This window comes from Chionomys nivalis, chromosome 23 (assembly GCF_950005125.1).
Source record: "Chionomys nivalis chromosome 23, mChiNiv1.1, whole genome shotgun sequence".
NCBI classification, from domain to species: Eukaryota; Metazoa; Chordata; class Mammalia; order Rodentia; family Cricetidae; genus Chionomys; species Chionomys nivalis.
This window is the reverse complement of record NC_080108.1, coordinates 810569-941571: the sequence shown is the minus strand read 5'-3', so window position 1 is coordinate 941571 and position 131003 is coordinate 810569. Positions and strand designations below refer to the sequence as shown.

The 131003-nt window shown below is 49.7% G+C and overlaps 2 protein-coding genes and 1 long non-coding RNA gene across 6 annotated transcripts; 1 reads left to right on the top strand and 2 right to left on the bottom strand.

The window, feature by feature from the left end:
* Positions 1 to 13819: 13819 nt before the first annotated feature.
* Positions 13820 to 25789, bottom strand: LOC130865047 (uncharacterized). Its single transcript, XR_009056059.1, has 3 exons — positions 25375 to 25789; positions 16376 to 16473; positions 13820 to 13949 (listed from the first exon to the last, which is right to left on the bottom strand). It is a non-coding gene; the product is annotated as an uncharacterized LOC130865047 (long non-coding RNA).
* Positions 25790 to 25819: 30 nt separating this feature from the next.
* Positions 25820 to 96807, top strand: Arrb1 (arrestin beta 1). Of its 4 annotated transcripts, none has more exons than XM_057755906.1 (16): positions 25820 to 26165; positions 70995 to 71025; positions 72705 to 72765; positions 76213 to 76257; positions 76989 to 77185; positions 77893 to 77952; positions 78728 to 78795; positions 80319 to 80454; positions 82268 to 82352; positions 82754 to 82826; positions 84236 to 84373; positions 85570 to 85653; positions 86497 to 86520; positions 88732 to 88802; positions 89799 to 89850; positions 91081 to 96807. In XM_057755906.1, exons 1-16 carry the CDS (start codon positions 26146 to 26148, stop codon positions 91190 to 91192), a joined length of 1257 nt encoding a protein of 418 aa, XP_057611889.1. In that variant the 5' UTR covers positions 25820 to 26145; the 3' UTR covers positions 91193 to 96807. The 4 variants fall into 4 exon arrangements, with proteins under 4 accessions (XP_057611889.1, XP_057611887.1, XP_057611890.1 ...); XM_057755904.1 differs by lacking the exon at positions 25820 to 26165 and adding an exon at positions 68163 to 68393; XM_057755907.1 differs by lacking the exons at positions 25820 to 26165; positions 91081 to 96807 and adding exons at positions 68163 to 68393; positions 90004 to 90142.
* A 12699-nt stretch (positions 96808 to 109506) lies between these two features.
* Tpbgl (trophoblast glycoprotein like) lies at positions 109507 to 112299 on the bottom strand. Its single transcript, XM_057756346.1, has one exon. It carries the CDS (start codon positions 112019 to 112021, stop codon positions 110867 to 110869), a length of 1155 nt encoding a protein of 384 aa, XP_057612329.1. The 5' UTR covers positions 112022 to 112299; the 3' UTR covers positions 109507 to 110866.
* Between the last annotated feature and the right edge of the window lie 18704 nt (positions 112300 to 131003).

Genomic DNA, 131003 nt, shown 5'->3' with positions numbered 1-131003 from the left:
ACTGACTGCTCTTCCAGAGGACCTGAGTTCAACTCCCAGCAACCATATGGTGGCTCACAACCATCTGTAATGAGATCTGGCGCCCTCGTCTGGCATGCAGGCATACACGGAGGCAGACTGTTGTATACATAATGAATAAATAAAACCTTAAAAAAAAAAATCAAAAAGAAGCCGGGCGGTGGTGGCGCACGCCTTTAATCCCAGCACTTGGGAGGCAGAGGCAGGCGAATCTCTGTGAGTTCGAGGCGAGCCTGGTCTACAAGAGCTAGTTCCGGCACAGGCTTCAAAGCCACAGAGAAACCCTGTCTCGAAAAACCAAAAAAAAAAAAAAAAAAAAAAATCAAAAAGAAAAAAAAAATGAGTATCTGAACTGGCAAGGCAGTTCATGCCTGTAATCCTGAAGTAGAATATAGTAGAAAAGACTAACTATTGGTTTATTGGTTTATTTAGTGATTTACGTAAAGCCCTGCTTGTAATGTCTGTTTACCAAGCATGACTTCACTTGCTACCTGGGATGGAATGACCTGGAGAAATAGCTGAGACAATGGGTCATCGTCCTTAATAAAGTGCCGACGGCAATGTGTGCTTTGGTAAAATTTTGCTTGCTTGCCTGCCCCATCTTGTGTTATAGGATATATAATAAGAATACAAACTTGACCTTGGAAAGCCTTTTGGGACCTATCCTGGCTCCGGTCCACTTGTGACATCTCTCTTCCACTCTCTTTGATGTTAAAGTGCTTATTCCAGAAAGGGTCTCAAAACAGCCCAACACTTGGGAGGTGGAGCCAGGAGGAACGGGGTTCAAGATCCTCCTTGGCTGTGTATTGAATCCAAGGTCAGACAAGGTCACACGAGACTGTGCCTCAAAAACAAAACAATAAAAGAGAACCAGAGCCGTGCACAGTGGCACTTGTCTTTAATCCTGATACTCAAGAGGCAGAGAGGTGAGGCAGGAGGATCTCTGTGAGTTCAAGGCCATCCTGGTAGTGAATTCCAGGACAGCCGGAACTATATAGTGAGACCCTATCTCAAAAAGAAAACAAAACAGAGAAAGAAAGAGAGGGAGGGACACAAGGAATTTGAACCCCAATATTCACTCCTTTGCTCTTAATAGTCCCTTAGTTCTTAGTCCCTTGTCCATTCCCAAATAGATGATCCAGGCAAAAACTCTTCCCAATGCATCTTCCTGTATACCTATTCCCCACCCCTAGTTTAATAAAGAAACTCTCGTATGCTAGGCAGAGCTCTGGGAATCCTGAAGAAGCGGGGAGGGGGGTGGAGATTATAGGAGCAAGAGGGTCAAGGACATCACAAGAAGACTACCCACAGAACCAGCTAACCAGGGCTCTCAGGGGCTCACAGAAACTAAACCAACAATCGGCCTATATGTTATGTAGCTTGGTGTCCTTGTAGGACTCCTAACAGTGTGAGGAAAGGCACCTGCAGCCAATTCCTGACAACCTGCGTTCAGTCCCTGGGACCTACATAAAGGTGGGAGAAAAGAGTTGACTCAACAAAATTGTCCTCCGATAGGTGGACACTACCCTTGTCCCCCCCCCCCCAACAACAATAATAACACCAACAATAGTAATAAAGATAAAAATACGGATCTTGGCAGGGCAGTGGTGGTGAATGCCTTTATTTCATTTATTTATTTTCGCTTTTTGAGACAGAGTTTCTTTGTAGCTTTGGAGCCTGTCCAAGGACTAGCTCTCCTAGACCAGGCTGTCCTTGAACTCACAGAGATCATCCACTTCTGCCTCCCCAAGTGCTGGAATTAAAGGCATGCTTATGCCACCACTACCTGGCTTGGTGAATGCCTTTAATCTGCAGTGAATCTGAGTTTGAGGCCAGGCTAGTCTACAGAGTGAGTTCCGGGATGGCTAGGGCCACACTCAGAAACCTTGTCTCAAAAAAAATATGTAGATAGATAGATAGATAGATAGATAGATAGATAGATAGATAGATAGACATAACCCTAATGTATATATACACACATACTTATAAATGTGAGTGTACATATACACACATGCATATACATATATATGTATACATATGTGTGTATGTATGGGTGTATATAGCTTTATATAATATATACATTATATATAAATTATCTTATTTATGCCATATGGCAAAATGAGTTTTTCACTCAGTTGAATTTCTGGGATCTCACCTTGTTCTAGACAATCAGCTGTAGAAGAACCAAGGAAGCTGACTAAGCTTCACTGAGCTCTGGAGTCAGGGAGCTAAGGCCACCAGTGGTCTCCGTCCCCACACCCACATCTCGCCTCTTTCATGAACTGAAGTTTAGCTGACCCAGTGAATGAATAAAGGTGAATTCAGGGACATCAGCCCCTTGGCCTTGTTCAGTTTTCCAGAAGCAAACTGGCAGGAAGCCAGGGCACACAGTGAATTTAAATCCTTGGATTTGAATGGATTTGGTTTAATGGATATGGATTTAAACCTTGCCTGGGGCCATCTCAAATGCCTTCCAAAGGATTGGGTGGCACGTGCCTGTAATCCCAACACTCTTGGAGTGGAGACCGGAGGAACAGGAACTCAAGGCCTTTCTGGGCTGTATGAGGAGTTAACCCAGCCTCAATTCAGGGAGACCTTGCCTATAAACAAAAAACAAATAAACATTGCAGAAGAGATGGGGGTTTATAAGACCGAAGATGACAGATGACAGCAAGGAAGCTGCGCTTTTCAGGCACAACAGGGCAGTGCACACACAAGGAGGACAGTGCACACACAAGAAGGGCAGCCACATGCAGGAAACCTGCACAAACTGAACCAGCAAAATCCCCACCAGCATGAAGTGCGGAGTCAATTTTCTTAAGAGCAGGACCACCGATAGGTGAGTCATGAAACAGGGCAGGTCTAATACCCAAGAGAAGCTGAGCAACAGATTGAATGCATTTGAGAGAGAAAGAGAGAGATGAGAGAAAAAGTTGGGTGTTGGGGAACAGGGTGATATGATCAAAATGCATCGTATGAGAATTTCAAAATGTTAATAAAAATATTTACTTTAAGAAGGATGTTGGGGAAGTTCTAGCTTCTTTCACTTACTGAAAGAAGTCCAGCGCTGTGACATCAGTTATCTCTGACTCAACCTCACTCCAAAAATCAGAAGAAAATGCTGATAAGTCATGCCATGGCATCATTGCGAGATTACAAGCAAACTGCTTAGCACATGGGATGTAATTTATAGCCATAGTTCAGGGCATTATTTGGTATTATTCCTATTGGAGGTGAGTATCAGGGTCACTGGTTAATCTGACTTAGCCTCTGCTTCCCAGGACTGGAGCTGGGGAGATAGGTTAAACCTCCCAAGTGACATTACAGAGACAATATAATTCTAAGGCTGCATCTAAGAAGTTATTATGGGGGTTGGAGGAACAGTTCATTTCCCAGCGGCCATATCAGGTAGTTCACAACTACCTGTAACTCCAGCTTGAGAGCACTCAATGCCATCTTCTGGCCTCAGAGAGTTACCTACACACACACACACACACACACACAGACACGCACACACGCACAACTTAAAAATAAGCCTTCGATGACTGTGCTTGTCTCTTCCCTGCAGTGCACTCAGTTTTAATCATATGTATGCCCAATGATGCATAGGCACAAGATGGTAATAGGGGATCCTTCCTAAATGTTCACTTAGAAGGCACAGATTGCCTTTTGGGCATGCACCCTGTGCTGGCTAATTTTATGTCAACTTGGCACAATAGTCATCAGAGAGGAGGGAGCCACCGTTGAGAAAATGCCTCTGTAAAATGAAGTTGTAGGCAAGCCTGTAGGACTTAGTGATTGATGTGGGAGAACTCAGCCTGTTGTGGGTGGTGCCCAACTGTGATCTATTGGTCCTGCGTGCTATCAGAAAGCAGACAAAGAAAGCCATAAGGAGCAAGCCAGTAAGCAGCACTCCTCCATGGCCTCTGCATCAGCTCCTGCCTCCAGGTTCCTGCCCTATTCCCCTCAGTGATGGACAGTTACCTGGAAGTGTAAAGGAAATAATCTCTTTCCTTTCCAAGTTACTTTTGGACACAGTGTTTCATCAGAGCAACAGAAACTCTAAGGCACACCCCAAACCAGTTCAGAGCAGACTGGATCCTTTATACCTAAGAGATAACTAGAGAATGATTAAGTAGAATCTAAGTTTGATGATTGTTAAGGGGAAAAGCAACTTAATTTCATTCTTCTATGTGTGGGAGGGTGCAGTTTGATGCAGGTGGGGGCAGTCCTAGGTTGCTAACAGGTTGCTAGGTGCATTGTCTGGAGAGGGGTGTGTAAACAGTACATGCAAAATCAGGGTCTCAGGTTGCTAAGGACATTGTTGTAGCTCAAGCCAAGTGGAGTCTCAGGTTGCTAACATTTCCTATGCTTGCTTTTCTCACTTGTAGCGTCACCCAACACTAAGATAGGGCTCGTCTCCGCTCTTCACAGAAGTGTGAGACACCAGTAGCATCAACTCCCACCCTTGGGCATTCAGTGTCCCCTACAGGCAAAATGACCATCATCAGCATGTGCAGCAGGAAACACCCCAATTAAATATTTTTTTAATAAGAGTTGCTGTGAGCTGGGCGGTGGTGGTGCACGCCTGAGTTCGAGGCCAGCCTGGTCTACAAGAGCTAGTTCCAGGATAGGCCTCGAAGCTACAGAGAAACCCTGTCTCGAAAAATAAAAAAAGAGTTGTTGCGGTCATGGTGTTTCTTCACAGTAATAAAAACCTTAACTAAGACAGAAGTTGTACCTGCAACCAGCAATTCCAGTCTTGGGGAGACAGCATATAACTCTGATCTTCAAAAAGTTCTGTTCCTATTTTCCCAAGAAAAAGATTTGAGGGCTACAAAAATTACTATTATTATTATTTCTTTTTTTATTGGGGGGGGGATGTAAAGTTTCACTAGTCAGCCCTGGCTGACCTGGAACTCTCTATGTAGACCAAGTTGGCTTGGGATTAAAGATGATTGCCACCAGGTCCAGTGAGAATGTTTAGCTTTTGTACCCAAGCTGCATACAACTTTTCACCATAAGTTTAAATACATTTGCAAAGACTATAATTCCCAGAATTATCACAATATCAACACTTTAAAATAGAGCAGTTGGTTACTCATCTAAAAAATTTCCTATATCCAAAGGAATAGGAATGTTGTTGAAATTTGATACTCACCACAAGTCACTTAAAAATATACATCCATAAAATATATATATCCATTTTCTTTATACAGCTGCCCATTTTATGCCACCCCATCTATATTTTCAGATAACCCTGAGAATATCTTCATGTACTCTGAGAAACTTGGAGATTCTTGTAGAGTTGATCCATGACCTCCCTGATTCACTCTCTTTACCCTGATTGGTTGAATTCACCCAGGTTTGGCAAATTTCCAGGAAGATCCTGACCACCTGGATATTTTCCTAGCCTAGCAATGGTTTGAAATGTTATTTCTACTCTTTGTTCACTGACATGAAGCTGTAAAGTCCTAGCATGCAACAAAGAATACTCTCAAATGATGCCTTAGCAAGTAACAATTAGTATCACACATTAATGGCTACAGTTATTAGGAGTTTGCAATATACTTGGCCCTGGGCTAAATATGCGGTCAAGATTATATAAACCTAAGAGCTGTGGATGTCACTCAGTGGTGGAGCATTGACCCGAGGCTGGAGGTTCAATCCCCAGTACTGTCAAAAAAGACCCACTTTGTACCTTCCAGGACCCAAATTCTAGCCTCATTAATTCAGGTACTTTTTATCATCCAGAGATTTAGAGGGGTCAGTAGCATCCTTTTCCAGATGTAGGTAATAAGTTTCCACCAACCAGAAACCACACTAGAGAAGTTTAAAATGCATCTTAATCATGTCAGCAATAAGGAAAAAAGACGTTGAGCAGGCACCGGGAAATGACCTAGATTTCTTTCTATAAACTGCTCTGTTTTGTGTTGTTTTGACTTCAAACTCACTGTGTAGAGGTGTAGATGAACTTATCTTCGGACTTCCACTTCGAAAGGGCTGGGATTGAAGGCGAAAGCACCGTCCCCATACTCCGAATTAAATACAGTCACAGGATCGGAAATAGCTAGGATACTTGGTTTGGGAAGGCAAAGTGTTTCAAGGTTTGGGTACCAGCCCAAACGAAGATGGCTGTCTCTGAAGGGCTGATTGGAGGAGAAGCCGCTAGAGGGCAGCAGAGCAAGGGCGAAGTCTGGGCAGTGTCCTGAAAGCGGGAGAAAACGGTTTTTTGTTTCTTTTCCCCCCAGGAGCCAGTGTGGAATCTAATTCAGCAATTTGGTCATACGTACATTTACCTGAAGTTTATCAGAACTCTTAGATATTTCTTTTTTCTTTTTGATTAATATATTTATTCTTTTTGAAACAATCTTTTTTCATTTTACATACTAATCCCAGTACCCACTCCCTCCCCTCCTCCCCTTCCCTTCATCTAATCCTCCCAACCTACCCCCATCCACTCCTCAGAGAGGGTAAGGACCTTTGAGGAAGGTCCAAGGCCCTCCCTACTATATCTAGACTGAGCAAGGTATCCATCCAAAGAGAATGGGTTCCAAAAAAGTCCAGTACAAGCAGTAGGGATAAATCCTGGTGCCATTGCCAGTGGCCCCACAGTCTGCCCCAGCCATACAACTGTCTCCCACATTCAGAGGGACTAGTTTGGTCCTATGATGTTTTCTTCCCTGTCCTACTGGAGTTGATGAGCACACATTAGCGCAGGTAGACTGTTTCAGTGGGCGTACCGGTACCCATCATGGTCTTGATCTCTTGTTCATATTCTCACTTCTCCTACTCTTCAACTGGACTTTGGGAGCTCAGCCCAGGGCTCTGATGCAGGTCTCCGCCTCTGTTCCCATCAGTCGCTGGATGAAGGTTCTATGGCATTATTTAAGATATTCATCAGTCTGACTACGGTGCAAGGCCAGTTCGGGCACCTTCTCCTCTATCGCTTAGGGTCTTAGCTGGGGACATCCTTGTAGATTCCTGGGAATTGCTCTAGTGCCAGATTTCTTGCTAGCCCCAAAATGGCTCCCTCAATCAAGATATCTCTTTCCTTGTTCTCATCTCTGTCCTTCCTCCATCTCAACTATACCATTCAGGAGGGAACAGTTTTAAAAGCCTGGCTGTGGCTGTCTTGTCTCTTTGGAGCCACAGTTTTGAATGAAGAGGAAGGCAGAGAGCCCAGAGATGGGAAGTGAGCCAAAACTCTCCAATAGGAACATAAGCTATATTTTGCTACATTTTCCCTCTGAATTAGAGGATGGGGAGGAAGAGCTCCAGGTAAGGTAACACATCACTGTGACCTGAGCACTCAATTTAGGAGATCAAGATTTTTTTTGGTGTGTGTGTGTGTGTTTAGTTCTTTTTCTTGAGTTTTGATGTTGCTAATTTACTGCTAAAAATAAAGGCAGTTTAACTCAGCATGGTGGGGAACACCTTTACTCCCAGCACTCAGGAGGCCAAGGCAGATGGATCTCTCCAAGTTCAAGACCTGGTCTATACAGTGAATTCCAGGCCAGCAAAAATGAGAGAGAGAAAGAGAGAGAGAGAGAGAGAGAGCCAAAAATAAAAAATAAATAAAAAATAAAAAACCAGAAAGAAAAGAAAAAGAAAAAAGAAAGGAAATAGAAGCAGTTTATTTTGCTATTATAATTTTTCTTTATCCCTGAGAATTTCATATAAGTAAATAGTGAAATATAACCATATCCACTTCCAGTCTCTTCCTGGATTCCTGTAATATGTTCTCCCTCACAACTTCATGTCTTTTGTTTGTTTTTTTGTTTTGTTTTGTTTTTTCGAGATAGGGTTTCTTTTTGAAGTTCTGGCTGTCCAAAAACTGGTTCTCTAGACCAGGCTGGCATCAAACTCACAGAGATCCACCTGCCTCTGCCTCCCCTGGGATTAAAGTCATGTGCCACCACACCCAGCCATGTCTTCTTTTAAAATTTTGTGTGCCTGGTGCCCATACAGGCCAGAAGAGGGTGATGGACTCTCTGGGCCTGGAGTTACAGATGGTTTGAGCTGCTATGTAGGAGCTGGGAATCAAACCAAACCCTGATCCTCTGGAAGAGCAACCAGTGCTCTTAACTGCTGAGTCATGGCTCCAACTGTCTCCGCCTCTCTGCCTCCTGAGTGCTAGGATTAAAGAAAGGTGTGTGCCTTCATACCTGTTCACCCATCCCCAAATTTTTGATAATTGACTAAATCCGGCAAGTGCTGCCCATATATGCATGAGTGTAGGGTTATCCACGGGAGCATGGGGACTCATCAGTGGGAATATCCTGAAAAAAGAATGCTTCTTCCTACCCCTGGCAACTCTCAGCTTCTGAGAGCTCCTGGATAAAGGATGGGGTCTGGGGAGCACAATACCCATTAATCTGGAATTCTGTGCAGCTCAATCGTGTGCAGGTCACCATAGTTGCTGTGACATCATGAGCACAGTGGTCACCTCATGGCCAGAAGACAGCCCTTCACAGTGCCCCTCCCCATCCTCCAGCGCTTGTAGCTTTCCACATCTCTTTCTGACTTAGAGGTGGAGGGCTGATACAGACGTCCCATTGGCTTTTGTTGTTGTTTTTATTTATTTATTCATTATGCCCGTGTGCCAGAGAGAGCACCAGATTTTATTATAGATAGCTGTGAGCCACCATGTGGGTGCTGGGAATTAAACTCAGGACCTCTGGAAGAGCAGACAGTGCTCTTAACTGCTGAGCCATCTCTCCAGCCCGTCCATTGTTTTTTGTTTGCTTTTGGTGTGTGTGTGTGTTCCTGCAAATGCTTACAGTTGACAGAGAATGATCCAAGAAAGACAAGGAGATCCGGTTCAGCACGATGTAGTTAGCTGGACTGGTCCAAATTTCTACAGTCTGACCCCAGGCAGTTTATTTTAGATATACTTAAGTCCAGTACAACTTTGAAAGGTTTCCTGGTAACAGTTATCTCAATCCCACGTGCTCAATAAAGCTTAAGGCATGACTACATGAAAACTCTTTTGCAAAGTATACATGATCTCTACCATGAAGATGGGTTCTATAGCTTAAAACCCTAGGATCCGGTGTGGTCCCTGACCAAGATAGCACAGAGGTCAGCAGGATATGAAATACAGATGACACTCCCCTAGGATGGGTTCTATTGACTGAGAAACAATGCTAAAGATAAAGGTTTAGGGAGAATGAGATAAACATAATAGTCTGGGGAATTAAGGTGTAGGTTGACCCTATGGACAGCACAGGTCACTGGGCTGTTAACTACATCTCCTCCCAGAGCTGGGAAACAGGCATGCGTACCTTCCATTAAAGAGATAAGCCCACGTCCTTAATATTCCTGGTTTCCCTGATCTGTGAGCTTGTGCCCTCTACAGATTTTCATTTGTTTTTTTTTTAAATATTTATTTATTATGCATACAGTGTTCTGTCTGCATGTATGCCTGCAGGCCAGAAGAGGACACCAGGTGTCATTACAGGTGGTGGTGAGTAACCATGTGGTTGCTGGGAATTGAACTCAAGACCTCTGGAAGAGCAGCCAGTTCCCTTAACCTCTGAGACATCTCTCCAGCCCTGAGATAGGGTACTTTTATATATTTTTGTTTGGTTTTGTTTTCTGTTTTGTTTTGTTGTTGTTGGTTTTTCGAGACAGAGTTTCTTTGTGTAACAGTCCTGCATGGCTTCGTAGACCAGGCTGGCCTTGAACTCACTGAGATCCACCTACCTCTGCCTCCTGTGTGTTCTAGGATTAAAGGCACACGATGCCATCACCAGGTTTAAATTTGTTTTTTGATAGGGGATTTTTAAACCTCCATTCTTGCTGTGTCCCTAGCACTCCAAATAAGTCTTAGACAGAGCAGTTGTTCAAGAACAGATATGGAATAAGTGAACCTGGAGAGGGAGATGGGCCCTCACAGAGCCACGAGCTCAGTCTGCTTCCTGGAAGGCTCAGATTCACGGAGAGCCTTGATGCTCCTGTCAGCTCCCACCATTTCCCTCGGAAACCAAGTCAGAGCATCACTCAAAAGTTGTTCTGACTGCGCTTTCCCTCCGCTCACTTCCCTTGCTTTCTGCAGAAAGACATTCAACAAAATGCCTACTAAGTGCCCAATGCATTTCAGCTCTGTGTTCCTTGTCCTGACTACAGTTTCCGTGTTTCTTAAAATTTTCATTGTTTTTAATTATGTATGTGTGTAGGGTGTGCACATGAGCACAGGCACCTGCAGAGGCCAGAGGCATCGGATCCTCAGGAGGTGGAGTTACAGGTGGTTGTGAGCTACCCAAAAGTGGGTGCTGGGCACTGAACTGAGGGCCTCTGCACAGACTCTTGCTACTGAGCCATTTCTTCAGCTTTCCACTTCCCCTCTTTATATGCATAAAGACAGAGAAAGTGGGGTTTCCCAGAAAAGAACTCCGCCGTTCCAGACCTTCAGGAGGCTCAGTCGAGATGGGACCCTCAAGAGCAAGCACAGGGTTAGTCTGGGTTACTTCCAGAGACCCTGACTTAAGATGGAAAGAGAGGGTGGGTTTGTAGCTTAGCTGGAAGGACGCAATAGCACGTAGAAGGCCCTGAGGCTGATCTCCAGCATTACAGAAAACAATCAAGCAAAATTAAGCAAGGTGACACAGGGCTGTAATCTCCATACTCAGAAAGTGGAGGCAAGAGTTTGAGGCCAGCCTGGTCTACAGGAGCTAGTTCCGGGACAGGTTCCAAAGCTACAGAGAAACCTTGTCTCGAGAAAAACCAAAGAGAGAGAGAGAGTTTGATTAGGTCATCCTCAACGACATAGAGAGGTAGAGGCCAGTCTGGGCTAGATGAGACCGTTTCTCAGTCAATGACTGGAGATGTAGTAGAGCACCAGTCTAGTGTTAGATGCAGGAAGTATGGAGTACCTGACTATGACAGCTTCTTTTCAGGAATCTAGATAGGAGAGAGCGGTCCAGCAGGGCCGGCTCTCCAGGCAGAAGGCAGAAGGCAGCTGCTTATCTCAGACGAAGGCAATTACAATGTGGCAGAACTGGCTTCCAGTGAACTCTGCACAGACAGTGAATGCAAGGGCAGGACCCAAAGCTGGACATTCTGCCCCAAAGCTGTAAATTTAACTCAGAAGCTGGGGGCCTTAGACTTTTATTATTACTTATTATTATTAATTTAAAAAATTTATTCATTATTATATAAATTAATAATAATTTATCAGCCGAAAGTGGTGGCCCGGGCCTGTGATCCCAGGTCTTGGGAGTGGATGGATTTTTTTTTTCAAGACAAGGTTTCTCTGTAGCTTTGGAGCCTGGCCCAAGTTGGCCTCGAACTCACAGAGATCCACCTGCCTCTGCCTCCTTAGTGCTGGGATTAAAGGCTTGCGCCACCACTGCCCGGCTGGGAGTGGATGGAATTTAAGACCTGTAGGCATTGAGGTCAACCAAGACGTCACCTGTCAAAGGGTTGACTTTCGGTTTCAGATTTCTGGGTGTGGTTGCTGGCTTTTGTCACCAGCATCACCTAGGTAACTGCTGGAAACTTGGCCCTTCTGACAGCAGGCATTACTGCATGCTACCTCGAGGAATACTCAAGGCAGCAGCAAGGCTGGGTTTTCTAGATTCCTTGGAAGTTGGAAGGGAGGAGAGGGGATTAACGTATGGAGCCAGGAAGACTGGGTTCAAATTCTGTCCCAATAACTGAGTTGCAATGAAGTCTTAGGCAAATCAGACCAAAGCTCCCTTCATCTTCTGTTCCTGCTTGCCCTCCCCACCCCCAACCAGCCACCATAATAAAAAGAGAAAAGAATAAAGTCCAGAACCAATGACTCAGGTTTGGGTAGGAGGCCCGAGATTCTACTGCTGCGGGCTCAAGGCCAGCTACTTCCTGCATCTCCCACAGCCTAGGAGTTCTATGGCAAAGCCTAGGATCTGTGGCTATCAGTTATTTCTGAGGGTCTTTTGTGGCTACATCTCCAAATAGCTTTTCATTCCTAATCTAAACTTCCTGGACTTTAAAGAGGCCCAGATAATAAATTAAAGCATAGTTTGAGCATCTTTAATCTGACCTGGCACTCTTGTATCCATAATGTGTATAATCAAAGGGGGCTCTTAGTAAACTTAGATAAACAGAGAATCGAGGAAGGCTTCTGAGTGTTGGACACCTGCCCCCATGTTTACACTGGAGTAGGGCATTCTGAATATCTACATTGACTGGACCACCAAGGAATGGGCCTTCAGAAGCTAAACAAACCAGAGATGCTTTTGACTCTAAAGAAAGGGAAGATTTGAGAACGGCTAAAGTGGCCCTAACTTGAAGACTGTCCAACGCAGCAGCTGTTAAGACTAGGATCTGGGAGCCGGGAGGTGGTGGTGCACGCCTTTAATCCCAGCACTTGGGAGGCAGAGGCAAGCAGATCTGTGAGTTGGAGGCCAGTCTGGTCTACAAGAGCTAGTTCCAGGACAGGTTCCAAAGCTACAGAGAAACCCTGCCTGAAAAAACAAACAAACAAGCAAACAAACACAACTAGGATCTGGCCTTCAGCAGCAGCAAACTGCGCCCCTACAGTTTGGTAGAAAAGAGCCCCCAATCTGGAGATGTCCACATAAAGTCCATGCAGCCCGTAACTCAGAGTAGTCCTGAGACCTCACTAACTGTAGAGAAAAGAAATGCACACATGCTTATACACACAGACAAATTCGTAACACACACCACATGTCCTCACATGCACATATACACCAGTGACATTTATAATAACCATTGAAACCGAGGGATGGGTATGTGGTGGTGGCTCAGTTTTTCTTTTCCCCTTTTTCTTTTTCCTTTTTTGAGACAGGGTTTCTCTGTGTAGCCCTGGTTGCCCTGGAACTCACTCTGTAGACCAGCTGGCCTCAAACTCAAGAGATCTGCCTTCCTCTGCCTCCTGTCCTGGGATTAAAAAGATGCATCAACACCACCAGGCTTTTTTTGTTTTGTTTTGTTTTGTTTTGTTTTGTTTTTCGAGACAGGGTTTCTCTGTGGTTTTGGAGCCTGTCCTGGAACTAGCTCTTGTAGACCAGGCTGGTCTCGAACTCACAGAGATCCGCCTGCCTCTGCCTCCCAAGTGCTGGGATTAAAGGCGTGCGCCACCACCGCCCGGCTACCAGGCTTTTTTTTAAATTTCTACCCGTGTTTACATTTTTCCATATGAAAGTAAAATAATGTCAAAAAAAGAAAAAAAAGAGACTGTTTTTCAGATGATTGTATCACATGCTTCATTTTTTTTAAACTTGTCATCAATTGCTCAAAAAAAAAAACCACATGATCATATTTGAATTACAAGCTTGTGATACAGTTTTGTTGTTTTGTTTTAGAAAGGCTCTTGTTGTCTGGTCCTGAAAGGCCTCACAATCATTGTTCAGTTCACTTTGTAGTTCACCCGGGACCCTCATACACACACCCTTTCCACCCCGTCACCCTCCCCACCCCCCCACCCAATCCCATCCCAGCCTTGACCTCCTGGATACTAAACTTCAGCCATCATGCCCTGTTCACTTTGGTTTTTCTTAAAGTTTCTTGGCACCTTTCCCATGCATGTTTCTTTAAGAGGAAGAGCTTCTGACTTTTTACACTGTTTTCTAACTGAAATAATACTTTTTGTCTTTAGGACATTATTATAGGAGGTTTCTGTTTCCTTGTTAGGCTTGAAATCAAATACAGCCCCTACTACCGGGTTTCTTTCAGTTTGTGTCTGCACAACTATGTTTCACAACTATGTATCTTAGAGCCCACAACTTTGTATCTTAATGCCTGCAACAATGTATTTGTTTGTTTCCTATTTCTGTAACAAAATGTCTGAAGCTGGATGTTTATAAAGAAGTTTATTTAGTTCTGGAGCTTCAAGGACGTGGCACTGTTTGAAAACAGTTTTGCTCAGGACTTCGGGGCAAACGGTGTCACAATGATAGGAATGGATGAGAGGGCGCCATCACCTGGAAAAACAGAAAGCCAAAGAGGGACTCAGGGCTCAGGTTCTGGCTTTTACATTTAACAGCTCACTCTTTGGTAATCCAAGTACTTTAAGGTCCTATCAGAAATTCTTCAATTTTTTGAGAAAGATGATCTAACCACTCCCACTAGACCTCATCATCTCCCAACATGGTCACATCAGGCAACCAACTTCTTGCTCTCGAACCCTTGGGGAACACCCTCAAGCTACATACAAACCATAAGAAGGGACACAAGTGAGGGGAACTGAGGACATCGTTACAGGGGAGGAGGGTGAGACGGAGGACACGGCTAAGATGGAAGTATTTTCTCCTGGAGACAAGCATCAGCCTGGTCCTGAGAAATTCTAGAGTCTGTCCCACCTGGAGACGGGGCCTGTGGCAGTTGCAGGTTGTGAAGAATTAAGCCCAAAGGGGGGTCTGACCGATCCACCAGTGCCAACTCATGCACCATCCGCACCCACCCACGGATCTCAGACATGACCTGCACCACTTGGTCTAGAGGGCTCGCTCAAATGAGGGTGGCTAGGCACATTTCCACAGATCCTGACTAGGAGGAACTGCTTGGGACTTGCTGGGAAAGTCACCCAAGGAGGTGCTTGTGACTGGCCCAGCATGGATGCTGGGAACTGAACTGCAGACCTCTGGGAGAGCAGACGGTGCTCTTAACTACTGAGCCCTCTCTCCTGACTCCCAGAAGGCATTTTGTAGAATGTCCCTACAAAAATTTAGCATCTTTCTTGTGATTTCCCATCATGTGACATCATCTACTGATAGGAGCCACCACTGGGTTGCAGAAGTCACTGTCAGATCCTCTTACCTTGATTTTCTTGTTTTGTTGTTGTTGTTGTTTATTGGTTTTTGAAACTGCATCATTAGCTCAGGCTGGTATTGAACTTGAAACGTGAAGGAGGAGAAGCCTTAAACTCCTGACCTTTCACCTCCAGTCACCCAGGCGCTGGGATTACAGTCCTGACTTCCCCTATGTATTTATTTATTCATTTAGATCACTGTGGTTCGTGTTTATTTATTTTAGACTTTGGGTCCTAGCCCAAGACATTATTCACTTTATTGCTCAAATTGTTCCACTGTTGGCTGTTGAGAATTTATTCCGTTTGGCTCCTAAATCCTGCTAACACGCCTCGTCCTAACTCTTTGCTTTCTGGCAACTGCCTCTAAATGTTTAAAAATTGTGCTTTTTTGTTTTCATTATTTTGAACTCTCCTGTTTTTCTTTTCTCTGAAACCTTACGCTTTCGTATTGATCCTTTTTATTAGTATTCTCTCTGGTTTTGTGGATGCAGGATAATATCATTTCAAAGTTTCTATATAATAGTGAGTAGTGAGCTCAAGGCCAACCTGGGCTACGTAAAATCCTGTTTCCAAGAACAAAGAAAAGCAGCTTTAAGCTTTTCTGTTTTCAGCCATTATAGCTGTACCAAAATGTCATTGATGGACAAATACATCTAGTTATGTAGACCAGGTAGCCTTGAACTCATAGAGACTCGCTTGCCTCTGTCTTCTGAGTGCTGGGATCAAAGATGCATGCGCCACCACACCATAGCTTTGCTTTTAAAATGTCATGGGCTATATTTGCATGTGTGTTTATAATTAAGTTTTCCAGCTTAAGAAAAATTTTGATAATTTAAGTCCAATAGTGCCAGCTATAGTAAGACACAGGCTGTGATCTCAGCTGTTTAGGAGACAGAAAGTACATTTTTTTTTCTTTCTTTATTGTGTATGTGGTGGCGTGTCTGCCCACACCACAGAGCATGTGAAGGCCAAAGGACAATTTTCAGGACTCAGTGCTCATCTTCTGTCTTGTGGGTTTGAGGATGGAACAAAGGCCACCTGACTCGGCAAGTGCCTTTACTCTATGAGTCATCTTGCCTGCCCCCAGCTTCTTGTATTTTTATTTTTTATTTATTTTTATTTTTTGCTTTTTATAGTTCAGGGATTAAACACAAAACTTCATACCTGCTAGGCATTACACTGAACTACACCCCAACTGCAGTGTTTTGTATTTAGGGACTACATACAATATATCTTCTTATTACAATTAGAACAGGCTGTATGAATTGCAACACAGTAATCTCACGGACGACCTGCTTGAGGTTACCAGTTACTGTTATATATTTTTAAACCCATAGTCAGGCATGGTGCCAATGCCTATAATCTCAGCATTTGGAAAATGGTTCAAGAGGGTCAGGAATTCAGGGCTAGCCTTGGCTACATAAGCCCTTGTCTCAAAAACTAAACTAGCCTAAAAAACAAACAACCCCCAACAAAAGAAACCCAACTCAACCAAACCAAAATAGAAACAAACTTTTAACCCCACAAAAGTGTTGTTATTTTGGCATGTAACAGTTCCAAGTTTATAGGGTCAGTGAGTAAACCTGGGAAGGCACTTACCTCGCCAACTGGGAATGGAGATAGTGTAGTGTAGTGTTCCAACACTTCCCTGGCTTGTGATTGGTCTGGGGTTCAAAACACACACACGCACACACCGCCTGCAAAACAAATAAGACACATCTCAGGGACTCAGGCTTCTTCTCCGTTGTGGAATATTAGTTTAAGATGTGTTGCATTTGTTTATGCTGTGGAAAATTTGTTTAATGATGCAAAAATGTGTTGCATTCTTTTTTTTTTGACTGTTAGTGATTTTTTCTTTCTTTCTTTTTTGCAAAACATTATTGATATTTATTGAGCTCTACATTTTTCTCTGCTCCCCTCCCTGCCTCTCCCCTCCCCCTTCAACCCTCCCCCAAGGTCCCCATGCTCCCAATTTACTCAGGAGACCTTGTCTTTTTATACTTTCTACTTCCATTGTAGATTATATCTATGTAAGTTTCTCTTAGTGTCCGCATTGTTGTCTAAGTTCTCTGGGATTATGGTTTGGTGTTGCATTCTTTTATGTTGCATTTATTTAACTCTGTAAAGCTGTGTTACTTAGCCTGCTTAAAACACCTGATTGGTCTACTAAAGAGCTGAACGGCCAATAGCTAGGCAGGAGAAAGGATAGGCGGGGCTGCCAGGCAGAGAGAATAAATAGGAGGAGAAATCTAGGCTTGATAGAAGAGCTAGGAACAAGAAGAGGAGGGGAGAAGGACACCAGGGGTCAGTCACCCAGTCACACAGCTAGCCATAGAGTAAGAAGAAAAGAAAGACATATAGAATAAAGAAAGGTAGGGACTGGAGAGATGGCTCAGATAGACTGCTCTTCCAGAGGACCTGGATTCAGTTCCCAGTACCCACATGGCCGCTCACGACTGTCTGTAACTCTGGTTCCAGAGGACCTGACACCCTCACACAGACATATAGGCAGGCAAAACACCAATGCACATAAAAAAGTTTTCTTCTTCTTCTTCTTCTTCTTCTTCTTCTTCTTCTTCTTCTTCTTCTTCTTCTTCTTCTTCTTCTTCTTCTTCTTCTTCCTTCTTCTTCTTCCTTCTTCTTCTTCTTCCTCCTCCTCCTCCTCCTCCTCTTCTTCTTCTTCTTATTATTATTATTATCATTATTATTTTGGTTTTTCAAAACAGGCTTTCTCTGTAGCTTTGGATCCTGTCCTGGGACTATCTCTTGTAGACCAGGCCTGCCTCTGCCTCCTAAGTGCTGGGGTTAAAGGCGTGTGCCACCATCATTCAGCAAATAAATACATAAATAATAATAATAAAGAATAAAGAAAGGTAAAAAGCCCAGAGGCAAAACGTAGTTACAGAGAAATGTGATAATTTAACTTAGAAAAGCTGACTAGAAACAAGCTAAACTAAGGCTGGGCGTTCATAGGTAAGAATAAATCCCTGGAATAAGTTGGAGGAGCTGAATGGTAGACACCCAAGGAGAAAAAAATAAATAAAATGAAAAAAACAACTTTTTTTTTTTTTTTTTTTTTTTGAGACAGGATTTTCTTCCCTGTGTGCCCCAGGCTGTCCTGGACCTCACTCTGCAGACCAGGCTGGCCTCTAACTCATAGAGATCCACCTGCCTCTCGAGTGCTAGGATTAAAGGAGTGTGCCACCACCTCCCAACTGGGACTCCTTGGAGACTTCGTGTGTAAGTACATACACAACCTAAATAAATAAAATGTAACAAAACAAATTAAACAAAAATGTAAGTCTTTTGGTTGTTAGTACATTTTTCATTTTCAGAGACATTTGCCCACTTCTAAACTTCTATCCTTGTTTTATTATTTATATATTCCATCTAAGCCCTTGCCCTTCACCCTCAAGAGCTTCCGTGAACACTTCTCACTGCAGATCTGGGGGAGAGGAATGGTCTTGGCTCTTATTTGTCTTGACTTCGGTGGGTCCACAGGATGTATTTGGGTTTTGGTTTGGGTCCTGTGGTGGTGGTGTTATTCCATCATCTTGGCCTCTGAGAAGTCAAACCCCACTGGATCGTTTTCTGTATCTATTTGCTACGTGCCTTCTTGTGGCTTTCAGGTTTTTCTCTTATTCTGGTTTATAGCTGCTTGGCTAGGATATGCTTGGATATCTACTTTGTGGGTTTCATTTTCCCTGTTTCTGTTTTGCCAAAATCCTTGAATATATGAGGTGATCTTTTTCATCAAATCTGTGAAATTCTTATACTTTTTTGTTTGTTTGTTTTTTTCAAAACAGGTATCTGTGTATATCTTGCTGTCCTGGAATTTGTGCTGTAGACCAAGCTGTCCTCAAACTCACAGATATCTGCCTGCCTCTGTCTCCCAAGTGCTGGGATTAAAGGCGTGCACCACCATTGCCTGGCTTTGTCAGCTGCTTGTGAAGAGCATTCCTTTTGTGCTAACAGATCATTAAATCACTGGCTGGCCATCTTGAACTTGTGAATTTTTTAAAAACATTATTCTTTTAGTGACTATCAATTATAGTTATTTGTTTTTAATGAACCGTTTAGAAAAGTTGTAATGATGTGCGTGTATAACCCAGTACTTGGGAGATGGAGGAAGTGGGTAGAGACGCTCTCCTACTGCTCTCTGTGGGGTCAAGGGCAGCCTGGACTATACGAAACCCTGTCTCTGGAAAAAGAAAGTTCACAAGTTTCTTTTAATTAAAAATCTGCTATTGAGCCAAGCAGTTGTGGTGCACACCTTTAATCCCAGAACTCAGAAGGCAGAGACAGGTGGACCTCTATGAATTTGAGGCCAGCCAGGTTTACAGAGTGAGTTCCAGGACAGCCAAGGCAACCCTGCCTCAAAAAACGAAAACAAAACAAAAAAAAGTCCAAACAAAAAAATCAAGCCTGCTATTGTTAACATCAAGAATAGTCAAAATTGCCGGGCGGTGGTGGCGCACGCCTTTAATCCCAGCACTCAGGAGGCAGAGGCAGGCGGATCTCTGTGAGTTCGAGACCAGCCTGGTCTACGAGAGCTAGTTCCAGGTCAGGCTCCAAAGCCACAGAAAAAAAAAAAAAAAAAAAAAAAAGAATAGTCAAAATTGGAACAAATATTTAGTAACTTTCATGCCTGCGCTGTGAAAAGATTCTGGGTTTACCTGTCTACCTATCTGTAGTAGATAGTAAATACTGAATGATCTTAAAGACACTTTTATTGTTTATTTATTACTAAGTTGTCTTTGAGGACATCTCTGTAGTGTTCTGTCCTGAGGTTTGTCTTACCTTCAGCAACACCAATTGTTTATGTCAAACCAGGAAAACTTCAACATTGTCTGTAGCGGGGACTGCAGTTCATCAATAGCTGAACTAGCTCTGCACGGTGACGAGCTGCCCAGTCTCTGAGCCTGCTTCCTCAGTGTAGCCGCTGTCTGGGCTTCCTTTCCACTCCCTGTCTCCTGTTCCAGGCACTGGCCCCAGGTCCATCTGAGTCCTCCCTGTGGCAGGCTCCTCCTTTCTCTGCTCAGGTTCTGCTGCCACTGTGTGCCCTCCCCCTGGAATGCAGTTCATCCTTCATTCCTCCTCCTTGCTGCTCTTGGCTATGAGCTCTCTCCATCCCTGTCTAATTTATTCTTCATATAACAGCTGGAGCGATCTCAGAACACATCTTAGCGCGTCCCCTTTCTGCTAGAAGTCTTTACAGCCTCTTCACTGGCTGCGGAATGAAGACTAAACTCCTTACACACACAGACATGACATTGACACATCACACACACATACACACACACAACCTACACACACCTCACACACACCACACACATACACACACCACACACACCACATACACACACCACATGCACACGACACACACCACACACACATACACACACCACACACACCACATACACACACCACATGCACACCACACACATCACACATAACACACACATAAACCACACATATATACCACATACACCACACACGCATACACACACCACACACACATCACATACCACATATACACCACACACATATTATTCACACATACACACACCACACACAGCACACACACAGCACACACACACATCTCACACACCACACATATACCACATACACCACACACACATATACCACACATACCATTCACACATACACACCACACACATCACACCACACACACATACACATCCCACACACCACATATATATCACATACACCACACACATACCATTCACACATACACACCACACACACACACAAAAACACACACACAAACACACACACTCACACACACATCTTGGTATGATGTGGTCTAATTCCTGCTCATTTCCCTAGCTTTGCTGGGAGGGACATAGGAGACAGAAGTCCTGGACTGGATTGATTGAGGAGGCAAGGGACTTGTCAAGAATGGCACTCAGATTTCTGGTTGGGCAAGTTAGAGAAGTTTCTAACTTCCAGCATCTCCAGGGAACATCAGTTAACTGCAAGTGCAGAGACAACCCTCCCGCTCCCTTGTCCCTCATTCTGCCTTTCAACTGCTTGACCTAGCTTTGACTCTTAGTCCTAGGTCTGCCTTCATTTGCTGTGTTCTTGGCTCAGCACTTCCTTCCTAAAGAAAGCAGGAATCATTTTCACTCCTCCACACCTCCCTTATTATTTTTTTTTTTTTAAACAGAGAGAGAATTTATTTAAAGCGGCAACTTTGGGAAGAAGAACAAACAAAAGGGTCTAGCTAGGACTGACATGAGGAAGAACTGGGGAAAGAGGGCCCAAGGTCTGCTTCGTTAAGAGTCCTGGTCAAGGTATGATCTGCTGGATCATTTCCAAAGGCTGTTTTGTTTTGATGTGAGACGGGCTCACTCTGGAACCCTAGCTGGCTTGGTACTTGCTGTATAGTTTATTCAGGCTGACCTCACACTTAAGGCAATCCTACCTCTGCCTCTCAAGGGTTGGGATTACAGGTGTGTGTGTTACTACTATGAGTGTGTGGGTGTATTTGCCTAGTGCCTATTGGACACCAGAGGTTGACTTCATATATCGCCCTCTATGTTTTTTTTTTTCATTACTTGGGAGGGGCAGTGCAGACATACCACCGCGTGCATGTGGAGGTCAGAGGTCAGCTTGCTGGCGTTCTCTCCTTTCTCCATGGGGGTCTCCCAAGGACTCCCAGGTAGATTTGTTAGCGAGCACCCTCACTTGCTAAGCTCTCTTGTCAGCCTAGGTTCATTTAAAAAAAAAGTTTATTTTTATTTTAAATTATGCATATGCATGCATGTCTATGTGTGAGTATGCATGCCAGTGCAGTTCCCTACTGAGGCCAAAAGAGGACATTAGAGTCTCCAGAACTGGAGTTCCAGACATTTGTGAGCTTCCTGCCTTAGGTGTTAGGAACCAAACTCGGGTCTTCTGCAAGCTCAGCCATGCTCTTAACCACAGATGCATTTCTCCACTGAGCTCGTTTTTTGTTTTTTCTTTTTAATCCAAGAAATTGGCTGGGCAGTGGTGGCGCACGCCTTTAATCCCAGTACTCGGGAGGCAGAGGCATGCGGATCTCTGTGAGTTCGAGGCCAGCCTAGTCTACAAGAGCTAGTTCCAGGCCAGGCTCCAAAGCTACAGAGAAACCCTGTCTCGAAAAACCTAAATAAATAAATAAATTGAAAAAATTGTTAGAAGGCTGGGAATGTAGCTCACTTGGAAAGATACGTACCTCGTATTCAAAGCCCAGGATTGCATAAACGGGATGCCGTGGTAAGTAGGTACCTGACTTCCCAGGACCCGAGGAAGTAGAGGCAGGAGGATCAGAAGATCAAGGTCATCTTTGGCTGCATAGTGAGTTAAAGGCCAGGCTGGGTTATGATAGACCCTGTCTCAAAAACTTTACAAAGGGAAGAAGCTATGATTGTGTGTGATCAACTGTAGACGAGTAGGAGGTCTCAGTGGCGCAGAGCTGGAGGTGGCTGTTTCCTGGGGGCCTTCGTAGACTCCATTTGCCTTTAGGGAAATCTCTCTGGTGAAGGTTAAGATAGGGAGGGTGGAACTTCCCTTGTTTGAGAAAGAGGCCTGCGTGAGCATTGAACAGACTCTGCCCTAAACCTTCAAGTCATCCTGAACCCCCACCCCTTTGCACGGTCCAGTCCCTGAGCAGGTGCAGCTGGCTCTACCTCTGTGGTGGCGTGAATTAGAAATGTCCCCCACAGGCTCTGGCCTTTGAATACTTGGTCCCCAGTTGAAGTGTTCAAGGAGGTCTAGGGGGTGTCGCCCTCCTGGAGGAAGTAGCCACTGTGGTGGGCTTTGAGGTTTCAAAATGTCACATCATACATCATACCCAGTGTCTTTTTGTTTTTGTTTTTTAGTTTTTTTGAGACAGGGTTTCTCAGTAGTTATGGACCCTGTCCTAGAACTTACTATGTAGACCAGGCTGGGCTCGAACTCACAGAGATCCACTTGTCCCTTCCTCCTGAGTGCTAGTGTGCTCTTTTTGCTTCATGCTGACTACTAAGAGATGTGAGCTGAGCGTCCTGCTCCAAGCACAAGCCTATGTGATCTGGCATCATGGCTTCTCATCCTTCTGGAACCATCCAAAGTTAACTCTCCCTTCAGTTGCCTTGGTCATGGTGCTTAATCATAGCTGCAGGAAAGGGCCACACAGCCTCCAAGGGCAGCCATGAGTCTGTATTTCCTGGGCCACAGCTCTAGTACAAACCAGGAGGCTGCACCGAGGGGGCACGCAGCCTCCGCTCTTGCCTGGTTCCATGCCATCCCCGACAAGACCGTGCAGCACAACCTTAGAAGCTGGACTGTGACCTGCATGCCTCTTGGCATTAGGACACAGCATTGCCACCTACAAAGTTCATACACCAGAAGTGCACCGTCTAATCACACAAAAATCTCCTCATATTTTAAAGAAGTTTATGCTTGTGTGTTGGGCCACATTCATGGGTATTCTTGGCTGCATGTAGCCCATGGGCCAAAGGTTGGGCACACTGAAGCCCCAAACCTTCTCTTTAAATAGACTTCTCATGCACCTCACCTCTAATTATGAGACCTGTGTGATATGGCTGCTGCCTGCCTTACCTGCACCCACTCTTCCTGTTTACCAAACCCAGACACACCCTCCTGGGTCCTTGCTTGTCCTTCCTGTCCCTGGCTCCTTGGTGCAGCTTTCTGCCCAAAGGTCTCCTCTTTGGAGAGCCTTATCTCAGGACGTTAACCCCAACCACTACGTTTTGGTTTATTTCATAACACTATCATTAAAACTAGATTCCTGACGGGGAGGTCTTGTGACTGCTTTTGCAGTTTTATTAATTTTGATTACTGGATGAGTGCTAAGTGCTTTCCTTAGGCCTCACAGATGAAAGGAAAGTGCCCTCTCACCCCACCCCACGCCCTATTCTCGAGCACTCCCTGCATTGAAAACTCTGCCCTATTTGCTACTGACCTGTAAATTCTCCAGAACCACAACTGGGACAATAAACAGTCATTGAATAAAAAGTAAGCGGAATTCTGGCTTTGCTCTGTGTTAGCATCCCTTGGAGGAAAACTGGAGAAAGGGAGGTTAGGGGCCATTAGGTTCTCTCTCTCTCTTTTCAAGACAGGGTTTCTCTGTAGCTTTGGAGCCTGTCCTGGAACTAGCTCTTGTAGACCAGGCTGGCCTCGAACTCACTGAGATCTGCCTGCCTCTGTCTCCGGAGTGCTGGGGCTAAAGGCGTGCACCACCACCACCCGGCTGTGACTTAGTTTCTCTAAGCACCAGTTCAATCATTCATTTCAGAAAAGGCAACAGAGGATCTAGTTCACAGGCGTGTCCAGTGGCACTGGGATCACTATCCAACCCCTTATGGGGTTTATAGAAGGGACGCCTGCACTTGACATCTTGCAAGTTGACTCTACCATCTACCAATCTGTTTGTGTCCCTCAGTGTTTCAAGTCTTGTTTTCCAAAGCTGGTCCAGGAAGAGCTCCATGGAGGTGTGGGCTACCTGGAACCATCTGGTGCATCTATCCAGGCCGTTTGTTTTATTGGGAAAGTAGTCTAAAACATCGTTATAGTAACATAATCGCAGATACTTATGGAGTGGGATGACAAATTTGCCTGAATGCTCTGAGAATTAGCACTGGGCACTGTATTGATAGCCTTGGATTTGGAGGAAGCCTGTGTGGAGAGTACAAGTTCCCTCCAATGGTCATCAGTCTTTTGGGCTCACAAAGGGAACTTCCTGCTATCAACAGAGGATTCTATTCTGCTCCTTTCAAGATTCCCCTACTCCTATAGAAGGATAAGGTGGCTGCCGGTTCTGCCCTGCTTGGGGCAGGGGAAGAACCCAGGCGCGAAGAAAGGGCAGGTGAAAGTCCCAGACCTTAATCTATTTTCTCCCAGCTCTTACTGTCCAGACGTGGACCACCCTGCCTGTCCATTAGCCTCTACCCACCCCTCCCCAATCTGGACATAATTACAGTCATTATCCTAGGATATTATTACCAACTCTATAAACAGCACACTCTATGTAAACAGCATAGGTAACTGCTTCTGAACATAATTACAGGAGATGTTTCCAGAGCCGCAATTGCATCAGAGCAAATGATAGTTTCCTTTCCTATCCTTAATACTCCAATATCAGGGACCTATCAGGGCCAATTAGTCTAACCCCAGCAGTGAGGCGGTGAGAAAGACCTCACATTCTTCCACTGCCTATAAAGCAAGAAGGGACCCCTCAAGATCCCTGCAAGGAGAAACTAGGTTAAAACCCAAAACCCTTCCCTACCCCTCCTACCCCTCACCTGCTTGCAGCTTCTGCCCTGGTACGGAACTTGAGGAAAGTCAAGATTTCTAAGAATACCAAGAAAACTGTAGATAGTAGGCTCTGTTGGACACTATTGTATTCAGGAGCCCGCTCACAAGAACAAGTAAGTCCCTTCAACCCGTGGACAGGTCACCTGCTGGTCTTAGGACCCAGCCAGTACGCATGGAATGGGATCTGAGATGGCTAGTGTTCAGAGTCACCATTGCAGGCAACCAAGGTAGGCCTGGGTGCTAACAACGACGATGTTATCGGCCACCAACGGTGGTCATTTCTCTGTCCCTACCTTATCTCCAGTTCTCACCGCTTCCTCTTTCGGCCTGCCCCTCCCGTACCCTTTCCACTCTCATCAGCTCTTCCGAGTTGCAGTCCGCTGCCCGCCCCCACCCCTTCTTCCTGTCCCCGTTCTGCAGTTGGGTGGTATCTCTCCAGAAGGGCGGGGGCGGGGAGGGTGGAGCAAAGGGCGAAGGCCTGGCTAGGCTTCTGGAATCTCTCGCTGTCCTCACGCAGGGGCGCCGCTGTGGCTGGGCCTCAGAGTCTGCGGATTTTCCGCTTTTATCTACCCGCGGACACAAAGGCCAGCCCTGGCGTGCGCGGGAGAAGCGCTCGCACCCACGGCTGTGCGCACACACGCACAACTGCACAAAGACGTGCACACCTCTGCATACACACACAGAGACACACAGACACTTTCCCGACAGGCTCGCGCGCACAGCCGTGCACTCACTCGCATTGGCACGCGCTTACGTGCACGCGCTCGCGTGGACCAGCCGCGGTCAGCAGCCCAGCCTTTACTCTCTGGGCACGCACACGCAGAGCCGCGCACCGAGCCACACACGCGCGCTCACACCCGCACACTCCACGCCCCTGGCGGCGGTCCGGGCGCTGTGCTGCTCCAGCGACGGGCGGGGACCCGGGCGGGGGCGGCGGCGGCGGCGACAGCGGAGGAGGCGGAGCGGGGTAGCCGGGAGCGGGCTGGCCCGCGCTCCTCCTGGCGGCCGGGGATTTTCCAGCCTGGGAGCTGACGCCGCGGACCTCCCTGCGGCCGCCGCGGACCATGGGCGACAAAGGGACACGGTGAGTGCGGGTGGCCGCCCTGCCCCACGCGCTCGTGGGGACGACCTGGGAGAGGGCACGGGCGGAGGTTCCAATCAGCGTCACCCTGGGTCTGGCACTCTGTGCTCTGCCCAAGTCTCTTGTGTGGTCGCTGGCAAGAACCATGTGTAAGGACCGAGGCAGCCAGGGTGGGCCACCCCATCTGGCTCACGTTTCCTGGCCGAGGCGAGCTCACACACCCTGCACTGGCAGGCAGTTTCGAGGACAGTCCGGGGCAGGCTGACACCACACACACACACACACACACACACACGCTCATGAACACAGGAGCACCCTTCTTTGGCTGGCACAAGCTGACAGCCGCTGCCACACTCTTCGCATCTGTGACAAGACGACGTCACACACCTTCTCTCTGGCGCGCGCGCACACACTCGTCTGTCAACACATTCTTACTGACAGTCCTGTTAGCATACACAGGTCCCACTAAAACACTCACCAGCTCTAACACACCCTCGTGTTGCCAACACACATGTGGGCATACACCAACACACATATCCTGTGACTTGGATGCTGCGAAGCATGCTCTGGCTGGTGCATGCAATCTGTCCTCTCTGACATGACATGATGCGGCCACATGTCTTAGTGACACACCAGTGCTAACCACACTGCGTGTCAGAAAATGCCTGCAGGGCCTGACATCCCCCTGGTGTTCTGGATACACTCACTCCTGACTCACCACAGTAGGACTGGAAACACAGGTCGCAGAGTGGAGGACCCTGTCTGGGGCTTGGAAAGGCAGTTTCTAGTTCCAGTGGCTTCCTTCCCCTCTGACCTCCAAAGCAAATAGCTGGGAGCTACCTCTAGCTGAGGGAGGTGAGGGGAACCGTTTGGTGGAGCCTCCTTTGAGAGGAGAGGTTAGGCCCTTGAAATGGAAGCTAGGGCAAAGTAGGAGGCCTAGGGGAGGGTCGGGGAAGCCCTGGGGTCAGCCTTATGATCTAAACCAGCCCTGGTCAACCTATCATTTCACCTTCCTGGCCCCTGGAAGTGTCATTGCAGCCCTCCCTGGCGGCTCCTCCTCCTGCCTTCCTGCACCTGCTGCTTTTCATTTCTTTCCTTATCACTCTTATCTTTGTATCCTCTCTGCCTTTACCTCCTTTCTTCCAACATTTATTTATTAAGCTCCTGTTGTATACTAGAAATAGTAGAGGGGATCAGAGATGACCAGAGAGGAGGCATCCCTGTGGCCACATGTTGGGACCCGCAAACAAGTTGATTTTTGCCTACTGCTGGCTGAGACTCTTAGCATCTTGTGAAAGGGGCTCCAGAGGTTATTCCCATTTCCCAGGAGTAGAAACTGAGGCACTGAAGTTACTCAGACACCTTGTGTTTGGAAACTGCTCCCCACCAGCCTTCCTACTGAAGCTCTTCTAGGAGAACCATTTTCCTTTTCTGCCTTCTCCAAAGAGGTATCAAAGGATGAGCGAGATCACTTGCCTTGGTTTTAAGGTCAGGAGGCGGCAGAGGCCAGAACCCACTGTGTCTGTGGCTCTCCTTGGAGTCACTAGGCACTGTGTGGCCCCCAGGTGTGAGGACTAGCGGGGTACCCGCTCTGTGCAGAGCCATGGGAGACTGCACAGGGTCACGATATGTTTGCATTCACCTTGAGTCTCAGTCCCAAGCAGCTGGCTGGCCAGCACTGTGACCCCAGCCTCTGCCCTTGGAGGAAGGATGTGAGACCCTCCAGTCACATCCATCGCCCCATGGAGACCCTGCTGACCTGTGAGGTCAGACTTTGGTCCAGAAGGGCATAGCAGGGAGTCAGCAGCCATCCCTTCTCCTTTGTTCTTCTGTGCTGCTGGTGACCGGGGTGACTCAGCCCTGCTGGGCCTCTCTGTAACTAGGGGAGAAGTGTCACATGCCTCTTTGATAGCGTGAATTGTCACAGGATGAGGACTTTATGGGCTGCCGGACACCTGTTGGAGAACCTGTCTGAGACCTGAGCTTTGTCCTTGACTCCTCCTGCTGTGCTTCTCGCTCAAAGGCAGACCTGGAATTCCCATCTGTAAATTGGAGCAATCTGCTCTTTAGTTTTCATGGTTCCCATGAGCCTACTGAGTTCACTGGACATAGGAGCACGTGCTGCCTAGGCCTGGAAACATAGTCTGGCTAGACAGACTCTACCTCTCCCTCCCTGGCCCCCCTGGGTCCCCACCCCCAACTCCGAGATCCTCTAGAACTCCAAATTCTGACACTCCCTTTCTAGACCTCTCTAGATACGAAAGGCAACATGGCAAAGATACTTTGACTATTGTGTTCCATGAGCCATGAGATTTTACTTTGTGAATTGGAAAGGACATTGCAAAAACACCCAACACCCAGACTCTGAGGTCTTCACATCTATCCATCTGTCTCGGATTTCACCCTACAGAGGAAGTGATAATGAACGTTAATCAAAACTGTCACTGCTCTCTGGGAACTCCCTGGGTTGAGAGAGAGAGAGACAGAGACAGAGAGACAAAGACAGAGACAGACAGACAGAGAGAGAGAGACAGAGACAGAGAGACACAGAGACAGAGAGAGAGACAGAGAGAGAGAGGAGGAGAAATTACAGGGCAGGAACAAGCTAGCACCAAGATGGAGCCCTAACAGGGGTCCCAGGCAGGAGCACAGGTTAATTCAAGTGGCTTCTTCCTACCCCGGGACTGGAGTCTCTAAAGAGGAATCCCCAGAAGATTCCCAGGCTGTTGTGATGCAGGACACTGCACTGTGAGAGCAGAAGAGGAGGCCCCACCAGAACTCTGGGTTTGATGTGGCCTGAAGCTGTCCAGGATAGTCAGAGCTGCAAAGATTCACCTGGAAGCCTAAGGAATGGAAGTCCCCTGCCAGGCCTGGAGATGTGAAAGGAGCCCTGCAGCCTGGGGGTGGACCTTAGGGGTGAGCAGGGCCTAGGAATGTCAGCGGAAAGGAGAGGGTGGGATAAGGGAAGGGCAAAAGCGAATCTTCCTCTTAGATCTGGAGGAGAGACCTCTAGGAAGAAGCCTCAGAGCTAAGGCTGTGGGGAGGATGGGACGAATCCACAGCATATGGACAAGGAAGAGGGACCTAGTAAGCTGGATAGTTGATTGGACTTTTGCTGCCTTTCTGGTGTTAGAATTATGTTCACAGGGGCTGGGGAGATGCCTCCAGAAAAGTGTGTGCTGCTTATGGACGTGGTCCTGAGTTTGGATCTCCAGAACCCACATAAAAACTGGGTATGGTGGTCTCTAACCCTGGTACTGGGGGTTGGGGGTCAGGAGGGAAAGGATGTGGAGACAGGTAGGTTGCTGGATGTCTCTCGTTAATCAGCCTACCACTCAGGTTTAGCGAGAGGCTCTGTCTCAAAACATAGTGTGGAGAGTGTCTGAGGAGGATGCTGGGTATCAACTTCTGGTCTTTACATACGTGCACATACATGTGCATGCACATCAGCACACATACAAGACGTATTGTGTAATCTCACTGTATTTATTAACATAGGAATTGCTGTTCCCACTTTAAAGCTATGGAAATTAACTAGGAGAGAGGAATCATGTCTACCACCATTCAGCCAGCTAACATCTGAGCAGAGGTCTCTCTGCCCATCGGGTCCCCTCTACTACTGTGTACTCAGAGGGAAAGGTGCTTGTCTTATCCACAGCTGGTCCTGTGAACTCTCAAAGTGACCCAAGGGATCATCTTGAGGCAACAGGAGGGATGGAGTAGAATTTCCTTTGCTGTGGATGTTGAACTTTCCCCCTCCCCCCCCCCACACACACACTCGGCCCCAGGGCGGGAGGGCGGCTGTAATGGGGACTTGCAATCACCAGCTCTCTGTGAACCTTGGCTGTCTTTCTTGAGGTGGTTAAGCCCTGGGTGACCCTTCTTGGCTAGAACATAGGGAAGTCCTGTGGCTTTGGCAGGAGTGTTCCTGGGTTGCTGCTGGGCGTGGCGGTGAGCCTGGCCCAGTGTCCCTGATTCCCAGCTGGCCTCCGGGCTGCAGACTCCTTTAATGGCTCATTCATTTCCTTTCAAGTCTGGACCTCCTGGCCGGAGACCGAAACCTCTAGTTGGCATGGGGTCAGGGGTCCTTGGTTGTGGGCTTGCCTCATCCAGGGCCTTCCCTTCACATGGGCTGTGGAGGCTGAAGACAGCAACAAGGAGATTCACAGTGGCCTCTTGACCTCCACTAGGTTATCTGTTCTACTGCTTGCTGGGGTGAAACGCTGACTGTCTAGCCGAGGCCTCCATGGATGGCAGGGGAGCCAGGAGTGGGCTGAGGAAGATGAGGGAGGTTTTGGCAGGTTCCTCTGGACCTCAGGCTAGGGACGGAGGGGCAGGTGGGGACTTGACAGGCTTCTAAGTGGACCTTGGAAGATATAGATGACCTTGGTGTCGGGAGATGACAGGGACTGCAGAGTCTCCTTGGAGAGCACGGTGTGTGGGGTGGAGAGAAGCAGCAGACAGCTGAGGACATCTGGGACTGGAGTCCCAGAAGCAGGGAAGAGCTGCAGAGTCTAGGGGCGGGTCTACAGCAAGATCACCACATGTAGCCAGGAGGTGGACAGGAGTCTGGGGGTTTGGTGGAGCGGTGAGGGTGCAGCCAAACACAGTAGGTGGAGGAGAAAGGGGTAGCCTCTGCTTTCCTGTGTGCCTTCTGGTCCTCTCCTCTGCAAAATGGCTCACAAAACACTTGAAATCAGTGAGGGCTTCCTGGAGGAATCCAGGTCTTGTAGGATGGAAGAAACACTGTGGTGAGCTGGCCAGTGCAGGCATGCTCCTGGACTGAGGCTCCTCTGACTCTGGGATCTGGTGACCCTGAGCTGGGTACTGGATCTCAAGGAGGGCCTAGGTGGCAGGAGGGTGCCCTAGACAGAAAGATGAGCCCATGCCAAGGTATCGACACTAGCTTAGGTGTGGGACTATGAAGGCAAGGCTGAGGGGGTGGCCACGCTGGCCCTAGGCACTAAAGCAGCTGAATACCACGGCACAGTCTTAGTTGTACCCAGGGTGTGTGTTTTCTTCCCCACTGGTGAGCTCTTTTTGGTTCTGGCTAAATCTGCTTCTTGTCTGTGGGTCCACCAGCCTTCAGATCTGGTTCTTGGAAGACGCCTGCCAGAGCTTTGTTGAACTGGACTGAACTCTGTCCTCCTTATGCCTCTGCTCTCAGCCCTGGGGCCCCCTAAGTGCTGACGTCAATTTCATCTCTTCCATTAAGGATTCCTCTGAACCAAAGCACTTCTCCTCACATTGGGCTGGGCGTCCAGAGGAGTGGGATCATACATCATTTAGACTGGGAGGTCCCAGGCAGAGGCAGCAATACTCCATCAGACTGGAGGCTGCCTAGCAGACAATGTCCCCACTCCATGGGGCACGGGGCTGCTAAGGGTGAGTCTTATTACTATATGTATGTGCTGGGATAGAACAGGGTCCTCCTGGCAGATTCCAGGCACTGCCCTGCCATGTGCAGAATGGATCCTGTCCCTGGGGGTGGTGGCTTGATTCCTAGCAAAGGAGTGGAGAATGGGGGTGGGACAGGGTGGCTGTTTTGAGAGGGGAACAAAGGGCTCTGTTGTCCAGCCCCTTCTCTGCCTCCCTCCTCAGAGGAGCCCTGGCTGGGTCATCTCTCAGGAGACAGCCTCCTCCTTCCTGGGACTGGCCCATCTCTAGAACTGCCTCAGAGGAACTCCTTGTTCCTGCCCAGGAGACCTGATGCCACATGAGTCCCCAGGAGGCCAGGCCCCAGGGGCTGGACCTCACAGGTCCCTGGAAGTCTGTGGGATTGAAGTCAATACTGAAACGATGGGGCCCTGTTTGGTGAGGTTCCCACAGAGCTTGAGTCCCAGGGAGAGAATACTGACTGTTGACTGAAGAGCCTCAGCAAGGTGGGGTGCTGTGGCAGGAGGCAAGACTCTCCAATTCCTGAGCTGTGAGGCAGACTGTCCCCTCCATGCTGGCCTGGGGCCTATGGATTCACAATGAGTCCCCTGATGCTCTTGTAGTTTCACCCGTTCTGTGTTGCCACCAATGGAAGTGTAGAGGTTTTTGCCAAAGGCCAAGGGAGTAGGGATGGACCATTCTAGGAACACTCCAGTCCTTGTTGATTGCTTACTCTTGGTTGTGACCTAGGGCATGAGATTCTCCAACTCTGATGCTGAGTGTCTCTATAGAAGTCAAACCAGCCTGCATGTGTGAGGCCCTTGTCTTGCATTCTGATTGCTGGTTTTTCTTCTGAGGGCCAAAAATGGGGGATTGAATAGCTCAGGCTTCAGTTACAGACTGGTGAGGCAGACACTGCCGAGGAAGTCGGTCCAGGGTGTAGAGTCTAAGTGGTCTAAGAGTCTAAGGGTTCAAAAGGATGTATGTACCTCCTACTTGTTTCTGTGGCATCAAGTCTTCCTTTAGAAGTGGCCTTCACCCTCTGGTCTCATCTCCAGCTTCCAGGGACATCAACTAGTCATTGACAAGTCTCTGAAGGTCAGTTCCCTCCTAGACATGTCCATTCCGTCCTGCCAACCGCTCCCTACTCCCCCCTCCCCCCCCCTGAAAGGGTTTCTCAGTGTAGCCCTGGCTGTCCTGGACCAGGCTGGCCTTGAACTTGGAGATCCACCTGCCTCTGCCTTCCAAGTGCTGAAATTAAAGGTGTGTACCATCACCGCCCAGCTCCTTCAAGGGTCTTCGGGGATCACCTCCTTTAGGAAGCAGCCTGAGTCTCTGTGGTACTCTGGGGCCCATTTCTAGGCCAGCCTCTCTGAAACCATCCTATCTATCAGGAGTGGATTAGTTGCTCTGGGAAGAACCAGCTTCCCGATTTCAAAGCCCAGCTCTGACACTCGAAAGCTGATTGTCTAACCAGTTGTTCTGCTGATTGTAGCTTGCTGGCTGTAAACCTGGGAGGAGGTTGTCTTGAGGGTTAGGTGAGCTGACAGTTCTAGCTTGGAGTCTTGGCACAGTGTCAGGGCTGAAGGCAAGTGTGGAATGCACTCCCTGGATCAGCTGAGCTCCCCCAGGAAATGCCCCTCCCATCAGACAGGCCTGGGTTCCTCCAGGAAGCCTTCCAAAGCTTCCTGATCTCTTTGTGTTCTTCTCGTGCATGCGCTTGCCTCCCTTCCTGCTTGCACTCTGCGATCTTCTGTCCTATGAAGCAAGAACTCTGCAAGGGCACCTGGCCCAGGTAGTCTTGCCCCTCGTATCTGTTCTGAGCAGGCCTAGTGTGGCACTGAGCTCCACAAATATTTGTGCAGTGAACGAAACTGAATGTGGATGTTCCGGTGGGAGATGTCCTCCGAGGGGAGAGTAAGGTAGCGTAGAGCCACAGGAATTAGATTGGGCTCGTGGTCTGGAAGGCAGAGGTCACAGGATGGCCAACTTTCTCTAGATTCAAAAGCCATAGTTTTTGACCTTGGAACCCTCTGGCAGGGGGTTGATGGCTGTCGGCACCGCGGCTGCTGCTGCTCCTGCTCCCTCTGGGTAAACCATCCAAGCCTCTCTCTGCTTGCCCCAATCTCTGGTACTAGGGATGAAACCCATGTGAGCTAGGCAAGTCCTCTACCTCTGAGCTATAGCCCCAGCCCTGCTTTTCTGGTTAGGCAGGGTCCTTACTTAGCTCAGGCTAGCCTATATCTCCCTATTTAGCCAAGGTTGGTCTTGAACTTTTGATCCTCCTGCCTCTACCCTCAGAGCTGGGATTAATAGGCCTGTGTCGGTGTGCTTGGTCTATGTGGTGCAGGGGATCGAACCCAGGATTCATACATACTAGGCAAACACTCAAACGCTTCATCGGCTGAGCCATATCTTCCCCCGACCCCTAAGTACGGGCTCCTTGGGTCATGCTCAGTTCAGAAGTTCCAGAGCCTTTGGACAGTGGCGTGAAAGAAGGGAGTCCCACTTGAGGGTGGACATCTGGGCCTGGCAATAGGACACCCAGTGTGGTTTGACCTGGCTTGAGGAGGGGACCATGGCTTCCCATGATCTGCCTGCATCAAGGAGCTCTTTATGCAGTTCAAGAGGCTGCCTTGGCTGGCAGAGCCTAGGACTCCCCATTGGCTGCCCAGTGGGCAAGTGCTCAGAACCCACCTCATTATAAGGGACAGAATTCTGTACACTGAAGCCAGCAGGCTGCACCCATAATCAGCTAATTAAACCACACAAGAATGGATGTTTGACCCAGCAGAGTGTGTGTGTGTTGGGGGGGGGGGGATCAGGGAGGGTGGTGAGGCTGGGAGAAAGGAAGAGGGTGCTGAGAGGGATGCTGAGAGCTGAGTCTGCAGGGCAGAGCTTGGAAAGGGAAGCAGGGAGAGGAACTAGAGAGCAAGGGAAGGGGCAGGTGCAGAGAGGGTGCCATCTGGGCAGAGCGCTTTGGTCAAATGGGAGCCTGAACCCCACTTTCTAGGTCCTCTCATCTCAAGGCAAGCTGTTCCTCTGCTCTGATCCTCAGTTCCTCAGTGTGTCTAAGAGGAGATGGGAGAGGCTTTGGCCTAGGCGGTCTCTGGAGGTCTCTCCTCATTTTACAGGTTCTGTGCTGAAGAGAGAGGAAAATACTTAAGCCATGCTGCTCTGTGCTCGAGAGCAAAGACTTAGCCTCCGGCAGCCTATGCTTAGGGAGGAGCAGACGGTGCCAGGCTCTGCTGGAACCTGTGGGTCTGAGTAGCCCTTGGCGGAGGTTAATTGGAAGGGGAGGTTTGCCAGAAGCCCCGCTAGGATGCTCTCTCTCCAGGTACCTCCTGCCCCAGGCCCAGTCCGGCCTCTGTCCTGTGATTCTAAACAGTGTCCGCAGGGAGGGACTGTCTAAAGTGTGGTTTCCCCCTCTTCAGGGACAGAGCAGTGTCTTTTCTGTCTATGTAGGAATTTCCCCAGTAATACTCAGGGCGTGCGTGCGTGCGTGCGTGTGTGTGTATGTGTGTGTGTGTGTGTGGTGTATGTATGTGTGTGATGGGAGCAGGATCTCCCTAGAGATAGAGCCCCAAGGTTTTGGGTGTGGATTTTGCAGTAAAAGACAAACTTGCTAGCTACTGCCCACTCTAGTTCACTTCCATGATCTTGGTCAAGGGGCTTGGGTTCTCTGGGCATCAGTTCCCACACTTGGGAAGCCAGAGCACCTATCATACTGGGTGGCTATGGGCCCAGAGGTAAGGGTTTGATCAAATCATTATTACAGGAGGATTGCCTTGAATTTTGGGCCAACCACTTTCTGAAATAAAGGGATCAGTGAGATAGCTCAGTCGGCGAAGGCACTTGCTGCCAGGACTGACTGCCTGAATTTGAGCTCTATTCTCAGACACACGGACACAAATAAAATGTGATATCTATGTCACTTGTTACTGAAGCCTGGGACATGGACTTTGGCTTTTTGTCTGCCTATCCCCTCCATCCATCCCCTCCCTGTTCCTCTTCTCTTGCCTCTCCTGACTTTCCCCCAGCTGGTCCAGGACACTGCTGGATGGTGGCCAGTGCCATAGAAGACCAGTCATGACAGGAAAGGGAAGCGAGGTTGCCCAGGGCCAGTGCTGTAGGCCTGGGCTGAAGCGCCTCCTCTTTGGCCTCTGTCTGCCGAAGCAGATTCTCTAAGAGGAAGTGGGGGAGAGATCGCAGAGCTGGAAGCTGGGAGCCGCTGTGGACAGAGGGCCCTTGGCATGCCAGATGTAGTCCTAACTCCTTTACCACTCTCCCCCTTTCAGAGCCCAGAGCCTGGTTTGCTGCCAGGGAAGCCGACAGGCCACTTTTTCACACACTTGAAAAACAACAGCCCTTCCTGGTTCCCAGCCTTCGGCAGGAGGGGGTCTGGGGGACCGGCAGCACAGGGCAGGAGTTTGCCTCTGTTTCCCCAACCTCTGGCAGCCTCAGAGTTGGGCTGTGACCTGCCCCCAGCAAGGGCCTCTGACTTGGAGGACGCCTAGGAAGCTGGTTATATAAGCCAATGAGACTCCCTGCTCACTTCCTCCTTCCCTCCCCTGTGAGGCCCTGCGAGCAGGAGGCAGGTGCTGCTTTGCTCAGGATGTCTAGGCCCAGCAGGTTGTGGAGACTCTGTGTTGGGGTGCGGTGGTGATCTCCTTGTCCACACCCTCTGGGGCAAGCCTTGTGGGCTGCCTCAGTGCAGGCCTCTGGGTTGGCACTGAGCTTTGCCTCCTCCCACACCCGAGGAGTCTGAAGCGGCAAAGCTTCATTAGAGGAAGGAGGCGGCAAGGCCTGAGATCATTTGCCTACAAACTGCCCCCAGAGGGGATCTGGCCTCTGCAGCCAGAGGAAACAAATCGCCAGCATTTTTTCGGTTTGTTCTGTTCCATTACACAAACATTTCTTCAGTGCTGGCTAGGTGCCAGACCTCTACTACAGGCATGTCCCTGGAGTGTAGCCTACCACAGTGGACATTTAAGGAGCAGTTCGGCTTCATGCGAAACTTAAGGTGGATCGTTTCTCTGCGGCTGGCGAGCTGCTCCTCCCGGAGCGTGCATGCATGGAACTCTGACTCTTGTTGGCTGGGGTTTTCAGGGATGGCTTATTCCCTTTTAACTGGGCCATGCCACCCTCCCCAGGAGGTGCCAACGAACAAATGTTTCCCTGAGCATCTTGCCAGACCCCTGGGCTCGATGCTGGGCACCTGAGGTAGGAAGTGGAGACAGCCTCTTCATTTGTATGTTTGGGGGAGACGGAAAATAAATGTCTGTAACGTTCTTAAGAGAGTGGTAAGGGATATCCATTTATAACCAGAGACAGCAGTCCAGGATTAACACTTGGAGACCTCTCTACAGAACAGGGACACTCAAGTACATGGTGGGAGATGCATTTGATAGGCCCCGTAGGTGTGAGCTCAGTGGTCTGTGGAACAGACCCTGTCAACTGGGCCTGGAGCACCCCTGTGTCAGGTTGAGATTCAAGGCTTTTTTTTTTTTAATTGATTTTATTGAGCTACACATTTTTCTCTGCTCCCCTCCCTTCCTCTCCCCTCCCCTTCAATCCTCTCCCACAGTCCCCATGCTCTCAGTTTACTCAGGAGATCTTGTCTTTTTCTACTTCCCGTGTAGATTAGATGCAGGATCTGTGTTGTGTAGGTTCTCTGGGATTGTGAATTGCAGGCTGGTTTTCTTTGCTTTATGTCTAAAAGTCACTTATGAGTGAGTACATATAATATTTGTCTTTCTGGGTCTGTGTTACCTCACTCAATATGATTTTTTTTATAAATGTTTTATTATTTATTATGTGTACAGTGTTTTGCCTGAATGTACACCTGCAGGTCAGAAGAGTGCATCAGATCTTATTACCATGTGGGTGCTGGGAATTGAACTCAGGACCTCTGGAAGAGCAGTCAGTGCTCTTAACCTCTGAGCCATCTCTCCAGCCCCCATATGATGTTTTCTAGATCTATTTGCCTGCAAATTTCAAGATGTCGTTATTTTTTTCTGCTGTGTAGTACTCCATTGTATAAATATGCCACATTTTCCTTATTCATTCTTTTGTTGAAGGCTGTTTAGGTTGTTTCCAGATTCTGGCTATGACAAACAATGCTACTATGAACATATTTGAACACATGTCCTTGTAGCACGATTGAGCATCCTTTGGTATTTCAATAAAGAATTTCTTGGGAATGCAGACAGCATCAGAACAAAAACAAAAACAAAGCTAGCGTGCATTGCTTCTAATCCCAGCACTCGGGAGAGAGAGGGAGGAGGATGCTTACAAGTGTGAGGTCATCCTGCTCTACACAGTAAGCTCTGGGTCAGCTAGGATGACCTAGTGAGTCTCCCCCACCCCCTTTCTAAACAAAACTAAAACAAAAAGGTCAGGAAATCAGGGTGAAGAGTAAAAGTGTCGCAGTGAATATTTCGGTGAGATTGGAAATGAGACAGACATATTGGCAGACGCTGGGCAAACAGCAGCGGAAGCCAGGACTTCCCAGGGTCTCTACCCTGGTGGTGGTGGTGGGAGGGGTTTCACAGCTTCTCTGGAGGTTTCCAGCAGAGTGCAAGGCTGGGAGCTAAGTCTTAGGAGAAACAGCTTTGGTTTGGGGCTGTGGCCAGGAAGGGGCATGGGTGCCGGTCTTTATAGGTCAGAGGACCTTCTTTAGGAACGTTGAGGCCAAGCGGTGTGGTAGAGAGGGTATAGGCTGGGGCCTTCAACTCTCCATGTCTGTGGATGAGATGCTCAGACTCTGGGGAAGTGGTACCCTTCTCCTTCACTGTAGTGTCTGTGCTAATGAGAGCGCCCAGCATCTTAACAGGGCTCACCTGGTGGGTGAGATTTTTATCATGAGTCTGTGGCCCCAGGGCTGTGGGAGAAAACTGAAGGCATTTCAAAAGACTTAGTAATGAGGATTTTGATTTTTTTTTGCCAAGTTTTTTTTTCTCCCAATATCCTAAAAAGGACAGAGCTGATGACACGTTATAATCAAGCAGTTAATATGCGCACTTCTCTTCCTCACACGCAGCAACACACTGCCTTGTCTGCAGCCATCCAGCAGCCACGACTGAAATCACCATTTTGCAGAACGAACCGTGTCTAGTAGGGAATTTGCAGAGGACTATGATGACCCTTGCCCAGGCCACAGATGGTCCTGGGTTTCTCCAGCCTCGGCTTCCGTATGAGTCAGAGAATATCTGGAAAAGAGGCGGCCTGAGTCCATACTCCCTGGAGAGAAACCCATGCCCTGCCATCCCAGCTCAGACGTCCAGTCTGAACGGTGGTGTGTGCGTGTCTTCTAATGCTGCTCCATCACACCGGCTCCGGCCTGGGCAGTTCCACCAGGGTTCTGCCTGTCCTGCGGCTCAGTATAAAACCTGGAAGCAATCCTTTTGTTCAGAGACACAACAGACCGTGACCTTCCCAGCCTAAAAGATAGCCAGCTGCTCCCTACAAGAGGGTCATTTTCAGGTGGCAGCTAGAGCCCTTCAGTTTCTGTCTCTAACTTCCTGCCTGCTGTCCTCACATTGTGGGCACTGGCTTAACGTCTATAGCCACTGACCTTTTATATAGTGTTCTGCCTGCACGTATGTCTGCATACCAGAAGAGGGCACCAGATCTCATTACAGAGGGTTGCAAGCCAGCATGTGGTTGCTGGGAATTGAACTCAGGACCTTTGGAAGAGCAGGTAGTGTTCTTAACTGCTGAGCCATCTCTCCAGCCCAACCACTGATTTCTCACACCTGTGTCTCTGTCAGATCAGGCTTTTTGCCCTGGGTAGCCTTTCTTCCCCCAACTAGTAGAACCTTCTTTATATGTTGTTTTCAAGACACAATCTTATTATATAATAACCCAAGCTGTTTTTGTACTCAAGACAATCCTCCTGCCTCAGCCTCCCGAGTGCTGGGAATGAAGGTATGTGCTCCCATACTTGTCTTCTTCCTTAGGACCTCCCATCCCCTCCATCCATCACATTTGGAGACAGGGTCACATGCATCCCAGGCTGACTTCAAATTCACTATGTATTTGAGGATGACCATGAACTTGTGATCTTCCTGTGTCCACATCCTGAATGCTGGGATGCAGGCATGTGCTATTGTATATGTATTATGTATTGTATTGTATATGTATTATGTATTGCTGGGACTCGAACCCAGGCCCTCCTGCATGGGAGGCAAGCATTCTGCCTACCAAGCTACATCCCTGGCCCTCCCTCCCTTTGATCTTAATTTAAACAGTTACTTGGGCACCTTTTCCAGGTGTGGAACTTTCTCTGGGCTCTGTGTGCTCCCTAGAGGAAGACCAAATAGTCCTCACGGTCCCTTGGCACCTGGCAGGACTCCTTGGTGGCGCTCTGTCCTGGAGTGGGCTACTGATAGAAGGGTCCTCTGCTCCAGTTAGAGGCTGTGCTTGGGGCAAGAGTTAGGCAAGGTGGATCACAGTCGCCTCAGAGGAAGTGGGGCCTAAACTGCTGACCCAAAGGAGACGCTCCCTTCCCTTCTTCTCACTTCCTTCCTGGTCCTGGTGCTGAAAGAAAGCAGACAGAACTGGTAGAAAAGGGAAATGGATACATTTTCAGCTGGGGTTTTGGGATTTCCCAGCCTGGAGATGAATAAACAAGACCCAGACCTTTCTCCTTTCTTTTCTTTTCCTACTACACTCTTTCTGCCCACCTAGGAGGGTCAGGCACTGGCTACAAAGTGGACCGAGAGGGCATCGTGTTTTTACAGCTCTGTCGTGTGCATGCTGGAACTCACCCTTCCCTTTATCTGTCTTGTTGGATCTGAGTTCAAGTCTTGACAGACACTTGAAGCTCTATAACTGGACAGGTCATGCTGGCCGCTTTTTTGAGCCTCGGTTTCTTCTGCATGCCAAATAATGGATACGGTCGTCCTCATAGGGTGGTGTCGCTCTGTGCGTGAAGAGCTCAGCAGGTGTTTGTGGCATAGAAGCTTGGCATAGAAGCACTGACCGTCACCTGGGCCAGGGTGGGGCACACAGTGCCATGTCGGTCTTCATGGCCCTGTCTCACTTTTGCACCTTAGGGAACCCCCACCCCCACCCCATCTCAGTGCTGAGCACATTGGGACCAAGCTACTGTCTTAGTTGCTTTTCTGCTGCTGTGAAGAGACTCCATGACCAAGACCACTTAAAACAGGAAGCATTTAACTGAGGTCTTGCTTACAGTTTCAGACCATCGTGGTGGGAAGCATGGTGGCAGGCAGGCATGATCCCAGAAGAGTAGCTGAGAGTTTGCATCTGATCCTCAGGCAGGAGGCAGAGAGAGAGAGAGAGAGAGAGAGAGAGAGAGAGAGAGAGAGAGAGAGAGAGAGAGAGAGAGGTGTGACTGGGCCTACCATGGGCTTTTGAAACCTCAAAGTTCACCCCCAGTGACACACCTCCTCCAATGAGGTCACACCTCCTATGGGGGCCATTCTCATTCAAACCACCAGTTTGCTACTTACATTTTCCGTAAAGGCTTGTGGATGACGTATATCAATGAATTCATCATTAACGCAGCACAAGGCGGGACATGGGCAAATAAAAACAAATACTGGTTTGTAGGGTGAGTCAGGAAGCGGCACGAGCATCTGGAAGGCCCAGGAGGTGGGCAGTGAAGGAAAAGCTGACCGTTGTAAGATGTGCTTGGTGGGAGAGGAAGGACCCAAGGCCCTCGCTGTGTGAGGCTGTTGCTCTGAAACTCACTTCTGAGGTCTGGTGCTTCCTTGGATATCTCCAGAGAAGGCAGTGGCTGTTCAGGAAGATTCCCCAGCTGCCAGTCTGTCCCAGTAGCTTAAGACCTTTCGCTCCGTGGACCACTGCCCTCTAACATGTCTGCCAACTGCTTCTTCCCTCCAGGGCTAGGGTGGGAATGGGGGAAGAGGGCTTCAGCTCCGGTCTGTTTTCAGAAATGAAAGAAAGACTTAATCTCTCAGCCATTCCACATGATCACAGCCTTTCCACCTATGTGTCTAGGTCATGGCATTTGTAGAAAGCCCCCTGGTGTGTGTGTACCCTATAAGCGTGTGTGCATGTGTGTGTGTGTGTAATGCATAACTGGTGGGCGCTAACTCTCTCCTTTTGCAAAATGGGGACAAAACAACTTGCCTTGTGTAGCTGTGGGACCGTGGCATGTGCTAGCCAGCAGGTGGGTTTCTTAGCTGCTTGGAGTTGCAGGTACAGCTGGGGGCAGAGGCTGCCAGCCTGTCTGTGGACGGATCTTCTCAGAGATGTGCAGCAGGATCGCCAAGAATTCCCGCCAAGAATTCTGCTGGTGTGGCCTTCATGAGCAGCAGGCCCTGGATTCAGACGAGCCTGGCTCCTTCAGAAGCTGTGGCAAGACGCACAGACCTGGGCCACGGAAGGCAGGGAGGGCCCTGCTTCAGATGAACTTCCTGGGAGCCTCCTCTGTCTGTTGGGCTGGGGGCAGGGCCTTTGTGAAGGCGGGTTATGCTCAGATCGCCTCTGGGCCCTTCCTCCAGTCCCGAGGCAGATTTACTTCAAGGCAAAACTGCACCCCAATTTCAGGCCTTTTGCACTCCAGACTCCTCTCTGGGCCTCGTCTTGTGCCACAGGGCTCAGGGCTGCCCTGAACTTTGACAGAGAAAGATCATTCATGTTGTTCATTTGTTAGTTTTTGTTTGTTTGTTTGTTTTCTAAAGCAGACTTCTGGGATGGGGGTGTAGCTCATGTATCTGGCCCTGGGTTTGATTCCCAGTACCCACAAACAGCGTGTAGTGGTCATGTCTCGAATCTCGGCACTTGGGGGGTTAAGGCAGGACAAACCAGGAGGGTGACATGATCTATCAACTGTGGAGCACAGCTGGACTGGAAAGGGACTATCAGAACCTGATGGGAAGGGGACTCGAGGAAGCCTGGCCTGGCTGTCTCTGTTCCAGCAGCTGGAGGAGGAGTCTGGTTGCTGTGGGGCTTGTGGACGCCTCTGGGGCAGCTCAGCTGAACTTGGCTGCTCATTAGGAAGCCAGGCGGATAGGCTGTCAGTCCCAGAGGGGGCTGCCTGTCCTTCCGCAGGGTCAGTGTCCACTTTAGGAGAAAGGGAGGAGACCTGGTTATTGAGATAGGTCTCAAGTCTCACGTCTGATTGGCTGTGGTGGTCCACACTCATCATCCAAGCACCACGGAGGTTGAGGCAGGAGATCAATTCAAGACCATCTTCCACTACATGGTGCATCCAAGGTTGGCTCTAGCTACATGAGACCTAGTCTCAAAGTATTAAAAAAAAATCAAATTTTATGCCTTCTGTTTGTCGGGTCCATGGATGTTAAACTGTTAAATAGTTACATCATTTTCCTGAACTTTTAAAAAAATTTTCATCTTCAAAGTGTCCTTCCTGTCATAGGGGCTGTGGTAAGTCTCAAAAGAGATAATATAGGGCCTGGCACAGGGTAGGTACTCAGATTGTGCCTAGCTCACCTTCACATGGCCCTCCCTAGCTTGTATCCTACATCTTACCCACCCGCCTGTCCCCGAGTCAGTGTGTGCTCCCTGGGTTTGGTTTAGTTCATCTTGTGACCTTCCACAGCCCATCTACAGGGCCTTTGAGACACTTTGAAAGGGTGGGTATGCCCCTGCCAGGGGCCTTCTGTGTGGCTTCTGCCCTGCGGACCTCCAGAGACTGTGGCTGTTGCTAGGCTCCCACAGGCCAGCGGCTCTGTTCTCTGCAGCATCCTGTAATCACATTTCTGTTAGTGACAATCTGACATCTGCAGCTCCCTGCCATGGAATGCCAGCACCCTGGGAGCCCAGGTTCCAGTGGCTGGCACCAGAGGTATGCGGCAGGAATTCCATGCTGAGGACAGGGCTTCTGTCTGCTCTTCCCTCTCAGAAATCAAGCCTGCTTCCTCGTCCAGCCGGGCCATTTTCTAGGTGGGGCAAGCCTCCGACTCCCCCCCCCCCCCCCGTTGAGAGTCAGATTGAGCAGCCAGATACATCAAGTGTTCTGCTGGGTCTTGGAGGAGGTAATGCTGGAAGTCAGGCTGTTGTTTTCAAAGGTCCTTCCCTTTGACCTGTGATCTGTGTGCCTGGGGTACAGGGACCGACCAGCTCAGACATTCCATTCCTCACAGGCCCTCGCTGCTGGCCTCACAATGGGCTGGGAGCTCTGTGCAAAGCTGTTTATGTTTCCTTGGCAGAATTTATTGCCCAGCCTGGCCTTCTGCAATTAATTATAAGCCAAACAAATAACTTGTCTCTGGGAGGCTGGGGCTTGGCATAAACATTTACGTATAGCCAGGGGGCCCAGCCCAGAGACCGGGTGCTTCCCTCTGGCCTTAGGAACAGAGGGGCGGGATAGGGTGGGACCATTTCCGCCTGAGCCTGTGCTCAGGATCTCTTTCAGTCTTCCAAATTACCCCAAAGTATGGTTCCTGCTTGTAAAGGGAGACTCAGGCAGAGTCGACCGGTTTGTCTAAGACCACACAGCTTCAAAGGAGAGTTGTCCGTCTGTCTGTCCATCCATCCATCATCAACTGCATATTTATTAAGCTCTCATCACGTGGGAAGGGGGTCTGAGGAGGCTCAGTGATAATCAGTAATAATAAGTATTATTATTATTTTTTCTATGTGGCTGAATTTGTAGTCATGTGGCTTGGTTACTGGAGCGCTTGCTTAGCATTTACGAAGTCCTGGGTTCACTTCTATCACCGCATAAACTGGGCGCTTTGGTCCCCTACCTGTCCTCTGGAGTAGAAGTAAAAGGACCAGAGTTACAAGGAGAGCTTGCTGGGGGATGGTGCACGCTTTGAATCCCAGCCCTCAGAAGGCAGAGGCAGGTGGATGGATCTCTGTGAATCTGAGGCCAGCCTGGTCTACAGAGCCAGTTCTGGACCAGTTACAGCGATACAGTGAGGCTTAATCGTTATTACTGTTATTATTGTTACTATTGCTTCTTTTTTTTTTTTTTTTGAGATTATAATATGGTTACAACATCCCCCCTTTTCCCTCTTTTTTTTTTTTGCTTTTTTTTGAGACAGGGTTTCCCTGTGGTTTTGGAGCCTGTCCTGGAACTAGCTCTTGTAGACTAGGCTGGTCTCGAACTCACAGAGATCCGCCTGCCTCTGCCTCCCAAGTGCTAGGATTAAAGGCGTGCACCACCACCACCCGGCCCCTTTCCCTCTTTTTTTTTTTTTTTTTTGGTTTTTCGAGACAGGGTTTCTCTGTGGTTTTGGAGCCTGTCCTGGAACTAGCTCTGTAGACCAGGCTGGTCTTGAACTCACAGAGATCCACCTGCCTCTGCCTCCCAAGTGCTGGGATTAAAGGCGTGCGCCACCACCGCCCAGCCCCTTTCCCTCTTTTTATACCCTCTAATATACCCCTCTGTAGATGGATTTGTCTTTGGGCCACTAGCTCACAAATAATGATATGGATTATTGTTTATTATTATTATTATTATTATTAACTAAAGCTCAGCCTTAGTTTAGGCCCTTATAACTTAAATTAACCTGCTTTTATTAATCGATGTTTTACCATGTGACCTTTTACCTCTCTTTTATTTTGTATGTCCAACTCCTTCCGTGTCTCATTGGTGTCTCCCTTGCACCTTGATTGTCTCCTCCTACTTCCTCTCTCTGCCTGGAAGTCCCGCCCATACCTCCTGCCTAGCCATTGGCCATTCAACTTTTTGTTACACCAATCAGAGCAATATATTTTCACACAGTGTACAAACATCCCACAACACCCTCCTTGCTCTCTTTCAAATTCATGGTTTCTTTTTCATTAATTGTTGTTACGTTCTTATATGTATGTACATAGATTTCCTAAATACAACCTGCCCAGTCTGTTACTTGTGTGTCTGTCTTTAGGGCTGACCATTTGCTATTGGATAGCAATCAGCATGCCCTCCCCCAGGGAAGACTATCCCCTCTCCAGGGTCCCTCAGTTGCCTGCAGTTCTTTGAGTAGGGCTGAGGCTCACTTTAGCATGCCTGTGTTCAGTTCATGTCTAGGCAGTGAGGCCTTATCTAAAAAGAAGTTCTAGGGCTCAATCTTGGTTACATACGTAGGGACTTTAAAGACCCTATCCTCAAACAGAAGGTGAACGAGATGACCTGTGAGGGTGTTTAGTGGTCACCTTCCACCTGGCTGGGAGCAGCCTCAGCAGGAATAACTCCTCAAGGGCAGCCTCACTGCTCCACTCCCCAGGTCTGGAACTCTACCTAGGTTGAATATCCTATATGCTAGGGAAGTGTTTTCGATTTGAATGGTGATTTTGTAGGTGTGTGTGTGTCTGTGTGTGTGTGTGCGTGTGTGTGTGTGTGTGTGTGTGTGTGTGTGATGAGGACTGGCATGTCCTTACCACGGAGCTGCATCCCTGGCTCCGGTTTTGTTCTGAAGTTTCTTTGTCTTCATTGTGACCCTTTGCATGAGGTCAAATATACAGTGTTCCCCTTGTGGTCTGTTGATGTTCAGAAAGTTTCAGATCTGGAAGTATTTAGGACTTTTAATTCCAGATCACCAACCTCCTTTTGCTGCTGGGCTAGAAGGCTCAGAGAAGGTGTGATTTGGCATGGTTCAAGGTTTGGTGGCAGGAAGAGGTATTGGGGATTCGAGGCCAAGGGTGTTTAAAATTGAGAAGTGGAGGTACTTACGGCCGCCAAGAACTCCTCATTAGCAACTGCCCTATGCCCTTGCCCTGCCCTGCTCGGTCTGTGTTTTCCAGCTTCCTGTTCAGCCAAACCCAGCTCACTGGTCTTGCTCACGGATCTCTAGAGCCATCTGCTGGGGGCCACCTTCCTCTTCGCAGAGGAAAACAACATGGATAATGAAAGGCTCCTGGCACGGCTGTGGATTCCTACCTCACAAATGGAGTGCTTGGTATCGAGTCTTGGGTCCTGGAAACCCTTGACTGAGCAGGAGAACATCCCCAAGGGTAGGGGCTGCAGTCCTTGGGCCTCCGTGACTTTGGGCTATGGTGGAATCTGGGCTCAGCTTGAACTGTGCACACCACGTCAGCCCCCTTCTCGGAGGCAGGGGAGTAGACACAGATGGTCAGAGAGGAAGAGACGTGTGGAGTAAGAGAAGGCTTCAGGGGACACCACATTGGGAAGGTGTCTAACTTCAGATTCAAGTTATAACCTGTACCCCAGATGGCCACCAGTTTTACATTCTGGTGATGGGAACAAAAGAATCCTTACTTGAGGGGTCAGAGTGGGGGATTGGGGTTACGGGTCTAACTAGGGCACCAAAGTTATGGTCACTGATGTATAGAGGGGCGAATTGTGGTATATCCATGCCGCAGAACGTCATTCAACAGTAAGGCAGCCGAATCCTGACTCAGGCTGTAATTGGATGAATCATTGTGAAGACATCCTGCCGAGATGGGTACCGAAGGGCACATATTGTGTTAGAGAATTTATGTGACATAGCTAGAACAGCTGAATCCATGAGATGGAAAGCAGGCCCTGGCTGGCTGCCAGCAGATAACAGGGAAAGGGTGGGGAAAGATTTAATGGATAAAGAGACTGGTGGACATGAACTGGAAGCAGACGGGTCGCAGCTTTGCAGAGCTGTGTGAAGATGCTAACAGCCACTGACTTCTTCACTCTCTACAAAGGCTTAATTTTAAAGTTATTTTAACTGTTAATCAGCTAATTGTATATGTTTATGTAGGTGTGCACGTGCATGTAGAAGCAGGGTTAATGTCAATTTTCCTCAGTTGCCTCAGGTCCACTGGTTTGTCTAGATGGGCAAGTGAGCCCCCAGGGACCCCTCTGTCTTTGCCTCCTGGTGCTGGTTTTATAGGTACTCACTGCTACCTCACATGGGCTTCTTTGGATTAGGTTCTGGGTGATCAAATTCAGGTTGTGCTTCACCAACTGACCCATCTTCCCGATCTCCAACTGTTTTATTGGTCCCCTACAACCTTTGTTCTTCTTTTGTTGTTGTTGTTGATGTTGTTGTTGTTGTTTTGAGACAGGGTTTCTCTGCAGCTTTGGAGCCTGTCCTGGAACTAGCTCTTTTTTTTTTTTTAAATATTTATTTATTTATTTATTTATTTATTTGTTATGTATACAATATTCTGAAGAGGGCACCAGACCCCATTACAGATGGTTGTGAGCCACCATGTGGTTGCTGGGAATTGAACTCAGGACCTTTGGAAGAGTAGGCAATGCTCTTAACCTCTGAGCTATCTCTCCAGCCCTGGAACTAGCTCTTTTAGACCAGGTTGGCCTTGAACTGACAGAGATCCGCCTGCCTCTGCCTCCCGAGTGCTGGAGATTAAAGGCGCACCACCACTGCCTGGCTCTTATGGATGGGGTCTTACTGTGTAACTCAGGCTGACCTCAGACTCACAACCCTCCTGCTTCTGGGTGCTAGGATGTTAGGCGTGTGTCAGTGGGTCTGGTTCGGAATCTTTATTTTAAATGTGAATTTCATCTCAGTAAGTTTGTGTTTAAGTTGTTAACAGTTGTAAGAAAGGCGACTTCTGTTGGGAGGAGGTGCAACTAAGATGAAACCTGGGATTTGGGTTGAAGCTGTTGAGGAAAGGAAAGTCCAGGTCTAAGAGGCCATGGCAGGCTTTTGGTGCAGAGGGGGCAGTTTGACAGTGGTTAAGACTAAAGCTCTGGTATTGGCCTGATTTCTATTGCTGTAGTAGAACACCTGAGGTCTATTAGCTCACAGTTCTGGGGAGTCCAAGAGAAGGCACTGGCGTGGGTGAGGCTCTGGCAAAGACCTTGTGATGGATGACATCATAGCAGGTGTGTGTGTGCGAGATCTGTGCTGAGGTTGGGAGTCAGACAGCTACTCAGGCTCTGGCTTTCTTGTCCTAACAACACACTCCGTTTTTGATGTGTCTGTGTGTGTATATGTATTCATTCATGTGGATACACGTTTGTGTGGCTGCCCATGCTCATATGTGTGGAGGTCAGAGGTCAATCTCTGGTGTTACTCAGCAATCATCTTCCTCAGGAGTTATCTATGTAAGGTTTTTTTTTTTTTTTTTTTTTTTTTGATGTGTAGCCCAGGCTGGCCTCAAACTCGTGATCCTCCTGCGTCTGCCTCCTTCAGCAAATCCTGCCGGTGTGAGCCACCACAACCAGCTGAGATAGGGTTTCTTACCGGCCTGGAGCTCACCTGGTAGCCTAGCCTGGTTACCAATAAACTCTTGGGAACCATCTGTCTATACCTATCAGTGCTGGGACTATAAGGACCGCCACGCAGTCCTTTTTATGTGGGTCTATATGCTTTCCCAGGTGACTGAGTTACCTCCACAGCCCACAACTCACCCAAGAACCAGCCTATGGTGACGACCTTACTCCCTTCCGAGGTCAGTTCCCCTAACAACCCAGCTGTCTTCTGCTAGCTTCCTTCTTCCTCTTCCTTTAGCTGGAGCCCAGGTCTCGAGGATGCAAGGCAGGCATTCCACCGTTGAGCTAAGCTCCCAGTCAACGTCACCTCTTAAAGTTCCGTCACCCCTCACTACCACCACCCTGGGAACAGGCTTCCAATACCCGAACCCTAGCTGGGAGACATGCAAGTCATTGTCCAAAGCGTAGCAATCCTCAGGGGCTGGAGAGATGGATCAGTGGTCAAGAGTGCTTGCTGTTCCGCCATGAGAACTGGAGTTGGGTGGCTCACAGAGGCCTACAACTCTAGCTCCCAGGGATCTGATGTCTCCATGGACACCTGCTCACACATGTGCATGTACACGCACACAGATGCATACATGCAGACACATAGATACAATTTTTTTTTTCAAGTTGGGGTTTCTCTGTGTAGTCTTAGGCTATCCTGGAACTCTCTCCATAGACCAGATTGGCCTTGGATTCACAGAGCTCTGCCTGCATCTGCCTCCCGAACACTGTGATCAAAGGTGTGCGCTACCGCTGCCCAGCCATAAATAAGATTTTTTAAAATCTTAAAAACAAAACCGTAAGAGCTTTAGCGCAAAGCCGTGTCATCTTGGCCAGGTTTCTTATCATTTGTTTGTTTCGGTTTCCTGGCCTAGAATGCGAGAATAATAAAGTTTTTATCATGGAAATTTCAATCTTCTATTATGGGAATCTTAAAGCTTTCCCGAGGATTACATGAGTTGATATTTGGAAGAACTCCACACTGGCAGCTGTTATTATCACTCATTCATGTTTTCATTTATTTGTTCATTTGCTGGGCACCCACAGGAGCCAGGGCTGGGGCAGGGCTCTGGAGACACAGCTGTGTACATGACTCAGAGTCCGCCCTCAGGACCGCCTCACATCCTGGTCGGAGAGTCAGCGGCTGCACCTGCAACTTTGGCTATTGATGAAAAGCCTTCATCATCTCCAGAACTGGCTGAGCAGGCGCCTCCCCTGGGACCCAGCAGCCCTTCTTAATGGTTTTGAAATGTACCAGACTCAGGAGCTGGTGACAAAGACTCCAGGAGGCCATGAAGGCAGCAAAGCCCTGGGTTTTGGTGTCCCTGCCTGGTACGGACAATAGTTCAGAACGGTTCCCAGCGTCTTTTCTAACTTCCAGTCTTGGAGACTGCACAGAACCGAGTGGGACTTGGGCTTTTGCTGTTGTTGTGAGAACTGTCAGGAACTGACTACAGAGCGCAGAGACTTAGCAGGGCTGTGGGTCCCCTCTCCTGAGCTCTCATGCCTACTGCGACTCAGTTAGTAAGAAGTGAACGGCTTTGTGGGGACTGCCGTCTTGGCAGCCAGGAGAGGAACTGGGGTAGAAGGTTGTAGCTTTGCCTGGTCAGCAGCCTTGAAGAACGAGGCCCCTGTCTTCTTTGGATGAGGTCACCCCTGTTTCTCTTCCCCCTGTCTGTCCACAGATGGTTCAGGCTCAGTAGGACCTCAGCTCTCTTCAGAACAACCTTATTCTCCTGCTGTTTCTCCATGCTCTGTCGACTCCTCTAGGGTTCTGTTTGTACGTCCCTCGGTCACAGTGGTCAACCCGGCACTGTCACACACCCCCAGTGGTGGAAACTGATACCCAGGGTCATTTGCTTGGGCTGGGGCTTCCTCAGAGGCTAGGCATTCATTCCCCCAATCAGACCATTTGTACACCATTATAGGTTTTGATTTGGTGCTAATTCTGCTGTGTTGTTGCTCAACCCAGACCGTGGATCTGGGGTTAGGGCAGTGTTAGGTACGTGAGTAGGGTATGAGGAGTAGGCGTTAGGCCACGCTGTCTCTTCCACCTCCGAGCTGGCGGAGGCTCCAGCCCCAGGGCCAGCATCTCACCCTGGTCCCTAAGGCCCTAGGTTCTTGTCCTGTCTCCTTCCTCACAGGTCCCTGCCTGCCAGGAATTCTGTTTTGATTGGAAGGAGGCAAAGCGGAGGAGTTTGCGTGTCTGGCTGCTTCCTCTCTCTTTCTCCTCCCTTCCTCCCAGTGGCGCTCAAGATGTTTCCTCTGCCATCTGACTCCACTTCGGCCTGAGTCCTCCAGCAGCGACCGTGTCTGCTTGGAGCTTCTGTGGGCTGTGGCTTTCCATAGTGAACCTTGATGCCTTCCACCCTTTGAGGGACCCATAGAGCAAGTCCTTCAGGGTGGGGGCGGACTACCTGCTTTCTCCTCAGCATAAAACTCGCACCTGCAGAGGAGGCTCCTGGTCATCCCAGGACTGATCTGGGTGGATTTTGGCTGTGCCTTTTCTCTCTAGGACCTCTGATTTCCGGAAAGGCTCATAATGGCCTCGTTCTCATTTGGTAATAGTTTGGATCTGTCTCACCCAGCATCTCTACTCCAGGCCTGAGGGCCATGGGAGGCCTTGTCCCCAGCCTCTGCAGAGACCTGGCATGTAGGAGCTCAGAACAGATCCCTAGCCCAGGTTCCCTCACTGGTCTTGTTGGGTGTATGTTCACATGGAGAAAGCAGAGCCACACCCTGGCTTGAGAGAGCCAGGACTGAACTTTTTATCCTCAGCTCTTTGCACTGTGTGTGTGTGTGGGGGGGGAGTGCAGCTACTTAGTAAATCTGGTGGAGGAGCAACCAGGGAAGCTGAGCTGGTTAGGGCAAACAAGGGCCTCAGGGAGCTCTTGCCAGAGGAGGTAGAGCTGGCATGAGTTTTGAAGGTAGGCCAGATGGGAAAGGCTTCCCGTGCAATCAGAGCAGCCTATGTAAACTCTGTGAGGTGTCCCGATGCCCAGGGTATGTGTGCAGCAGGGGCAGGAGGGGAGGCTGGAGAGAGAGATCCAGATGTGGACAAAGGTCTGGTCTGATGATGGGCACCCTGAACTGCCAGAATGCTGCACTGGCTTCCTCAGCTGGTCTCTGGCTTCTGTACTACAGGCCTGGCCTTGAGGGGCAGCTGGCAGTGGAGAGGGAAGGGAGGGTTTGTGGCTTTGAGGGCCTGAGGACGTCTGAATACCTTCTGGGGTTTGGCTGTGCTTTCTGAGTGAGCAGGATGTGGGATAACAGCAGTGACTGAAGCAGGTTTTCACCCACAGGTGAGATGGAGCCGTGAGGCCTCCGTTATTTTCTGGGGGTGACCGGGCATTTTGCTGCTTTGGGGAGTTCAGTTACCTCTATAATGAGGGCAGAGGGTCTGTCTGTCCAGAGAGCTAGGAAAAATAAGCAAGGCAGTCTGGGGAAAGATTTCCTTTCTTTTTCTCTGTTCCTTCCTGTATTCTGTTCCCCTCATACTCTGGTTCTGTACAAGGCTGACGCCTGAATACAGTTTGAAGGATACTGGGATTCCTCAGGCCTGACATCTTGGTTCTCTGTATCTCTGGTCCACACACAGCATCTCCTTTTCTAAAATGCAGCTTCCAGGGCTGGGTTGATGGTTCAGTGGGCAAGGTGCTTGTGAAAGCCTGAGGACCTGGGTTCAGATCCCCAGGTCCCCCATAAAAAGTTGGGCATGAGCCTGCAATCCTTGGAAGGTGGAGGCAGGCAGATTCCTGGTGCTTGTTCAAGTCCAGCCAGTCTAGCTGGAATTAACGAGTGAGTGAGAGAGACACCTGACACTGACCTCTGGCCTGCATACACACGCACGTGTAAAACGAAACAGCTGCTGGGTGGTGGTGGTGCACGCCTTTAATCTCAGCACTCGGGAGGCAGAGGCAGGCAGATCTCTGTGAGTTCGAGGCCAGCCTGGTCTACAAGAGCTAGTTCCAGGCCAGGCTCCAAAGCTACAGAGAAACCCTGTCTCGAAAAACAAAAACAAAACAAAAAAGTAACAGCTGAAAAAGAAAAAAAAAAAGAAAGAAAGAAAAAGAGAAAAAAAAATCCCAGCATCCTCTACGGATGCTGAGTAGGGGCCAGATTTTCTTCAACAAGTCTTTCGTGTCCAGCCCCTTCCTCATATGTGACACCCAATGCCTCCCAATACCCTTTGGGATTTTTGCCTTTGAACATTCCACAGGGAGTCGCCTGGCATTGCTGATGGAGGGGGGCAGCTCCACGGGAGGCTGGGAGGTGCCAGGATCTGTAGTCAGAAGGGTTCCCCAGAGCTCTAACACAGCTGTTTCTGTCTTGACATCCACGTTTTCATTTGCACGGCCCCGCAAGTCGTGTAGCTAGCCTGAGGGCTGGTTCTACGGTTCTAGCTTAGCTGGGTAAGCAGAGGAGGTTCTCTCCCTCTCTGGGTCTCTGTCCTCATCCGTACAAGGGTCAGACCATCCCCTCCCTCCTGAGTGACTCCAAGGGCTGAATGTGCCAGGTGCATCTTTCAGCTCAAGCCAGTGCGAGGTGACCTCCTCATGCTGAGTGCCAGCACACCTCCTGGGTTACCTTTGCTGCTGCACAGATAGCGCCTTTGGCTTAGCGAGGGCCATATTCTGTGACCGCTAACAGGAGAGTACAGCACAGGGGTGTTCTGAGGAAGACAGGCAGAGCTAGGGAGGGAGTGCAGGGCCTGAGGGGTCACCAAGGGGTTCTTGAGGATTCTGAATGAGCAACCATACAAGATGCAGTGGTAGGACCTGGGTGTGGGGGCGCTGTGCACGCTAATGAAGCAACAGGTTCGACATATGTTATTTTTTATTTATTTATTTTTTTAATATTTATTTATTTATTATTATACAATATTCTGTCTGTGTGCATGTCTGCAGGCCCGAAGAGGGCACCAGACCTCCTTACAGATGGTTGTGAGCCACCATGTGGTTGCTGGGAATTGAACTCAGGACCTTTGGAAGAGCAGGCAATGCTCTTAACCACTGAGCCATCTCTCCAGCCCTGTTATTTATTTTTTACAGAAATTTACAGTCATCGATGAAGAGTCTTGAGAGAGGCTGAAGTGAGGAGAGGGAGGAGAGATGGGGTGATGAGCTGTGGATACCAGGGTGGGTCAGAGACTATCTCAGGGTCTCACCCCCCTGGTCTGGGTCCTTCCTAGACCACCTTGCTTTAGAAAGGGAGTGAACTCTACCCAGAGTTCCAGGAGGAGGAAGGAAGACAGCAAGCTTCCGCTCTGAAGGCGTGTACCCAGCAGGCAGTGTGGTGTGTGCTGTATGGGACCTGAGCGAGTGGTAGTCTTTCTCTGAGCCTTACTACTTCCTCACCCGAAATACCTTCAGTCTCCTTGGTAGATTAAAGATGTTTCTTTTCTTTTTTTTTTTTAAAGATATATTTATTTATTATGTATACAGTATTCTCAGTATTTGTCTGCATGTATGCCTGCAGGCCAGAAGAGGGCGTCAGATATCATTACAGATGGCTATGAGCCACCATGTGGTTGCTGGGAATTGAACTCAGGACCTCTGGAAGAGCAGTCAGTGCTCTTAACCTCTGAGCCATCCCTCCAGCCCCCAAGATGTTTCTTTTATGGTTCTGGAGGTCTGAAGTCTAAAATGGGTCAGCAGGACTGTGTTCCTTCTGGCGACCCCAGGGGAGAATGCTTTTACTCGTCCCCACTGGCGTCTAGACACCACCTGCATCCATTACTTCTGGCCCTGTCCTCCGTATCCAATGCCATCAGTAGAGTATCTTCCTGTGACTCTAAAGCTGTCTTTTCTCTCTGAGCCTGTGATTACTATAGGCCCGCCTACCCACATAATTCAGGAGCCCCCCCCCCCACACCCCATGCAAGATTTTTAACATGTGCTGCCCCTCTGTCTTATCTCAGGAGTAGGATGGGGTACTTTCTCCAACCTGCCATACATACCTGTGTTGTGTCAATTAATTCCTGGGACTCCCCCTTTCTCCTGTGTCTGAGTTTCTGTTTTTCCATTCGTAAAGTGAGACCCTGCCACTACCATGGCCTTAAGTTCAGGTCTGTGCTCCTGGCAGTGTGGGGCTCAGGAAACACAGACATTATCCTTGCCCCAAGGATGCCCCTCTCCTCCCTCCCTGGAGCAACCTCCTCTCAGTTCCTGGCCAGGAGCACTTCCCATCATTCCTGAGCCACTGATGGGAAAGGCTGAGCTAACTGCTCCCTGGGGAGGGTGAGGGGCAGAGGAAGGAGATGGGAGAGGCTGGCGGCCATGCACTTGATGGGAGAGCAAATTGACAGTGGAGGGTCGAGGTTATCAGTCCTCAGAGGCGCTGGAGCGAGGATTCATCCTTGTCTCTGGCAGAGATCTGCTGCTTGGCTCTGCTGGCTGCCCTTCTAGGGTGGGTCCCTTTTGACAGGCCCCAGAGCATGACTGTGTGTGTACAGGAGTTGTGGTAAGGGGGAGAGGAGAACCAGCGACCAGCAGGGCTGGAAGTGGGGGGTAGTTAAAGAACACAAGGCCCCCTGCCTCTCATAACAGACTGCAGCTCAGCTGGGCTCCGACTCGCCTCCCTCTGCCTAGAATTCAGTCTTGGCTTGACTTGCCTGGCTTGCTTATCTTCCTTCACCGAGCCTCTTTTTTCTCAATCACCGAAGTGTATGCACGCATGCAAATGTGAGTGTGTGTGTTAACACCACCATGGCTTGTGAGAGGCAGAACAAGGGTGACTTTGAATGGGTTGTGAATATGCTTCCTGCTAGGTCAGAGTGTCGAATGCATATGCATACCGTTTTAATGTATGCATTAAATGCATATGCATTAAATGTCTTCCGACATTGTCCTTCAAGTCCAAGCCTGGGGACAGCTTGCTCTCTGTAACGTTTAAACAGCCCTGTCCATCTCCATCTCACTCTGGAGTTACTGTCCTCCCCTGGGCAACCCCTCCTCTGGTGCCTTTGCTGGGCTAGCCACTGGGCTGTGTTTTCCCCCATCTCATGGCATCTGGCAGTCAGTCCCCTCTGGTTCTCAACAGCACTGTAGTGGAGGTATACCAGAGAAGGTTTGGCAAAAGGGACTGGGAAGTCGGCACTCTGGCTTCGGGTGGTAGGGACAAGACTAGGAAGTGGCTCAGCCACAGCCTGTCCCTTGAGCAGTCTTCCACGGCTGAACCAGTGTATGAAAGCGTAAGCTAGGGGATGTGCTGGACACACAGATAGCACCCGGTCGATGCTGGGTGACAGTGGGTTTTCCTGACTGCTGTCCTTATGTAATATTACATTGGTTTTCCCCACTTGATGGGCAGCCCTGAGGGCACCGTCCTCTATAGCCTTGGTCTTCTCTTATGCACGAAGTCGCCACACACTGAACTTGGCTTATTCTCCCAGTGCATGAAGACATCGATTTGTTCATTCTTGGGACCCAGATGAGGAGGGGTGTGGCGAGATGCTATGTGAGATGGTGCCAGGCTAGAGAGCTCAGCCTTTCACCTCGTCCGCTACTCACACCCATTCCTCCCGTGCGCCTCTCGGAGGGTTTGGGATCGCATGGTCTGTCTCTAGGCTGGGGTGGTAGAGTTGGTTCTGGGGGTGCTGCTTTGGACGGACTAGTGGTTGAGGGGGTCCGTGTGGCTCCTTACAGCTGGTTTCTCACCACCCCTCGGGACAAAAGTGAAACTGGCAAGTAGGGTGAAGGTTTGCAGTGGGTGTGGGGTGCTTCGTACCGAGTCCAGGGGAAGGTTTTGGAGGTGCTCTGAATGCTTCCCCCTGCTTACCACCATTCTTGGCCAGCTTCTTGGCACCCACCTCACTTCCAGGTCTCCGTGTTCTTAGAAGTAACGGAAAATCATTTCTTAAATATGTTCGATAATTCAGCCATGTTCTCCTAACGGTCTTGTGGCCTCCCCAGAATGCCTCATTCCTACTATCTCCTCAGCCGTCCAGGCTTTTGTGAGGTAGCATGACTCCACTGAGAGCCTCTGCTCCAGCTGAAGCCAAGAGAGACTTGGACCTGCCCCAGTCCACCTGGCGGGTCTGTTTGCTGTGGCGGTGTTAGTTTTATGGTCACGCATAGGACCCAGGCTCGTGCCAGAACTACGTGTCACACTCTAGGTAGCTAAATAGCAGGACTGTGATGCCACAGGCCCGTTAGATATCCCGCCTGTGCACTTTATATTTATCATTTATATTGTGTTCAGTGAGAGACAGGAGGATCTTGAGTTGAAGTCCAGCCTGGGCTACGTGAAGAGACTATGTCAACAAACAGATGCAGAAGATGGAGATGTAGCTTCAGAGTGCTCCCATATGCCAGGGCAAACAGCCAAAGGGACAATGCCTACAGAGAACTGTAGAGAGGTGCTCCCTCTGGAGGTGCACAAGCCCCCAGGAGTCAGTGCTCCTCACAGAGGAGCGAGTGGTCCTCTTGGGGTCTTCAGCCTCCCCAGCTTCCTTCATAGAGCATGGTGAGCAATACTTACATCCAGGGGAGACATAGAGGCTGGGTCTGGCAGGTTGGCCTTGCCTTCGACAGCCTCAAGGACTGTGGTGGCCTTCTCTCCTCTTCTCTGGATCCTGCTTCTCCTTCTATAAAATGAGACTATTGTTTTTGTTTTCATTGGAGTTGTCCAAAAGATGAGGCCCGAAAACCATGTAAAAGGCTCAACACCTGAACCATCGGTAGCCAGGAACTCTAAAAATCATTATGGGAGTTTTGTTTTCTAAATTCTAATAAAATTACTCGGTTTCAGAAGAGCTGACTGTGGTAATCTATGCTTGTAACCCCAGCGCTCAGGAGGCAGAGACAGGAGGACCTTGAATTCAGGTACAGCCTGGGCTACATAAGGAAACCATGTCAATAAATAAATGGGTAAATAAGTGGGGATGTTGTTCAGTTGTTAGATTGCTTGCTGAGCTTGCAAAGAGTTCTGGGTTTGGTCCTCAGCATCACAGAAACCGGATGTGGTGGCCTACACCTGTAAGCTCAGCCCTTGGCCGGTAGAGGCAGGCAGAGGAGGCATTCGCTATCCTTGGTTACATAATGAGTTTGAGGCCAGTCTGGGCTACATGAGACCCTAGACCAAAACTAAAAGTTTGAAAAGAGGGATAACTGTGATTTAAGATGCCTGAGAAACATTGTGTGCTACTCTTTTGGAGACCCTCTCACATCCTGAGCTGTACCATCCTGTGTCCGGTTATGAAATGTGTGGTTTGGAACAGAAAGGGAATGGGTTGTGTCTTTTTAGAAGCATCCAGTTCTTTTAATATCAGAAGCACTGTTATTAGTTTTAGTTTTTTTTGGCTGGTGGTACTGATTTACATGCAAGGCAAGTGCTCTGCCATTGGGCTCTAGCAGTTTTCAACTTGCACATTTAGTGTATGTGTGTGCATGTGTGTGCATGTATGTGTGCATGTGTGCATGTGCACACGTGCGTGTGTTGCGTGTACGTGTGTGTGTGGTTTGCATGTGGAAGTCAGAGGGTAACTTGGGGGAGTCAGTTTTGTCTTTCTACCATGTGTGTTCCAGGTTTGGCTACAAGCACCCTTGCTCTCTGATTCATTTTCCCAGGCTCTCCTTTTGACTTTTTGTTTTTTGAGACAGGGTTTCTCTGTGTAGCCCTGGATATCCTGGAACTCACTCTATAGACCAGGCTGGCCTCCAGATTAGATATCCTCCTGCCTCTGCCTCCCAAGTGCTGTGACTAAAGGTGTGCGCTATCACTACCCAGCTTCCTTTTGGCTTCTTAATCTGCCTTGACTGCTTAGGTCGTTCATTTCGTACTCTGTTACTTGGGTGAACTCTTTAACCGATGTGTTAGTTTCCAGTGGAGACAGTAAGAATGTATCAGGTGGTGTGTGTTGAAAGGGGATAACAACAGGTGCAGGCTGCTTGTTGAGTGTTAAATGAACTAATGAAGCATCTAGACTAGTGCCTGACTGTAGTAAACACGGCAGCATCTGTTTTGTAATGATTTCTGAGTCAGAAAAGTCTCCGATCATCACCAGAATGCAGCCGCTCTCTCCCGTGCATGTGTTCAGCTGACTTTCAGCCTGCTGGCTCTGGGCAGCTTGGGCCATGATCTTGGGGTCTGATTTCAGACCTTGCCCTTCAACCCCCTGATTGTACCTTCAGCCCGGGGTCCTCGACCTTTGCTTCCACCTCTGGTTTGGAACACATGAGCCTCAACTTGTCAACTTGTCAGAGGTGTTGCGTGGACTCTGTGGTCTGATGCTGACTAATAGGGGCTCCTGGAGTTGGCAGGAGTAGGGAGAAGACATGATGGCTGCGTGGGTCAGGGGCAGGGGTGTCACCCAGGGAAGGCCAGTGTTGCCTTCAAAGAGGAAGCTAGAATGGGCCCTCCTGTTCGTTCTTCCCAGTGCTGATGTCTATGTAGCCAGGAACAGGTGTAGCATCATTTGGAGACGGGGAAGTAACATTATTGGCTACAGGGACCTGACATATAGTTACATCAAGACCAGAGCTGAGTGCACAGTCTTGGTACCCCCTTTTCAGGGACATCTCCCCACAACTGCCACCATCCCTTCAGAAGCTGATAGTTTTGATGGACAGTTGATAGCCTTTGCCTAGACACTTGACCGGACTGCCTTAATAACATGAAGGTTTCAGTTTGGTTGAGGTGTGAATTGGAAGTTGGCATGGGACCCTGGGCAAGATTCCTTAAAATTCTTCTCTATGCCTTTGTCTGAACTGGTTTGTTCTGGAATAGCTGTGGGGCTGCAGGTCTGATGGAGGAGGGGAGCTGCTGGTCTGATGGAGTGCGGGGGAGGCATGTCCTGTCTAGTGTGACAGGGAAACTCAGCTCCTGCTCCCTGGAAGCCCTCTTGTCCGCATGAGGAACCATGACCTCTTTCCCTTAGGAGCTTCTAGTCTGATAGAGGAGTCATAGCCACGCCCCTCAGGGAGATGCTGCTTGGGGCCTGACCTCCACCCCCAGGAGGGACTTCTGTAGAACAGGCAGGTACACTTTGTCCTTGCACTCAACAGGTGGGCTCTGACTTTGGGATCCCTTCCACTGTCCGATTCCTAGAGAGTTCCGCCCCTCCAGATAGCCAGTAAGGAATGAGCCAGATAGTCAGGTATAAGAGCAAAGATGGGGAGCTGTAGAAGGAAGGATTCCTGCAGCCAGCGAGAATGATAGGAAGGCTTCCTAGGGGAGGTACCTTTCTGGTGGAGTCAGGTGTTGCCTGTGAGTCACCTCGCAAAGGGTTAACACGGAGAGGCTCCCTGCACCGAGGATGGGAAACTCGAGGGTCACTCAAGAAACTCATCTCCATGCAGTCTGTATTGCTGAGGTAGAGAGAGGTTCAGAGAGACCCTCACCACTGGCTGGCTGTGCACAGGCCAAGTTCTGCCAGCCCAGAGACATCCGCTGTCTATGGCCAGAGAAGCCCAGAGGAGGAGAGGAAACAGGACGCGTATCAGGAACGCCTTTTCCTTTTCTTTGTAACTGACCCTCATTTGGGGCTGGGGAGAGCTGTCTGCAGGGCTGGCTTGGCTGCTGCTGCCTACGGCCCCCAGTTCTGGGTCTCACTAAGGGGCCCTGCCTCTGCTATGCTCCTTCCTGGTCTTGCGCGGTGGTATCCCTGAGTCTTGAGGCTTGCGCCTGCAAAATGGGGTAAGACGTCTTCTCATCTGCTTGCCAGGAAACAGCTGTCTTCCTCTCCCTGTGGGTTTGTATCACTTATTCCTGGATCCCTAAGAGGTGCACAGAGCACATCCTCTGTCTGATGGCTCAGCTGGGCAGGGCAGGGCAGGGCTGGGCTGGGCAGCGCACACAGGGAAAGAGCAATATGGGAGGAATTGTGCAGGACTTGCCTGGGCATTAGTAGCGGTGTCTGGCAGGAGAGAAAGACTTGGGATTAGCTGTGTATGTGGCAGCCGACGAGCCCCAAGTGATGGAATTCTGCAAGGTGCCGATTGCTGCGGATTCTAGGAAGGACAGAGGTAAATTCAGCAGCAGAGTTATTCAGAACTAGGTGTGAAGCAGCACTGACCAATTGCTTGGCCAGAGCCTTCAGGGACGCGGAAAGGGGACATCTGAGCTTGATGCTTCCTGAGAGGAGGTTGAGATGTTTACTTTAGGAGGCTGGCGTTGGAGGAGTGGGGATGGGTGAACCATAAAGGATGAGAAGAGGGTGGGGCATCAGGAAGACTACCTTTCCTTGGCTTTCTCATGGTTGCAGTTACTCCTTTATGGGGTAGAAGACTACTCGTAGGAGTATGTGTGTGTGTTTATGTGTCGTATGGGTAGTGTGTGTCAGGAGGGTGTGTGGTAGCAGCCTGTAATGTGTGCACAGTGTGGTTAGTGTGTCATGTGGTGTGCCTATGTGGAAGTGTGAGAGTGTCTGCTGATTGCATAGTTTCTGTGTGTGTGTATGTGTGCATGCATGTGTGTGTATGCCCGCGTGCATGTGTGTATGCATGTGTATGTGTGCATGCATGCACGTGCATGTGTGTGTGTGTGTATGCACATGACCATGATCTGGTCCTTACATGCTGCTGGTACCTAGTCCCCCCGTCCCACACACCTGTATTGGAGCTGGCCTAGAGGGCATTCTACCTCACTTGGAGCTACACCCAAGCATTGCCCTAAGGACCACTGACTCATTGGAAGACAATGAAAGTGGTGGTGGGTGATTTCAGCCCTTACCTTTTCTGTAGAGCAAATTTTCCCACTGTGGAGTTTGTGCTGCCAGTGTGATTGCCCTTGGGTGTAGTGTTGAGAGTGCTGAACAGGAGGCACTACTCCATAGGACACAGTAGACCCCACTAACCTCAAGAAAAGAAGAGAAATTCAGTAAGAGGATATGGAAGTAAGGGGGCTGAGTATGGTTTCCTTGTTTCTAAGGTAATTTATTCAGTCGTAGTGTGGACGGAAACTTGTTGACCTATATGGGCTTGCAGTGAGAGCCTTTGCTAGGTATGGGTCTGCCCTGTGCACAGGGCAGGCAGCTGGAAACAAAAAATGACCACGTGTTCCAAATGTCCCCTGTGCTAAAACTCACTCCTAGCTTAGAACCCCTCATGATGGGTGTGACAATAAGCTCAGAAATTACCAGAACTGTGGTGCGTGCTGGGCAGCTCTCAGACATCTGGAGAAGCCAGCTCCAGATCACGGCAGGCACCATGAGCAACTTCTTCCTCAGGACCAGAGCTGTCCTTTAGACTGTAGGCCTCTGTCCGCATGGAGACCCTGGTAGCAGGGGGGCTTTCAGCTCCCTGACTGGCCACAGCATGGCTTCCACAGGCAGAGAGGACAGAGCCTCTGTGCTGGATCCCTGTGACATCTCCTGATCGGTGAGAAAGAGAGAAGGTGATGCTTCTGAATTTGTCTTTGCATTTAATATACTGACAGACGTGGGGATGAATGAGTGTCACCCAGAGGCAGAGGCTGGAGGAACAGGAGTTCAAGGCCATCCTAAGCTACATAGTTGAGTTTCAGACTAGCCCAGAGCTGGGTTTAGTGGTGGACACTTTTAACCCTAGCACTCGGGAGGCAGATCTCTATGAGTTCAAGGCTAGTTTGGTCTAATATAACGAGTTCTAAGACAGCCAGAGTTACATAGTGAGACCCTCTCTCAAACCCCTGTGAGAAAAGAAAAAGAAAAAGACTAGCCTGCGGTGTATGAGAACTTATCTCAAAAAATGGAGTAAGAATTTTTCACTGTGAAAACCAGGGGCCAGCGGTCTTGTGTGTGGCGCCCTGTTGGTACAGGCTCCTCTGAGCTGAGCGTCTGTTAGACACATCCTGATGTGTAGACCATCAATCCTAACTTACTATGTGGCTAGGTCCCATGTTTCTGGTCCTCAAACTCAGAGCTTGTCTGTTACTGGTTCAGTTATCCACTCATCCAGAGTATTTGCCAAGCACCAACTATGCACAGAGGAAAACAAGCGTGGGAGGAGGAGCCAATTCCTGGCCTTCTTTCTCATCTGTGAGAGTTGATTTTGATGGCCAACTCACTGTGTAGGATCATGAGATTAAGTGGGGTCATGCTGATCAGGTTTATTAAGACCTGTGCACTCTCAATGACACTATCCTGGACTGTATACAAAGCAGAGAGAGAGCTGAGCACAGGCATCCATTACCTCGGCTTCCTGACAGTGGTTGCTGTGTGTGCTGCTGCCTCAGGCTCCTGCAGCCTCCACCTCCCCGTCAGATGCCTGTGAACTGAGACGGAATCAACTCGTCGTCCTTAAGGTGGTTTTGCCAGGGTGGTTTATCACAGCAACCAGAAAAGAAAGACAATGTCACTGGTGTCCCTGATGGCTGGTGTGGGTACTGAGAGGACCCTAGGGAAGAGAGAAAGGTTCTGATATGGCCGGGTGCACGGCTACTCCCTATTACCCTCCCACTGTGCCTGTGAGTGAGGAGGGTTTGATTTGTTTGTGGAATGTCTGCCTTTGCATCCCATCTACATTGTAGGTGCCCTGGAGGCACACAGGGCACTTGGACCCATTCCCTGAAGGGGGTCTGTTTTTTCCTCAGTCTGATAACACAGTATTATCTTTAACAGTCTTCTCTCCTGCTGGGATGGTTACTTTCTCACCTGAGGGTATTGGTGTGGCCCGGGTAAGTAAGATGATGACATAGGAAGGATACTGCCAGTAATGCCCCCTCCTGTTAAGGACTCTATAATAGATAGGTCTCCCTGTTATTCCCAGGGGCATGGCGGGTGGTCCTCTGTACCCTCGACACAGGGGAGGGGGCCTCAGAGAGGATGGGAGACTGGAGTCAGGTGCCTGAATTTTTGGACCCTTTCTTTTGTCCCTTCCTTTCTGTCTCTCCTTAGCCCTCAGGAAGGCGAGGCAGGCTCAGGCTGTCTGTTGGTGCCATTGTGTTCAGATGCCAGGCAGCTTGGTAAAATTTGCATTAGTCTTTGGTTTGCCTTTCTCCAGTGGCTTAGATCCCCAGAAGATGGGCTGTGATGTCCTTTGTTCAGGGGACAGAGTCTAGTCCATGTACCCCATGATTGTCCTACCCCATTTCCTCACCAGTCCAGATAATGGTCAGATTATGTGAGTAAAGACTGGTAAATTACAGCTAAATCTGACAGAATCCCATCCATGGCCCCCAGCCCTCAGGCCTACTAGAACCACTCTATGCCCAGGGCTGTGTCAGGCCCAAGGGCATCCTTGTGAAGTTTTGAGACATCTCTGACAGAAGCCAGGGTGGCAGAAGTCCAGGGTGCCCGTTCTAGGCTGGTTGGGACACAGTGGCAAGTCTGAGCCAGTCTTCTGGCTCCAGTGCGGGAGCTGCTTCTCCCCCCACCCCCAGGCTTTGGTTTCTCCACCAGGGCTGTGCTGTGACCTCTCAGGCCCCCAACCGTGGGGAGGTCTGTGAGATGAGGTGACATTTCCTGTCTCCCCTCCCGGCTGACCCGAGAAGCAGGTGGGCCAAGCACGTGAGGCATTCCATTCCCTCACAGCAGACAGCAGACAAGCCCAGCACAAACAACTCCTCCCAGGGAGAATATCGTAAGGCCCTCAGAGTCTCTGCTGCCACTGCCACCTGCTCCTCACACCTCCCTGCTCCCTGATGGCTGTTCTCACACCCGGGAAAGTGGGTCAGAATGTAGGGCGGCTGCGTCTGAGAAGCAATGCCCCCTTGCATAGTCCCTACCCCACCTAACTGAGCCAATACTGCCATAGGGGTAGGAGCAGAGATGGGGCTGGGGGCAGGGACAGATGCAGGGGGAAGCTGTGAATTCAAGGGTGTGTCTGTATCCATTCTTCCTCTCTCTCATTGCCTGTGGCTCTACACTGCCTTCTAGATGTGCCCCAAGTGTCTCAGCCCAGCACTCAAGGCCCCTCATGGCTAACTACCTGCTGTGTTAAGACTCGGTTGTGCTTAGAGATGGCCCACGACTCTCTTGGAACCATGGGCCCCTCTCTAGCTCAGCTTGCCCTTCTGGGGTTTTCTGAGGCACCGGGGAAACTCTCCAGCTATGCCCAGATACTCTGAATCTTTCAAACACTCAGGGACCTCAGCCACCTTCATCTTTGTGTCTGGAAACTGACCCCTGGCCTCTCCCCCACCACACACACTGCTTTCAGGGTTTCTCTATGTTGTGGCCTGGGTCAGTTTTTCATCCCATTTTGTGACCGAATAATATTCCATTGTATCTGTCTGCCACGTTTAAAAAATACATTCACTTTCTCATCAATCAGACATTTCTCCCTCTGTGGCTGTGTTAAAGGACGCTACTGTGGACATCCAGGGGTCTATACCTAGGAGTGGACCAGATGGGTCACATCTGAACTCAGTTTAGCTTTTTGGAGGAGTTGTCTGCCTTTCAAAGTGGCTGCGTCGCTGTTGGCTGATTGGTGTGTGTGTTGTGTGTGTGTGTGTGTGTGTGTGGTGTGTGGTGTGTGTGTGTGAAACAAACTCAGGTCCTTTGCAAGAGTAGCAACTGATCCTAACCATGGAGCCATGTCTTCAGTTCTCTTTTGCTTTCTTGATAGTAACTCCTTTAGCATAAATACTTGGTTTATTTTTCCTACCTTTAGTTACTCATAATTTTGGTGTCAGATTTAAGAAATTATTGCCTCTGGGTGATAATTTGGTACACCTTTTAACCAATCCCAGCACTCGGGAGGCAGAGTCAGGTGGATCTCTGGACTCAAGGCCAACCTCGTCTATAAAGTGAGATCCATAACAACTCAGACTACACGAAGAAATACTGTCTCAAAAAACAAAACAAAGAAAAGTTATTGCCAAATTCAAGGACGTGAAGATTTACATAGTTGATAGTTTCTTTAATGGTTTCATGGCAGTAGTTTTTACATTTGGGTTTTGGTCCATTTTGAGCCAGTTTTGTATGAGGTATGAGGTAGGGGCCTCATCTTATTTCTTAGCACGTAGACCTCTAGTCCTTCAGGTGTTTGCTGGAAAGACTATTTTAGCAGGTGTGGTGGTTCACTCCTACAAGGTTGAGGAACGAGGACCTGGAGTTTGAGATCAGTCTGAGATACAAAGAGAGAAAGAAAGGAAGGACAGAAGGAAGGAAGACAGACAGACAGAAAGAAAAGAAAAAAAAGGCTATTTTTTCTCTTCACCACCTTGTTTTAGTTCTCTTGCCAAAACTCATAAAAATGCCATAATTTGAATATAAATAAATATAAATTGCCACAAATATATGGGTTTATTTCTGTACTGTTAATTATCTTTTATTGATCTATATGTCTTTAATACCATACAACCTTAATTGCTCCTTCACTAAAATAACTTATTGTTTTTAATTATGTGTTTTTCTGCATATGTGTGTGCAGGTGCTTGATGAGGCCAGAGGAGTCAGGCAGCCCTGGGACTAGAGTTACAGGTGGCTGGGAGCCACGTGATGTGGGTGCCGGGGTTCAGCTCAGGTCCTCCGGAAGAGCAGTATGTGCTCTGAGCCACGGAGTCAGCCCTTTAGCCCCCTTAATCACTGTAGCTTTGCAGCCAGTTTTGAAATCAGGAGTCTAAGGCTTCCAGATTTGTCCTATTCTTTTCAAGACTGTTTTGGCAATCCTGCTCCCTTGAATTCCCCTGTGAATTTTAGGATCACTTTATCATAGGCATTCCCCGTCTTAGGTTCCAGCTGGTCTGCGGCAGTAGCAAATGTCTCAGGATTTTAAATTTTATTTCGTTTTCGTTTTTTTTTTTTTTCTTTCTTTTTTTTTTCTTTTTCTTGAGGCAGGATTTCTCAGCGTAGCTTTGGAGTCTGTCCGGGAGCTCGCTCTGTAGACCAGGCTGGCCTCCAAGTCACAGAGATCCATCTGCCTCTGCTTTCGAGTGATGGGATTAAAGGTGTGGGCCACCACCGCCCAGCTCAGGATTTCATATTTTAGAATTATGTATCTGACAAGACCCAAGCTCTCTGTCTGTCTTAGCATGTAGCAGAAAATCCAGAACACTGCTAAATTTGGCAGTAGAAGGAAAGATAGCATGGCAGACAAGCAATGCTTTACCCCAAGATGTCTGGACCCTACCTATTCCTTGGAGCCTCTGAATGCTGTGCTGTGTGGCCATGGGTGATGATGGTTACAGATGGGCTTCAGGCTGCTGATTGGATGGCCTTAAAATAGAGAGATCTCTCTGGATTACCCATGGGCCCCGTGTCATCTCAAAGGTCCTTAAAAGGAAAGTGAGGGCAGATCTGAGTGATACAGTATAGTGAGTCGCTGGCTTTGAAGGTGGAGGGTGGAGGAAGCTTCTAGAAGCCAGAGAAAGCGGGAAGCAGATCTGCCCCTAGAACCTCCAGAAGGAACCAAGGACTTCTGACTGCTGACATCTTGATTTTAACCCAGGGAGGCCCACTTTGAACTTCTGGAGCACAGAACTATAGATAAATAGTTATTTAAAGCCACTGAATTTGTAATAGCAGCCACAGAAAAATGAGTATGAAGGATTTGGGGGGCCCATGGACAGCCTCTTCTGTGCATTTGGCTGGAAGTGGCATGTGGCATGTGTACTCCCACAGGGTAAAGGGAGATGCTTGGCATCCCACACATCCAGCCTCAGGGAATCAGAATCCTGGTGCCCATGGGAGTATCTATTACATCTTCGTTGCCTGCGGCACTTGTTTCTATATTCTAGTCCATTTCATTTCATTAAAAAACAAAAACTGAAGATGGGTGTAGTGGCAATCAGGAGACGGAGGCAGGAGGATCTCTGATTTGAGGCTAGCCTGGTCTACATAGTAAGTTTCAGGACAGCTAGAGCTACGTTATGAGACCCTGTCTTGAACACAAACAATCAACCCCAAAATATAGTCAGGCATAGGAGTGCACGCCTCTAAACCCAGCACACGGGGGGTGGGGTGGGGAGCTGAGGCAGTAGGATCACCGTGAGTCCGAAGACCTGCCTGTCTGTATTGTTAGTTCCAGGCCAACCAGGATTACATAGTAAGACCCTGCCTCAAAAAAAGATCTCCCTGTGTGTTTAATGTATGTGCTTGTGCACACGTGTGAATGTGGAGACCAGATGTCAGCCACAGATGTCTTCTATCAATCTTAGTTTTTGAAACAGGGTCTCTCACTAAACATGGAGCTTTCTCTGAACCCAGAGCTCTTTATGTAGGCCAGATCGCGGGGCCAGAGGACCCCACCCCTACCCCAGGATCTGCCTATCTTTGCCTCCCCAGGGCTGGGGTTACAGGTGCACACTGTCATAATCAGCTTTTATGTTGGCACTGGGGATTCGAACTCAGGTCTCATGCTTGTGAGGCAGGAGATTTATCACGGAGCCATCCCTTTGTCCCCTAATATTTTAAATATACTTCCTAACCAACCCATGAGTTGCAACCTCTGGTTTGGACAATGCTAATCTCCAGCGCCTCTTTTGCTCTGGCTTCGTGGACCACAGGATATTGTCCTGGGCACAGGTGATTGGGCCAGGGGGTGGGATACCTAACCAAAGCTGACCAATCAGATTCCTCTCCTGGGAATTTGGAATTGGGCCATTCAGTCAGTTAGCAGCGGGAAGCTGAGTGAGAGGCAGGGAAGAAACAGGGTTGGAGTGTGAGTCACATGCGAGCCCAAAGGATGGAGGAGCAGAAAAATCCCTGAGTAAGCGGAGCGCGCTGGTCCACAGAGACAATGGAGCAGCCGCACAGACAGCCTCGCAGCCAGGAGGACCTGCAGCCCCAGAAGGAGCGGTGGAGACAGGGAGATACAGCTTGAGGCTCCGATGGCGTCCCCATTCCCAGCCCCGGTCCCAGCGCATCCTGCCTGCTCATCCTTCCCGTGAGATTTTGGACCTCCTCTTCTTTCTCTTGAGCTATCCCGAACCTTCACCAGGAAGGACACTGCTGGCCTTTCTCTTTGGGGAGCCCAGCTGTGACGGAGGCTCAGGTTGTGGAGTACAGGCAGGGCTGGGGGTGGGACCAGATGGAACTTCAAGGCTGGCTGGGATCATGGGTTTATGTTCAATTGGTGCCCTCCATAGGCAGAGAGGTCTGTGTGGTGTTGCCCATGTGGGGCTGTGGGAACTGAAACTACCCCATGGAGCCTCTTTTCCCCGATAGTTAGGGGTAAGAAGTGGGTGGAGTTTTGAGCGGCGGTGCTTGGGTGCTTGCGACGCCAGGGACTGGCTGAACCTCGATGGTGACTGCTTCCAGCCTCAATTTCTGCATCTTTGAAATGGGGTTGTCCGTGATCAGCTTTGTCCTGGGAAAAGTACTTAAAGGCATGAGTGGAGAATAACAAACACCGGCGGCGAGTGAGGCAGCTGGTCTTGTTGTTTGAGGAAGCCGCAAGAGTCCTGGCTTCCTGAAGGAGGTGGCCCCTGGTGCTGACTAAGGTGGTGACAGGACATTCCCCACTGATGCCTGTGCTTCCTGCCCCTCACCCTAGTCACCTTTCCTTCGTTTATTCCTCTCCCCCCTCCCCTCTGGTCTGTTCTTCCTGCCTTTTTGAAACATAGATTTAGGAAACAGTGGGTTGGATTAAGGCAACAACCAATCCCTGGAGGCTCAGTCCAAAATGGGTCTGGGTCCTGACCTAGTCCCTTGTTTGCTGTGCTCTTGGGTAAGTTAATACATCACTTGAAGCCTCCAGTTAATTAGCCGTGGAGCGGGAGTTCGCATCTGTTTTACTATGAGAAACGATTAGCTGCTCTGTAGAGTTTCCCTTCCCCTCCTCCTTCCCTCTTTCCTGATGCTGAATGTTGTTCCTCCTGGCCTTTTCCTTTCCAGCAGCCACTGGGGTGGCTTCCCTCACTTGCTTGTTTATGCTGTCGGGGTGTGAGATCTTTCTTTTCCCTCAGAGTCCTGACTACCAAGGGCTGTAGGCGAGTGAGGAGGCACAGGGTTTTCACTCATTCTGTTTCCTGGAGAAACATGGAGCTCCTAGCCCCTAGCTTGGAGTTGCTGGTTCGGAGTAGTGGTCCGCATTTTTTCCCCTTACTTTAACAATGATCACACCCAGGCCAGTTGTGGCGTCTTCACACTTCCAACACTGATAAATATTAATGAGGAGAAGAGGCTCCTAGGGCCCCTAGGGGAGCACTTGGGGAGATGTTGGGCCAAGTTCTCCTTTGTAAGCAATACTCAGACCTGTCAATACTCCCTGGGCCCCAGAAGGGAGGGTGAGGCAGGGCCAAGGCTGTGGAGACCCCACAGAATCACAAGCCTGGAGGCCTGCAGATCAGCTTCTGGGAAGGATTGGGGTACACCTTGCTGAACCTGGGGGAGCTATTTCACCTTTCTGGTCTGTCTGATCTCTCTCTGCTTCCAGCTTTCTTTCTGTGGCTCTCTTTTCCTCCCACCTCTTTATCTTTTATTTTCATACCTGAATGTCTCCTCTCTTCACACCCCCTTCCCTTTCTTTCAATACCCTTCACCCCCAACTCCCCAGCTCTCACTTTTTTTTCTGCCTTGCCTCCATCATGGCTGATAAATTGTGGGCTCCATGACAGTATGTGGGTGAGGGAGACTCAACCTCCCAGACACAGCTCTGGCAGGGGGAAAGGGTTGCCATGGAAGGCAAGTGGCACCCTTCAAGATCTAGAGACTACATTACCCCCTGACCTCACACCCAGTGCTCTGATGTGTGAGCATATGCATCCCCTCCCCCAACCCCCGCATTCCTGTGCCTCTGTCCTTCAGTGAAGCAATGCCGTTCTTTTATTTATCTGTTCAACAAGTATTTATTGAGCTCTTGCCACCTGCTATCATTTAACACATTCGTTGAACAATAGTGAGGTGTGTCCCTGTGTGCTTGGGATGCACCTGTAGCTAGGAGAGAGTGTCCACTGTTGCGGAGTGGGCGTGCTAGCAGACAGGCAGGGCGAGAGTAAAGTGTATGGTCAGTCAAGGGGTCATTGGCAAGAAAGGAAGAATGGATCAAGAGAAGGACTGGGGGACTGGATGTCAGGGGTTGATGGCAGGAACGTTGGGAAAGTGGATATTTGGGAAGAGAATAGGGTAAGGGAAACTTGGAGCAAAGGCTTTGTGCAGACATCACCTGGTGGACAAGGAACAAGGAACAGGGGCTGGAGAGCAGTGAGGCTGGAGGCTAAGGGAGAGTAGCAGGAGGTGACACAGGGAGGGGAAGAGGTGAGGCCAGATCACTGGGACCTTGCAGGAGTGTGAAGGTTTTCCTGTGTGCAAGTTGGGTAGAGTTGTGTCTTCCTCAGCTCACTCTGAGGACTGCAGGCGGGCTGCAGGCCGCTGGCACTCACCCTAGGAGAGGCAGAAGGAAGGAAGCTGTCCCGCACTGAAGCTTTGCTGGTACCTGTGGGACACTCAAGGCCTCTTTATCTATGACCCTGCCTCAGGGTCGCCTGCAAGAGATTGGCTGGGCAGAGTCCATTAACCCTAGCTTCGCCTTTCTTTCTCTCCACAGAGTGTTCAAGAAGGCAAGCCCCAATGGCAAGGTGAGTCTGTAGTGTGTGCCGGCTCCTCACTGTCCCCACAGTCAGGGAGTCTCTCTGTGGACCAGGAAAGGAAGCAGTGTCTCCAGGGAGAGACGGGCTGACCCAGCTCTGTCCTCAGGAGCCCTCAGTTCAGATGGGGTGTGTATGTGGGGGGCTCCCTAGAATCTTATGTGTGGGCTTCAGGGAGCCCCCAGCTGGAGAGAGATGGACAGGCCTCTCCTGAAGAGACATCAGAGACTGAGATAGCTGGCCATAGTGACGCCATCGAGTCCCCTGGTGTGAGAGGTCACCGTGTCTCCAAGGCCTCCCAGGGCCCGGGCTTCTTGCTTGCTTGCTTGCAGAGGCTGCAGGATGTATCCTGTTTTGCTCTCTGTTCAGCAAACAGGCAGTACTGACATCTATGCCAGGTCTGGGCTGGGTCTGCTGGGGGTCAGCAGAGTGCTGAGATAAAAGAGGCACGGTGCTCACAGTGCAGGAATGGGTCATGTCACACAGAATGCCAAGTAGGATGCTGGGATGCCCAGAGACCGGAAGACCTTGCCTGGGGTGTGTTGTCAGCCATGGCTTCCTCTGGAGGTGACACGGTTCTAAGCAAAGCTAGGGGAGAAGGGGGAACTCTGGGGTGGAACATAAAATCCAAGGAAGAGTGGGACGTCCCAGGCCAGTGAGTCTCCAAGTGAACAGAAGGAACAGAGCTGAGGATGACGCAGGGCACATGACAGGTGTCCTCTGGCCAGGCTTAGCGGCTCACGCACCTGGGTTACCTGTGCACATCTGTATCTCCATTTGAAGTTCCTAGCAGACATCAATAATCATCTTTTAACCTTTCCTGCTGAGCCAGGCTGTGTCCTATCTCAGGTTCCTTGGCAATCCAGGGCCCCAGGCATCCCAGACCAGTCAACTAGATTTGGTACTGAGAATGAAATCCATCTGTCATCCTTACCCTCTGGACACAGGGAAATGGTTAAAGGGCTTTCAGAAAGGCCCAGCTGTCTGAAACAGCTGCTTGCTCAGATTTTAGGCGTGGCTAAGATGTGAACAGCTGGAGGCGCCAAGTGTCAAAGGGACTGATGTGGTCTCCCTTGAGGAACCTTTGGGATAGAACGGTCAGGACTGTGGGAAGGTTGAGGAGTCGGGGGCATCTAGGATGGTGCTCCCAGTTCAGTGTTGAGTCTGGAGCTCTGTCTGGCTCAGACTTCTCCTTGCTGACTGGGGACTGGGCAGGGAGCTAGCTCCCTGATTCCTCGGTGCCCCAGAAGAAGAGATGTCCTCGTGTAAGTAGATCCCTGCCTAGTTCAGCGTAGGTAGAGATGAAGAGCCCAGAGCCAGGATTAGCTTCAGCACTGAGCGCATGGCTTGCCTGCCTGCCCCCAACCGTCCCCAAGATGCCCTGCTTTTTTGTTTTGATCTGCTTTCCCTCCAACCCTCAGTGGGGTTTCGCTTAACCTAGGCCTCGGTATGCTTGTCAATAAAATGAGAAAATAACAAACCTTTCATAGGGCTTTGGGAGACAGAGGTGTTGAAATACGTTTCCAAGATCTACTATCATTAATATTTGGTTTGGGGCGAGGGACCACATCTTGCTGTGGTTCCAATAAGGCTTAGGAATGTATATAGGTGTCATCGTGCCTGTCATGGTGGTCCACAGCCACTAACATTCTTGTGCCTCTCCTCTCCAGCTCACTGTCTACCTGGGGAAGCGGGACTTTGTGGACCACATTGACCTCGTGGACCCTGTGGGTGAGTGCCGGGCAGAGGGCTAGGGAAGAACCCCACCTCCAAAAGGGTCTGGTACCCAGAATGCATGGGCATGGCTTCCTGCTCTAGGAGACAAGCTTCTGGGCAGCTCTTCCCTATTCAAGGGTCGTCTTTGACGGCTCCAAGGCTGGAAGGGGCCCTGATGGATAGCAGCAACCATAGCTTATATAAGGCTCTTTGTTTAGCAGTGACATCTCCTACTTTCCAGACAGAGTGAGGCATAGAGGGGCTCAGTGACTCGTTCTGGGTCACAGAGCTAGTGAGGCGAGGGTTTGAATTCCAGCCCCTGGCTCTGCTCTCTCCTGGGGAAATTCTTCTTAGGACTTCGGAAACAGGGGCTGTCCTCACCTACATGGGGCTCTGCCAGAGATGCTGAGGCATAGCTGAGATCTGCTTGCAAGGTCTTGGCTGAGTTTGGGTTTCTTGCCCTTGGAATTGTTGCCGTCTTGGTTTGGATTATTCTTTATTGGTGGCATCTGCCTGGTTGGTACACTGCAGGGTATTTGCCTTCATCCCTGGCCCCTGCTCGTTAGGTACCAGATCTACCCCTACCATCACCACTACAGTTAGGACAACGCTAAATGAGTCTGTGGAAGTGAATTGCCCATTCTCAGAAGAGCTGCTTCTATAGAAAGACATTGGCCTCAGGCCTCTCTTCATATTGTATGAGGGAGGTCCAGAATCACCCTGGTTTACAAATGGAAGCACTGAGGCCAGAGAGGTTATGTTATATCATCATCGTCATCATCGTCGTCGTCATCATCATCATCATCATCATCATCATCATCATCATCATCATCATTTTAAAGATCGTCATGAACAAATCAGAGTGATAGAAACCGAGGCCAGGGTCAAGTGAAGTGAAGAAACTGGGGTGTGTGACTTGGGAAGGTGTCCCAGAGAAGTGGCTATGTTCTTGTGCACTGTTCTGAGCTAAGAGGGACTGTGGTTCCCGAGTCAGGAGGACAGAGCATAGCTACAGATTTCAGCTCATCAGAGAAGACCCTTGTGACTGTAAACAAGGGTCTTGGGGTCCTGAGCCCCTGGGCCGTTGGCAGAGCTGTAAGGTGCAGATTCCGGCTTCCTTTCAGGCCCCTTCCTTTATGACCTAGGACAGGACACTCACCTTGCCTCTCCAGGACAATGTGTAGGTCTTCTGATGATCCACCATTTGCATCTTCTTCAGAACTGGCTTTTCTGAGGCACTGGGCCCGGGGCTCATTCAGAGTTCACCTGTGCTTCAGGCAGTGGTTTCCAGAGAGTTCTCTGTGGACCAGTGTTGAGTCTCACCTAGTAGGAGCAGCAGAGGCTGTGGAAGGGACAGAGAAGGAGGGAGTCAGGTCTCCAATATACACATTGGCAACAGAGGGTGCTTACTTCATGCCAGGCTCTCTGCTGGACCAGAGGACCCAGTGAGTCCCTAGATCACTGTCCGAGTTTGGTTATGTGCCTTCTGTCTATGAAACTGGTCCTGTCTTCCCATCCTTCCCCATCCCATCTGTGGCCAAGACCTGGTGCTAGTCCAGGGCCCAGGACCAATGGATGGGGCATTTGACATCAATTCTGGGAATCCTCGCCTACCAGACTTCACAGTTCTGAACTGTTCCTTTTGCCTATCTTGTCAAGTCCTTTGGCCATCTAGTGAGCCACCCTTCCTTGTCCTGTGGAGCCTGGCTCCAGGTCATCCACCTCCCAACCACCGAGGAAGTACCCCTGGCAGGGACAAGTACCTTCCCTGGGATGTTAAATTTATTCTCAGTTGAGTCCCAGGATTACAGTCATAGACATGGCAAAGAGGTGATGCCCATCACGGATGGAAGCGTATACATGGCAGGGATAACCCTGAAGATGGATTGGGGATATCCATGTTTAGATGTCTTGATAACCTTGGACTAAGATACTCACTGTCTGTTTCTTGTACTACTCTGAGTGGTCAGTTATAGGGATAGCAAGGAAGAGGATAGTGTGGTAATGTGTTAGAGCATGTGTGTGTATGTGTTTATATGTGTGTGTGTATGAGTGTTTGTATATGTGTGTTTGTGTGTGTGTATGTGTGTGTGTCTGTATATGTATGTGTGTGTATATATTTGTGTGTATGTGTGTATGTGTGTTTGTGTGTATGTATATGTGTGTATATTTATGTGTGTATGTGTTTTTGTGTGTGTGTTTGTGTGTGTATGTATGTGTGTATATTTATGTGTGTATGTATGTGTGTATATTTATGTGTGTATGTGTGTTTGTGTGTGTATGTGTGTGTATGTGTGTGTATCTGGGGATGCCAGACAGTGATGCTGTTTGGGACAATGCTCCTAGCTTCCTGGGATGCTCAGCTAAGAAACGTCCTCTGTGTCCTGGCAGATGCTCTGCTCCCAAGGACAGACCTTGTGAGTGGTGTCTAGGTACTTCCCATCCTCTCCACTGTGTGAGTCACTTTTATCACGGTGACAGGATGTTCACTTATTTGGGTGATGGCTTTAGAGGTTTCAGGCCACAGTCACTCAACGCTGTGGAACTGGGGTGAGGCAGAATGTCACGGCAGGGGCCCTGTGGAGGATTGAAGCTGCTTTCCTCACAATGAGCAGGAAGCGGAGAAGGAAGAAGGGACTGAGAGCCAAGTATACCCTTCACGGCACATTGATTGACATGCTTCCTCTAACCAGGCCCCATCTCCTAAAGGTTCCACTGAGCTATGAATTCGCTGATGGGTTAGATCCCCATGATCCGGTCACTTCCCAAAGGCAGGACACTGTTGCTTTGGAGACCAGCCTTCAAGACACCAGCCTTTGGAGGACATTTAAGAGCCAAACCATGACAGTCATGCTCACTCATACCAGGAGCTGTCCAAATACTTCCATATGTGACAGAATCTACCCATGAGCACAGTGACACAGACTACCCATCTGTCCTCACATGAGCGTTGAAAGCTGCTGATCAGGGCCCCAGATTCATAGACAACCCCCCCTCCACCCCAATATCCAGGAAGCTCTGAAAACCTCACAGTTCCTAAGCCCCATGCAGACTCTGTTTATTACTAAGCTGACCTAACATGACTCAAGGCCATTTACCATAGTTAGGCTCTTGGCGAGATTAGTCATTTAATGATGGCAATTCTGAGAACTGTCCTTATGTGGTTTTGTCACTGTGTGGAGGACAGAGTGTGCTTACACAAACCAAAATCACCATGATGTCCCTAGGCAGCAGACACCTCATACACACTGTCCTTTGAAACATTGTTCTATAGTGCATGACCACAGCTGTGTTTTCCCATAGGGGTGTCAATGGCTCTGATCGTGGGTGTGCACCCTGCAGAGGGTGGCACCCCAGTGGACCGTGTACCCTATTTATTACCTTTGGGGTTTGGTGTGAGTGGATGTTTGGGGTTCGGGTTGAGAAGGTCAAGTTGGGGGACTTGTTCATTGTCTCCCCCAGATGGCGTGGTCCTGGTGGATCCAGAATATCTCAAGGAAAGGCGAGGTAAGTTGTGTTTCTCTTCCTCACAGCATGCCGGGGGGGGGGGGGGTTTCCCTCATCCTCTGCTCTCTGGTGACCTCCCTTGGCTTCTCCCTGTCCATTCGATTGGTTCTGTGCTTAAATGCACCAGTGCATACTGTAGTAAGAACTCTGGTCTCTGGCACAGAGCAGCCCTGCCTCGTGCCCACCGTTGGAGAGCTTAGGCCCCTAGCCTTGTCCCATCAATGAGGCAGCAAGGCTTGGCACAGGGGAGATGGCAGAAGAGCAGGAGAGAGGCTCTCGTTTTATAGAAGATAAAGGTAAAAAGTTCTGAGTATAAGGTTAGGGTGGTTAAGGTTGGGCTGGGCTGAGAGCACATGTCTTTTAGACATAGTCTTCTGTATGCGTCCCTTCCAGGCTGTCTCCCTGCCCCTCTCTCTCCTAAGTCTGCCAGCCTAATGCAGCCACCACAGCCACAAGGCTGTCTGACTATCCTTCTGCCCCTCTGCACTCCAGGGCTGGAACAACCTGGGCAGGGCAGAACTGCCCAGAAGGAGGCCCCTTTCTAAGAGGCCATATCAGGGCTGCCTCTGAAGGCACCCTGTGTCTGAGAGCAGTGTACCCTCTCCGCTTAAACCTGGGACAGGCTTGTAGCCTCCAGTAGGCCAAACCCCAGGGCTGCAGCTGGAGCTCTGGGTGGGGGGGGTTGTGTGCTGCCCTCCCAGGCCCCTCCTCAGTGCCCCTGCTCCTCACAGTCTACGTGACGCTGACCTGCGCCTTCCGGTATGGCCGGGAAGACCTGGATGTCTTGGGTTTGACTTTTCGCAAGGACCTGTTTGTGGCCAACGTGCAGTCCTTCCCACCGGCCCCTGAGGACAAGAAGCCACTGACTCGGCTGCAGGAGCGGCTTATCAAGAAACTGGGAGAACACGCCTATCCCTTCACCTTCGAGGTCAGCTCCCAGAAGCAAGTGAAGCAGGCATCTCCTCTTGGGTGCACTCAGGGGAAGCCTGTGGGGAAGCCAGGAGGGCAGCTGCTTTGTCTCTCCTGATTGGGACCTGGGTACTATCACTTATATTACCTGTTATGTGTCTTATCTCTGTCCACTGTGGACATGTCACACACACCCACACTTCTAGGCTGCTCTTCTGGCCTTCCCGTATTCAAGTTACTAGAGAAAGGGCGGCCCAGGGGTGGTTGCAGCGAAGGAAGGAATTCCTCCTGGCCCTGAGTCACCGTGTATCTCCCCTAAGACAGGCTGCCCACATGCGCAGCTGATTCCTTTGCCATGTCTCTTTACCATTCCAAGACTCCACACTTCTGGAGTTCACATCTTCATGTTTCCCAGACTCCGTGATTCTGGGGCGGGAATGAGCTGAACTCTTAGGTGAAGAACAAGCAAATTCTTTATCTCCCCCAGTCTGCTTGTGACCCCGTGTGCAGTATGATGTGTTATGACTTGACTGGGAGAGAAAGAGTCTATTTCAGGGGCTCCTAGTCTGATGGGAGAGAGACATCTTACTTCCAGAAGACCTGGTCTGACGGAGGAGAGATGATGTGTCCCAGGGATTTGATCTGACGGGTGTTTAGGAGTGAGGTGTGCAGGGAAAGACAAGGCAGAGGCGAAAGCTTAGCTCATTTTATTTGTCCCCTGAACAGATCCCTCCAAACCTTCCATGCTCAGTGACGTTGCAGCCAGGGCCTGAGGACACAGGAAAGGTAGGTCACTCCAAGAAGACTACCTCTCTGGTTCCAGACTCTCATGTCTCCAGGGTTCTGGTTTTCTCCCCATGGAGTTTTGGACATCTGGAACCTGTTGGAGCTGCCTGGGTCTGATATCCCTTGGACAGTCAGTCCCTTGAGACAAGGCTGCAGATCCAGGCTGGCCTCGCCCCCACCTCTGGTGATGTGTCCCAGGTCCTTTGAGTCACTTTTGCTGGCTCTGGTGTTGATTGCACAGGGCCAACAGATTCTGAGGACCTCCCTCTGGCTTTGCGTGGATCCTAGCTTCCTCATTTGGCGACGGGACGGCTGCCATTCTACAGCTGGGATGTCTGATGTTTGGGGAAAGTGACCCCAGCAGTGTCTCGGACCCCCAGACTTTAAAAGCTCACATTCCCACCTTCAGAGCAAAGACAGTGAGCATGTTTCCCCATATTGTTAGAGAGTGAGGGAGACACCATGACATCCAGCACAGGGTCTTCACGTTGCTGATGGCTGTCTTGAGGAGGACATCCACTTAGACTGAAGCCGGGGTCCCAAATGTGATTGGTGTTGGCTGGTGGGCTCGCAGGAGCAGCTACAGGGGAAGGTCCTGGGTTGGGGGCAGCATTGGGACAAGGTCAACACTGGACCAGGTTTTCAGATCCATATCTAGGAGCCCTCAAGTGGCAGAAGTTTATGTTCTCACCCAGCACTCTGGCTTGTAAGGGGGGAGAGTGTTTGGGGACCTTGGCTTCTCAATGACACGGGGTCAGCACAGCCTTCTTCACAGGCTTGTGGTGTGGACTACGAAGTCAAAGCCTTCTGTGCCGAGAACCTGGAGGAGAAGATCCACAAAAGGTACACAGGATGCCAGTGGGAGAAGGGTGGAAGGACAGGCGGGGGATCCAGAGAGGAATGATGAGGAGCGGGTTGCACTGTGGGAAGTCTGGAAGGTTGTCAGGTCTCAGTAAGCTTCCTGGAGGAGGCGGCCTGAGGGACCCGAGCCCGTCCTCCCTCGCATCCCTACCTCTGTATTTCCCTCCAGACTGCAGTGTTTTGATGTTAGAAAGACGCCTCCCCACTCTTCCCCCCCCCACCCCCGCCCACCTTAGTTCTCAGTCTGCCCTCAGGGGAGGGACATTTTCTCGCCTTGCTCAGCAGAGAGAAGAAAGCAGCTGGCCTGGATCTCTCACACGGCTGCCTTCCCTGGGGTTCAGGACCTTTAGTCTCCTGGCCTTAACCACAATTCTGACGCCCCTGCATCCCAAGTCCAGCCCCTAGACCAGCCCCTGAGGGATGTCCACCAGCCTCATATGGAGGAGTCTGCCACCTGGTGGTGACTGGCTGTATTACAATCGTTTCAAGCTGCAACTTGGTAGCTCCTGTATGGGGTGGGGGTGGATTAGACTCCTCTCTTGCTTCTTCGTCCCAACGTTCCCCTTAAGCCTCAGATGAAAAGGACCTAACAGCATTGTGGAATAGGAGAGGGGTCTTTAGCAGAACAACAAACAGTAGGCAACCTTGAGGGTCGACACCCTCACCCTCTCCCCACGGGACATCTTAATCTACTCCCAAGACTCACTAGTAATACTGATAAGATAGCTGTCAGTTCTTAAATGCTGAGTTGGTTCTGGCCCTAAGGGGTTAAGTGGAGTTGTCTCTGTTGTACAGATGAAGAAACTGAGGCACAGGGAGGTAATTTCCTCAGGCCATGTCGTTCACCAAGACTCTCAGACTCCAGGGAATGGAGGTGGCTTGTTGGAGAAATGGGGGTGCTGGTATTTCTCGTGTGTCACTGAGGGTGTGTGCAACTGTCTCCCTGTCCCCTCAACAGTTCAGTTCATTTTTGCTTCTACCCTAAGCCCTGGGACCTCCACTGAACCCTTCTTACCTGTGGGCTTCACTGAGTCACCTCTCCACTGTCCCACACGTCCCTGGCTGAATCTACATCCTGTAATGAAATCTGCCACCTCTCATGAGGGCCTGTCCATCTGCGTATTTCCACCTAGCAGGTCTTTAACATAGGCTGCCGTGCGGCGGTACAGCCACGTGGGTTGAGACTATGGTAGTGGACAAGCCAGACAAGAAGTTCTGGTCCTCAGTAGCATATGCTATCAGGAGACAAAGGGGGCAAGAAGCAAAAGAGTCCTCATTTTACAATTGTGCTAGATACCGAGACATGGACCCAGATGAAGTGGGGGTGGCCCAGGGACAGAATACTGGAGGCTGAGCAGAATTACATTGTGACAAGCCCTCCAGGCTAACCTCTGTGGTTGGCAGGCTTTGGGGAGCCATAGGAGCCTGTCGAGAGAATTGTAGGTACAGAGACAAAACCTAGAGACCGGTGACTCTGTGTCTTCCTCCCCACTTACCTCCCTTAGGAATTCAGTGCGGCTAGTCATCCGGAAGGTTCAGTACGCCCCAGAGAGGCCTGGCCCTCAGCCCACGGCCGAGACCACCAGGCAGTTCCTTATGTCAGATAAACCCCTGCACCTCGAGGCATCTCTGGATAAGGAGGTAAGAGTCTCAGACCCGTTGTCTTCAACTCAGACATCCCTCAGATTCCACTACCTTCTGACCTTTCTGAAGGGTTTTGGGGAATCCTGTGGAGGTCCAAAGGACTGACTGAGTTAGGCATCTACACCCACCAGACAGAAACGATGTACCTTCTGGAAGGGTCCTGGCCATTCCTCCTCACATCCTGATAACTGCCTGCTTCAGGCGGAGTGGAGAAGCCCAGCCCTTTCAGCCGGGGTGATGACGGGGAGTAGGACCCAGGGATTCCTTGCCATTACCCTCTCATCCATGAGCTAGCTAGAAGGCAACAAACTCTTAAGAAGTCAGGGGACTCTAAACCAGCTGATGGAGGTGTGGGTGTGACCCTCCTCCTTGGGGGAGCTAAAGGCAAGGACCTGGACAAGGTGTGGCAGAGTCCCTTATCTGAGAATCCAGAGCAGATCCTTCAGCGAGTTGGTTAGCCCTTCTTCCCTTCCGCTGAATCTTCCAGAGCTTTCTGTGTCTGCAAACCCAGACCATTAGAACCCATAGGGACTTGAGACATTGCTCTGTCCAACCCCTCATATTGAATAAAGGAGAAACCGAGACTTAGTTAGCCTGTCCAAGATTGCACGGTCATCATCACCATCATCACTATTATTGTTGTCTTAGCAAATGGTTGGAACAGAACTGAAGCCGGGGATGCCAGCTTCCTTTTCTTTATGGTGTGTGAGTATGTGGGTGTGCATAGGTACACATGTGTGTATGTGGGTGTGCATGGATGCACGTGTGTGTGCGTGTGTGTGTATGCATGTGTGTGTAGATGGATGACAACCTTGGGGGTATCATTCTCAGGAACACAGTCTACTTCCTTTTCAGACAGAGTCTGTCATTGGCCTGGAGCTCACCAACTGGGCTAGACTGGCTGGTCATTGAGCCTCAGGGATCCTCTTGTCTCTGCCTCCCTAGTGCTGGGATTATAAGCAGGGGCCACCACATCCAGTATTATACATGGGTCTGGAGGTGGAATTCAGGTCCGTGTTTGTGCAATCCAAATATCTGGAGGTGGAATTCAGGTCCGTGTGTGTGTAATCCAAGTATCTGGAGGTGGAATTCAGGTCCGTGTGTGTGCAATCCAAGTATCTGGAGGTGGAATTCAGGTCCGTGTGTGTGCAATCCAAGTATCTGGAGGTGGAATTCAGGTCCGTGTGTGTGCAATCCAAGTATCTAGAGGTGGAATTCAGGTCCGTGTGTGTGCAATCCAAGTATCTGGAGGTGGAATTCAGGTCCGTGTGTGTAATCCAAATATCTGGAGGTGGAATTCAGGTCCGTGTGTGTGTAATCCAAGTATCTGGAGGTGGAATTCAGGTCCGTGTGTGTAATCCAAGTATCTGGAGGTGGAATTCAGGTTCGTGTGTATGTTGTCCAAGTATCTGGAGGTGGAATTCAGGTCCGTGTGTGTGTGCAATCCAAGTATCTGGAGGTGGAATTCAGGTTCGTGTGTATGTTGTCCAAGTATCTGGAGGTGGAATTCAGGTCCGTGTGTGTGCAATCCAAGTATCTGGAGGTGGAATTCAGGTCCGTGTGTGTGCAATCCAAGTATTTGGAGGTGGAATTCGGGTCCGTGTGTGTGCAATCCAAGTTCTCTACTGACCAAGCCATCCCCCAGTCCTGAAATGTCATCCTCTCATACAGACATCTTTGAAAGCCTCCACAATGATCCTGAAGGTCAACATGCTTGGTAGCTTGTGTTATACTTTTATTCCAGTGGGAGCAGAGGTTGGAATAACCAGGTGTTGTTCCTGCCCATGCCTGCCTGTCTTTTACCTCATAGATCTATTACCATGGAGAACCCATCAGCGTCAATGTCCACGTCACCAACAACACCAACAAGACTGTGAAGAAGATCAAAATCTCGGGTAGCTGGGGGAGTCTCCCAAGGGTGGGAATAGCTGTAGGCGCGCCCTTTGTTAAAAGTCTGTGAAGGACCGTCAGTAGCTTTGGGAATGGGTCTGCTCTCAGCCAGCGGTGGTTCAAAGCTGGTGTCCCAGGCGATGGGGTTATTGCTTTGGCTACTTCTTTTCATAGGCTTTCTGGGCCCTGGCCAAGCTGTCCTAGGAGGAAAGACTTGGCCATGGGAGGGACTGGGCTTTGGTGGGGGCTTCACTTTGGGTGGAGGCTGGGGTGTTGGCCTTTGGTAAACCCTGGCAAGATTAAGTCGTCTTAATCTAAGCACTCCTACCCTAGGGAGCTTAAGGTGCATTCTGGGAGCTGCTCCCTGACTCATGGGCCTGCTCCACTCCCATCTCTCTCTCTCCAGTACGGCAGTATGCAGACATCTGTCTCTTCAACACAGCTCAGTACAAATGCCCCGTGGCCATGGAGGAGGCTGAGTAAGTGTGTTGGAGGCCAGCTCCGGAGGGGTGAGACTAGATGGGGGAATGGGACACCAAGGCCCAGACATCTCTTCCCAACCTGCAGAGGGACGGGGCCTCCACCTTCTGGACATTCACAGTAGAGGGTGTGGAAGGGTCTTGTTGTTGTGGCATACATGGGGAAGTCAGAGGACAACTTCTGTGAGTCAGCTCTCACGTATGTCCTAGGTTAGAACTCAGGTGGCATGTGCTTTTACACACTGAGTGACCTCACTGGCCCCGGTTTTGGTTTTTGAGGCCAGGTCTTACTCTGAGACCAGGCTAGCCTGAAACACACTATGTAGCCCAGGCTTGCCTGGAGTGCATGGCAATCTTTCTACTTCAGCTCTCCCAGTACTGATAGTATAGGCGTGAGCAACCACACCTGCCACTCTGACATTGTTTCTAGTATCCTGTAGATGGATATGTTATCATTAAGACAAATGTTCCTGCATTATCAGATATTCTTATATCCATTATTGATTAGAAACAAAGCCCAAAGCTACAAAGCATAGATTTCTGATGAGTGTTGGGGGTACAGTGAAATGACCCAGAGCCCCAATAGCACTCAGTCCCAAGCATTCTGTGGCATGCTTGCTTCTGCAGCCTGGAGAAAGGGTAGACACCTGACTTGCAGTCAGCATGCTTTCTTGTAAGGTTGGGGTTGGGGTTGAGACGTGGCTGGCTCCACCCAGAGAGGCAAATCTGGGGCTTACTCCAGGGCTACCCCAATGTCAGTTTCATGTATCTGTCTTGTGGGAGATGGATGGGAGGGGAGCCGGAACAGCACCAGGCAAAAATAAAGAACCGAAGTACCTGCTTGCAGATATGCATTACAGCAAGTAAAATTTTAATGGTAGAACCTTGGTGGGGACTTCCAGACATTCAGTAGCTTTGCTCATGGTTTGTATGCACTGATCCAAAGTAAATGAAATGGCTCAGTAGCTAAGAGCGCTTGCTGTTCTTCCGAAGGACTGGGGTTCATTTTCCAGCATCCACAGCAGGCAGCTCACAACGGCTTATCACTTCAGTTCCAGGAGCTGTGGCGCTCTCTTCTGGTTTCTGAGGGCATTGCATGACCGTTAGTACTCATACACTTAATGGAAGCACACACATGCATGTAAAGAAAAACTTAATCATTGAGAAATAATAAAGATAAATGTGCCATTTAAATGTGCATCCTGGCCACTCCTAACCTAGGGATAGCCCTGCCCATGTGTGGTGTGTCTGTGCCTCTTTTGGGCCCCAGAGTCAGGCCTGGCCCGAGCGACCCACTGCATCTGGGATACAGAGGTTTGCTGACAGAAGGAGTTTTGGAGTAGGACCAGGTCAGATGTCTTGGCTGGGTTTTCTGGCTGTGACCTTCATGCTGCCTCTTTCCTTCCCAGTGACACCGTGGCTCCCAGTTCGACATTCTGCAAGGTCTACACACTGACTCCTTTTCTGGCCAACAACCGAGAGAAGCGGGGCCTGGCCCTGGATGGGAAACTCAAGCACGAAGACACAAATTTGGCTTCCAGCACTCTGTGAGAACCGACCCCTCCAAGTCCCGTGCTCCCAGTGCCCTCGCTGCAATGGGCCCCACCCTCTTAGCCCACCACTGTGAGGAGGAGGTTTAGGCTCTTTCCCCAGCCAGTCCTGACTGGGAACGGTCCCCAGTGTGTGACGAGCCAAGGAGGCTGTCTCCCTGCTCCCTCCTGCCCAGTTAAAGACTACTCAGCCCTAACATTTGGCTCTGGGGGACAAAACGGAAAAACCTCCTGCAAGGATTGGCAGCACTTAGCCTAGAGTCCTGGACAAATTGGGGGTGTCCCTGATGCTGCTGTCAAGGCTGGCGGGGAGAGAATGGCTTCTAGAAGGGTCCTGGAAAGAGATAAACAGGGGCTTGAAGAGACTGGGGAAGAAGTGGTGAGCTGGGGAGATAGATTTGGGGGCCCTTCCCCGTGAGGTACTGTAAGGTCATCTGGTTACTCCTGTTCCACGGGTATCGCTGGGCCTTCAGGGTTGTCCCACTCTAGAAGAGTCCAGGCAGTAGGAAACTCTTATGCTCTCTGTTGATATATGGCTCTCTGCCTGTTGCATCTGAGACAACCATTCCCAGCTCAAGACTCTTGGCTCAGGCTAGACCATCACATTGTTATTGCTCCTCAAGGCTCTCCTTTTCCCACAAGTTCTTTGTCCCTTTTCTACCCTGACTCATATTTGTCCTGCCCTCGATTTCCCCGATGAGGCATCACTTCCTGAACACATCCTTCCTGTGCTACCACGACTCCTAGCTACCATGCCTTTTCAGCTCTCAGTGTGGCCCTTTGTGCTTATGGGTCACTGAGCGTAGATACGTGCGAGAGAAGTTAACGGCAGGAAACCAGTTAGAGCCTGCTCTCGCTTCACTGTGTGGTGCTAGCAAGGCAGGGAGGAGGGTGCACTGGGGCCACAGAGCAAGGATATCTCATAGCCCAATGTGGACCTGAAAAGTCTAGGGCCATAGCTCGGTGGTAGGGTTCTTGCCCATCATACATGAAGCTCTGAATTTAATCTCTAGAACCACCAGGAGTGACCTATGCAGAACCCAAGGCTACAAGTTCTGGTCCACTGGGCACAGCTCTCTTGGATCTAGTGGCTCAGGAGAGGGAAGGACAGGGGTGCCTTCCATTGCCCGCCACAGTGAACCAGATCCCATCTGCCAAGGAACTACGGACCAGCTTCCCTGTTTTCCCTGCAGGCTAAGGGAAGGTGCCAACCGTGAGATCCTGGGCATCATCGTTTCCTACAAAGTGAAAGTGAAGCTGGTGGTGTCTCGGGGCGGGTGAGTCCAGTTGCCCCTGCACCCCACCCTGTCTTGCCTGTTTGCCTGACTTTTCTACTGCATCTTCCTATAGAGGAGGTGGAACTTGAGGACCCTGGTTCCTCTTCCTTCTCCACTGTCTGCGGCTCCTCCCCATCTCCATCTCTCTCCCTTTCCCCTTCTCTTTAGCCTAACCTGGGCCTGGGTCTGAGGATTGGGCATGGCCTGTGTGAGCCAGGGTGTCCTCAGACTGTGTACCGTGACTCTCAGGGGCTACCAAGCCCTTCCTCACATCTCAGGGTACAGGACCCTCACCCCACTCTTGGAGATGGAGAAATCCAGACCTGAATTGGAGAGTTGCTAACTTGACTGAGTTTTTGTAGGTGGGGAAAATGAGGCCTAAATAATTGTCCCTAAGAACTAAGTAACATTTATTAAGGAGTCAAGGTCAGCCTGGACTGTATCACGCCCTGTCTCAATAGAACAGAGAATGTTGTCTGTGTGGCAGGCAGTGTTAATACTGAATGCATATTATAATACATTTCTAAACATGGTGGTCAGCCCTATGTTCTGTGACCTTGCAGAACCCACAGTCTTCCCACATCCTAGTGACCCCCAAAGTCTTCCTTCTGCCATTAGATAGCCTGGGAGTGGGAGATTAGTCCTTACAGATGTAAGGGGTCCAGGGGCTCTGCAAGCCAGCCCGCTCCTCAGTGCCCTAGATGAGTTGTTAGCACATAGGGGTGGGGAACGTGTCCCCTGGGTCTTCTGTGGCAGGGTGGCAGAGTGAACCAATGTCCTTTTTCTTTTCTCCCCCCCGCACTCTGTCCTGACCGCTTCCTCTGCCTCCTCTGACCCACTCAGCCTGTTGGGAGATCTTGCATCCAGGTAAAGTCCCTCCTGTGCCCTGCCTTGTCTACCTCCCTGCAGGTCTAGGGTCAAAGACCCAGCTGACCAGAACCACAGGGTGCTGGGAGGGAAGAATCCAGGGGTTATCTCAGCTCACAGGCTGGGGAGACGTTGCAACTAGAAGTGACCTGGGGCAGTGGGGAGATGTGGCTCCGAGCAGAACACCTCAGCCCGCTTTTCTTCCCGCTCAAGTGACAGGATCTTTGTAGACGACAGTGATCCAGGCAGTGGCCCTAGGAGGGCCAACTGAATTACTGACCTGGGTTCTAGGATGCTTCAGAGATATGTAGTCTTAATGGCTTTCAAACGTCTACTCTACTAAGAATTCATGGCTAACTGTAGTCAATCGCCCCTGCAGCAGCCAGACAGTAATTTAGGAATGTGTGTGCCCCAGACATGATAACACAAACTCCACATGACGGTAGTGTCACTCATCCTACGAAATCTGGGTGATTTTTAAAAAATATTTCGTTATTAATTATATATACAGTATTCTTCCTGCATGTATCCCCGCAAGCCAGAAGAGGGCGCCAGGTCTCATCATAGATGGTTGCTGGGACTTGAACTCAGGACCTCTGGAAGAGCAGGCAGTGCTCTTAACCTCTGAGCCATCTTTCCAGCCCACTGAGTGATTTTTTTAATGTCATATACATTCATAGTTTATTAGTCAACATTTTTAAGATTATTTATTTATTATATATAGCGTTATGTCTACATATACACCTACTCACCAGAAGAGGGCACCAGACCTCATTACAGATGGTTGTGAGTCACCATGTGGTTGCTGGGAATTGAACTCAGCCAGTGCTCTTAACCTCTGAGCCATCTCTCCAGCCCCCAAGTGATTTTCTTGTTTAGTGTCATTCAGCAAAACGTGTTTGAGTCCAGACTTGTGGCCAGGCTTGTGCAGGGTACTGGGACATCAAAAGGGGGCCGGCAGTGCCCTTACTACTCACAGCCTGGCAAAGCCGGTGTCCAGGTCCTGCCGACCACATCCTATATGTGAAAACTGATTGACTCTGGCTTCTACCAGCTCCCATCACCACACCCAGTCCTGTCCCCCCTCCCAGCTGGCCAGGATCAGTAAGATGTGGCTGCCTCTTCTGGAACCATTCATAAGTTAAGGAGGGCTCTAGGATGAGGCCACCCTTAGCAGAGAGGGGCCTCCAGGGCTACTTTTATTGCTCTCCCAATTCTGTTTATCGTCCAGGGGTTAAGGGGGTGAACAATGGAGCCAGAATCTTTCTTCACTTACCACTTAGTAGCTGTGCAGCCTGAGGCAAAACTTGTCTTTTTTTCCCCCACCCCAAGATAGGGTTTCTCTGTAGCTTTGGAGCCTTTCCAACTCTTGTTGACCAGGCTGGCCTTGAACTCACAGAGATCCACCTGCTTCTGCCTCCCGAGTGCTAAGATTAAAGGTGTGCACCACCACCACCTGGCATGAGGCAAAACTTAATCTACACATACCTTAGCTTCCAGGTCCTTGCCTAGGCTGTCATAGTACTAGGGTCTTTGTGAGGGTACAGGATGGACTCTGAGGGGCTTGGAACAGTGCTGGGTACAGTTTGTATCGTGCAGATTCCTGCTCTTGTCCTCAACCTGTCTGTGGGGGACGAGGTCAGGGAAGGCCTGGTCACTGACGAGTGGTGGCCACGCTTGCTCTCACATGCACAATCTGAGGGGCTAGAATCTGTGCACGGAGCAGCTGCTCTGAGCCTGAACCCCTGAAGCTTGTAGGTGGCAGGGTCTTGGGGTCACCTGAGCATCTTAATGGGAGTATTGGGAGATAGGATGGGTAGGATTGGGAGAAAACTGGGATGGGTAATGTCAGGAAGTCATGGCGAACCCCAGGCCACCTTGGTTACCCACTGACCACAGTGTGAGTCCCTAGAGGGTGTGGCTCCCAGCCGTGGTGATCAAACAATCCTTAGGAGCAAGGGGAATTTCTGTTTCTTCCCTTTTTGTTTTATTTTTGGTGGTGGTAGTGGTAGTGGTGGTGGAGGAGGAGGAGGAGGAGGAGGAAGAGGAGCTTCTATCTCTTCATGAAGACAGGAGGAAAGGTGGTGGTCAGGCTAGCAAGACTGGAGTTGCTTTCCCACGAACCTCCCCAGGCCTCGGACGAACAGAGCAGCAGGTTTCTAGAAGCCTGAGGCTCCCTCTGAGCTCACTGAGTTGGGATTGTGTTTTCAGTGATGTGGCCGTGGAGCTGCCTTTTACCTTAATGCACCCCAAGCCTAAAGAGGAGCCCCCACATCGGGAAGGTGAGTGAGCCCCAGGGATCACTGGGGTGGGACTTACTAGCTTCCCTGTTATCCCAGGACCCCACTTCTTTCTGTGTTAGCCCTCAGCCCAGGATCACCCTTTCCCCATCTCCCAGACTTTTGCAGGGCCCACAAAACATTTGGTTTTGACTCAGCTAGGAGACGGAGAACCCTGACTCTTGTCCTCCAGGGAAGAGGGAGGCTAGGAGTGGAAGACAGGCCATATGGGTGGGTTTTCATTTTCATTTTATTTTATGTGTAAGGGTGTTTAACCTGCATGTATACCTGTGTACTACAAGTGTATGTGCTATCAGAGGTCGGAAGAGGGCTTCAGATCCCCTGGGACTGGAACTGTAGATGGATTTGTTAGATACCCCGTGGGTGCTGGGAATTGAACCCACAACCAGAAGACCCAGTGTTCTTCTTTAACTGCTGAACCATTTCCCAGTCCCTCCTATATCAGCTGAAGTTTTAAATTGGTAACAGATTGGCCACATGACATTGGAAGGGGTGTTAAAGTTCACAACACAAATGAAGTCTGTGCCTACAAATAGACTGAAATGCCGCAGACGGCATTCTGAATGCAGAGAGGTAACAAGATGGAAAAATAGCCAAACATGACAGCACCTGCCCACAATCCCAGCCAAGGGAGGTGCGTGAGGCATGAGGACCACAAATTTGAGGCCAGCCAGGGCTGCAACAACGGTCTTCTTAGAGCGAGTGGGACTCAGGCAAGCAAGAAACGACTGTGTTTCATGCTGGAGACCTGTCTCCTGCAGGATCTTCAGTGGGCACGGAAGCCTCCCTCCCTGCATCTGTTGCTTTGGAGAAGACTCAGGTGTTCTAAGACCTGGGATGCTTCCCACTTACCTTCCTTCCCCATCATCTCAGCTAGAAGAGTCCCAGGATGGGGAGGGGGTTCCTTGTCCCACCCCTCACCTGTCATCCCGCACCCCACTGACCCCTGGGTGCCTCACACGCCTTGTGTATGTTCAGTTCCAGAGAGTGAGACTCCAGTAGACACCAATCTCATAGAGCTTGACACCAAGTAAGCGGAACCTCCCTGCCTGTGATGTCTCTGGGTGGGGCTGGAGGTGGGACGGGAGAGGTGGGGGGGTCATTTGCATAAATGCTTATTAACCTCAGAGAAGCAGCCGGGTCTAACCTGTCTGCTGAGTCACACCTCTGATCGCCTCTTCAGCACCCTGCTTGCCTGCATGTGACTTTGAAGGACCCTTCGTGCCTGTGCCTGTTCCTCTTCCTCCCGCATTGGTGGGGTCTGTCTTCTTCTCTCGTCAGTCCGTCCATCCGCAGCGCTCACTCAGCTGGCTGGCATGGGGCTGGTTCAGACCTTGGGTTCCCCTCTCTCACCTGACCCATGCCTGCTGGAGGCTGCCTGTAAGGGTGGAGAAAGTGTCTGGGTGTTGTCACCTCTGCCACCTGAGAACCACCTGATTCGGATTCCCCTGCGGTGGAAGGCCATGGGGCACCAGACAATGGCCAGAGGAAGAGGACCTGGTTCAATGGCTTGAATCACCTCTGGGGCCAGGCTTGTTGTCTCCCTCCAACTCCCTAAACCTCCTTTCCTTGACCCTTTGGAGAGATCTGGGAAACGGGGGTTTCAAGTTGCCCTATGAGGGAGCCCATTCCGTTGGCTGAGTTCTTGTGGGGCACGGGGCTCTTGTGTCTCTGACTGGGCCTAAGAGATATGATGAAAAGAAACGGTCCCTAGCCCTGCAACCGTAACCAGATCTTTCCCTTTTCCTCTGCCCCCTGCTCAAAAGTCCCTCCCCTACTTGGGGTCCTTGGGGTTAGCATGTGAGCTAGTACTTCTAGGAGGAAGGGCCTGTTTTTCTTCCTTAGAGCCCAGAACCAACTTCCTGGTTGAAATAGGCATGCTCCCTAAAGCAGTCTTGTTGGTTTGATTTTAAGGAGGTGAAGTGGGATTTCTTAGACCTGTTCTTTGGGGGTTCCAATGTAGAGCCACACTGCTATCCCCACTTACCTTCTCCACCCCCTCAGGAAGGGGGGGTCACTTTTCTAACCCTTATATGTGGAGAGGCAAGCTTCTTAGAGTTTTTGTGTGACAATCCCCCACAGTTACCAACTGGTTTGTAAATAGGCCAGGCTGGCGTGCCTTTCTGTCCGAGGTCATCCCAGAGACCCCGGAGAGTGTAGTTCTCTCTTGAGCCCCTCTCCCCACACCTGATCAGGCCTCTGGATGGGTCTGATGTCTGCCCCTGCAAACACACGGCATCTTCCTTGTCTCTTCCACCAGTGATGACGACATTGTATTTGAGGACTTTGCCCGCCAGAGGCTGAAAGGCATGAAGGACGACAAGGACGAAGAAGAGGACGGTACTGGCTCTCCACACCTCAACAACAGATAGACTGGGGCCAGCCCTCGCCCTGGCAGCTCCAGGTCAACATCTGCACTCGGATGCTTTCTCGTCTCCTCCCCGTTCTGGTTCCCCCTTCCCTTTTGTTCTTCCAGTTTCTACCAAGGGGCCCCAGTGGTCTTCCGAGTCTCGGTGATGAGCCTCTGGCCTCAGAACTGGCCTCCCATCACCATGCCAGCAGGACCACAGCACACATCCTCCTCAGCCATCTCTCTGCGATCACCTGTCCACCCCCTTTTCATGCTCCTTCCCAGAAAGGCCATACCACCTGGCCTTGGGATTTGGCTTGAGTTGGGGAGCAGAAAAGGGAGGGTGTGTGGCCAGAAGGTATGAAGACGTGGAGACGTTGGGCAAGATGGATCAAGACGCACAGGAAGATGTCTGCCGTCCCAGGAGGTGACGGTTTGGCAGCTAAAAGATGAGGGTATTGCAGGCTGGAGAGGACAAGACTGTGAATGGATTCTTAATGCTTTTTTTGTGGTCTAGGCCCACCAGAGACTCCTTCCCCTCCATCCTCATCCTTGGTCCATGTCCCTGTGTTTCATGAGGGAGGCACACAGACTCCAGACAACGGACTGACTTTCTAGCCAGTGGACACCTAGATTGAGGCAGGCTACAGATGCACCCACACCTCTTTCACAGTACCGATAGGATCAGTCACCTTAGCTTTGTTGCATTGTGTGTGGGGGCACGGAGTGGGGACATGGGTCTCTAACAAACACCAGCCCCTATCAGTGAGCAGAAGCCACTGAGAAGGTTGTCTAAAGGGGTTAAGAGATGGGGCAGGGCAGGGGATGAGCATACATCCTCCTTTCCCGTAGTGGCTAGTCCTGCAGGAGGCAAGGATGGAGGGCCACAGGCAGCTGAAACCACCAGTATCTTCCAGCTCCCTCCAAGGGTTTTACAGTGACTTGGTCCTATAAGCTGGAGGGGCGGCGTGCCTGAGACCACCATTTCTACTGCTAAGGGAGCCTGTCCCGGAAGGTGGCACCCCTAGAGATGCACTCCCCTGTAGGAGAGTGCCTCCTCTCCCGGAGGAGTGGATCCCTAGTACCTACTGGGGTCGTGGGTACCTAGTATCCATCAGTTGGTGTTAGTGTGCTTGACAGGGGCGTCTCCAGGGTAACAGGGCAGACAGGTGGTAAAACAGTACTCAAAGGTATATCTTTGATGCTAACTTGTGTGACCTCGGGCCAGTTCCCTTCCCCTCTTTGGGCTTCAGTTTCTCCAGTAAAGCCAGGAGGCAGACCAGATGATCCCAAGAGTTTCCAGTTCTAGTCTGTAAATTTGTGGCTCTCTGAGCTTTTAGTCTGCCGGGTGGGGCTGAGGCTCCCAACTGCCCCATCTGCCTTTAGAGGAGATTCATGGGACCTCAGGGGACTCAGGGCTGGGCAGAGCACTGGGTGCACCTTCCTGACTAGGAAGGACCGTCCTAGGACCCTAGTTGGCTGTGGTCACAGCCTCCGGATTTCTCTGTCCCAGAGCTTATATTTGCTGAGGCTTGCATGAGAAGTCTGTGGACAACCTTGGGTTTATCAAATATAATGATTAGCAGGCAAGAGGATCTCATCTCAATTTCTGTTCTCTTTTCTCAGTTCCGTACTTGCCTGAGAAGGGAGACCACGACTTTTGTTTGTTTTTGAGGCAGAGTATCATGTAGCCCAGGCTAACCTTGAACCTACTATGTAGCTGAGAATGATCTTGAATTCTTGATCCTCTTTTCTCAAGTGCTAGGATTACAGGCGTGTCCCACAACCACTGGCTTCGCACTTTATTTTATAGATCGGATCCCAACCGTTTTCAGTCCACCGTGTCCAGTAATTGTAATAATTTCTCATGGTGAAATGATCCAGGCTCACTGGCCCTGCACCTTTTATGTCTCATAAACGGTCAACTCAAGGCCCCTCTTTGCAGATTAGAAGAGCCAGTTTGGGGCAGTCATAGTCCCTGACCAGCCCTGGAATCGTAGCTGCTGACTCTCCTGGCATCCAGGCCCTGCCAGAGCTAGCTGGGTACTTTTGCACCTATACAGTTGATAAAAATCTCGAAGAATTTAAAGCAAGCATGTGCCCTCCACTGGCTTCCACTAAAACCTTTGGAGCTGATACAAGGCCATTTAGCATTTGGGCTAACCCCTCCCTGGCAAACCTCCCTCCCATCCTTAGCTTGTACAGCCAAGGGTCTCTCAGGAGGATCTCTTGAACTTCCTGCACCTCAGCATCCCCACTTACCCTTCAGTTTACCCCACAGATCAACTGAAATTCCTCCAGCCACAGGGAGGTCTCAGAGCTCTTTCTGTTTTGAGCCAGGACTGCCTAACGGTGGATTCCAGCCCAACCATCCTTTGTTGACAGCTCTGTTCCTTTATGCTGGGTGCTGTGGACACTGGGGTGGATTTCCCCCTAGAATCCCTGTCTGTAGAAAGCTGCTGGCCGAGAGGGAAGTGAGAGGCAGTACTGACGGCGCTGGCTACAGCTGGTCCACACAGTGCCCTGATGTGAGTTTGGACACAGTGGCTCTTCCAGGTGGAAATTACACCACGGGAGTCTGGAATTAGGTGTCACTTGCCTCTACTTCACCGTGGTGTGCCGCCGTCCCGGGTGAGGTACTCGGGCTAGTATGTCTCTTTGGTCTCTTCTTCAGTAAGAGGCTTAGATCTCTTGTCTAGGCCTCTGCTGCAGACACCATGCCTAACCCCCGTCTCATGACATGGCCCAGCATTTCTCTGTCCTGGAGTGTTCCTGGCCAGGAAGTACTTGGGAGTGAAACTGGAGGTGAGGGAGTCTCCTGAGGTTCCAGGCATTCTCCGGTGGTGTTGGCTTTTCCTGTGCTGAGGGACTGGGACTTGTGCCACCAAACAGCCCACACTGGGACTTTCCAGTAGACCAGAGGGCATATGTTGATGCCAGTCTGGGCAGGAAGAGCATGCTTTGGTAAAAGCTTGTCAATAGAGAGTGACTGGACTTGCCCAGTATCCCATCCAAGAGAAGAGTTCAGTTTCAGAAAGATAAGGACAGAGCTGCTTGGCTGGACCCTGTGGCCATTTCAGCTTTGAAGCCCAGATGGCTCCCGCTGGAGGGTGGCTCACAACCTGATTCCCACCTGGTGCAGTGAAAGGGAGATACCATGTCCTAAAAGTCCCCAAGGCCACCTCTCAGTCCCTACTAACTGGAACAATAGTCTTTGTCTGCTTTGTTTGTGGAATTGCTATGAGGCTGAGAGGAGAGCCAGGAGCAAGCACTCTGTAGGCTGCAACCTGCTACACAGAGGTGGCCCTGTCACTGCCCGGATGAGGCTCGAGGTGTCACAGGAAGCTTGCCGTAGAATGAGCCCTCTGTTTGCCAGTCTCTGTCTTTTGTCCTGTTTTTCCTGGTTAGATATCAGCCACAATGTCAATTAGCTGTTGTGGCCTACTCGACCACACTGGGGAGAAGTGTAGGTGCTATTGTCCAAGGATGGGCCCCAGCAACCAGGACACAGAAGACATGGGCATTGTCAGTGATTGGGGGACAGGGAGGAACATCCTGGACTCTCCTGGGCCGGGATTCACCCACCTCCTAGAGCCCGCAGAAGTCAAGAAACCTGGACTCTGACCATAGATCAGGTTGCTGAACCCAGCCTTGTGCTACCCAAGAAATCCAAGGGTGAGAGGAAATACATGTTGCCTCTTCTAAGTATAAGATTCTGTCCAGGACCTACAGAACCCCACAGCTCCTTGGAGACCTTTGGGAATGTCCAGTCCTCTTGCTCTGAGAGCTGAGCCCTGGCTGATCTATTCACAGTGGCTGCTACACCCCAGAGGCAGCTCTCCCCCACTAATGGCTAACGCCCGTATGCATAGCTTCCATCCACCAGAGAGGGGCTAGGCTCCCAACCCTGAACTCCCAGGACCCAGGCAGGTGCCTGTTCTGATACTCTTTAAAGTTAAGGACCAAATGAGACTCCTCTGATTTTTATCCACACAGCCTGTCTTGGGCCTGATCCGGGCAGCTCTCTAACTCCTGTCCTCCCTCCTGTCCTGAAGCAGCCTACTGATGGGGACAGATCCACACCTCTGCCACCCCCATGCACACTGGCTTCACAGGGAGACCCGTGGGAGGGGAAGCACCCCCTCAACATTACCAACCTGTCATCCCCCAAAAGGGAAATCACAGTCAAAGCACAGGTCCCTGGGACCCACTGTCTGCCCCCAGGTACTGTGGAGGTGTTCCACACAGCTTCGCTGGGGTTGCTGCCAGGGGAAGTTGGGGAAGGGGCGAAAGGCCAGGTCTCCGGCCTTTTCCTCATTCCTGCTTCCTCCAGAATAACTCTGCACTTAACTTTCTTGTCTTTCGAGGTTTCACTTTTAAACTCTGCTTTGAAGAAAAGCTTCAGACCACCATTCTGAGGTTTAATCTTAGACCAGCAAGCACAGGCTCTCCTCTTGCTCTTTGTGTGTTGGGGTGACTCCCGCACGCTGATGCAAAGATACTTTGTGTTGGAACTCGGGTCACCAGTGCTTGTTTTCTAATTGAGCCACCACAGAGCTTGGGGATGAGTTGGATGTGGGTTGGAACCTTATGCTCAGTGAAGGGAGGGCTTGGCCCCAATATTGACACATGCTGCATGGGGACCGCAGAGTCTCTACTCTGGACTCGTTCTCAGGCAAAGCCCGTGACTCAACAGGAAGAGCAGGGCCATGGGAGGAAAAGCTAGGGCTGGCCTCTATACATAGCCAAGGGATAGGAGTCCAGGTTCACATAATAGATATACCAGGGAGGGTGTTTGTGAGGTTGGATTCTCCAGAGGCATTTAGGTATGTCTTCCTTGAGTGCATCTCCTAGGATCCCACTTCCACACCCGTGAATGCCCATGTGCACAACAGGAGGCTTTTGTGCCCAGAGGCTGATTCCCCTCCTGTAGTCCGTCAGCTTCCTTCCGTGCTGATCTGCACGCTCACGGGAATTCACCTGCACCACAGCTCACTGCTGAAACTTGGGCTAGCCTTTGGCACAGTCCTGCCTGAACCTCCTGGCATCCTAGGTGAGGATATGAAGCTCAGGGCACTGCTAACCACATGGCATGTGAGAAAGATGTTTATGTTCAGTCCAAGCGTGACTTAGGAGACCCCATTGACCTCAGGTTCCCTACGTGTAAAGGGCTAGTTCCAGGCTCTGCCCACCTCACAGGGATGACCGGAAGGGATCTAAGTGGGCAGGAAAGAGGACCTATGAGGGGCAGCCTGTGTGAGGGAATAGGGTCTTGCCTGGGCTGCCGACCTACAGAGCCCACAGCAGAATGAATATACGGGATAATCTGTCCTCCCTGGGCATCTCCACTCCGTGTTAGGTCCAGACACAACTGCTGCCGGGCTACCTCTTCTGGGGTGGGAGCTGATGTGTGTCCTGGGTGTGGTGGGGAGGGGTGGCTGGGGCAGCCTCAGGTCTGTGACCCTCTGTGACGTGATGGTTTTGGCACATTCATTCCTGGACCACATCCAGGTCAACCTGTTGTTCCTGTGGCTGCCCTTGTTCTGTGAAGTCATTATAGTTTATTCAGCTCCAACAGGACAGATGAGCAAAAGAACCTTGAACGAGAGGCCATTAAAGGCCTTTTGTGACAGACGACATTGGCTGTGTTTTTATTTCTTGTCTCTCGAGCCCCGACAGGACAGGGACTGCAGGAAAGGGACCCAGACGTGCACACCTGCCCGGGGACTGCCTGGTTTTGTGCCTCCTCTGGGCTCTCCTGAAGATTCCCAAGGGACTTCCCCATTTCTGTTTTTCTATTGTCTAGCCTCGTGGCCTCAGGGGGAAGCTGCCAAGACTTGGGTCTCTCTCAGAATTGCCTGGATTCCATGAGCCCTGGTTGACTTCCGAGCTGAAGACCCTGTCTCCCGTCTGTTACTGTCTCCTCAGTTACAGTTCTCAGCCCAGTCTTGGTTCTGGCTCTGCCCGCTCTCCATAGCCTGCTCTGCCAGGTCTTTCTGAAGTCACTTCAGTTCCCCAAGCTTTACCTCCCCTGGGCTATGGGATACAGGGGAAGAGTAAGGACCTAGATGGAGAGGACCAGACAACATTTTAATAGATGGTGTCTTATTTTCAATTAAAGAGAAGGCATGGTGGGCGGTGGTGGTGCACGCCTTTAATCCCAGCACTAGGGAGGCAGAGGCAGGCGGATCTCTGTGAGTTCAAGGCTAGCCTGGTCTACAAGAGCTAGACAGGCTCCAAAGCTACAGAGAAACCTTGTCTTGAAAAACTACAACAACAACAACAAATGAAAAACAGAAAGAAAGGAAGAAAGGAAGGAAGGAAGGAAGAAAAGAAGAAAGAAAGAAAGAAAGAAAGAAAGAAAGAAAGAAGAAAGAAAGAAAGAAAGAAAGAAAGAAAGAAAGAAAGAAAGAAAGGGAAAGAAAGAAGAAAGGTATGCTGGACAAGGTAGTGCACACCTTTAATCCAAGCTCTTGGGAGGCAGAGGCAGGCAGATCTCTGAATTTTAGGTCAACCTGATCTACATAGTGAGTTCTAGGTCTATCTAGCTACATAGGGAGACCCTGTCTCAAAAAAATAAGGGAAAGAAAGAAAAAAAAAGAGACCCATGAATATGATAATTTAAAAAATGATTATGTGATGAAAAATTATTTTTTATATTCCTGTAAAAATTGTGTCAACTTATGTCAAAGCCTTTTCCTCCTAGATAGTCATATGTGGGGGTCATTCCTTTTGTTCTCTTACAGACAAAGCAGGACAGGAGGGATACTTGGGCATTTATCTTTTTTGTTGATGCTTAGATGTATTTATTTTACTTTTTGTGTGGGAGCATTTTGCCTGCATGTGTGTATGTATCATGTGCATACCCAGTGCCCAAGGAAGTCAGAATAGTGCTATGGATGCCATGCCCGAGAGAGAGAGAGAGAGAGAGAGAGAGAGAGAGAGAGAGAGGGCGAGCACACGTGGAGGTCAGAAGACAACCTTGTGGAGTTGGTTTTCTTCATCTACTTTTTTTTTTTTTTTTTGGTTTTTCGAGACAGGGTTTCTCTGTGGTTTTGGAGCCTGTCCTGGAACTAGCTCTTGTAGACCAGGCTGGTCTCGAACTCACAGAGATCCGCCTGCCTCTGCCTCCCGAGTGCGCCACCACCGCCCGGCTCTCCATCTACTTTTATGTGAGCATGGGTGCTCAAACTCAGGCCACCAGGCTTGAGCTGCAAGTGCATTTCCACACCAAGTCATCTCACAAGCCATTGGTTGCTTCTAAAGACAGCCTTGGCAACATCAACATTCCGCAGATGATTTTAACAGGTCCCATAGTCTACACAATATAACATTCACACTATCCAGAACAAGATCTAAAATTACTATTGTAAACACACACATGCACATACTGTGACAAGTACTTAAGATAAAAATTACAAAAGGCTGCCACACACCTCGGCCCCGGTCTGCGCTCTATGCGCTAGACCCCAGTTCTCGAGCTTCGGGAGGTTGAGAAAACACAGACGCAGAGACAGACTGACACACAGACCTTTAAACACTGATACCAAAGCCCCTCTTTCTTAGCACCATGTAGGCTTAAATCAATGGCCAACAGGTGAAAATCCCACCCTCTGATCCTCTAACTAGGCACAGCTTCTAGTAACTTCACTTAGAAGGTTCTAGGAGGGAAGAGCAGCTGAAGGCCAGGACTCATTAGTCCCAACAAAAGGCACCAACTCTAAGAAGACTTTCATTCTAAGATTATTATCAGAGGTGGTAGTTTATAATTTAAATGGCTAGAAAGACATTTATTTGTTCAAAGCAGAGACACAGAAACTATAGGGAGAATAACAAAGCAGATTTTAGGATTAAAAAGTAACCGAAATAAAATACACACTGGCTAGGTTCACATAAGGGGGGTAACAAAAAATTCACTGAATTAGAAGATAGATGATAGAATTTTTTTATCTGTGAAAAAGGAGGGATACATTTCTTTTAGAGTTAACAGAGCCTTGGGGTCCTGTGTGTGTGATAATATGTGGGGCCTGATCATAGTTTCATTGTCATTTGATACTCAGAGCAGAGGAGAAAGACATTGCTGCAGAAAAAGTAATATTTGAGGAAATATGGCTGCTACCTGCTCCCTGCCCCAGCCTGATGGAAGACACACATTAACATATTCGAGAGGTGAATTAGGCAGGATTCTGTGGAGGATGAGAACCTTGGGATGCACATATTACCATGGTTTTCTGTTTGCTGGAGAGGCAGAGAACCTAGTAGCTACTCTACCTACAAAGCTGGTTGTAACATGAGTGGACCAGCTTGCTTGTTGGGGTTTTTGTCCTGCCCTACACCCAGCTGTTTAGTCCCAGAAAAAAATCACACAAAGATCTCTGTAAGTTATAAAGCTGATTGGCCCATTAGCTCTAGCCTCTCACTGGCTAACTCTCACATCTTGATTAACCCATTTTTCTGATTTATGTTAGCCATGTGGCTCAGTACCTTTTTTCAGTGGGGTAGCTCACGTCCTGCTGCTTCAGTGGTCTGGGCAGGAGTGGGAGGAATCAACTTCCTCTTTCCCAGAAGTCTCCTGTTATCATTACATCATTTCTACTTCCTGTCTGGTTTTCCCGCCTATATTTCCTACCTGGCCAATCAGCGTTTATTTATAACATGACTGACAGAATACAGACAATTCTCCACACCTACTGGCTGCCTTTGGAGCTCCAGTCTGGTGTTGAAGGCCTGGGGGATTTCTAGGGAATCGCTGGCATCCAGGCCACACTGGAAAACTGAGAGACCTGGAGTCTGACCATGGCGGCATCAGTGAGAGACACACTCACGCACTTTCTCAGGAACTAAGGAGACAGGCAGAACTGTTTCTTCCTTGGCCTCTTTATATCTGGGCCACCTGCTGGGTGATGCCACCTACTCTGAGGGTGGATCCCTTCCAGCTCTCAGTCACTTCTCTCTGGGGACATACCACAGACACACCCAGAGGTATGTCCTCCACGCGATTCCCAGATCCTACAGAGTTGACAAGGTTAAACATCACCATTTGTAGAAGAAAAACAATGTATAGACAAATATTACTAAACTCCTACAACCCAAGATCAAGTTAAAACTCTTGAAAGCCACTAGAGAAAATGATGTATTCCTGAATGTTCTTCCATTTAAAGAATTACTGTCTGAACACAGGTTTCTCAGGGGAAAACATGGAAGTCAAAAGAACATGAACTAGCCGGGCGGTGGTGGCGCACGCCTTTAATCCCAGCACTCGGGAGGCAGAGGCAGGCGGATCTCTGTGAGTTTGAGACCAGCCTGGTCTACAAACAGAGTTCCAGGACAGGCTCCAAAGCTACAGAGAAACCCTGTCTCAATTTAAAAGGCTAACAGAAATGTGGACTCCGAGCTTCATATCCAGTAAAAAAAAAATCACCCTTTATGAGTCTTTGTAAGACAGATTCTCAAATTAATAAAGACCAAACGAACATATCACCACACTTACAAAAAAAAAAAAAAAGCAAATAAAACTTTTCAGGTTGAAGGGAAATTATGACAAAGATAAGCTCCGATTTTCAGGAATGCAATGTGACGGACATGGCGATGATTTGGGTAAAAATACAAGGTTCTGTTGATTGTTCTTTAGGATGATGACCAACGAAATGAAGGAAGACCGTAAAGCTGGCAGGGTTGCCACTCCTGACAGAGAATTAGCGCCATAAGACATCTGTAATGTGAGGGAAATTAAGAACTTATTTATTCACACATCTTCTGTGTTATATTTGAGGGCTGTCGAGAAGGCTCAGGAGGCAAAGGTGACTACCACCGAGTCTGATGACCAGAGATTGATCCCTAGAACCCATAGGGCGGAAGGAGTGAATCCACCCCTACATGTTGTCCTGTGATCTTCACAAGTATGTTGTGTGTGCATACCCATATATACATGTGGATGAACACACGCATAAACACATGTGATGAAAAAATGTAAAAATACTATTATACTTGAAGTGATGAAGTAATAACCCTAAGTAGACCAGGAAAAGGTGTGTATATTGTGATCCCTGGAGCAACAACTCAAGATAGAAATACATCTATAAGTGAAAATAGAAACAATAGCATATTAAAAATTAATTCAGATATTTCAAAAGAAGGCAGGAAATCAGAGACAACTACAAAAAGAAAAATAGATGGAAAAAACAGAAAAATAAAAATAGTATTTTTTAAAAAATAAAAACCAATAAAACCCAATGATATCAGTAACTATAACAAATGAAAATGGACTAAACACAACAAATTAATGGCAGAGATTGCCAGACTGGGTTTATCATCTAACTAAATTCTGTCTATAAGAAACCTGCTTTAGGGGGCTGGAGAGATGGCTCAGAGGTTAAGAGCAGTGACTGCTCTTCCAGACGTCCAGAATTTATTTCCCAGCAACCACATGGTGGCTCTCAACTATATATGATGAGATTTGGTGCCCTTGTCTGGCATGCATGCAGCACATTATATACATAATAAATAAATAAATCTTTAAAAAAAAACCTGCTTTAAATGGGGACCTTGGCAGGGGGTTGAAGGGGAGGGGAGAGGCAGGGAGGGGAATCAATTAAAAAAGATAGCAAAAACCTGCTCTACATATAAAGACAAGGGATATACCAAAATTTCTTTTTTTCATTTTCTTTTCTTTTTTTCAAAACAGAGTCTCATTATGTAGCTCTGGCTGCTGGCTGTTCTGAAACTCACTGTGTAGACCAGGCTGGCCTCAGACATACAGAGATCCACTTGCCTCTGCCTTCTGAGTGCTGGGATGAAAGGCGTGAGCCACCAGCTGGCTGATGTGTTAAATTTTGTAGGACGGAGGCCAGGTGTATTGTTTCACACCTATAATACCAGCAGTCAGGAGGCTTAACTTCAGCTCTAGACCCAAAACAAAACGGCCCCTCAAAAGTTAGAAAAGCTACACCATGCAAACAATAAAAAAGCACAATTAATGGCAATATTAGTAATTGACAAAGTAGATTTCAGAACAAGAAATGTTAATAGAGTTGGTGAAGGGTTTGAACACTAATAAGAGTGTCAGTTTATCAAGACATGATAATCCTAAATGCACAGTGCACCTGGTCATTGTGTGTCCAGATACGTGGTATAACAAGGGGTGGAGCAGAAAGGATAAATGTATGAACCTAAGTACCCCTCTCTCATCAGCCAACTGAGGCAGAAGAGGGTACAAAAGGTCTGAATGACCTAATTGATATTAGCAAGGCCTAGAAGACATCACTGCATAGTTTACCCCTAAACAAAACAGAAGTATTCTTCTCAAATACATAGCTTGTATTTTCTGTGCCTAAAGAGATCCTTAATAAACTTAAAATTTTTAGCTCATAATTTTTTTCTCTGATCAACACAGAAATAAACTGGAAATTAACACCAAAAAAAAATGTATCTGGGAAGTCTGCAGGTATTTGGAAATCAAGCAACACCTCTAAATGGATCAGAGAGGAATTCACCAAAAAGGAAGAGAAAATATTGTTCTGAACAAATATAGAATTAAATGAAAAGAAGGATTATGAAGGGAGGGCAGTAGACCATAGGGGAGGCGCTCAGCCTGCACTCATAAATTTGCATGAACATGGCCTTATGTAACCCAATACAATATAGTAATATTATCCCAGAACTTGGGAGGCAGAGGCAGCAGATCTCTGAGTTTGAGGTCAGCCTGGTCTACAGAGTGAGTTCCAGGACAGCCAGGGCTACACAGATCCTGTCTCAAATGCACCACTGTTACTACTAACAACTCTTTTATTCCAGGGCAAAAAAATGAAAATAAGAACAAATATTTAAGTTCATGAGAGAGGGTTAAAATGGTGATGGTCTTGGTAGATTCAGAAAAGACACTTGAAAGACAATATCCTCCATTTATGATTTTAAACCAAAAAAAAAAAAAACTTAGAATTTTTTTTTTTAAAGAAATCATATTTAAGGGCTGGAGTGATGGATCAGCAGTTAAAAGCACGGTATCTTCTAGAGTTCCGAGTTCAATTCCCAGCACCTTCATGGCAACTCACAACCCTCTGTAACTCCAGTTTCTGGGGATCCAGTGCTTTTCTGGCCCCTCTGGACACCAGGCATGGATGAGGCACAAAGGTGTATATTCAGGTGAAATAGCATACAGCAAAATAAAACAACATTTATTATTTATATTTATTTATTTTGTGTATATGTTGTGAGTATGTGCGGGAAATAGGGCCAGTGCTTGCTGGTGGCTGGGACTGTGTGAAAGCTGGCTGTGAAGAGGCATCAGGAGGGTGATTTCTAGAAGATAGGGACCTGTTTTATATCTCTTCAAAACTCTTAGGCCAATCTCCTCCAAAGGGTGGGGTTTAACTGTCTAAATTTCAACATGAAAGAAAAATAAATGAAGACAGGTGTAGTAGTCAGTACATGCTCACACTCGGTGCTCAGAAGTTCAGGACAGGAAGATCTTGGCTGCATAGAGAGACCCTGCCTCCAAAAGAACCAGAGAGGAGGAGGAAGGCAGGCAGGCTGAGCAAGTAAGAGATCACTACTGCAAACAATTATTTATTATTGGTTTGCGGCATTTGCTGGATGTGTGGCAATCGTCCTCCAATTGTTCATACATCTACAGAGGACAAGACCAAAGTTTGGACTTGCTGAGGAGTGGCCTTGACACATAGCACAGCAAGCCACGCTAAGGAGGGTCTTCTTGCTCTGTTGGGGTAGCTGAGAGGACTATCAGACAGGCTTCTGGGAGGAAGAGAAGTCTGGAGTGAATGTTGAAGGATAAGACAGAGGTAGGTGTGTGAAGAGGAGCTCTGGACATTCTGTGGGCACACGGGAGGATGCTTACGGGAGAGACAACCTGGACCTGTAGGTAACTGTTAAGGCCTTTGTCGTACTGGGGTGAAGGGGGCTGGGAGAGCTGGCAGCAACCAGAGGGAGGAGGTCACCACCCAGAAGAGAATGGGGTAGCGGCAGTGGAGCGAGAGGGATCCCGTTAATGTGTCCCCACCATCGGTCTGGCTGCAGTGTTGAGCATGGACCAGGAGGGGCGCTGCAGGCAAGCAGGGCAAGATCTCTTTGAGAGATGCAGAGTTGGCGGCGGAACTGAAAGCTAGAGAGGTGCTCAGGGCCAGAGTTCACCCCCAATTGATACTGGAAATTTCGGTCTCCGTCCCTCAGCCCTGGATACTTCTTCCTAGGTTGGTCTTTCCCAGCTGGTTTCTCAGAAGAGCCATCACGGCTACTTGATTCAAAGACGGTCCTTTCCTACCATCCTTGCTCCCGTTTTCCCCGTAAGAAGTCTAGAGCACGGCTGCGGAGCTCACTGTCTGGGTCCTAAACCCACTGGCCTCTTATTCACCTTATATGATCTTGATCTTATTAGCCATATTCATCTCCTTGTGACCTATGCTCCTCATCTGTGAGGCAGGAACTGTCACCAGGGTAACAGGTTTAAAGAAAAATAGCGTCTAGAAAGATCTCTAACATATAGAAAATTCTGGGTGACGTCACATACTATTTTCTCTGCTGTACTCGAAACTGTATCCTTAGCTTCTTAGCAGTTCCTATGGGCTTCAATACCCCATGCATGGATAGTGACCTGAAAGAAGAAAGGAACCAAGGAACTGTCCCATCTCGACCAGCAGATGGCGCCTGGATATCAAGAAAAGAGAATGGGGAAAATCATTCAGCAACGCCTCTGCCAATAGATGTCTCTTCAGGTCCCCGAGATGAAGAAGACACACTGAAAAGCTTGGGAAGGCTCTTCCCAGGCAGGACCCTGAAAAAGTATCCAAAAGAGAGCCAGAAGGTTAAATCTTACTCAAAACTGAAGTGAAGAAGCCAAGTCTAAATTATGTTTTGCAGGGTCACTCTCCGAAAGTTTGTTTTAGCGTTGCAGGGGCGGAGCTCAGGTTGCTCCGGTTGGTCTTGGAACAGTGGAGGCTGGCTTTGAACTCCTGAACGTAATACTTCTGTCTCCCAAGAGACAGGACCACAGGCATCTTCGTCAAGTTTATTCCCTTTGTGAAACAGTAGGGAGGAACTGGCCACCCAGGCATCTTAAATCATTGCAATTACAGTTTAATGGGGTGGGGGATTGTGGGAGTAGAGAAGTGCAGGGAGGGAGGTCAGAGCGCCCTGTGTGATCCTCTCCCTTTGGATATGTGTATCAGCTGGGTAGGACTGAGGCTTGGGGAGTTCTGAAAATATTTTCTGGGTACTAGGGTGAGGACCTAAAAGGGAGACAGTTTCGCCCCATCCTGATGTGGGCAAGGGGCAAGAAAAGCGGCCAGTACAGGCAGGAACCAGACGCACAGCAGTGAGAGTCATGATGCTATGCTGGGAGAGGGTGCTGTGCTAATGCGGGCTCAGGGCCTGGGACAGCTGGCTGCACCCCCAAGATGTGAGGGTCCAGCCCAGCGGTTCCGCACTTTCCCTCCCTCCTGGTCAAAAGTCACTGGGTTCAGGAACAGCAGTCTACACAGCTCTAAGCAATCCTTGCCCCCCCCATTTGATTACACACACACACACACACACACACACACACAGAGAGAGAGAGAGAGAGAGAGAGAGAGAGAGAGAGAGAGAGAGAGAGAGAGAGAGAGGTAGCTGTAGAATCCTTTTTAAAAGCAGGGTTACATGTAGCCCAGAGTGACCTGAAACTTTCTGTGACGCCAAGGATGACCTTGAACTGATCTTTTTGCTTCCATCTCCCAAGTGCAGGAACTGCAGGCATACGCCACGACATCCCGTCTATGTAGTTCTGGGGACCAAAGTCAGGGTTTTGTACATGCTAGGAAAGCACTCCCCCAATTAAGCTGCAGCCCTAGCCTGCCTATTTTTTTTTTTTAAAATAAACATTTTAAGTTTTTATTTTTTGTATGTGTGTATCTCTATGTGTATGGAATATATGTACAGGTGCTTCAAGACCAGAAAAAGACTTGGATATGAAGTTACAGGCGGTTCAGACCCCCAGTGTAGGCTCTGGGAACCAAAGTGGCATCACTGGAAGAGCAGCAAGTGATCTTAACCTTTGAGCCATTTCTTAAGTCCCGGCTTCTTCTTCTTCTTCTTTTTCATTTTTTTTGAGATTTAAATGGAAAAGCGTTTTAAATTTTATTTATTTATGTCTGCATGCATTTGTGCATTCACGTGGGTGTGTGAGAGGTCCTCTGTAGCAGGTGTGAGCTGCCTGACATGGGCGCTGGGATCTGAATCCTGGTCCTCTACCAGAGCAGTAAGTACTCGTAGGCACTGAGCTACTCTCCAGTCCCCGTGGCTGTTGCTTTTGTTTGAGGTCTCATTCTGGCCTAAGATGCCCTCAGACTTTTGGTGATCCTCCTGAGTTGCCTCCAGACACCTGTGGTTTGTGTGCCACCCTCTGGCTTCCTTTGTAATAAAAATTTATTATTTTTTAATTTTTCCATGTGATTATTGATAGTGAGTCCTTTTCCATCGAAGTTTCTCAGCGTGAATGGCCAACTCAAGGACTTCCCTGACATCCTATGTTTGCATGGCCGCATTCGCAGTGACTCTGCATGGCACCATCTGGACCCAGAACAGCAGTAAGATCTGGTTCTTTTACGTGAGCCCTGCGCTCAGCAGGTGTTCACCAGAGCCAGTGCAGGAAGAAGGGTGGGTTGAAAGGCAGGGACTTGAGCTCAGGCATCCAGAATCAGCCCCTTGCTCCCCTCACAACAGACATGGCCCCCGGCACACCTGCTGTCTCCAAGATCAGGACTCCTTCAACCTGTCTGAAGCAACTGATGGTGCCCCCCCCACCCCACTGTTATGTCTTTTTTCCTCCCTCGGTTTTCATGGTTCATCCTGGCTTCTGGAAGTGGTACCACAGGAATAAGAAGATGCCGAATCCAGAGGTGATGGACCCACCAAGTACTCGGGGAAGACCAGCCTTGGAGGTAGGAATTCTGGCCTCTGTGTGACCTGAAGCAGCTCCTGTACACTTTGAGCTTTGGCCAATCCCCGGAAAAGCTGCCCCCGCAGGATGCTGAGGGAAGTGAGTGAGAGGGCGCACTAGGTGGGGTGAGGTTGTGGAGCAGCCTTGTTAACTGCCCCCCTCGCTTCTCTCAGCCTAGGAAAGGCCATGCCAGTAAATTAGGGCCGAACATCTGCCAGGCCGACTTAATGAAGATGGAGATGGCCTTCAGTCGGAGGCAGTGTCTGTAGAGGTCACAGCCTGAATGGAAGAAAGACAGAGCTGCAGAGAGACAGGGAACTCTAGGGGACAGTGCCAGCCTGCGCTAGAAAGGTGGAGACCTACTCAGCAGCATTCCCCAGCACACAGTAAGGACCAAGGGTTCAGAGGGCCTGGGAAGATGGGTGCTTAGTCAAATTCGAACTCGGTCCTCAGGCTCAAGCCAGGTCCTCATCGACTCTCACTCTAGATCAGAGGGGCAAGGATGGGCTCAGGGTCACCAACACCAGAGGTTCCCAGAGAACCTCTCATGGGGTCACAGAAACCTGAGAAGTCTGCTCGTCTCTCTGAGTGCTCAGAGGGTTCTTGTCTACCACAGTCTTGACAGTTCCACCCACACTTACCTGCCCTTGCCTGCTCACTGCCCTACCTGCTCTCTAAGGAGACATCAGAGATAACTTTGCCCCTGCCACTCTGTCCCTGCTGCCCCATCCTCTGGGCCTCTCCCCAACCCTCATTTGTAGCAGCTCCTGGGAGAGGCTTTGGACTGAGCAGATGGTATGGGGGAGTCAGGGTGGCTCATTCCTGGAGGCACAGCACTAAGGAGGCTGAAAATTGAGGGTCTTAAGTCCAAGGCCAGTTTAGGCCACGTAGCAAGATCCTGTATCAAAACCAACCAAAGGAAACACAAATCAAGGGCTTGTGGGTGTAGCTCAGTGGTACAGTGATTGCCTAGCCTGTCAGTGCAAGCATCTGGATTTGACCTTCCTAGCATCACAAAACAAAACAGAACAAACCCCAACTCAGCTCAAACGCTACTTCATGTACAAAGTTCTTTTAGGCTGGGTCTGGGGCTCCCGGTTCTTAGGCTCCTTAGGACTGGCAGAGCTAGTGTCCAGCATAGGCTAACTGTGAGGCTAGACCCGCAGAGGACAAAGGCTGGGGACATGGGCTGGCATGACCAGGAGCTGGCTTCTAATGGAGTTTATCAAAGACACGAAGGCAAAGTCTTGCATCATATACAACAGGCCTTCAATTGACTTTTAAAATATCTGTTGCTATTCCATGGCTCAGGAAAACTAAGTTCTTAGCAGAGTATCCAAAGTGGCACCATGTAAAAGGTTCATTCATTTGCCGATAATGCACCCACAGCCAACAGCACCCTTTATCTGCTAGGATTTACTGCAGTTACGGTACACATTTAGCACCGAGGTGATCTGTTGAGAGGTGGTTTCCTAACCTGGATAAGAACATCACTATTCTTTTCTAGAGGACGCCCAGAGCACACACTGAAGGTCCCTGACAGATGTCCATGGAAAACAGCTTGGGGGGATACAGCATCCACTAGGAGAAGACAAGCAGGAAGTGCACTGTGTACCGCCAAGACAACAGAGGCTTCCCATGGCACCAGGATGGCCTTTTCAATATTTAGAAGCCACACGTTCTAGAAACACGTGGCTCTGAACTTTTAAAAATATATGCTGGAATTTTAGACTTCTGCCCATGATTCCAGGGCTTTGAAACCTAAGTAAACAACTCTGGGAATCCTGAAATAAGAGATGAGCCACTTCTTTCAGCCTGGGGCCCACCTGCTTCCCATTGCCTTTATAAAAGGGGGGTTCACTCTGCCCCACCCCACCCCCGGCTGCTGTTTCTCCTTTTGTTCAACTCTCTTAGGCAAAAAAGCTAGCAAGCAGATGGGCCTGGAGCAGCCAATGGCCCCTCAGACAAATTTACCTTAGTAAACTGCCTCTCCTCTTAGTAGCTGGCCTCTTTCCTAAGGGGCTCATCCCAGGCAAGGTTAGTCAATCTAAACATATTTCCTTCCAGGCCCCACCCCAAAGGACAGGGAGTGTAAAAAAGTGTAGAATTCATGGTTGGTTGTGGATAAGCCCATTTCAGACCATCAAAAATCAGGGGGGTTTGGAGAGTGGTGGAAAGTCCCTCCACGTATCTAGCCTCAGTCTTGCTCTGTGAACCCACAGTCCATTTCTCCCCCACCCCCCCCCCACACAACTCCAGAGAACACACAAGGGACACGGCCTCAAATGCCCCCTTGCCACCTCTCACTACCACCAAGGCCCCAAGGTCAGTAGGAAAGACACAGTACCACTTACAAGAGCAGAGAGTATGGGAGATTATTGCAGACTTTATAGAAAACAGCCCAAGGGAGGTCCAGATTTCTCAGTTGAGGGTGGGAAGGCGGGCCTCAAGCCAATACACAGAGGAGGAAGACTTCCTGTGCAGAGGCAGCATGGGCCTGCCATTCTGCCTGACTTAGGGTGAGCGGCGGGAAGGCGGCCCCTCCTCACTCACCATTGTGCTTTGGGATCCTGCAGAAGGCAGGGCGCTGAGGCCATGACCTTGACCCAGGAAGGCTTGTGACTGAGACAAGAAGTCAGACTCTATCCTCCTCCGGAAGGCATGAGAGGTGGTAGCAAGGAGTTCCCAGGGGAGGACCGCATGGGTGAGAGAGAGTGCAGATGAACTAGACAGATAGCAGCTCCCAGCCTCTCTTTCCCAGATGGACCAGTGACCCTGGTTTGGAGGCCCTGCACACCCCACATGCTCTCTTCCTCACCAGGGTTTGCCTATGTGCCATAGGGTGCTTGCCCTTGTCCCACAGGATGGGAGAACTCCTTCTAGGAGGGCAGTGGGTAGCACCCCACGATGGGGAGATTCCTCTCTGGATCCGGATCAGAGAATGGCAGAGGCAGGTAAAAGTGCCAGTGATGGGTAAGCCTAAGACTTGGGCCAGGGCACGAAAGTGACCGAGGTGAAGAGCTGAGCTTGAGATTTGAGGACAAACACTGAGCGTTGGGACATCCGATCCCCGGTTGGAAAGGTTAAGGATGGATTCTACACCAAGGCATGTCCCTGGGTCGAGAGGGACAGGGCTGGAGCTGAGACCCAGGCAGGGCCATGGAATGGAGGAGCTTGAGCTAGAATCAGTATATGAAGCACGCCAGACTAGAGGAGGCCACTTAAGCCACAGAGCCTCTGGATGTGGATTACGAGATGGAGGGCTCAGAATTCTGGGGTGGGACAAACGGCTCAAACTCCACAAAAACCTTCTGATAAGACCAGAAGGGATGTAGACCCCCTGAGCTCTGAGAAAAGGACTGAGGGCTCCTAACTGGGGACAGGGGTCAGTGCAGTCTAGCCAAGGTGTCTGGCTCAAAGCGTGTGTGGTGGAGAAAGCGCTAGAGATTTCAAAATGGAAGAGTGGGTCTTTGGATAGACCTTTGGGTGAAGGGATTTCAGTGGTCCAGGAAGGACAGACAGGAAGGGTTTGTTTCTGGAAACAGATGGGGGCATCTCTGGGTTTTTGACCTGGAAGCTCTTAGGCCAGGGAAAAAACGAGTACACCTTGGAGTTTTGGGTTGGGAGAGATGCTACGATTGATCCAAAGGTCTCAGAGATCCAAACTCATTGGTGTGTCATCTCCAGGGCTCAGGCCAGGCAGGGGAAGGCTGGGTGGTCCCAGTAAAGTTATCAGCTGACAGGGACAGCCTCCCATTAGGGACGTGAGGCTCAAAGACCAGAGCCCGGAGAAGTGGCCCGGGAACCGGAGGGGGCAGCCGGAGTGGGCGCGCGGCGCGGGTCTGCATCCTGCTCATAGCGATAGTGGTAGCCTTCCATCTGGTCCCTGCAGGCCTCGCGCAAGTTGCGCATCCAGCGCTGGATGCCACGGCGGTTTAGGTAGAGCACCATGAGGAAGATGAGGCCGATAAGTGCCAGCACCAGCCCGAAGAAGACGTAAGAGGCTTCCAGCTCCGGGCCGGCGACATCCACCTCTTCCCCGCGCTCGTTAGCATCGCCGTCGGCGCAACCCATCCGCGCCTCGTCCAGGTCCATCAGTGGCCGATCGAGTAGCGCGCGCGGGGAGGCGCAGCGCAGGCGGCGCGCGTCGGGCACGCGCTCGGTGGCATTGTGGAGCCAGGACAGCAGGGGGCGCGAGGTGCACCCGCAGATAAGCGGGTTGTCCGCCAGCAGCAGGCGCGGCCCGGGTAAGTCGCCATCGCGCTCGAGCGCGCGCAGCTCGTCGGGGCCCAGGCCGGTCAGTGCGTTGACGCGCGCGTCCAGCTGCTCCAGGCGAGGCAGGCGCAGCGCGGCGGGCGGCAGGCGACTCAGCGCATTGCCCGCCAAGCCCAGCAGGCGCAGCTCGACCAGCGGGGTGAGCGCGGCGTCCAGGGCATCCAGCATCCCGGGGCCGCCCCGCGCCAGCGCGTGATTCAGCTGCAGCGAGTGCAGCGCAGGCAGCCCGCGGAAGGCACGGGCTCCCAAGGCGCGAAGTGGGTTGTGGCTCAGGTCGAGCGCCGACAAACTGGGTAGCCCGTCGAAGGCGCCGTCCTCCACCACCTCGATGTTGTTGTGTGTGAGGCGCAGCGCAGTGAGGAGAGGCAGGCGCACGCCCTCCGTCGCCTCCTCGTCCCCTCCCGCGAAGGCGGCCGCGCGCAGCACGGTCAGGTTGGCGCCCACGATGGTGAGGTTGCGCGCGTCGGGCGGCACGTCCCGCGGCGGCTGCCGGAGCTCCGCGCCCGACGCGCAGCGCAACAGCAGCCGGGGGCTGCCGAAGCAGTAGCACTGGAAGGGACAGGGCGCGGCGGGCCGGCTCAGCGCCGCTGCCACGAGCAGCAGCCCCGGCAGCGGGCTCCAGAGCCCCCGCTGTCCCGCGCACGGGGCCATCGCGGCCGTCCCCGCATCCAGCCCCCAGCCAGCCGCGCTCACCAGTGAGTTGGGAGCGCTTGGTGATGATGGGGTGGGGGTGGCACGGGAGGGTGGGGGTAGGCTAGACCTTGACCCGGAGCAGCTGGCTGTCCCGATCTGTTTCTTCTGCTTGTAAAGTCCAAGAAGCCTCCACTTTGCTGACTGGGGGGCGATAGGGGTCAGGCAGGAGACCCCCGCCCCCGGTGCCCTCGTCGCCCTGCGCTCCGGCCTCCGACTTCCGCGGCCGTTCTGGGCTCCGAGCCGAGTGGGCAGGGTTTGCCTCCCCCTCCCCGCCTCCGGGCCGCCTCCTCCACCCCCGGCGGAGTCTCTGCACCTCCTCGCCGAGGGAGGCGGGGTGGGAGGCTCCGGAGCAGCAGGCTTAGGGCCGCTGTGCTCTCTAGTTCCCGAGCTGCTAAGAAGTTTGGCTCCCCGAGTTCTGACTTGCTTCTTTCCCCACCCCCTACACTTAGGCAGGTTCTTTCCCTCCTCCCTCCTAGCACGTATGGGCGGGGCCCGGAGGGCTGACCTGGCAGGTGGGTCTGTGCACCCACTGAAGGTGGGAGAGGCATTTAGAACTGCTACCCCTAGAAGAGGAGGTGGGGCTGAGGGTGGGCTGAGAAAGTTACTCTTCTAGTAGTCAAGGAAAGGAGCTGTGCAAAGGGCGAGAGCCTGGAAAATACCTAGCTTTGCCTGCCTCTTCTGCGATCCCAGTTCCGTTAGGCGCGGCCGTTTCCCCACCTCTGCAGGTCCTGTGCAATCAATCAGTCTTTTGTCGACTCTGTCCTATGCCGGAGGGGAGTCTACAGTACCCCCTGTCCCCACACTTCCCATGCCCCTAACTTAGGCTGTGCTGCCTCTGCCAGGACCTCTCCCATTGGTTCCACCCTTCGGGCTGGACCCCTCCCAGACTCAGGGACTGGTCGGTGGAGAGACTCAGCTCTTTGCTTTCCCACCCTGCTCCAGCATCTGAGCACCCTTAGGATATGGTGTTCAGCTTTGTCCCTCCAAACTCCCCCCCAGTCAGTACTAAAGTGGGGGTGCAGGTTGGGGGAGAGGGCTCCAGAAGTAGGGAAATCAGGAACTGGTTTTGTAGGGTGGGGTGGGGGTGTGGTAGCATCCAGGATGGAGGTGGGGGCTGAGCTGCTGACAGACTTGTTTTGTTCGGGATTCTTCTTCTTTTTTTTTTTTTCTTCATATTTACTTTTGTTCTCTCTCTCTCTCTCTCTCTCTCTCTCTCTCTCTCTCTCTCTCTCTCTCTCTCTCCAGAACTGGGAAGCTCAAGACCTGATTTAAAGAGACAGACTCTGGAGCATTCCTGGTCTTGGCATGAATTATTCAGGTTGGAGAAGCTGACATTTGATCTCCGGGCCATTTGAGTATCTTGCTTGGCAGAGCTGGTTGGGATGGAGCCTCTCCTCCTCTCCAAAAGAATCAGTCAGTCTTTTTCTCCTGAACTGGGGATATTTGGTTGACTTCTTCCCTGAAGTTGTATTTAACAGATCGACCAGCAGATTGAAACCACTTAAGAGGCACAGCCTGCGGTGGTCTGGGTCTCAAGCAAATACCAACAAGGGCCAGGCTGATGATGCTGGAGGTTGACCCAGTCCTCTCTCTCTCTCTCTCTCTCTCTCTCTCTCTCTCTCTCTCTCTCTCTCTCTCTCTCTCTCTCTCTCTCTCTCTGTCTCTATGATGGCTCTCCCAGTTACTGGAAAATGACAGTAGCAACTTTCACATTTAGAGTTAGACATGTCTGTGTACCTGGTCACATGAGTTTATACACCCATGTGTGCCTCTACGCAGAAAGGCAGGTTTTACACACACAGACCCACCCATGCCCATGTGTGGCCTCACAAATCTATTCTTACGTGGATGTGAGGCCACACATGGGCATGTGTAAGCTTGCACAACTTGCACAGAGCAAGTTCAAACAGATTGGTCTTGCACAGGCACATGGGTGCCTGACCAAATAGGAATGTAGCTTGGAGGGCAACATGGCTTACATCCATAGACTCAGAAGTACACCTAAGTGCTTGAATGCGTGTTTGCTGGGCTGGAGCAGGTTTCAACTGCAACCTCAGAGGGGGCAGCTTGCAGACTCACATGCAAGGGCAAACATGCAGATGGAGCCTGGGCTGTGCTCTTGGTCGTTGGAGATCTCAGGTCCCTTTTCTCCCATGGCACAGGTGCTCCGAAAATGAGTGATCAGAACCGTCTGCTTCCTTGACTGTACTGCATGGAGACCTTCTGCCTTCAGCCCTTAAGGGACTGCAGCCCACTATCAAGGCCGGTGCTCCCTCTCAGGTTTTTATGGCAACTGACTTCTGATTGCTGCTCACTGCTCCCCCTGCAAGGAAAAGAGGCTTAAGGGCAGCAGGCAGCCTTCATTAGTTGGTGCTAAACCCCTCATTTGGGGAAGAGAAGCCTAAGAAGAACCTACAGTCATTGAGCAAGGGGACCCATGTTCTCTGTGTTTTCTGGAAGAAGAGCTCTCTCTCCGGGAGTTGTGTACAGTAGGTGTTTTAATAAATGTATGTCCACTTGAGGCTGAGGCTGTTTGTGCCCTGATTCAGTCAATGCAAGTGTCTGTTCCTTGACCGTGTATCCGCTTTGCAACTCCTGGCTGTGCTTGCCGTCTTCTGGAATTGTCATTTAGTGATCAGATTGTCAGAGCACCCTTCGGCTTTTAATCTGTCGGTAGTGGGGACTCCAGATCAGACTGATTCCTGTGTTGTCAGGGCAGAGCTCAGGGCTCAGCACAGAGAAGGAATGAGGAAGAGAAACTTCATGAAAGTCTATGGCTTGAGACCAGCCAGGTGAGGGTCCTCCTCTATAACTGTACCAGGAGACCTCACCTGGAAGGTTAAGCGCTTCTCTCCCACTCCCGCCAGATCAGGAGCTCAGGTTCCCATAGTTCCTTTGCCATACCAGTCCCCTGTACCCCAGGCTTCCTCTCTCAGCAGTGTGACTGGGAGCCTCTGGGTGGTGACCTGGCCCTCTCCAACTCTCCTTGAGCTAAGAACACTGCATCGTATCCAAGCAGAGAAACTGGCAGCCGTGCACCTGGACTAGGACTCGGGGTTTTGTTCATTTGTTTGTGTTTTGAGACAGGGTCTCATCATGTAGCTATGGCTGACATGGAACTCACTACATAGACCAGATTGGCTGTCAAGATCTGCTTGTCTCTGCCTCTCAAGTGCTGGGATTTAAGGGGATTGCCAGCATGCTAGCTTGGGCCTCTGTTCTTGAGTTTCTTATCCCACTAGATCTCAGGATTCCTCTCCGAGCCTTGCAAGCTGGTGTCCCTTCTGTGCTTGGGTCTTTTCTCTCTGGCCTTTTTTTTTTTTCTCCTTGGAAAGACCCTGCTTCTTCTTTGCTCCTGTGCACCAGAGCACAGGGAGGTTGGTGACTTCCCTGGGATCACCCAACGGCATCCATCCCTTTACTCAGCAGGCACCAGTTCCTCATTGCCCTTAGAGATGCTTGAAGACCACTCAAACTCTTGGGAAAGCCCCTCTTTTCCAAACCTCAGCTTCCCTATCTGAAACAGAAGAAAGAAAAGTGTATATTGACAAAGGGCTTCTTAGTCCTAGACTCTTTACATATTTAGGCATAGAAATAGTATATAACTTATTCATATCTGTGCCTCCACCTTCATATGTGGCCTTGAACTTGGCTGCATGGTAGTTAAGACCTTAGCTTGCTTAGTCATACAGTGAAAGCAACTGTAAGCTGTGTGTGTGTGTGTGTGTGTGTGTGTGTGTGTGTGTGTTGGGGGATCCCTTTCAGGTGCTTCTTTGTCCACTTTTCTCTAAGGCAGATGGAGGCACACCCCAGCAGTATGGCATGATAATTGTGGGAGACCCAGCTCATCTTTTCTTGTATCTCTGTGCTGCCCTGGCTGGGAAGGGGGAGCTTCACTGTGGGCCTCCCTCTTCCGTCACTCATCACAGCCTCCCTCCTCCTGCACTGCCTTGAGACACAGGAAAATCCATAGGCCCGAGATTCATTTTCTCTGTTGAATCAGCAGAGACCATACTCTGCTTGGGAGGGGCAGGGAATTGGCTTTTAAATAACTCTCTGATATTTAATACCCTCCTCCACTCTGTGGCCTGCCTCTGGGGAAAGGCTAATATAAACGAGTGGGCTGAGTCCTGGGGAAGTGTAAGTGTTCTTGCCCCCCTCCCTACTCCCCTTATGAGCCGCTGACAAAGATATTCCCTAACTCTCCTGCACTGGGTCTGATGGCTTACAAAGGTGCTTCGGTCTGAGCTTGAGATTCCCATATAGAATGAGAAACTTACATTTAGCAAAGGGCAGGGGGCCCAAAGCTTTTGGCTTTGGTCTCCTGCTGGGGTGTGACTGAGCAAGCCACAGTCCTTCCCTGGGTTTTTAATGGGTTGCCACTGGTTCCTCTGTAGCGGTGGGCTGTCATGGTTTGTTGTGTTGCCCTAGGCCTCCTTCCCTTGTAGAAACATCATGCTTCTCCATCACTCTTCCGGGAGAAGCCAAGGGGCACAGATTCTGAATCTGAAGCACAATCAGTGGTTGGCCCAGAATACCATTGAGTCAGATGCTCAGATGCAGGAGAGGGTGAGGAAGAGGGAGCAGCAGAGTTGAGTCCCTTCTTTTCCTACCCATCCCTCCCCTGTTCTCTTCTCTTTTCTGTTTTGCAGATAAAAGTAGGGGCCAAGAGCAAGAGCCCATTTGAATCTTGGCTTCCTTGAAACTCAAGGAAGGTCTCAGCAGCTGTGGATGCAGCTGGAGGAACTGGGAACAAACCCCTGATCCAGAGCTGCACAGGGCCCAGGATCCCAGTATTGGAAATGAGCGGGCTTTGTTGATCTTCTGCATCGCTCAGAAAACAGGGCTCAATAACTGTTGGCTGCAAGAGAACACTGGCTGGGTTAGAGCTATGTCTGAGTGGCTGGGAGTGTGGCTTAGTGGTAGAGCACTTGCCTAGCAAACATCAGGCCCTGGAGTCCACTTTCAGCACTTAAAAAAGTCACAAATAAAAGAAATCTGTGTTTGGAGTATCAGCATTCATGTACAGATACCCTCCCCATACATACACACAATTGCTTTTGAAGCTGTCCGTGGGGTCATCTCAAATGAGTCATGACCCAGGAACTATATCCACGTTTGCTAACTCAAAGCATGTTCTGGTGCCATTTGCCTGATCCAGACACAGAGCTGGGGGCTGAAGTCTAGGCAGGGTTTTCTTTTGCATGACTTCCTCAGCCTTCTCTTGGGCTCTTGTGCTCTTCCTCGGCGGTAATAGTCTTCCACTTTCAGAACCACGGAGTCTTGACATCAAAACATCGAATTCTAAGAACCACAGCCCTGGGGAGCCATAGAGTCACGGTGTCTGTGAAGCAGGAATAGGCTCTTGCGGTGTTGGTAATAGGAATGGCAGGGAATTAACCACAGCAAGGCTGTGGGAGGCCATCCCAGTGTTCCTGAATGCATCCTACCGCTCTGATCTATACTTTCACGCTGTGCCTTCTCACACTGAATTTGGCTCGACCACATCACTTCTTTGGGATAATGGCTCACTAGCAACTGTGGTGCAAGCAGGGGGTTAGTAAGTGCTTAGACTTCCAGGATGCCTTTTTTAGCTTCCCTGAAATTGCTATGTGTAAAGACACAAGGATGGAACCAGAGAGAGCCATCTCAGCCGACTCCCCCGAGACCAACCAGATCCTAGACGTTGTGTGAACCCAACTGCAGCAGCACTCTCCAGCAGATCCACGCTCTAACTGTTAACTCGTGGAGTTGTGAGCCACCCCTGAGGGGTGGTTTTAAACCACTGAACCTTGATGTGATATACATGGCAGAAAGTACTCAATGCAGAGTCTGAGAATCAGAAGCACAGACTCCCAGGCACATTTTATATGCTCCCCACAATGCCAGCATCAGTATTGTGGGACCAGAAGCTGGAACCACTAACGTAGAGCTTGGTAGAAGGGTCCCCCAACTCATCTTTCTTAACTTACGCCCATTGCTGCCCTGTTCTCTCACAGAACAGTCGGCCCACAGACCCTTCTAGCACCGAGTCCTCCCCACCCTCACACTCCCTTATTGTTCAGGTCATTCTCGTGCTCTCTCTCCTCTCTTTTACACACACACACACACACACACAGCTCTAGATTTTACAATTGAGAAATAATCATGTAATATTTGTATATTTCAAGTCTGGCTTATTTTACTTAACAGTGATCCCCAATTCCATCCATTTTTTCTCTGTGCATGTCATAACTAACTCTTCTTTATAGATGAATAAATATCACTGTCTGTATGTATTATATGTTCTTTATCAACTCATGTGTAGATGGACAGCTAGGCTAGTTCCATTTCTCGGCTGTTGTGAATGCATGTCAGCAAGCATGAATGTGCAAATATAACTGTGATACTGTGACTTAGAGTCCTTTGGGTAAGTCCCTAGGATGGCTATAACTGGATTGCGTTGGTTCTTTTCCTAGTTTTTTTTTTGAGGAACCTCCATACTTGTTTCTATAGTGACTGTATCATTTTCCATGTCCTCTAGCAGCAGATAAATATCCCTTTCCCATCATCCTCACCATCATTCCCTACCACTGATTTTCCTAATGATTGTCCTCAAATGGGGCTACCCTCATGGTGGGAATCCTACAACATCTTAGTGTTCTCCCCAGATTTCTTAAAGAGATTACCTGCCTGAACTGTCCAACGCAAAATAATGGCGATGATGGTGATGTATAATAATCAAGATTATGTCCAGTTATTTGTATGTAATTACAAGAACAGCCTTTTAAATGCTACAGAAGAGAAGTTCACCTTTTTTTTTTCTCAGAAGGGAGTCCAGAAGGAAGAGTCTAGAGTCTGATTAGTCACTTGGCTTTACAAGAAATCCACACTTCTTCCAGCCTTCCACTCTGTCTTTCTTGGGGGTATAGTTCTTATTCATGTTGTCCAAAGGGCCACCAAAGCAGTGGTGTGGGAGGTCCTTCTGTCTGTGTGTTGCTTTTATTGGTTAATGAATAAAGAAACTGGTTTGGCCTGATAGGGTAGAACAGAGCTAGGCAGGGAAAACTAAACTGAATGCTGGGAGAAAGAAGGGTGGAGGCAAGGAGAAGCCATGTAGCCCTGCCGAAGATAGACACTGAAACTTTACCCTGTAAGCCACAGCCACGTGGCGATACACAGATTACTAGAAATGGGTAAAATTAATATGTAAGAGCTAGCTAATAAGAAGCTAGAGCTAATGGGCCAAGCAGTGATTCAATTAATACAGTTTCGGGTCTGAGCTGCTGAGCAGCCAAAAGTGAACAAGTGGCCTCCCTACTACAAAGCAGTAGCCACCACATCAGATAACAGGCAGAGGAAAAGTAGAAATAAAGTCTCTCTTTCATTTTATGAGCCACCCCCCAATTTAATCGAGCACACATGGTCCTCCTAATTAGCTCAATGAGTCGGGAAAACAGGTAAACACTGTGGTCCTCGATGGTAAGAAAAAAAGAAATAGCTACTGAAAAGCATCTGTAAAATGTCCGATATTCACAATAAAGGATGGTGTTGATGTTGACAGTGATTATGGTGTCATAGTTAGTGCTGACAGCGATGTCAATGGGAAGGGGAGGGGTGACGGTTGATGATGGTCTTGGTGATAACGATGGTAGTGATGGTGGCGATATGTGTCAATGTGATGATATCAAGTTTAATGTCAGTATAAACCTGGGTCTAAGAACCCACACTCAAGCCTAAGCCTGGCCAAGGAGAATGGGGGACAGACTCAGTGTCTATAGCCTTGGGGGTCTGCTTCTCATCCTGAGTGTAATTTCTGGCACCCCCACTGCCTTTGCAGTTCACCAGCCACAACCCTCCTTCCTTCTTGAGTACAAGCCACTCCAACAACAGTGCGAGCCAGACAACCCTTATTCAGGCTGCAAGTAACCCAGGAACAGAAACTCAAGTCTAGGCCTTTGAGAGACGAAGCAGGAGGGGCAATATTGGAGTCACATTTATTAGATAATAAACACAGATGGAATTTGCATTACGGACAAGGAAAACTTTGCTGTGAAATGTATGGAAACACATGGACCTCAGAAATGATGGGCAGAAAGATTTACAGACATAGACAGAAATAGGCCGTGGCCACAGACCCACAGGCCTCGCCTCACTTGTTGCACAGACTGTCCATGGTAATCTTGCTCCCTTGAAAGGCTGGCTATCCAGCCATCTTATTTTAGGAAGAGGGGACTCCCATATCATCTTATTCCAAAGGACAACTCTCATGTGACCTCCTGAGTCCCACACAGGAAACAGAAATGACACTTATGAAGTCCTCTGGGGTCAGGAGCCAATCAAATAAGGAGAACATCTGACCTTCTCTGACCTTCAATGGCCCTGGATGCCATCTGATGGACACTGTAGCTATGCACTGTGGCCTGCACCGGGCTCTGTGGATGAAGGTGACCAGGGGAGCAGGTGTGTCCTCTAGGAAGTCTCCCCTCAGAGGTCCAAGGACACATCTGGAAGCCATTAGCGGCAGCTCCGGCCCCAGGTGAGAAGGCGTGCTGGGAACATGTGGCGGTCTCCCCACTAACTGGCAGTGGTGTGTGAGGACACCTTGGCTCAGAGAGACTCCAGCACCGCTCCCGGAGCTCCAGCCAGGAATGCAGAGCACCGTGCAGGCTCCGAGTTCCTGATCATTGAATCGTTGGCAATTCCCACTTTAGTTCTTCCCAAACCTCTGATACAAGATCTCTCAACCTTCCCAGTGACATCCCTCTCTAGGAAGCCTTCTACTGGCCCTGGCCCTGGTTTATCTTTCTCAGATTAGGCTCTGAGCTTCTGTGAGTCAGTCTGACCTATTACCCTTCCCATGTGCCCCATGCTCCCTTGCAAGTGGTAGCCTTACCCAGGGTCCAGACACCACAGCCCTCCTCTACTCAGCAGGGCAAGTTCAGTCACACCCCAGCTGGATCCTTTCCCAGTGCTCATGGTGAGGGTGTGTCTCAGTACTCCTTGATACTGCTGATCTTTGTTCACAAATCATACTTTCCCCATCACTGGGTGGTTCATGATAGTTCCTCTTCTAACTCCCCTGCCTTGTGTTGGCTGCCATTTGCCAAGATGCTCTATTGATTCTCAGGGTCCTGTATGTTCTGGGGCTTAGAACAGACACCCCAGGATGACAGGTGGGTGATAGAGGGCAGAAAAAGAGCTCCTGAGAGGGGTAACCCCTTCTTCTACTAGTCTTCAGAATCTCTGTAATGCAGTGGGGCAAGTAGCTCTCCTCCAACTTAGCACAGGCCCTGGCCTGTTTTAGCTCGTTTCAGCCAGTGTGTCCCAGCCCTGATTCTCAGAGGGCAGGGGAAGGAAAAGGAGCCAACTGGAAGTTCAGAAAAGGAAAGGCTAAAAAGGAGCCCACAATGGGCACTAATTAGCCACTGCGAGAAAGAAAAAGGAGGCCAGAGGGCCCTGAATCTTTTGGAAAGAAAGCATTTGGCAGGCAGAGCTCAGCTGCTCCTTGCCCCTCACACAACCTGATACTGGGCTTGGCCCCCACACCCACCTGATGTGGGCTTCTGAGGCCCAGCTGAATCAGGCCTCCACAGCTACTCACAGACCCTGCTGGATCTTCAGAGGAAGAGGGGAGGGAGGGAGGACGGCTAAGGGAGGAGGGAGGGCAGGCTGACTTCACTGGGAATCCGTGGGCACCCTGGACTAACAGTGGGGGAATAAGACAGACATTTCGAGGGCCAGACTGGTGAACAGAGCTGGCTTAGTCTTCGCAGTCACCACAGGCTGGGGAGGGAGCTCAGTTGGTGGAGTGCTTGCCTGCGTGCACAAAGTTCTGTTTCTAACAGAAACTGAGAGTGGCAATCGTGGTATGCCTGTAATTCCTAATCCCAGCAGTCACAGGAATTCAGAGTCATGATAGACTATGTAGTGAATTCAATGCCAGCCTCCAAAGCACGAGACCGGAAACAAAAACCAAACCAAACCAAACAGCACTATCCTGAAAGGCATCGATCCCAAGTATAAACACAGGAAAACAAACTCGGGTCTCTGGGCACTCTTGTGAGCCCTACACACTGGAGGCAAAGGCCAGGGTCATGGTGAGTCTGAGGCCAGATGAGACCCCATCTACAAAAACAAAACACACTCAAACAAAATCAAGATGAAGAAGTGGAGGTTGAGAGATGCCGTAGAGGCTCAGGGAAGCTGGGATCACACTTCCCGGCAGTTGACTCCAGCCTCTTCATCTTTATGATCACCCCAGAGTAGCAGCAAGAAGCCTGAGTCTCCACACCCACTGGCAATTAGGAGCCCCTTGGTATTGTGAAAAATGCCGGCGAAGTGTGTCTGATTAGGGCTCATCAGCGCCCAGCGTGGGACACGTGCGCACTTAAGATGGATCACCATTATCCTTGGCTGAGATGTGGCATGGGGATTTCTAATTACAAATTACTCCTGCTGGATTCCATTATGCTTCCTCCTGCGCTGGCTTTTTGTGTTCTCAATAATCATACAAAAATTGGAGAGCTGTGGTCAGCTAAGTTTATTTTCTAGGTCTTAAAAATAGGCAGCCGAGTTTTTACTAAGGTACAGCATCGCCAACTGAACACCTGACTCAATGTCATTAATACAGGGCAGCAACTATTGGATTTTCACTCTTCCACACGTACAAAGACGCAGAGCAGAACAGGCATCTATCACGCCCTCAAAGACTCATTCATTTAGAAAGTAGGTTTCTTAGCACACGCCTGTAATCTCAGAGGCAGAGGCAGACAGATCTCTGGGTTCAAGGCCAGCCTGGCCTACAGAGTGAGTTCCAGGACAACCAGGGCTATACGGAGAAACCCTGCCCCGAAAAACAAACCAGCAAACAAACAAAAGAGAAAGTAGATATCCTATGGGGCAGGGGTCTCATGTTCTAACCTGTTTCCAGCCAACGGCTTCCTGGTGTGGGCAAGTAGCCTCTGCTGACAGCATCCTTTCTAGGTATGGCTCTTCATGGATCACTGAAGAGTCTTCAGATTTAATACCACTAACAAGGACTGAGAACGTGAGGCATAAGCCTGGCATGGAAGCACATGCATGTGGTTTCAGTGCCTGGGAGGTGGAGGTGAGAAGTTCAAGACGGGGCTGGGAAGATGGCTTGAGGAAGCTCATTTGCCATGCAAGCACAATGACCTGAGTCTGAACCATCAGCACCATGTGGAAGCTGAGCATGGCTGTGTATAATAACGCCAGCGTTGGGGAGTGGAGACAGGTAGATGCCTGGGACTCACTGGTGCCGATCTAGCCGACAGAGGAAGCTTGAGGTTCAGTTAGAGAACCTGTCTCAAGGGAATAAAGGGGGTAGTGATAGAGGAAGACATCACATGAACACACACGGGTGCACATATCTTCACACATACTACACACAGGCATATACCCCTCCAAAGAAGTTTAAAGTTGCTTTTGGCAACACTGGAGTTTGGGACTAGAGTTTGCACAAGACCCTGTCTCCTAAAAAGAGAAAGAAGTCCAGCTAGCTCTCCTCTCTTGCGATGGTGGGACCTTGATTTGCTAAAGACATTTATATCTCTTGATGGGAGTCTGAATGCTGGACCCAGTAGTGATGCATGGGGTTACCTTGATGCTTGGATCAATTTACTCAGTGTCAAGAGTAAATTGGTGAGACAGAGTCAGCTAGACAAATGGCCAGTGGCTCAGGCCCTGTGCTTTCTCATTCAATCTGATGTGTTTTGAGGGATGTGGATAAGGTAGGTATATCTCTGTGAGTTCAAGGCAAGCCAGAGAGGCATAGTGAGATTCCCTTTACTGTTTTTGTCTTTTTGAGTCCAGATTCATCATATCCTTGGGTAGATGCTTCATGGAAAACTCTGGACATAGGAAACAGCATCCAATACAATTTGTGCAAAAAGCAAACAAGCAAAAAGCGCGTGTCAGTGCTATGATTCCTGAATAGGTATAAGAGCCTTTGCTGGCCGCTTTTCTGGGTCTTTCCTTGACCTAAGCTTGGGGTGCTGATGTGGAAACTCCAAGCCTGGAGCATGCTGAGTCCCTGGTGTGGGAGAAGAGCCCCTACCTTATACCACAACAGGTGAAAACAACATTGTTGGGTGAACAGAATACTGTAGGGGCCCAGAGGAAACCAGGGCTTCAGGGACTCTTTGAAGCCTCCACAAGAAGAAGCTCCCGGCCTGAGAATCCAGACCCGTGGGCTTGCTAGAAGTCCAGGCAGAGTAGGCCAGGCTGGACACCTCACCTCTGCCCCTCAGTGTTAAGGGGCACTGAGGCCCACAGCAAAGCCCCAGGAGGAGGAACAAGAGAGGGAGGCTTGCCAGGCCCCCACCCTTAGTCCCCTTCCCAGAGATGGGAGCTGATAGCAGAGGTGGGTGTGGATCCTGGAAGGCCCTGGGAATCAGTCGGGGAGGAGCTTCTCGGCACAATAGGTGGTTCCAGGACTTTGGCTCTGAACATTTTTACTTTGTAACCACCCTGCTGAGTCCTGCAGCTGTTCCTGCAGGTGGAATGGGCTGGGGACTCATGTTCAGCAGCAGAGGACATGTGAGGAGCAGGTGTCCTAGGAGTCATTTGGAGCAGAAAAAGAGAGCGGTCCAAGCTTTGTACCCCCAAGGGAGACAAGGTGAAACGCACATACAAAGGCTTCTAAGGTGGGAGACTAGCTCGTGTCATGATTCAGAAACCAGAAGTCAGGGGTAGGGGGAGAGGGCCAGGGGTAGGGGGAGAGGAGAAGCCGGGGGGAGAGGGCCAAGGTAGGGGGAGAGAAACGGGGCAAGAGGAGAGGTTGTCAACTTGCACCCAGCTCAGTCAAAGAACTTGTCGATAAAGATGTCAATCTTGACTGCACAGGAACACGGTGCTGCAAATTTGTAATCCCAACATTTAGGAGGTGGAGGCAGGAGGATCAAGTGTTCAAACCCATCCTGGTCTGCACATCAGGTTCAAGGCCAGCCTAGGCTACGTGAGACCCTGACCATGTAGGACAACTCCCCATCAAAAGAGGTTGGCCTTTATTCCAGAGGTCAGGAAAGGCTTCTGGGAGCTTTTAGGCTGAGAGGTTTATTGCGTATGGAAAGGCCACGCTCAGAGCTTGATTGAAGGAACAGGTGCAAGACAAGCAGGAAGCCCGGGAGAGTGCAGAGAAATGAGAGGCAGTGATATTGGGACAGAGTGGAGGTGTGGAGAGGCAGAGAAGTGGGTGGGTTGGAGGTGCTGCAGAATGGGAGATGATGGCACACATGGAGTCAGGGCCTGGAGCTTTGGTCTCTGGTCTCGGGGTCTTGTGGCAGGACTTGTGCTGAGGGACAAGGCACAAGCGATAAGTAGGAAGGGTGAACTCAGTTTGGCACTGATGAGGTGGAGCTGACTGGATAGTTGGATATTTAAGACTCTGACAATTGATACATGAACTTTTGGATTAGCTGCCATGGGGACAAGTGAGCTTCTTGCCCCAGAAAACTCATGGGTCCATGCAGAGTAGCAGAAACTTCTTTTGGGGAGAATGAGTGCTGGAAACTAATCCAAGGGCCTCACACACACTCAGCAAGTGCTCTACCACTGAGCTGTATAGCCTCAGCTCGCCAGAGGAGACGATGCTATTATCCTTTGGTGGCCTGCCCACGTCTAGCGTCTAGGTGACCTGAGTCACCCACCCACCCCTAGGGAATAGTAGGAGCATCCTTCCCAAGTATCTTTGAGTCCAGGCTTGGGCCCTGGCTCTCTGCATCTTCCTCTTCCTGCAGAGAGGTTTCTGGAGGCTGCTGATCTCAGCAGGATACCCACACCACCCTGCCCCTCCAGTCCTGTGGCTGCCACCCAAGTGTAGATGCTGGACTAAAGCTTAGCAGAAGCTGCTGAGGTAGTGCTGGCATGGCCTACTAGGCTGGCTGGCTGCCCTGCCCAGCCTCCTCAACCCCAGTCTCGGCCTAGGCCCTCCTCCTCCTCAGCTGCCCCCACTACACTGCATCTCTCTCTGCGGCACTCAGCAATAGGACACCCAGTGGCCCAGCCTGGAGATCCTAGGAGCACACATAGAGGGTGCCCCTGGAAGGAGGAGGAAAGGAAACCAACAGAAGGTCTGGGAAGGGGCAAAAGAGACATAGAAGGTGTTTATTGAGCTGCAAGGCCTCCAGGCTCGTCAGTTTTATAGATCCACTGAGGAAACACACCAAGGCATAGAGAGGGAAGTAAGTTGCTAGAGGTTGCACAGCACATAGGCGGTGGAAAGAAGGGTTCTAAGGACGTGAGAGAGAGAGAGAGAGAGTAGAGAGGCCTGGGAGGGATGCTGGGGACCGTTTGACGAGTCCAAGCTGGCTGAGATTCATTTTCCTGTACATATCAGGCCTCCCATCATTGGGGAGTTCTGCCTTCTTCCATCTGATTAGGGAATGTGTAGGATAGGGAATAGCTTTCCCATTAGCCCGGGGTCCCCAGAGGCTGCAGGACTGCCCCAAATCTCTATTATCTGTCTATCAGAGAAAATGGACTTTCAGAATAGAATTAGCGGGAGGCAAGGGGGTGGGGGCTTACAACTCAGATAAGAGAGACACAGAGAGCCTCAGAGGGATGGACCCAGCATTCACAATGGAGTGGCCCTGCTCCACTCAGAGAGGGGTGGTAAGCCTCAAAGCCTGGAGAATGGGAGATAAAACCAGCAGGAGGAGGCCAGCCCCTCCGCAGAGTTGGAACGCTCCCAGCACACACCGGCTTACAATAACATACACATCGCTACAAGATGTGGGAGCAACTGGGCTGTTCCCACCCAGGCTCAGTGCCCGGCCTGAGATAACAACGGTTACCAGGATAGGATGAGGCTGCATCAGCTTGGACTGCCGACATCGTAGAGTTCCCAGGCTGCCCAGAAAACTTCCAGCTGCCTTTGCATCTGGAGGACTGTCTGCTCTAGCTGTGAAGAGCGCCAAGCCTCTTGTTAATTTCGCTGTTGCATGTTTTGTTTTCATTGCTTCCTTCCTTCCTTCCTTCCTTCCTTCCTTCCTTCCTTCCTTCCTTCCTTCCTCCCTCCCTCCCCTTCCTCCCTCCCTCCCCTCCTACCTTCCAAACAGACAGAAACACCCCTCATCCTTACCCTCCTTCCTGGTGCTCTCATATTTTCTAGGGGATAGCACAACTCAAGAGCCCCAAGCATCACTCAATATGCTGCCCGGCTTTCTTTTCCATGTTAGTAGACCCTGGTGAGTCTACACCTAAACTCCTGTCCACTCCCATCTGCAGGGGACCATTCCCTCTTGCTGTTGCCCCATCTGTCCGCATTTGTTCACGAGCAATTTGTTCACTGCACCCTCCGGAAGGCGGTGAGGTGTCAGAAACTGTCCCCAGAGGTCAGCTCCTTTTTGACCAGCAGTCTGCTTATCTGAAGAATCTCAGTCATGTGTCAACGGGTTTCAGGCAGGTCCAGCTACCAGGAGCTCTAGAAGCGCCCGGCCCGGCTCTTCTCACTTAGCGCTAACTGGACCTAATTAGCTGATAAGGGAGAATGCCTGGCCCTGCCCATCTCACTTAGCGCTAACTGGACCTAATTTGCTGATAAGGGAGAACAGTTGTGCACCCTTTTTAGAACTCTGGGGGCCAGAGCTCTAATCAGGTTCATCTCTGTTCACTTCACACCTAGCTCCTGATTCCAGACCGATTTCAGCAGGAAGTGGGGGCTGATCTGAGACTCTGGGGTCCCAGCCTCCATCCTATCTTGGCATTCTATCCAAGTCGGACCTGGACCAGCAAGACTTCTTGTTCCATCTTCCTCTTTCTTGCCTCACTCGAGGCTCCATCCACTATAACTATTGCTAAACTGCCTCACAGCTATGCTGTACCGCATACATCCTGTTTTCTCTTACCAAAGCCTCTTCTCTGCCAGGTCAGCCTGGTTATCTCTCTCTAATCCATCCTTCCTTTACAGCTTGGAGAGCTGGCTCACTGCTTCCTCCGAGAGAACCTTCCAGAACTGGCCCCTGAGATCTCTCTGGTGTATGCCTGCTCTGTGCTTTGCCCACACAAAACAGTTACATCACTTGGCACAGAGGGTACCAGGACATGGTGCCTGCTTCTCTGTCCATCCTACCCCATGGAGGCAGAAGATGCAGCTGAAGAGACCACAGGGCTTTGACTACCAGGCTAAAGAGAGAGGCTTTTGTATACTGGCATGGGTAAGGGATCCTGAAGGCTGAGGTACCCTCATTCGGGGACAGAAAAGTCACCTTTCAATTTGGTTTTCTTCTAGCCCAGAGAATGGAAGACTAGATCTCAGAAGGAAGAGGAAAGTGGGCGTGGATTCACTACTCATCTTCCCTGGGATGTCTTTCCTCCATCTGTGTTGGTTCCCAGGTCCAGGAGTCCCCCCCCCCCACCATGAAGGCATGGTATCTGAGGTCCTCACCCCTCCCCTCAAGGGCCAAGCCCAAACCCCAATCCCCTGTTATGTAAGTGAATTATCCTCTGTCTCTAACCAGCACCAGCCAGATCTCCTTCTAATTGATTTAATCTCCTCATACAGAGAGCGAGGCCAGGGTTGAAGAGATGGTGTTGGTCAGGAGCCAACACATCAGTGACGTAGGCGCATTCATGGCAGGGAATCTAGGTCATGGATTGGCTCGCTGTGGCTCTGATCCTCCTCTCTAGCTGTTTGGGGTGCATGAAAAGGCATTTTCAGTCACTCCTCATTCCTCAAGTCCCGGGCTTCCGTGGAAGGAAGCCGAGACTCCCATAAGACTCTTGTCTACCTCTCAGATCTCCTCCAATCCTGGACAGATATTCCCTGCGTCCCACTCTGAGCGCAGGATGCAGAGAAACTAATTTGTTGAGGAAAGAGATGAGCAGATGGTCCAATTTTAGTGGGGCGGGGGGAAGAGACCTGAATTTACCTTCTGCATTGAATGAGTCTGCACTCCGCAGCTTCCTTGGAAGAGATATTCAGATGTGTTTGGATGCCTTCAAGGATGAGAAGCTCAGGCCCAGGACAGTGCCTCTCTATGTGGGAACACCACCCGGGAGAAGTTCTTTTTCATAAAGGGCAGAGGCATCAGTCTTGGGACTTCTCTTTGGAATTAGCTCTGATTCTGCAGCCACAGGGGTTCTAGGGCAGCATGATCCTAAGACAAGGCGATCACCTCTCCTAAGTTTGTACTCCTCTGGGATGGACCACTCCTGGCTCTTTCACAAGGTCTCTAGTGGTAATCTTTCTGGATAATTCCCTGAAGCATCTCCTATGTGAATAAGCTGTAAATGTCACATGGACTCTAGGGCAGTATGAACAGTTCAGGCCAGGGCAGGACCATCTGTCTTATTATTTTTTTAATCTCATTACTGCATTCCCATGGATACAGCCTGAAACCATCAGTACTTAAGCACATTCCACTTTCGACTCATCTTAAACAGAGCCAGCAAACCCCATCATCATTCTCCATTCTGGCACTACCAAAGGAAAGTCTCCAGGAAAAAGACCTCTGAGGGCTGTCAGAACTGCTCATTGACAACCTGAGGTTGATTCCCAGGACCCACATGGTAGAAGGAGAGAACCAATTCCCAGTGCTGTGACATGCATATGCACAGTCGCGCGCGCGCACACACACACACACACACACACACACACTGAATTTTATAAAAATGCCTTTGTGACATAAAGTACATCTATATGTTTTTTTCCTCATTGTGGTAAAACACTGACCAAACCCATGTTGGGGGAGAGCATATTTTGCTGATAAATTCCAATCACACCCCATCTTTGAGGGAAGACAGGGAAGAAACTCTAGATTGATGCAGAGGCAGGGACCACAGCTCCTTACTGGCTTGCTCTCCATGGCTTGTCCAACTTGATTTCTTTTGTCTCTCAGAACCACTGGCCCAGGAGCGACACCACCCATAGCAGTCTGGACTCTCACATATAAATTACTAATCAAGAAAAGGCCCTCACAGACATGTTCACAGGCTAATTCGATTGATAGATGCAATTCTTCAATCGAGATTTCTTCTTCCCATCTATGTACTAAGTTGACAAAACCCAACCTCCAGCCTTTCTATCTGTCTGTATATCCTTCTCAATCTATCCAGAGACTCACTCAAATGTCAGTCATCTTCCCACCCAACCATCGACCAATCAGTTTACTTTCCATCCATTTTCTCTTTCATCCAATTATCTACCTACCCATTCACCCACAAATCTACTCAAATACTCACTCATCCAATCCATGTATTTATCTCTCCAACTTCTCTACTTCTCAGTGGCCTTTGTATTCATCATCCATCTGCCTACTGATCCACCTGTCATCTCCCATCCATCATCTTCCTGCTGTACATCATCTATTCACTCATATATCCATTCTCCTTCCATCCTGTACTTACTGAGACCCCACTTCATGTCAAATATTTTGGTGAGTTTTCTGAAGAATTCAAAGTTGAGGAAAATACATTCTCAGATGCTCTGTCTTTTGTCATTACTCTCACAGGGGGTAGGAGCAGATAAAGGAAATGGTACTGAGTATCATAAACCGAAACAAAGCTTTGAGGGCCGGAGGAGGATGTACCATCTAAATGAGGCTATGATAACTTCCTGGTAGGGAGATACTTGGTTTTGGATCTTGAGATGCATAGGTCCATTGAACATCATTCCAGGCAGAAAAGACATTGAAGATGTAGCCCTTAGAGAGCTCAAGTTTGGATCATTTTTTATATGCCTGACAAAGATCTGGACACAGTAAAGACATCTAAGATGCATTTGCTGATTGCCTTACTTCTCCCCCCCCATTTCTTTTTCTGATGGGAAATCCTGATACTTGATTGAAATAATTTATTTTTTCTCTTTGTAGAGGTTTCTACAGGGGACTGAGAGATAGCTGGCTTTATAGAGCTCTCTTAGTATGCTTGAAGCCCTGGATTTGATCCTCGGCACTATAATAAACAGTATCAGTATATAAACAGTGCATATCTGTAGTCT

Coding starts and splice junctions, on each gene's coding strand:
- Arrb1 (XM_057755904.1), top strand. CDS start 68,338: ATGGCGTCCCCATTCCCAGCCCCGGTCCCAGCGCATCCTGCCTGCTCA. Junction 72,766..76,212: donor TGACCTCGTGGACCCTGTGG/GTGAGTGCCGGG, acceptor TGTCTCCCCCAG/ATGGCGTGGTCCTGGTGGAT. Junction 82,827..84,235: donor GTGGCCATGGAGGAGGCTGA/GTAAGTGTGTTG, acceptor TTTCCTTCCCAG/TGACACCGTGGCTCCCAGTT.
- Tpbgl (XM_057756346.1), bottom strand. CDS start 112,021: ATGGCCCCGTGCGCGGGACAGCGGGGGCTCTGGAGCCCGCTGCCGGGG.